Raw genomic sequence first — 144,179 nt, forward strand, 5'->3', positions numbered from 1 at the left:
ATTGAAGGAGAAGGAGAAGGAGAAGGAGAAGGAGAAGGAGAAGGAGAAGGAGAAGGAGAAGGAGAAGGAGAAGGAGAAGGAGAAGGAGAAGGAGAAATTGGATAATTCCAGTTCTGTACATTCAGTTTTCCTTTGCCTCTCAGCCTGACTGGATCGGGGAGGTAGGCTTATTGGTTTTTTACTTTTCTTCTTTCCAAACAAAAGCTCTAATTACTTTTGGTGTCCACTGCAGCACAATCTAAGCCTGTGCTGCAAATCAAAATCCTGTGCAAAACTTAGCTAATAAATGGCTTCTTGATTTCAAAACAAAATCATTCCTTTTTTTCATTTAGTTATATAAAATTTTAGACAGTCAAACTGCTGGTGGTCAAAACCACGTTGTTATATTCTGAGCACTCTTTTTTGCCAGACTATAAGCAGAAGTATACTGAAAAAACAGAAATCAGCCATCAGAAGTCAAGGAAAAAAAAAAAAATCCAGGCTTGCTCTAACCCCAGGTGTTTGAGTTGTGTCAGTCACATGCACAGCTATAATCAGTGCCTGCCTATACTCTCTCAATCTTCCATCAGATGCTTTATGAATGCTGTCCTACCTACTAAGAGGCTTACATTAGTTGCTTCTCTTTGTACATGGTCATTTCACACCTACACAAACAGAATGATGGCTTGACTAAAGTAGCCTCTATCTTTGTATTTCTCCTTCAGTTACATTTACATTAGACTTCCTACTGCCATGCTGATAAACATTCACTTTAGTTTGCAAGGTGACAAGCTAAACAGGAGTTTAATGTTTAAACAGCTTTTCTTAATTCATTTGGTTTTGATTTTGTGAGCTTGCAGTGATATTAAAACACATAGGTTATCCTAAGATTTTTAGGTATGCAATAGAAGGATTAAACAGGATTGATTTCTGCAGGATGTGAATACGTGAAGTTTGCTGCTCACCAAAGATTCAGGCTCTGATGAATGATCATGATTGTAATCTTGCTACAGTTCATCTACAAGCCATGTCAAGATAAAGAACAAATCAGAGACAACACCCATAATCCTCCAGGAATTCGCCATCAAACTGACTGCATATTCCTTAATAGGATTTTTGCCACTTTTAGATCTGACATATTATTGACCTATAGAACTCATTCACTTGTTAACATCTGCAAAGAGCTGATTTACTAATAATTAAAATTATTCATTTTCATTAATCCAATGAGATTAAGTGAACATTTCAGGATATTTCTAAAAATATTTCAGAGGACATATGTTGAGGGTAACATCTTCATGGACATGTGGTAAGAAAAAAAGAACATTCTTCAGACTTCTCTGCCTAAACATATCACTACCTGAGATCCGGTGAAATATATATATATCACTCAATTGAGAGATGTGTTATTCAAGAGAAAAAGTTGTATATTTTGAGCCCTCTATTTTTATGTGTTTCCCAAGCACCTCCAGACTGGATTATGGTGAGAGATTTATGCTAGAAAAGAATGCATTATCTGTTAAAAAATCTATCTGGCAAAGCAGTTGTTGAAGAGTGATCCTTTCTGATGAAGCTATGAAATTGACTCCTAAACCCCATAGCAAGGATATACACTGAAGTGCTATAGGAGGGTTGCATAAAATGCATAACAGTAATTGCTATGTATCCAAGAATGATGACTGTTAAAAAGTACTTTGAAGTAATTTTCTTGCAGCATTATGAAGACGGCAGCTGAGAGGCTGAAATCACAAAAACTATTCTCAAGCTTTTTCAGCTCGATGAAGTACAGCAACTAAGTTGTATTTTCCCTAATCTTCGGAAAAGTTAGGAAATATAAACCCTAATAGTTTGACATTTAGTACAAAAAATATATACGATGTGCTTTTATAAGTACTGTCTGCTCCCAAAGTCATGAATTTAAAAGCTATAATACTAAGTTCAGTCCATGAATAGCTATGGTTTAAGACTAAGCCCAGGATATGATGATTCTGAGTCATCTGTAAGACTAAATTATTAAGGACTTGCTTTGTGCTCTGGGCAAAGATATAAGAACTGAATAAAACATTTGCGCTTCCACACTAAAAAGAATTGCAAGGCTCATGTTCTGTAGAAAGGTCTATTTGCCAGTTGAAAAACAGGAAGAAAGAGAAGTGTGGGTGACAGCAATAAATAAGACTGAGGAGGTTTTTTTAATAATTCTACAGGTGAGTGAGAGGTGATTTTTCTGCCAAGTCTTGCTATCAGAAAGTGTTGCTCTTGCAGGGATTATGCTCCCAACACATAAACTCAGAATAAATCCCATTGCATAAGAAAGATCATAATAGGAGGTTGTACAGGACAGTGTCTCCCCATGTAGTGCCTGATCCCTTTAATCTTCGTGTTGGTGGCCATCTTCAGCAGGTTGCAGAGTATGATGTAATCCACACTTTTTTCCCCCCAGATTTTGCACGTCCTGTGGGGAATTTTGTTGATGTGTCAATATAAAGACAACTGAACAGTAGCAAACATAAGCTTTGGTGTCAAAAGTGTTCAAGCAAATGCAAGTGTTTTAAGGAAAAAAATTCTCTCAGTGGTACCATACCCTGAAACTGAAAAAAATCCCTGCCATATTACTGAAAACAAATATATTAGGGGAGGAATTGGCTGTTAGAAATAAAGCCAATTTATTTCCATTTAAGGAAGCCAAATTTATTTCCATTTTTCTCCAATCTAATTACTGTCTTCAAACACATTCTGAAAAGCTGAGACTATACATCCTTAAGCACCTTATGTGCAAACGCACAAGTCTGTAGAACACTTTAGTCTGTTTTATATTCATATGTCATTCCTTAATACAAAAAAAAAATTATTGCACTGATAATTTAGATAATTTACCATTTTTGAAATCTCTCTTTATCATAATAAGGAACAAACATAATAGGACATAATTAATTACTCTATATTACTGGAAATTCATAGTAAGCACAGAACTATGGCTGAGGTATACTTTTGATAGCTAAACTATGTAGAATCAGAACCCAAAGGAACATGGAATATGTGTTCAATAAATGAAGAAAAAGACATTATTTCTATTCAAATGGTTATGATTTTTACCATTGACTTCTGAGAATTATAGAGATAGAAAATTGAAAATGTCTCATGTCTGATCTGAAAGAGGAGATCAATTAGCAGTCAGCCTTCATAAGAGCCATGCTGTAGGAAAACATTGCCAGGTCAGCCAAAAAGCAAGGAAGTCTAGGGGAATGAGGAGTGGAAATAGTTTAGCAAACCACTAATGTTTCCATGGAACAATCCACATAAATTAATCTAGCTTACAGACAGGTTTGCCATTTCTATCTCCAAATATCATCAAGAAAGGTAAAGCCAATTGACATGAGGAAATTATGAATCTATGGAAACGTGTTGACCTTTGGAGTTTTTGAAAACACAGGAGAAGAGCAGGAATAATGCAATCAGAATCTCTGTAAGCTTGAAAGGACCACATATGTTTGCAAAACCATAATGTCCTACCTTGAACATCCACTGGATTAATGAAGCCATAAATGGTCAGGGAGTCTTGGAAGAACTTTGGAAGTAAGCTTAGTTTCATTAATTTTTTCTGCTACACTTACAGTAGCTGTGATCACTAAATGTGCATATGAGAGATCCACTGAGAAAGGTGAAATATTACAACACAAAAAATAAATTAGACAAATCAGAACAACAATAATAATAAATCTATTTAATTTTTATCTTTCTAGTGTCTTTTTTGCCTTCTTTATCTCCCCTAAAATAATTACTCTGTAGGCAGGTACTGGCCATTTCAATACAAGTAGATTTTGCTACTGAAAACATAAAAAAAGATGGCGTCTCAAAAATCAAGACTTGCTCATTAATTTTGCTCACAGGAAAATATTCTAGTTCCTCCATGAAAGAATACTGATATGACAGCAAAAAAAGTCACTTCACCCATAGCTGATCTTCTTCCTTTTAAATTTCAGTTCAAGGGTCAAGAACAGTGAGGGACAGCCATCACCAAGAGGACCTGTTTCTCTAACTAAATTCCCACAGTCTTTCTAGCCTAAACCACACACCATAGTTTAATCCAGTCAAGTAGCTCACCTCATAATAAATTTAGTGATTAGCTGGCGGATTAGATTCATATATAGAATTCTATTAAAAGCTTTTGCTAAAATCCTGGTAAAATATGTCCATAGCTTTTTCTCTGAGAAGCCTTTCAAATAATTCTAACAGTTCTTTTAGATATGTTAAGCATGACCACATTGTGTGGGCTCAAGCTGATTTATGTTTAATGAAGTCAAATATCTCATATGGAGGCCTCTGTGTTGCCTTCCTCATGCCTTCATTTCTCTCTCTCCTTTTTTTTTGATGGCTTACATAAAAGTTACTTAAGATTTCAAATAATTTAAATATACAGGAAAAAAATGAAAATATCATAGGAAAGGGTGAATTATGACTCAGAAAGATCACAGCTCATCAACTTTAGCAAGTGTTATCACATTTATTCTCTGGTGTTGTAGAGTAACACTGTGCATGTATTATCAATCCTTTTTAATCACGCATTGAAAGGCGCATTTACAGTGCTGCCTGCACAGGTGGAATGAAACACATAGCTAGATGTTCTTCCTGGGCCCTCAACTGGACTAAATTAACATAGATTTCACAGATTACCAGCAGCTGACAACTTTGACCTCTGCTTTACTCAATAATAAATCTATTGAAATTAAATGATGAGATACATGAAGTAGCTGCACATTTCGAGTTTTGTTCTAGTTTTAATATTTGTCAGCCTTAGCTTCTTTGTTGCAAAGAAATACAAGTCATTATTAGTCTTTAAAACTTTCAGATCTTCAACCTTTTTTGGTTTTTCTGTGTATTGCTTCTTTGAAATGTACACAGAGAAATTCAGAAGGTGAGCAGGGATAATCTCCAAATCTAATGGCAAACTTTAACAGCTTGTGGTTGTTTGGCAGAGATGCTGCCTCTGACTCTACTGTCACATATCCGTGCATTACTCATAGCTATGGCAAGATTCAGATCTATTTTACTAGCCAGATGCTGTTTTTCTCTCTCATGCACTCATAGTTCATTGAAGGAACAAGCAGAGAGAGGTTTGGCCCTAATTCTTACCTTTCTTTAGAATATGAAACATCAAATCATTTTAACATCTGTAAAACTGCTTGATTCATATCCATCACTCAGTATGACCTAGTTTATAACTGAAATCACTCATTATTAGGATACGATGACTTTTACAACCCCTTCCAATTTCTTCTGCCATCTCATCTTGTTCCCTTTTCTGAACAAGTTATCTCTGCCTAACTAACTCCTTTACTATATTCAATTTCAGGCAATAATGATTATTCCCTTATGCTAGTTCTATTGTTCTGGAAATATTCCAGTTTTAGTAATTGCATTCTGTTGACATAAAATCCCTTCAGCAGCTTCAGTTGGATACCATATTCTCCTTTACTTCCTGTTCTAAAGTGCCATGTCTTGTTCCTGTGCAGTTCTAAACAGCTGCTCTGTTCTGCTCCACTGCCTTCTGCATTTAAGCGCTTTGTGCAGTCACACGTTCATGCGCACGTACTCAGACACACTGATTTGGAAAAGGAAATCAAGAATGCTTTAGCTGCAATTGCAATGCAGGTTGCTGTATAAATAGAGGATTGTAGTTACTTGACACTACCTCGTTTCTGTCCCTATGAAACTTTACCTAATGTATTTTGAATATTTTCCTGCATTCTTTGAATAAGTTATCCTAGCAACAGTTATTTTCTTTTCCATGCTTCTCAAATCCAAATATAGATACTTTAGCTTTTTTCTTTACCTGACATCCCTTATACAGTTTTTAAACTCTATTGCTTTCTCACCAAACATGTTTTCTTTTTCATTCTGTAAGGTAATCTTTTAATTAAATCCTGGGTAGGTTTTCTTTAGTTTGGTTTTTTTCCGATCAATTCCCGTACCAAATTGTACCTTTTGAAGTCCCACTCTGCTCATGTCATCACACAGGATCTCTCTGTATATCTTTTACTACTTTTACAAAACTCTATACTGCTGTTTTAGAGTGACTTAGCTTGCTTCAGTGTTGCTTGCTTTTTCCTATTAACCCCAATATACATATAATTTCTGTCTGTGCAGAACTTAATTCACTTTTATACATTTCTGGGTGACACCTAACATATCTGACTGCCAAGAGCCTTCCAACATGTGCAGATTTTTGCAATTTTACATTCAGGTTGTAGATTTAGTTTTGCTTCACTCTAGTTTGCATTTCTATTTCACATCTAACTTTGGGGTTCCTATGATTAAAACAGAAAAATAAGACATGTTCTCATAATTTGATGTTCACACCCCCTCCTCCTTCTGATGCGGTCTGAATATCCACCTTCCTCAGCCATTTCAGAGAAAGAGGCATTGGAATATTTTCATCAATGACACATATAGAACAACTATTTTATTTAGTACCTGTGTTTTACATTAACCCTTATCTCACTAAATTCTGCCAGATGTCTTTCAGTATTGAGGTCACAAAGTTAAATGGCTCAAGGTTTTGTCATGTTTGTGTGGTTCTTGTAAAACCTGATTACTTGAAGATCTCTTATGGTTATACTGAAGTAAGAGAGGTTTAGGGAATTAGTGCATATTTTTGAAACATCTCACTGTTAGGATTCAAGAGGCAGAGATGACTGATTGATAAACAGAAGCCAATTTATTGAGCCCAACATGGAATTTATATAGGTCCTCTTAACACTACAGTCATCCAATGGCCTTAAACATTGCCTAATATGGTAACACGCTGTTCTTCTTGCTTAACCAATATCACATTTCACCATATATGGACATCCCTACCTTTCCTTTGCCTGCATTACTGTTTGTTTAACTCTGCACTGGTCATCTGCTAAGACATCCTGCTCCTTTTGCCCTGTGTGTTTCATCTTACATCCTATTTCCACAACCTGTATCCACATCTCCCTGTACATTTTAATCTGTTATCCTTCTAATGCTTAAATTCAAGACTAAAATTTCAAATGAGAGAAAAAAGAAACAAATAAGAAGAAAGGTAAAAGTAGAACTCATCAATATGTTTGAGAAGGACTTTTGTATTTTAGAAAAGACCCAGTTAATGAATTACTTGCAATCAGATCCTTGTTTTGCCTGCTGTGATAAATATTTATATTTCTACAAAATTCACATGAATAATTTCCAGTTTGTTAAGTGATTCAAGGGAACACTCTAATATGACTAATTCTTAGTTGTGATATTTCTGGTTGTTTAAAGATTATAATATTTTTTGTACTGCCTCAATAGAGTAAACAGTAAAACAGTGAACAACAAATAATTAGCATTTTCATTCATGCACGCATATTTTCTCATTCAGATGATTAACAGTCATTCCCAAAACATTTGTGTAATGCATCTGCCTAACTTGAAGGAGACATTTAAGTTTTTCTTTCTTTTTAGATTAGACATATGTATTTAGTCAATACAATAACAGGTACAGAAACTCACAAGGCAGCACATAGTGAAAGGAAAAAGTTCTGAGCCAATAAATATCAAGCATTTTTAAACAGAATGTAGATAATTAGAAATATATTTTTAAAGTGTCAACAAACTTTTTTGGCTGCATTGACAAAGAGGTAAAGAAAAGAAAAAGAAAAATATTATTATATGGTACTAGGTGACCAGATAGTGTTCTGTCTGGTTCCCTCCTTCCAACAGGAAGTAGCAGAAAGATGAAAAATGCAGAGAAGTGCAACAAATCTGGCTAGACCAAAAAGAACAATTTTAATAGGTAACTTAACAGACTATAGCATTTGGACTGCATTCAAGCCCCCAGACGGCTGCATTTAGAGAAGTGACACTCTTCCTACATAAAGCACATAAACTCAAACATAGTAGACTAGGTATGTGCTACTACATCCATTCTTAAACAAAAATATTGGGTTCCATACTCAGCTGCTCTTCTGTTTATCCACAGTGAGCAAGTTAGGAATCGATTGCTCTTTTTAGCAGCGAGGATAGACTTGGTTTGGCATGAGGGAAGGGGTGATTATTTGGATAATTTCTTAAGTGATCTCGCCCATATATAACACCAGGTAGCACAGACATCAGACTATCCTTCCTTCACAGTTTGGAAATTGAATTTTGGACCTAACTTCTACCATATCACTGTAATTCCAAGCTGGCACTCTGCTGAGATTTCTAATCATGTCAATTTTTGCCAAGTAGTACTAGGTTTTTGATGGGCTAGGAAAAAGTGCACTAGGATGAAGACCACAGTGACTTGTAAAAGCCATCTACCTACTTTTCTTCTCAGGCTTTTCACTTGTAATAAAGAGAGTGGCATGGTGGTATTATCACACTGCAGATATCCCCAGCTGCAGCATCGATCCAGTTAGGGTTCTGCACTTAGCTAATGTATGTACAGCTATGTGTTTTTTGTTAATTACTTTCCTCAGAGATATCCAATTTTCAAAATGCACTTTTAGCTCATTAGAGATCCAATCAGCATTCAAATTAAGTATTGACTCAGCAGATTTTTAGGTAACTGCAATAGTTATTTTAATCTTTCAGAAACAAGAAGCTACTCGCAGTTTGGAGAGGGGGTGATAGTGTTACTGTATATCAAGGGAACTATGCTGTGTTTCAAATATTGTTTAGCAATGCAGATGAGACTGTGAAATGATATGTCTTCAGCAGCCTATACTTTTGAATGCAGAACAATGCTAGGCAAAATGTTAATTATTTTTATCTCAGAAAACATTTTAAAAAGGGATTTCTTAATTTTTATTTTTTTTTGCCTCAAGATTAAAAGCAGGCATTGTTTCATATTCAGCTGAGGACAGTATAAATTTTTTTCCTTGCACCACTTCTTATGCAAAAAAAAAAAAAAAAGACATAAAAATCAAGAGATAACTGATGTAAAGAAAATTAAATTTGGTAAAATTTGAAAAAAAACAAATGTAGTATATTCTTGCATTTTAGGATTTTTTTTCAATGGACGCAGATGCAGGGTCACATATGCTATGCAACAGCAACAGACATGAATAGAACTTTGAGTTTTGGAAGGGTAGCATATGGAAGCTTCTATCCTACAACATAGAAGCAACCTGCTGTTTGTTTTTGAAGCAAAGCACACCCCCCCCTAAAAAAAGGAATAATGTTTTCTCCGACTCTGCTTTCTTATACATCAAATGTTTTCAGAAGTACTGCAAAATTGCAAAAACTGAGGTTTGCCTACTGTTAATAAGGTGTTCAATGAGAACTGACTCAGCTGAAAAGCAGTATCTTTGAATAAAACCATGTTTAAAATAAATAATCCAAAAACCTAAAACCCCCTTCCACCCATTTCCATTCAGTTATACATAAGTGATATAATATCATCTTCCTAACTTCCATTCTAGTCTCTTTTTGACAAAAAATGAGTGACATTTGTTGTGCTTCTCTTTGATGATGTTCAGCTGTACATCATCATATTTCAGGAGGAGAGGTTAAGGACATAGAAGAGAACCTTTTCATAGTTGGCATCTTTGCCTGCCCCTTGCTGGTTCATTGCAGAACAGCAGGAACAAATCTGGTGACCTGTGATCTTCTCCCAAGAAAAGTAATAGTCTTCCTTCCCAACTTCCTGACCTTGCAATCCAGAAAAACTGGGGGAAAAAAAAAAAAAAGATCTTGTTGTCTCTCAGCTTACAGCTGGACATGACAGAGCTTTGCATTTTGTGAGATGGTTGACTTTACCACAGTTCAGAGACATGAGAAAATAATACAGATCTAGCACCCTTTTTATGCTAGAACTCAAATGTAATTCTTGGTCTAACCAGTAAAAATAATGCAAACAAACTTTCTCTTATTTTTGTGGAAATGAAGGTTATTTTGCATAGCTATACACATAGTTCTTTGACATAAGGAGATAACAAATTTTGTTGTCAAATCATTATTTGGTTCTGCTGTAGCAGGGTCTACATAGAATGATAGAATGGTTTGGGTTAGAAGGGACCTTTAAAGGTCATCCAGTTCAAACCCCATTGTGAACAGCAGGGACATCTTCAACTAGGTCAAGTTTGCTCAGAGTCTCATCCAGCCTGACCATAAAACTTTCCAGGGATGGGAAATGTCCACCACCTTTTTGGACAACCTGTTTCACTTTTCACCACTGTGTTGTAAAAAAAATCCTCTGTTATGTCTAGCCTGAATCTAGCCTCTTTTAGTTTAAACCCACTACCTTTGTCCTACTTACTACAGGTCCTGCTGAAAGAAGGCTGGATGTCCCCATCTCTCTTTTAAGCCCTTGAAGTGCTGAAAGGCTGCAATATTGTCTTTCAAGAGCCTTCTGTTCCTCTGTCTGAATAACCCCAGCTCTCTCAGTTGTTCTATCACTTTGATCTTTTCTGTGGCCCTCTCTGGAGCACCTCCAACAGTTCCTTCTCTTTCTTGTAGTAAGGGCTCCAGAGCAAGATACAGTACTCCAGGTGGGTTCCCTGCCACAAAAGTATACGTGTATCATAAAAATCGTGCTGTTTGAACTCATAGTGTCTTCTGAGCAAAGGAGGACTTAGTTCATCAACGAAATCGTATGCCACCATTGTACATTTATTTTCTTTATTTTTAGTTTCCTTATAGATAGTGACATCTGTTTGAGACTAAGACTCAATGTAGAAATCTACAATAAAGCATGGTAACAAGTGGAGGGAGAACCCGTGACTGCAGAAGAAAGAGTGCTGACACAATTGTTTTATATGTACTGACTCTGTTGTGCTACAGTTTGAATGCATGGTACAAAGTAGTACTTCTGATACAATAAGGCATTTTAATTTCCTGACTAACACGTAATAGTGAAATAAGGCTTCCTGTAAAATAATCTTTAAATCTTGAGGAATGTAAAGCAGTAATTTTTTCCTGTATTAGCCAATGACAACCACTTATATTAAGATTCCAGTGAAGTTTATAAACTGCAATTTTCATTACTTGAAACCTTTAGAAATATGCTATAAGGACAGAGCTTAGGGTTTGTTTATTTATTTTCCTTATTAAAAAACCCTCTGTTTTGGCTAAATTGGTCTGACAGTTCTCAGGCATAAGTATAATTCTCTTTTTAGGCAAGTTTAACATATTCTTGTTCATATAAATAAATAGTGACATAAGCTTACTCTTATAAGTTCTCATTCACCATCAGCTGCTTGTGCTGATTGAAAGAAAGGACAAGTAAACAAGTCTTTTAAAAACTGCTTTATGCATGCATTGGAGAAGTAGTAGCTAGTGCTGCAAACTACTATGCGATTTGGTTGCTAATATTGTAGAAAAAGCTTTCCCTGTAGAAACAATCCAATGCCAGATACTTGACTTGACATCCTGCTGAGGAATTTCAAGAGGACTTTGCAAAACAGAAATTAATTTAGAATACCAGAAAGTAGTATAGAGGCTACTATACAGGCAGATACAAAGTATTCATTTAAATAGTTTTAAATGCAAGGTTTGTACAGGAGATTCAAAGCCCAGCAATTGCATTAGGCATTTCAACCCTATGACAGTGCTTAATAATCATCATAAATATTTTAACTTTTTGTCATGTGTGTTTGCTTCATTCTGGGTTCTTTTGTCAATTTGAGTGGTAAATAAGCCATTGTATATTAAAAAGAAAGGGAAAGCCTTGAGCTGCAATGTTGATTAGAGCTCAGATTAACAAATTCTATCAATCCTTTCACTAAGGTATGTCCACAGAGGGTGCAGAACTTCTGCTTGCGGCCAGCTCTGGTGCCTTTTCTGACACTGTCTTCTGTGTTAGTGGAAAGTGCATTTATCCCATCTCTCAATTTAGTGTTCTATTGCTGCTTTATGAATTGCACAAAGCTATTTTAGTTTTCTTTCTTCTCACCTCTTCCTCAGGAACTGTACCTTACCTAATAGGAAGGCTTGAATGCTCCAGAAACTACCTCAGCATTGTAGTGTTATAAAAGACCGATGACCTGAAATACTAGAAATGTCAAAGAAGTGCAAATGAAATTAAATACTGCATCTTCCTATAGTCTAAAAAACCCCTGAAGATAAATTAGATGAGGTTATTAGTACCGTTAAAACAGGGTTTCTTTTCCTAATTAAAGTATCTAGGACGGTATCTAGGATACAGCCAAGAGAGTTTAGGCTCCTTCATTACATATGATACACTACTAGATCAGTGGAAGCCTTAATTGACCTGAAGCTTTGTTGTTTCCTTTATTTTCACACATTTAGGCCAGTAACATGACAAGGGAGATCTGGCTAGGGAGAGCTGATGGCTAAAACAGATAAGGTATGGGCTATTAGTCAATTGCTGGAATATCAGAAGGTTTCAGCCGGGTGTTTGTGTTTTCTTCCACGGAAATTTTTTAGTAAAACTGCATTTACAGTGGGCTGTCCAACATGCTGCAGTATCTTGTCCAATATGCTGCATTTTAGTATGGGGGTGAAAGGGAGAGATAATGAATGCAACCAATTTACATTTCCTTTTGTGTCAGTCACAATAGGTTTTGTCATGTGAGTGAAGTTATGGCATTTTTCCACTTAGTGGTGTCTTGTTCACTGAAAATCCCCCTTTACTCCAAGATATTCTGGGCTGTTAAAGAGACACGTCATTGCTTCTTTACTTAGAAGAGGGTTGTTCAGTGCAGGAGGCCTCAGACTAACAGGAATTTCTGCCAGGACTGGGAGACCTTAGGAAAATAGCCTCTGCTGAGTCTTCTGCACAAGCTGATTTCAAGTGGTAGTGTGTGGCTCTGATTTAATACAGACAAATGTGCAAAGCAAACAAGGTGTATCCCTTAGGGTAATAATACCTGAAAGACAGGATTTCCATAGGTTTCATCTCAGTACCATCTTACTGTTTTCAAGATACTGTTCACAGCCATTGTGAGGTTAAAATAGTTCATCATTTTATCAGGATTATTGAGGGTATGACTGGAGACTTAATAGTGTAGTAGTGCTTTCTGTCACAATTTAATGGTATATCGATCTGGGAGTGAACAGTCATGACCTTCAACCATTTAAAGTTGCGTTCAAGGGGAAAAGGCTTAAAGAGGTTATTTCTGAAGAACCAGCGATGGTGAGCCAGAAGCCTTCTGGATGCATGCCTCCTAAACAGCATGGCAACTTGGGAAATGCTTGCCTATGTAATGACATCTGAAAAAAAGAGATCACCAAAGATTCATGACCAGCCACTATTATCACAGGCAATCAAAAAAGCCATCATGAGTATCATTAGTAGACAGCAGATTCAAGTCTTAGGCTGGTTAGGATTTGTGTTCAGAGGTGTCTTTGCTCACAATGTAGCAAGTGAGCAGACCAAATTATGGAGTAATTTTTAAGTGACAACACTAAAGATAAAAATTTTGAGGGAAGTGACTATGGTTCAGAAAACCGCCATGCTCCTTTAGGACCTGTGCTATCAACGCACTCTTTTATTCTACCATTGATAGATTTCTTGTTTCTGGCTTTATTTATCTTCCCCAGCTATTCTCCACAGACATTGAAAATAATAGTAGCGAGAATAATCAGATAAACATCCGAAAGTTCAGAAACATCTTCAAAAATCTTGAAATTCTGCCATGGAAATACTGGCCCTTTGAAATGCTCCATCCTTACATAAAGAAATTAGGAATGTGGATCTTGATGTACTGACAAAGATACACTTAAAAATCAGATCACCTACATACTGCAACAGACAGATGGATAGATAGGTAGCTAGATGGATAGGTATAAAACTAGATACATAGCCAGCTAGATAGATAGATAGGTAGATAAGGTGAAGAAAAACATATGGCCAGGTGTTGTGGTTTGATTCCAGCCCGACACTAGGCATCTGCTCACTCGCTCACCATCCCCTGCCACAGCTGAGCAGGGAAGAGAGGAAACAAAAGTTAATGAAGGATTCATAAGTTGAGATAAGGACCAGGAGAAACACTTCAAGGGCAAAACAGGGTCAGCTGAAGTTGCACAGTGAAATTTATTACTAATGAAGTCAGAGGAGGATAGTGAGAAGTAAAATAAGCCCCTAAAGCACCTTTTTCTCCCCAGGCCCTCCCTTCTTCTTACTGACAGTGCAGGGAGACAGGGCGTGGGAGTTTTGGTCAAAATTGCTCTGATATGGGTCTCTCTTTCCAAGGACAGGCTGCTCCAGCCTGGAAGCAGGGCCCTCCCTCCACTGGGTCTCCCACTGGATCACAGACTTCTCCAGGCATTCACCTGCTCTGGCCTGGGCACCTCCCTCACAGGCTGTGGGTGGATCCCTCATGGATTCCCACGGTCTGCAGGTGGATCTCTGCATCCCCCATGGATCCCCATGGTTTGTGGGTGGATCTCTGCATCCCCTGGATCCCCATGGGCTGTGGGTGGATCTCTGCATCCCCCATGGATCCCCATGGTCTGCAGGTGGATCTCTGCATCCCCCATGGATCCCCATGGTTTGTGGGTGGATCTCTGCATCCCCTGGATCCCCATGGGCTGTGGGTGGATCTCTGCATCCCCCATGGATCCCCATGAGCTGCAGGGGCACAGCTGCTTCCCCATGGTCTCACCAGTGCCTGCAGGGGAATCTCGGCTCCAGCACCTGGAGCACCTCCTGCCCCTCCTTTTCCACTGGTTAATGTGTCCATGTTGTTTCCCTCACATGTTCTCTTCTCTGACTAGGAACAAAACCCCTGTGACTTTGTTTTGATTTTCTTCTTAAATATGTAATCACAGAGACATTACCAACTTCTCTCATTGGCCCAGTTTTGGCCAGCAGCATGTCCATCTTCAGAGCCATCAACCATTGGCTCTGCTGGACATGGTGGAAGCTTCCAGAAGCTTTTCACAGGAGCCACCTTTGTGGCTGCCCTGCTACCAAAAACCGGGCCATGCCAAACCAATACACCAGGAAAGAACTCTGACTGTAGTTTTGCAACGGTGAATTCTGAATTTGGACATTATGGGTGTGAAACCTGCCTTTTTTTTTGTTCTCTGATAGTTTCTTATATCTTTGATTGAAAAGAGTTTCTGCAAAAGGAGAACACTCTACATTTTTGCTTCTCTGTAGAGCTTTGTAAATGACTCTTATTTAATTTGTTTCATTGCCTAATATTGCAGCATCAAGCGTTCTGAGTGACACACCTACTGGAAAAGCACTCTCCTGTCTGTTTTGACAAAAGCACGTGCTAGTATGCATTACGAGCCTGTCAAAAAAAGCTGAATATCTAATTATTGATATACTTAAACTCTACAATCCTACATCCTTGTTCTTATACAGTTGATGTGACTTTTAGCATAAGCCTTGCCTTAAGTGAAAATTATCTTGAGTGAGCTAGGAGCTGTAATGACCTTTAAAATATCCGTATATACTTTATTGACTAAAATTCACAGAAGACAAGGTAGTGCACTAAACCATATTGAATATGCATTACATGGCAGTAGGGTGGGGGGAATAATTTGTCTGAAATCGAGTAAATAGCCAATAAAAACTCACCTTGTCTCTATATTGTCCTAGGAGAGGCAATCACATTTACATTTATTAGAAGTAATGATGTAGTGTCCTGCAGATAATTAACACAATAAAATGCTGTTAATTTCACAGTGTCATTAAAAAATTTGCCAGTTTAAATTAGAAAGTGATTAACCCTCTAAGCGAGGCAATGACATTTCCATTCCCAGCCTGTGAATTAAATTTGCAAGATTTTTTTCACTTTCAATGTGAAATACTCCACTGATGTTGTCCTTTACTTTTCCAGCCTCACACTCTGTCCAGTAAGGAAATTCACGGGCCAAACTGTCTGAATCCATTACTATTTCACACAGTTAAGCCAAGGCATACTGCAGCCGTGGATGCATTAGTTACTAGGGGATAAAGTCTCTCTAAAAGAAAAAAAGACCTAATAATCCCTGATAAGCAGAAGTTCACTGAGTAATGAACTTCTTGTTGGTGCATGTAAGAGAGAAAGGTTTTTCCATTAATGAGGTGTCTCCAGAAAGATTTTCATTCTGTATAATGACAGCAAATCCTTAACCTTTTGCCTGGACACTACTTTATCCATTTACTGTATCTACTTCTTCCCCAACCTACTTTAATTAATACCTTAAAACAGGAATAAACTCATTAAAAGAATAGATTCATTACACAGTAATTTAATACTCTAACTAAAGTGAAATCCTCTTAAAGAATGTTTAATGAGGGGACAGAACCAAAACCAAATGAAAACTCAGATCAGTGATAGGATGGCTGAACACATTAAAACAACCCTTAACTGAATAAATTTAATGCATGAATTTACAATGCTGCTAAAAATATGGTTGGTTAGCCACACCCCTAAAAAAATACAAGATACATTAATAAATTAGGAATGTATAATGACTATACTTTAATGGAGAAAATGTTTCCAAGGTACATAAGTTTAATTGACAAATCCTGTTAACTAATAATGAGATTTAGGCTCAAACACTGCTAAAATTTAATTAAAAATAAAATCCTAAATAGTATCCTGTAGATTTACCATATGGTCCATATGTTCAGGGTTCTTCTTATTATAAGAAAATACCTCCACTGGAAAACTTGTTTCAGCAGACAAGGGGAAAAAAAAAAAGATTAATGCAGTACATTTTCCATACCACCCTTGTTTTTCAGTTGCACCATTCATCAAATGACACCCATGTTCAGAGTGCAGTAATCATGCAAAGGCTTTGACAAAGCCATTGATTGCTAGAATTTTGGTAGGTACCAAATCATAAATATCTCACTGGATGCTGTTTCAGGTGAGGTCTGAGCCACTATCAATGCTTGGGGATCAGAAACTCAGCTTGAGTCATCTAAATCAGCATGAAGCAGCCTCCTACAGTGCACTGGTAGCCACCTACACTCAAGTGCAGAATCTAGGCCAGACTCAGAAGAAGAACAGAACTTCATCTCCATTTTTCCTGCAGAGACTGGGGGTGACATGCAAAGTAAAGAATATAATAATTTTTCGTTATAATTTTTGCTATCATCTGGATTTGTCTCTTTAATTTTTTTTAAACGGAAATCACTATTGATGCACTTTTGATGCAACTATTTAATAAGTTATTGTACCATTACATAGAAAGAATATAAGCTTGGATTCTTAAATATGTTTTATGTATGTCAAATAATTGTCTCTCAATCATTTAAGATATGAAAGAAAGTAGTAGCTGTCTTTTTTCTTTATCTACCAATACCCACTTCAGGCCTTGTGATGTCCTGTGTTCCAACAAATTCACAAATGGATGCAGTACAGCTGCAGTAGTTGTAAGAGAACAGAAGACCCGAAGACAGGGAAGAGTTCAGCTTTAGATGGGTCAGAGGAAAATTTGAACAGCACACAAAAAGGGGATGATTAATTTTGGTTTGTCATCATAAAGATGCCAGTGCCAAAATCCCTTTTTAATGAAGCCTCTCAACCCACTCTGTCCATTTCTGCAGAGCAGCCTCTCTGTGGAAGTCACCTCATTGGCTTGCGTTGAGATGACATTCAGACATGTTCAGAGAAAGCACTGAGCCACCTGCTACTAACAGGTAGCAGGAAGTAACAGTCCTGAGCCTCTTTCAGATATACAATATGAGCAGTTCACCTCTTCTGTTTCTATACCGACCCATTTTTCTCTCCCCAAGGATACAAAAATCTGACCTTCTACACAAAGTCTTTCCCAGGTTTCTGATTGTGCCTTGCTAACCCCTGCTCAGTATTTACTATTATATATGCTGTTACTGTTATTCACTTAACAATACTTACTTATGGACCAGGGATTACTGCTGTCCTGGCCCCCTCTAGCAGTAATTTCCTGGGAGAAAAGACATAGTCCCACCTCTGCACTGGCCCAAGACTACCTCTGTAGGGAATTCTCCTAGAGCAATTCTTCAGCTCAATCAATTCACTGATTCTCAGTGAAAACAGATTTACAGAAAAAAATTCACTTTATACTTCACCAAATTTCTTGGGCAGAAAGATAATCTGGTGGTTTTTAACTTAGTACGTTATCTGTTTTAATACTGGGAGATTAAAAAGGAAAATAAATGTTTGGAAGCCACCACATACAAAATAAGAAAAGTGTAAAGGGTGGAGAGGAAATGTAGTAAAAATACCTTCCACACAGCTATCAAGTTGACAGATGTTAAAGCAGAGAGCTGACAGTAGTTGCTCAGGTAAACCTGAATGAGTATTCAACAGCACAACAAATCTGAGTATTACAGAAATTTTCTTTGCAAATATTGTCAACATCAATCTTTTCAAAAAACCTCTGATGACATGCTTTTCTCCTTTGTGTACAAATGGTTTTATATTACTGTAGAAATGTTATGGGTAGCACCTGGAACATATAACATTGCAAAGTAGTTTGTATTATACTTGTCTTTGCAGATTCATGACTTCCTGGACCATTCATTTTTGGGACCAGCAGGTTTTTTGCAGTTTTTCCTCTGCCTGAAAGTAAGTACTTTTTTGAGTCCTTGCAGCTATTTTTTTCGTTGAATGTGGTTGAAAAAAAAATAATTCACATTCTCATTTAAAATCATGACTGTTTTTTAAAATGAAACAAAAATACAGAGTTTAGATCTCTGAAGTTCAAAATCTGACTTTTGCCAAGAGTCTGAAACTCTACGTTTCCTAGCTGTGGCAAGCAAAAATCTTGGTGGCCTGAGAGCAGTTAATATCATGAGAGAAGTGGATGAGCATTTGGATACAGAGTTTTTCTACTGAAGCAGGCAAATGATCAAATCCCTAATGATGCACTTCAGCTCTGCATCACTTCAGAGTCAGCTGTGACTGTCCCAAAATTTGCTGAGGCTATTATTTGACAAATAAGACAAGTTGTCACTACTGCTGAAAATGGACCAAACACTTTCTTTTCTTGTCTGCTCATACCTATCTTCCTAGGTAGCAAGTCAGATCCCTGGGTGAAAAGTAGGGATATACAAATATCTGTTCACGTTCAAGGCATGAGTAAGAAGCTGAGGTGAGGAGGAAGATGGGATTTCAGAGGAGGCAGCATCAGCTTAGCTTGATCAATGCGTCTGAGAAGTTACAACTTGATTTCAGTAGACCATTTATCCATGACAATGCAGATTGAAGAAACTGGGTTTGATATTTTTAAATTACTTAAATCAGTCTAAACTTCACAATTTCAGCTAAGGCTGTCCTGCACGCAGTTTTAACATGGACTGATGTCTCTTAATATTTATTCTTTCACCCATGCAATGGCTGTTTAGTTTCTCTTTCTCACCAGAAATCCTTAGCTTCCTGATTTTAGGAAGTTCACTGCTCTGAATTTTACAGTGAAGTCTCAGAAATGGCTAAATATAATAATCTTAAATTATATGTCAGTTTAACAGCTCTGCCCAAGGTTTTAAAAACTGGATACCAGATAGCAGCAATTCAAAACTTTTGTGTGAGCACCCAGTAGTTGTATTCATGTTCAAAAGCCCTAGGACCTAGAGAAGTCACTAAGAAAATTGATGGTGCATAACTGTTTTTGAATGCATATTATTTGAAATTTTCATGGATAGAAAGTAATTTGTATGGAGCTTTCATGAGGTATATTTACACTCTTCTATAAAGCTAAAAACCAAATATTTATATTTTACAATGAAATTCTAAAATAGAGAAACTGTTTTGATAAAAATCATTCAAAATTCAAATTTTGGGTGCAATTTATAAAGCATTAGGTTTTCAGTCTCACTTCAGTTCTAAATCTTACCTACATGGTTAGGCTATCTTTTGGACTTTAAACTTTCAACTTCTTTTTACAGGTGATGTAAAATTAACTAAAATTGCTGTTAAAACAATTGCTGTTAAAACACCATGGGTTTTCTGGGTAGAACTCTCACTGGGTAATAGGGTGTGCCTGTTATAATTTAGAAATTTCCATCCCAATTACCAAAATTAAAAGAAATATTGGCTATGCGGTCTCAGGAAGGAATGCACATGAGTTAAAGTGACATCCCTAGATTCAAATTAGTGTGGCCCTAGGAAAACTTTGCAAAGATTACAAAACTGAGTCTCATATGAGCATGAACCTGCTGTAACTCTGGGGCTATCCCACCCTCTCCTTAAAACACAAGCTATGACTACATCTGCATCCTATTTCTTACCCCCCTGGCCTGAGGGCATCTTCTTAACACATCTTATAAGATGTATAAAAAGGTAATTCTTCATGTCCTGTCAGCCTTTGTCTTAAAGTTGTCCACTTTCTTGTGCTGTTAATGGTAAAGTTGATGAGGGTTCAGCTGCTGGTGTCTCCTGCCCTGTAGGTGTGTGATCCTCATGGCGAGAACCATCACGGAAAAAGTACAATTGTTATCTACCCTCCTTGTTCCTTGAGACCCTGAAACAAGGGATGGCCTTTGCTCTTCTCCTTTCATTGTCTCTATTTGCTGTGGGTCACTGCTGAAGCATAGTCCAATACTGCCATTCTCTTGCTCTGTTCTGTTGGTATAAAGGACTGTGCAGTCAGTCAGAACAGACTGTTGAAGGATGTGAAGCATGGAGTGGCAGAGGCTGTTCAGGGCCCTTTGCCACAAGCCAGTCACCATCTGTGCAGCATGTCATCTCGTTGCAGTGCTGTGTTCTGGTTAGATAACAAGAATCTGACTGTGTGCTTTTCTGTGTTCTGGTTAGATAAGAAGAATCTGACTGTGTGCTTTTCTTTCTCTGGAGGTCCTATGAATGTGGGGACACGCTCCCACAACGTCTTGCTCTTTGAATTAGAGAGAGAAGGATATGAAGAGTGGATTGTTAGGTAGATAAGGAATGGGTTGGACAGTTGTATCCAGAGGGTAGTGGTCAATGTCTCAGAATTCTGGTGGACATCAATGACAAATGGTGTCCCTCAGGGTCCAAATTGTGACCAATGTTATTTGATATCTTCATCAAAGACTGTGAAAAAGGGAACAAGTGCACCCTCATCAAATTTTACCAACCTGAGTGATGCAGTTGATACACCCGAAGGATAGGATGGCCTCCAGAAGGACTTGAACAAGCTTGAGAAGTGAGCCATGGGAATATCATGAAAGTAATGAGACCAAGGTGCTACACATGGGTCAGGGCAACCCCTGGGTCCAACACGAGCTGGGGATGAACAGATCCAGAGCAGCCCTGCCAAGAAGGAGTTGGGGGTAGATGAAAAGCTGGACATGAGCTGGCCATGAAAACTTGAAGCCCAGAAAGTCCTGGGCTGCATCCAAAGCACTGTGGGTAGCAGGGTACAGAGGGGATTCTGCCCCTCTGCTCTGGTGAGACCCCACCTGCAGGGCTGTGTCCAGCTCTGGGGTCCCAGCACAGGAAGGACATGGACCTGTTGGAGAGAGTCCAAAGAAGGCCACAAAAATAGAGCAATGGAGAACCTCTCCTATGAGAGGAGGCTGAGAGAATTGGAACTGGAGAAGAGAAGGCCTTGGGGTGACCTGACTGTGGCCTTCCAGTCTCTCTCATAAAATGGAGAGAGATTTCATGCAAGAGCATGTACTGACAGGTCAAAGGAGAATTTCTTCAAACAGAAAGAGGGTATGTTTAGACTAGATCTTAGGAAGAAGTCCTTTACCGTGGGGCTGGTGAGTCACTGGAACAGGTTGTTAGGGAAGTTGTGGATGCCCCATCTCTGGATGTGTCCAAGAGCCAGCTGGATGGAGCTCTGGTCTGGTGGCGGGTATCCATGCTTGTGACAGGGTATTTGGAATCAGATGATCTTTAAGGTCCCTTCCAACTCAAGCCTTACTGATACTATGATTCCATAATTCACCTATACAGAACATACTCAGGTTTGGAATGACTTAATCTAACTTTAGACAGATATTAAAATATCTCCACTGCTGACAAGGTTGCTACCATTATTACCTGACCTTTGCACACATGCTGCTGTAGACATTATGGCATTTTGGGTAAACAGATAAGGACTCTGTTTTGGCAAAAGAGAAAAATCATAGCACCCCAACTTGGAATTAAAATATCTTTCTCTTATGGGAAAGTCTCCATAAATATTTCGAGACTACTGCATATCATTGTATTGTGAACCCAACCCTTAATCGTTTAATTGTGATTTATTTCCAGACAAGATATTAAACCATTAGATATGTCGTAATTTCTTCACATTCATTAAATGAACATAGAAAGAACAAATGCTTTTAGACAGGTAATTCTTAACAACGGTTTGTGAAGATCTCACACATTTCCTGCTTTTGGTAATAGTTCATTGAAACTTCAAAGTTCATTGAAGTTGATCTTACTGGTACTCATTTCATAATGTACATAAGAACACTTGGCAAACAGTCATAAAAATGTTGGGGATAACTTTCTCAATATATTATACTCATCACTAATAAAGATATTCATCTATGTTGTGAGCAGTACACTAAATTAGCTAAAAAGGTCTTGGCAGTGCATTCTGATGTGAGTGAACTGATAGAAAAAATACACTTGATAGCTTCTTCTCCTCCATTACAGGCAAAAACTCAATTCTTATACTTAATTCAGTAAATACTATATGTCAATACCTTTGTTAGTGGATTCTGAAGGCTTTGTTCATTCTTTCATTCCTCTCTTCTTACATTTACTAACAAAGGTGTAAAATATATACTCTGAAATATCATAACGCTCATTCTACTGCCATTGGAAATGAGATACTAATGTTAAAATGGTAGAGATTGGTTACTCTGCATCTATTCTAATCTAATCTGGGCAAAAAATGAGTTAAGCAGCTGGAACAAACTGGGGATGTTTAAAAATATTTGAAAAAGCACCCTCTATTTTCAGGATTTAGAGATTAATGCTGACTTTCCTAAAGAAGACGTATCAAATTACTTCAAAATATTATTCTCATATTTTAGTAAGTTCCATTCCTCCATAAGCATGATATCTCATTTTATTGTGGTATGAGTTGCTTCTCCATTTGAAAAATTTAGGAACAAAATAATCTCAAGGTTAATATATAATTCCACATTTTATCATTCAGTTCATTTGCTTCTAATCTAAGTACCATGCTTGTGAACAGAGAATGAGTCAGTGATTAACAGGTATTTGCTATTACCTCATGGATCAGCTGGCATGAATTTTCAGACTGTGATGTTTCTCCACTATTTACTTTTTTGTCAGCACCAGAAGACATGGACTACATGTCTTGTTCTATATTCATACCATGCAGGCCATGCTTTGAATTTCTAAACTCATATTTTAATCAGTCTCACATGAAAATTAAACTTGGTTTTAAGATTAGTTACAGGAAGAGCTAACATTTGTAACAATAAATTTCTTGCAGAATATTTAAACCACTGAAGTTTGTTTAAAAATCAGGCTTCTACAAGGGCTAAAATAATTTATCTAAATAGGACGTTATGTGTTAGGTCTCACATTGATATTTACAAGTTCAGTACTTCATTTAAATTTTTCTTAATGTACTTGACTTATTGTTTTTTATATCAATATATTGAGTACTTAATTTCATCAGGAAGATGAGAGTTTGTTCCAAAGGACTTCTCCCTGGAATAAAGAAAATACTGGTCATGAATGACAGGGAGCATAAAATTTGTGACTGGCCTGTGAAGTCAATTACCTACTTCTACTTCAGCAGCACTTTGACATTTTCTTGGTAAATATTTTATGGTTTTATGCTTCAGTGAGGATATAAGCTCTGCGTGGTTTTTGTGGGGTTTTTTTTTGTTTTGTTTTGTTTTGTTTTTTTTTTTAAGGAAGAAATTTAATGGGCTGAAAGGAGAGGTGACTGTTATGGTACACAATCCTGTGAAACTCTTCAGCAAGCACTTAACTTTAGACAACACTCTTTTTTTGGTAAATAGAACCACTGATAGGTTTGTTTTCTGTGATTTGCTTAATCAGTATTCAATTCTGTTAAATTATTAAATTAATTAAATTCTGTTAATTATTTAATCAGTATTTATTATGTTAATTAGTGTTTGACATGGAGTTATAGAAAATGCAGAGACTTTTATTCTAATGAAACTTTATCTTAGCCTCCTAAATATATTTTAGGATCTAAAAATATAGAACTGCAGACTATTAAATAACAATCTTAAAATAAAATAAAACTGGAATGTATGTGAAGTGAGCAGCATAAATTAAAGCATCAACATCTGAATAAAGCATGTGCCACCCACTGTGAATAACAGTGGAATAGGTATTAGTTTCACAGCCCACAAAGCTGAGGCTATAGCTTGTGGGCACTTGAATGCTACTCCTCCATTTCATATTTGCTTACCTGTTAATTCTGAATTACTTAACCCCTTGGCACAACCTACCCAGCCACACAATCATTATTAAAGGCCTGATTTTCCTCAGAAGTCAATATATTTTTTACTCTTACTTCTCTACATGCTTGAGACCTAAAACTGTAGCAAATTTGAATAATCAGTTACATGTGGGAGTATTTTTCTGAAAGAACAAGAAAGAAAGTTTTAAAGTTTAACAACATAGAGATATTGTGGGGGCCGTGAACCTTGAGCTAATTATTTCTATGATGCGGTAAGGGTCTCCACCTCTAAAGGCAAGAAAGTGTACAACATGATCAGCAGAACAAAAGTGAATATGGGCAAATCAAAGCTTAGGCTACTGCATGCCTCTCATGCTTACCAGGGAGATGAAAATCATCTTCTTTGGGGAGGAAATGGTATAATAACAACCAATATCTCTTGAGCAAATGTAGAGCCACAGGGATGAGCCAAGTAAAACATGTATATAAAAATGAAAGTGACTGAAGACCGCTCCACTCTCATAAAAAGAAACACTTTCACATGTGACCAATCACAGTTTGGTAGTCAAGTGACCAAAATCTGTAAGAAAAATTATAATAACCAAAAAAAATAATTAAAGAAGCATGCTAGACTAGAAAAGTCAATCCACAAACATGACTGTCACACAGCATTTTAGATGAGTCAGGCAAAAGAACTGTTCACCTACAGCTTCAGGAGAAAAGTGAATGGAATATACAAGAAGTTCCTTAGCCTATGACAAGTCATGGATTTTCATTTTGGCAGCTGGTTCAAAATCTAGAGAAAGATTAGTGAATGCTGCTGAGTAAAAGGAATTCATGCATTTCGCTCATTGAAAATGGATGAGGTCGTGAAGTCAGTGCTTTTCCTTCCTGAGTCAAATTTCATATTGTTCAAACTTTTTCAAGATGCACCAGCTTGTGTTGTGTGACCCATTACCAGCAGTAGGCTTTTCAGTTACCACTGCAGCAGCAGCAAAGGCTAGCGCTTTAAATCAGAAGCAACAAAGAAGAGTTTCATTAATTCCTTTAATGTTCCTTCAACACAAAAATGCCTTTCCTTAATATATATTTCAAAAAATGGATTTGACAAGACAGCATTTGCTGCAAAGCTCAAATTGTCATGAAATTTACATTATAAAGGTTGACAATATGATCATTATATTTAAAACCTCTTGAACAAGATCCTTTCCACATTGATGTCAAATTACTTGAATTCAAGCGGTGTTATGGCCCATCCTGATGTTCTGTAGGGATATTTCCGAAGAAAATCAATCTATTCTGATGTGATTTATTCCCTTGTGGCACTCTTAAACTTCATATTGCAGGATTTAAGCATAGATCTTCTTTTGAATTTACCATGTTTTATGAACACTGCAAAGATTGAAAGGATGTAAATGATGGCCAGAAGACTTTATTTGTAAATACATGATAGAGGTGGTGTTAACTCTGCCTTTTCTTCAGACATCAGAATGGACCTGTCTATGTGAACAGGAAAAGTATTTTGTCTGTCTACAAGTTAGCAGCTGTGCAGAACATATACATGATGATAGAGCATGAAAATATATATTAAAAAAAATTAACCCTAAGCAAAGCAAATAAAGCATCTTAAAATATAGAATCACAGAATCACACAGTCAGTTAATATGGAAAAGACCTCTAAGATCATCAAGTCCAACCTGTGACCAAACACCTCCTTCTCAACCAGACCTTGGCACTGAGCGCCACATCCACTCTTTCCACACTTCCAGGGACAATGATTGCACCACCTCCCTGAGCAGCCCATTCCAATGCCCAGGCAGATGAATATGATTAGAGATGAATGAGATAAAATTATCATAATCATGTTTAGAATTATTCCAATTAATGGTAGTAGGAGGAAAAATCCTAATCAGAATGACAAAACCTCATGCACCTTTATCTCCATCTACAATTAAATCAAATAATCTGTTAATTGCAAAAAGGAGAAAAATACCTGTATACACATACAGTCTGTAGCATGTATAGCATGTGTAGCGTGTGATAACTTCCAATACAATCAGAAAACATTTGAGTTGGGGAGAGGCTTATACATGAAGATTGGATAATTACAAGACAAGACTTTCTGAATTTAGTGAACAGTATGTCAGCTAGGGAACTCATGGTAGGAGAAATGCAGTTATGATAAATTAATCACTATGAGAACAGTGATTCAAAAGTCTTGCAATATCATGGGCTTATTTTTTTGCCGTTGTTGAGAAAAAGGACAATGTTCTGCTTATGAGATGTGCAATTCCTGAAGTCTGTAATCTAAACATTTCTATAACAATTAATTTACTGCCACTATAAGTAACATTTATCTGAATCAGGACATTAGAAAAGCTGCTATGCATTTACACCTCTTTTTGTTTTTATATTACAGACTAGTTAGTCTTAATCCAATAGTCCCTTTTTACTCTGATACAGCACTTCTTGCAAGGATTTTGCAAATAAGAACTCTTTTATATCTCATCATGATGTGCCTTGTGATTTGTGCTGCCATCACAGGCAGCAAGATAGAGATGTGTTGGTTACTATAAGATTTCTCACACTATGTCTTCAGTTTGTTATTTTCCAAAGAAAAAGACCCACCATGGTACTTCTCATCAATCTATTAGTTTATGCCTTTGCTTTCATTCTTATTTTGCCTGAAAATTCATGTATATTTACAGCAGGCATTGTGTTATACTTTAGGTTTCCACGTTTTTCAGTTGTCTGTCCCACTGCCTAGTTTCCCTCTCCTAACAATTTTTATACCCTTCTGTCAAATATAACTGAATTTGATCATAAGGATTGAGTCTGAAGGCACTTAGTTTCCTACAGATGTCATGAAAATTGGCACCTGAACAGAGAAAGAGGTAAAGGATGAAGCACAGGCAAAATTTTTCTTTTATGATTTTGTAAGCCAGTCAGCATGCACAGAGCCTAAAAAGTCATGGTATGTACTGCCTTTGCCAAGTACTGTGTTTGACCACATTGCAGGAGCTAGGTAGAAATCTAACTACCCGTACCTATGATATCAGTAATACCTCTTCCCTCTCAATTTCCCTGCATTTTGTGGAGCTGATTCCTGCAGAGACACAGGTGCAAGATGTTGCTGATGTGCTGACAAAAAGACCCATTGCTCTCTAAAACACAAAAGGGGCAGGCATACAGGTTTTCCAGCAAATTACCCCACCAAAAAAAGAGGTGAGAATACAGCTTGTCCCACATCAGCAAGTCCCGTGTTTAAACCTATTAAGAGCCCTGGATCCCATGCAATTTTCAAAAGCCAAAAACTGCTGATCTTTTGTTCTGTAGTTTCTTGTCTGCATTTAATGTGTTCTTTAGTTCTTATCAGAAAACCAGCCCTGATTATTTATCACATTTCAAATTTGGAAATCACTTGTAACCATTATTATCGTGAGTTAAACCACAGCTGATTCTTCTTCCAGTTAGAATTCTAATTTACTAGAGCCTGACCCATGTCAACATGGTGTGTTTATTTAAAAAATCTTGTAATGACCAGCCTGGATTTTACTCCCTCCTACTCAATATAGCTAAAAAATTATAAGCTGACAGTTCACTAAACACCTGACTTGTTTCAACACTTCTTTCAGCACACTTCATTTTTAATATACTGCCATTGTAAGTGTCTTTTTCCTACCCTGTTCTATACACGATGAGGTCAGGTCAATGAACAGCTGAAGCCTCTTTTTTGTTTTCCCCCTGAGTCAGTAATAATGAATGTATTGTTTGTGAAAGGTTTAGAGCTGATAGCAAAAATAGAGGTAGCACTAATCTGGCCTTTGGCTGTCAGAGTAACTTGATTCTGAATTCATTGCGAGGGGGTGAGAACCACCATCTCCTGGGTAATAATTCAATCCTATCTTTCTGTTCATTGAGCCCATAGACTTCCTTTGCCACATTAATTCCACTTGAACTATAATAACCTCCTGGCTGGGAGCTGCTATTGATAAATCACAAGAGAAACTGGCAAACTGACATTGGAGGTGGGCAAGCAATTGTGCACAATAGGAAAATTCAAAATTAAGTGGGATCAATAACTAGCATTGTCAGGAAAAAAAGTGTCGCTTTTTTTTCTGATTTTAGGCAGATTAAGACATGCTACAAGGACTCACGCTACTGGAGATTTTGAATACCCGGTACTATTTTACTTCAGGCAGAATTTTTCAATCAACTCTTAGTTAATTAAATATGAAACAATCCAAATTACATTAACCAATGGCTCCTTTCACTTCAGTTCACAGTATCATAATAATACTTTGTTCTTCTGTCTCTTTATCTATTTTTATGGAGTTTTATCCTTCACTCATTCAGGAGCTCTCAAGAACCTGCCCTGGAGGATGCCCACTGTATTCAGTGAGTCCCTGAATGATAACAATCAGACTGTCAGGAACAAAATCGTCTATGGCTACTTATCTATTGGAGGAAAAATGAAACTTGCAACCTACTTGTCCATAGCTAGAGCACATAACCATCTCTTGTCATTGCATGGCATTCTCACCTCCACCTCATTTTAAATTTCCTGTTGCATTTTATATGCTGCATCTTTTCCCCAATGGCTCTGATCTTCAAAAACTCACAGGTCTGTATAACTTCATTTATGCAAGCAATCCAACCAAAATCAAAAGGACTATATGCGGCTAATGAAAATATGCATGGTTCATAAACCCATGAGAGACTAAGGACTTAATGATCTCTTCAAGAGTGGATTTCATCTTGTAAAATGTCCATGGCTAACACAATTCCAGGATAATATGAACCTTGGTGAGGAATTTGTTCATAATTGATAAGGCTGATAAATACTTGGCAATTCCCTCCGTGAAGTGCATCTAGGTTCACATTCCAATTTAAAAAGAATACTACAAATAAAAAAAAAAAAAAACCCAACCAAAAAAAAAAAACACCTTCTTAAAAGAGTCAAGCAACTGGGATTATTATTAAAAAAAGAAAAAAAGATTAGGTGGTTGATATTTTCAATTTAAATTTAAGACAGATGTTTCCCCTAGGAATAAGGCACATATATTCCATTTGAAAGAAAATAATTTGAGTTTCTGTTTTCTCATTTTTTCTTTAGTACAACTTGGAAAACAAATATTGTTTTTAAATAACTTCATTTTGTTTTGAAACTTCCTATGCTAAAGAAACCTGTGTTGGTTAACTTCCATTTTTCATATGTCATTTTATTTACAATTTCCAAGAGTACTGTGGTAGTCATGTGAAGTACAAATTTCAGTTTAAACATGTTTTTGTGAAGGCTCGTTTTTGACACAACATAATACCTTTCTCCAATTAGTCTGAAAGTTTTATATTTTGGGCTTGCTAGCCATCTGTATTTTTTCTTTTTTCTTAATTCTTTCCCCACCTTCCCTTGCCCCCCTGCCCCATTCTTTCTTTTCCAATTCTCGGTGGATCTCAGAATTTCACAGTATTTTTAGGGATGGAAAGGACCTCTGGAGATCATCCAGTCCAACTCCCATGCCAAGGTGAAAGAGCAAGTGACACAGGAACATATGCAGGGGGGTTTTGAATGTCTCCAGAGAGGGAGACTCCACAGCCTCCCCAGGCAGCTGTTCCAGTGCTCTGCCAACCTCAGTGTAAAGAAATTCTTCCTCTTGTTGAGGTGAAACTTCCTGTATTTCACTTTATGGCCATTGCTCCTTGTCTTGTTTCTGGGCACCCCTGAAAAGAGTCTGGCAGCATTCTCCTGACACTCCCTTTGAGATATTTCTATGTATGGATGAGATCCCCTCTCAGTCTTCTCTTCTCCAGACCAAACAGTCCCAGCTCCCAGAGTCTCTCCTCGTGAGAGAGAAGCTCCAGACCCCTGATCATCCTTGGGGCCCTCCTCTGGACCCTCTCCAGTAGCTCCTTGTCTCCCTTGTGCTGAGGAGCCCAGAGCTGGACGCAGCACTCCAGGAGGGCCTCACTGGGGCTGAGTAGAGGGGGAGGATCACCTCCCTCGACCTGCTGGCCACACTCCTGCCAATGCACCCCAGGATGACACTGGCCCTCCTGGCCACGGGGGCACTGATGGCTCATGGACACCTTGTGATCCACCAGGAGTCCCAGGTCCTTTTCCACAGAGCTGCTCTGTAGGAGGTCAGCCCCAGCCTGTGCTGGCACTTGGGGCTGTTCCTCCCCAGGTGCAGGACCTGGCACTTGCCCTTGTGGACCCACCACCCAACTCTCCCACTTAAGGCCCTGCTGAATGGCAGCACCACCTTCGGGTGTATCAGCCACCCACCTGAGTTTTGTAGGACTTGTAGGTAAGAGTTTCATTCAGTAACTTAAGATACTATCACAGAGACCACCAATGCACCTTAAGGAGTGTCTCAGAGTTGCTGCCTCTGTGATGTGTGGGTGACTGTACCAGAGAACTCCTCCTGTGTACACTGATGGCACATGGGGACGGTGGGACATGGCCTGCAGAACATCACACTGTGTAACTCATGGAGATTAGAAAGACAAAGCAGGGTGTGCTGAGAGATCAGCTGTGTTGGATAAAGGCTAAAAAAAGAAGAATAGGATTAATATGTTCACTCTACTGGGAAGATGAAAACTACTTAATATGTTTGTGGGCATCCCTAGAATGGATTTTTAATCAACAATTCTCATTTACTGGAAGAGTGAGCCTATGAACAGACTAATACTACTGAGTGACATTATGGGCCATTCATCTGCTTAACTTGTCTGAAAATTTGAGCCACCAGTGAAGGATTATTATTGATTTTCAGGCTGTCTTTGTTAAATGCCTGATATACCATTCTCTTATCCCACTCTCCCTCCATTGTCACTGATATTAAAATGAAACCCACCTATTATCAAATCAATCATGCCTGATAACACTTCTCACAGTAAGATGATGTGCATCATATTTACCCACTGAGACTAAAAGATGGAATTTCAATCACTCAGGAAATGTACATTTTATTTATTTATTTATTTATTTATTTATTTATTTATTTATTTATTGCTTTTGATAAACTGGGAACTGCTGCAGCAATTAATTAAAGCTTTTTAACAGACTCTATACAAAGCAGGAACTAATGAATTGTGGCTGAGATGTTGAACTGAACTGAAGTGTTGTTGTTTATGCTTCTGGTTTTGTCAAAGGTTTCTCTTGTAACTTTAGCAAAAGTGATCAATGTCTCTGGGCCACAGCTCTGGCAATAAAAAATGAGCTACAAATTTTCTGTAACTTAAAAACTAAGGACAAAACTCTACTTTTCATGTGTAGGTAACTATGCAGAAAGATAAAAAATGGGGAAAGTTGAAAAACCCACATTTAAAGAAATTTTTGTCATAGAAAATAAAAAAGGAAAATGTTACAGTATCTGCATGTCTGCCTGGGGTTCACCAGTCAGGAACAATCCTCAGAAATTATCTTAGCAACTCAGGCAGAGAGAGTGAGATGGAAATTTTACATTGGGAGTCTAATGAGCAATGAATTTCCAGGTCATCAGTACCCATCTTCTTCGGCATAATAAAACCTCAGAAAAATAATAGACCCAAAAATCTTTGGGAGCACAAAGAAAAGAAAACCTTTTTTTGGGGGGGGGCTTTCCAATTGTCAAAGACCTAATCTTGAGTATGAAGTAGCTTATTAGCAGATGTAAGAAATAGAAAGGAAAAAATGCTTATTTCATGGAAGATCTATACTTACTCTAAAGGACTTGAATTTTACAGTCTGTTTCATATGGTCTTAATGTCAAAATCTGAGCTTCAGAGTTTTCATACAGTTTGGGTAATTGGAGGACACATGTCCAAAGAGATGAGTTTCTACACTGTCTGAAGAACTGAGAACCCAGGATTAAACCCATATCTCCTTTGTATGTAAGGCTACAAATAGGAGTAGCTGATGAAAGTAAAGCAGTAATTACTGTTACAGATACCCTAGGAGTATGTTGTTTCCAAAAAAATTATTGTAAGTCTATTGTTACAAGCAAAACAACTTTCTTTCGTAACTTGTAAAATCATTTTGGCAGAACTGTTTGCAATATATCAATTGTATCAGGAGATTTTCCAAAGATTACTAACATATGTCCCAAAATACAACTATTAAACTATTCTTTTCAGTAGCCACTTACATTTTCTACATTGATTTGATTTATCCAGATTTCTGTGATTAGAAAATGGAAAATATTTTCTCAGCAACCCACCTTATATGCATTATTTTCTGTAGTCTCTGCAATGAAACAGTTCCCTCAGCCTGTTCTCTCCATTAGCAGTTACTTGAACTCTAGTGGCATAAATAAGCAGTGCCTACATAAAAAACCATAAACAAATATATTTTTTTGGCCTTTGTTCCTTTTACCCTGCAATATTGTCTGACTTGTAGAAGGAGATATCCTCTTACATTAAATTATCTTTTCCACTTCAACTCACCTTATTTTTCTTACTGAGATGAAGGGCACATGAATTTGTCCCAGTCATTCTCTGCACCATAGTGATTTGCCCAAAGTTTTTTGGAAGAGCATAGATGGGGTGTCTGAAGTTCAGACAGCAGCTCCCTCTGACTCAGCTCTTTCTAGGCTAAAGCAGGGCAGGACTGCCAGGGTACTGAGAGGAGGAACTTGTTCCTGATGGGTCTTCACATTATTTCACAGCAGAACGTGACCCAAAGGTTGGGTGAAAGAATTTGGTGTTTCTTGAATGACCTCTGACTCCAGAACTGACGATATTTACCAAAATGAATATGCTGAGTCCAAAGAATTTATCAAAGAACACTGGTTATCTAGGGAAGGAACTGAGAAATACTACTATGAATATTTTCAGTACCCAGTCATCTATACCCTTCTTTTCCTATTTGATTCATATTTTTTGTAGTCCAGGAAAAGCAGCTTGTTTACAGATTTTATCTAGTTTCTAAACTACTACATGGCTGTATTTTAAGCAAATTACACCTTGGATGCATTGTAAGGCAAAAAGGAGAAACTCATGGTGCATATGTAGTGTTTAAATAGAACTTATTTGTTCACAGGGATTTATGGATAATTTTTCCCTCAATAAGGGGGGGGAAGAAAAGGTACAAGTTCTTACTACAGCTGGAATATATATGTATATATATATCAATAGGTTAAAATTATTTTGACTGTATGTACTGTCTGGTTATGGCCTCGATGAGTAAAGAGCTATTTGTTTTACACATTTGCAAGAACCAAGCTGATTGATAGAGACAAAATAATCTCAAAATTTGATGGCTAAATACTCTCTTCTGCAAGAACTGTGAGACAGTATCCAGTATCTGAAAGTTTAGTGTGCTAAATTGCTAAGTGCCTGATAACTCCTTTTTTTCAGTAGAGGAGGTCTGTCCTATTATTATCAAAATGTCTGTGGAAGAGTTTCTTCAGAGCATGAGATATTGTATCTAACAGAAGCAGTAGAAAAAACAACAATTCAATAATGTTCTTCAATTACTTCTGAATCCAAAAAACCCCAAAAAAATCCCCCCAGGAAACAAAACAAACACAACCCACCTCCCCATTCATTGCTAATGGGAGCAAATATTTCAGTTCTTGGTATGAATTTTTTCCTGTATTAAAATAGAAGCAATAAATGTGAGCAGCATTTTCTTCATGGCTTTATATATTACCCCAACAGCTCTTATTGCAGAAGGGTTCAGTGGCAGCATCAGAAGGGCCATTGTCACCAGGGAGCTGTTCTGTTGTGGCAGACTGGAGTCAAACTCGGGAAGTGACTGAAAGTCAGAAGGGAAATAGATGAAATTTCTACTTCAGTGAAAGCAGCCCTTTCCACATTTGTACGATGCCCTGTGCTTCCTTTCTGTTCTGGACAGACATTCTGACTGTTTTTTTTCTAGAATAGAGAAAATCACAAATAGGGAATTTCATACTCTGAATTTTCCTGAGTGGCTCTGAATATATTTCTTAACTTTTTTCTCCCTCCTAGTCCCTCATTTATAATGTTCAGATTTGTGAAGACTTTTCAGTGTGTTAATCTTCATTTAAAACTGATCAGAGGAACCTCAGAGGGGAAAAAGATAGATTCTCAGATTATGTAAATCAGTATATCTCTTCTGTTACTGTTGTACAGTTGCTGACACTTTGAGGCACAGAGCTCATAAAACACTGTGTTTGTAAAAACAATGCCAAACCATGGGTTTTGTACTGCAAAGGATTTAAATAGCCACATAGAAATTGCAGTTGCATCAAAAATAGAAGGAACTACAGCTAAACTAGCCCATTTTGTGTGGTTGCACTTCATATCTTCTTCATAGGCAGCACCTGTTTCACCTGAATCTGGTGTGCCTATGGTCCCCTTTGTGAGTACACCCACAAACTTGTGGGTTCAACACTAACATTTAACTGACAGAGGAATAAATAAATAAGCCTCTCCTTTTGAAAGAATTTCAACCCTGAATATTTCTGTCTACATTTTACAAACACATTGAGAAAACTAATAAAGGCATTAATTACATCAGTCCAGAGAGATCCAGCCATACTAGCATTATGAATCCATGATATTCGAAACACAGCATCAGCCTTTCCATCCCCATGCTGAAAGTTGCTTTCCTCTGTAATGACAGGTTGAGAAGTACACAGCTATTCTTTGAGTCAGTTGTAGAAACCAGCAGGATAAGACATTAACAAGCTTAAAAGGTATTACCTGTCTAGCCCTACCAGGAGGTTTATGCTGACTGTAGGGGTTTCATATATCTCTTATACTTTCATGAGGGAATTAGTTAAAATTGCCATAGTGGAAAGTATTTGATTTAGATTAATCTGGATTTCTCAAGCAGTGGAGACTCATTACTCTGATTGGCTGTTCTTCCCATACTGCCCTTAATGCTCTAACTATATACTCAGGAAAAAAGCCTTCAGTTCAAAGCTCTTGATGGATAAGTAAAATGGATCATTATTATCTTTTCAAGAAACCTTTAAAAGTCTTAGAAGAACAAACTGAAAAATATATGTAAGTGAGATATATCCTCCAGCATTCAATCTGGGCATACATCAGGTTTTTGCCTTCTCAGATGACAAAATTTCTCATCTTGAGAGAAAAAGAGTGTTATATGTTAATCTTTTCACCTAAGAGATAGCCCTCACAATCTTACAGTGCTGGTGCAATTCATGTCTTGTTTCTAGCATGACTGCATTGCATGAGGTGGGATGTCCTAGGAATGCCCCAGTTAGTGTACCAAAATATGTGTTTCCATGATTTTGAACATTCTTAGTGTGCCTCGTCAGTTCTGCATGTAGATACAAACCAGAGATCTTTCCAGACATGGAGCTGAGGACATACAGGAAAGTGGGAACTTTAGTGCCAGAAGCCCTCTGTCACTGTAAGGACAGGATATTCCCAAATAATATTTTTTGGAAGCTGGTGTCAATCAGACAGGTTTTATGACAGTAATGCAAGGGTGAGTACCTAGTTATGTTTTAATGTCTAATCTTTCAGCCATGCAGGCTGCTAAATCCTGGCATGGAGTAAAAATACATGGTTTCTTCCTTTGGACTATGCTTTGGGCTCTGATTTCAAACATTTTAAAGGAACAGACATGTGAAGGGAATAGGCATTTCACAATACTGAAGTCTTTCAAGTGATCTAAAACACTAGATGTTTATCCTTCTTTATGGATTACATGCATTTCTAAGTCATAAGACATCCATTGATCTTGCTTAGATGGTTTTAAAAAACTATCAGGATTATTAACAGTTCAGAGAAAGCTTGACATCACCAGCCAATAATTCTTGCAACTGTATATTTATAAGCTCCACAATGCTAAAATCTTAATGTTAGAATTATCTCCAATACAGTGATTCAGAGGCAGATGATCTGACAGAGGAAGCTACATTTTAAAAGTGCTATCAGAGATAATGTGTGGAGTCTTGACCTGATTCAATTAGAGCTTTGCCCTTATGTTACCCAAGGGCATATTATCCAGCATTTATAAAGACATTGGCTTGGATAAATGAATGAGAAAAAAAGCACTATTGTTTACTCAGCAGGAGATGGACTGTGGAAATGGTTAGATTACCCTCTCGTACAGAAACACAATCTTATAAACACATGCACACAGGCACACACACATGCTCACACACACATAGACAGAGGCACAGTACACGTACACAGGCAAGCACATGCACAAAACCCTTACAAAATCTCCTCAAAGTCATCTCCATTCTCCGTTACCAAGATATCATATTTTAAATATGATAGAGAGACAAAGCTAGGCAATTTTGATTTTTCTTTTTTTTTTTTTTTTTTTCCATTTGGATGCAAAAACTGGCCCCATTTTCGGTGGTTTATATACATGTAATTAGCAGTTTAATTTCCTCAGAGGCTAAATTAGCCCTATGAATTTATTTAATAAAGAGTAAGACTCAGTGCCAGGGCTGCGGCTGCGGCTCAGCCTCAGCTCTGCACTGCCCTCTGCTGCCTCCCCGCCCGCGGCCAGCCGGCCTCGGGCACCAAACCCCGGCTGCGGGAGCATCACTCACCTGAAAACCTCATTTAGCCAGGAGTCCTGCCCTGTCTTTTTCATTTTCCAGTCATCAGAAATGCAGCAAATATATTTATACACCCATGTTTTGTTTTTTGGGTTTTTTCCCCCCAGCAAACTCCTAGATTATACTCATTACCGTACTAGCCTTGTAACAAACTCTTTCACACAGGTTAGTTCAATAATAGATTCAATCATGTGCCTGTACATAATCCATAAAGCTCGAGAAAATAATGTCACACAAAGCATCATCTGTCATGCCTGAAGCAATCTGATAACTCTTGGTGTGCCTTGCTTTTCTGTAAAATCTAATTCAGGAATTATATATTATTCTGCTTTAAAATGTCTTTTAATGGGGTGAAATGAATTCATTTGTTGCGAAGGAGGGAAATTTTCTCTTGGAACAGGCTGTACTGACCACCAACCCTTGTCAAAGAAGTTAATTTGTCAGCTAAGAGATGGCCTGCAACTCTGATCTGAATGTCTTACTTTTCTAGACGTCTTACACATCCACCTCCAAAAGCACCTTTTGCATCTCATGAAATTTATACAGCACCTTTTATTTAAGCAGTCCAAAATGCAGAGCAGACCTGATTATACATAAATGATAATAATCCTGGATAATATTAAAGGTAAAATTCAAAATTATTAAACCCCACAGTACATCAGATTACTGTATTCTGAGACATTACTTTCTTTGTTTTTTTAATGCAGCCTCTTCTGTTGTGGAAGATAACACACAGAGCACAGCTATACAAAAAGCAGTATAAAAAATAAAAAATAAATAAATAAAATCTTATGTAGTATAATTGCAGAGGGAATTTTAAAAGAAGCAGAAGGTAATGAGCCTACTGGAATTTAGCCAGAAATAATAGCCCTTTGTTTCTGGTGTACTTAAGGAACTACAGCTGGCATCACATTGGCTAATAAGCACAGAAGCCTGGCAGGAAATGAGATCAATTAATTTGAAGAATTGTATTCTGACTAGCTAAAGATTCAAGGCCAGATTGTATCTTTAGATCTGTACAGTGAGGGACCCTATAGAAACAGAGAGTTAGCTCCTGGCAAACAAAACAGCCAGAACCATGACATTTAGCGCTCACCTCCCTGCAATGTTTTCATTGGGCTGGAGTCATGGAAAGACTCTGTGAGAAACTGGGAACTGTGATTTCCTTTTCAGCCTTGAGCAGTTTCAAGAAGGTATCAGGGAAAAGGTATGTGTGGAAGGTATTTTCTGCATGTGAAGAACTGAGAAAAATAAGATACAAATTCATTACAGATGAAAAAAATCTTTATGGTTGCAGTCTTCTTCTTTTGACAATTCATTAAGTATGAACCTACCCTGTTATGCCAGCACAAATCCGGCAGTCTTGGTGGAAGATTTTACTCCAGAAAGTATACCTCACAGGCTTTTTCCTCATTTCTTGATTTTTGTGGAAAAGTATGGTCTGATCTTCGTTAAGGCCAAGTATAAATCAAATAGCTCTGTGCATCTCTTTCTAGTATACAAACTGAGGAAGATGGCTTCGAAGACTTTACACAGCTGGAACAGAAAATTAATCAACATGTCTTTAAGAATTTCTCACTTTCCGCTGCTGTTACTCCATTCTGTCTCTCAGTGTTGTTCTTATGATCTCTCTGTTTGAGCCTAAGAGCAGCAGGTAAATAGAGTCCCACATTTTCATGGCTGTCATGCCTCTGTGATTTTTTCATCGGTAAATGAACTACAGAAACTTGTTGTCTTTTTAAATGAGGAGATAAATTCTAACTGCTATTTTCCTCATCTAGCACAAATAATTCAAATGCAATGCACCATTATGCAGCTCCATTATTCTCTTTTCTTTTGTAGGAAATTGACCCATGGCACCTGAATTCTGGATCACTTATGTTTGAAAATAATCTAGGAGCTGCACACTGCAAGGTACAAGGATCTCAGTCATCATACTGGGGAGCAGCCAATAGGTTTCTATGCAATAATGTCCTAAACTTTTTTTGCTTGTTGTCTCAGGAAATGATGCATGCTGAGAGACAATGCACTGCCTCTGGAAGCTCTGATTCACTACTGTGAAAGTCAACTTAAAACAGGCAATTCGGCAAGATTGTCAAATAGGGCTATCTTGCTAATATGTGGCAACATCCTTGAAAGGAGAACATGGAAAATAAATGTCAACCACTTAAAACTGCTGTGCTGCCTTGGGAGCAGAATCAGATGATAAATGCATTTTTGTAAAATGTGGGAGATGCTGTCTTGTAAGACACTGTGTACAAGAGGACAGGAGGTCAATGAAAGGAGTTAAATTTTTCTTGCTGTGCCCCAATGGTTAGTATTAGGTCTCTGAGGAAACACAGCCAGAAGGATCCACTAGATCATCCCTAATCACCTCATCCCATATCACACATTTCAAAACATCATCTTGTTATCTCTACACTGAGCATATAATTTTTGTCTAACCAAAGCATAAATTGTGTTTTGGCAAGAGCAGAAGTTACCCTTGCTATTAGAAATGTATAATTTTTGGGGTTTGAAATTACCTCAGGTCCAGCCATCAGTTCTTGTTTTGCATTTCTCAAGAAAGACATTGTCTCACAAAGGAGATCTCTCCCAAAGTGTGGTTACTGAAATGCACAGGCATTTCAGTACACATGCCGTATTGCTCACAATTTAAAGACATGCTGCCCCTTCTACTCAAATTAAAACCAAAATATCGCTGCAGTATAAAACTTTTGACAAGTAATTTTCTTAAGTTGGTCAGGAAACTCTTCATTTGCTTGGTTTTTCCCTAAGAATTACTTAAACTTGTACAGTCAAATCATCCTCTAGAAGCACTATTTTAAAATGTACGTAGGGCAGTACAAGAGTTCTTATTTGGCATTTATTGTCCTGTGTGGTGGCTTTTAAAGGCTTCCAATATTTTAGAGAGGACACTAGTGCTATGAAAATGTTTTCTCCTTCTGCTAATTTACTCTGACAGCTCTTTGAGCTAGACATTCTCAAGGTAAGTTTCTGCCATGTCACTTCTGTTAATTTTAGCTGGAACCATGCAAAAACCTTTGTGGATTCATCTCAGTAGCTCTAGATGGTCACAAAATGTGTGTGCATATGTGTGTGTGTGTCTGTGTGTGTGTACACCAGGCTGTACAAAGTGTGTACACTCCTTTTGCAGTACCTCTAGAGAATGGCTACATATAAGGAGCAGCCTTTCTGACCTACTTAGGCCTTCACTAAATCGAGGTGGACTCAAATACATCCCTCCTTCTTCCCACTCACTGCACAATGATGACTGGGCAGAGGGTACCCACCCCATAGCTGCCTAAGGTTAGGTGGTGTCACTGCTTCCATCCCACTTAGAATTGCTTACAAACTGCCATAGCCTTACTAGAATCCAACCTTTTCAGACCACTGGAGCAGGCAAAGAATTCAGGGATCAATGACTGGTATAATCTTCTTTGCTTCATGTAGTCTCCTGTGGCTGAAACATAGATGTTGAATTTTGCAAAATCACAAGTTTTTCCATCGTCTGCACTTCCACTGCAGCTCCTCCGAACTGAAAGTAGTCCACTAAGGGTTCCAAGTTCCTGACACTGAGTGGGGTGCATCAGTGCTACCAGAGTCCATCAAAGACCCTCATATTAAGGCAAAGGGGAAGATTGCAAAGAATGCTTTACAAGGACAAAATGCATTCCACGCTGAGAAAAACTACTAGGAAAAGAGATCTGTTTTTCAGGAAATTTTCATTCTTTAGGAATGGGATTTAGAGGGAGACGAAAGATCACTGGATCACCTAAACCTGTTTCTAAAACTAACAGAGAGGACTGGATCTTGGAGCTGATGCAGGAAGCACTGCATATTATCAGTACTGAAAACATTAGAGCCAAATAAACTCTTTCACTATCTGTCACCAAAGCTCTTTTGTGTGTTTTCTCACATGGTAAAATAAGAAACACTACTGGAAAGTAATAATCCTTAAACTGTAGCTAAATAAGGAAAGGTCCTTAATTTCTGCATCATATCCAATAACAACAAAAATCAGCTGTTACTCACTGCAGTGTCAATAACAAGACTGAATGCAAAGAAATTATTTTGAGTTATTAGAGTAGTGTGTGCGCTTCACTCAGGGTTCCTCTAAAGGAGCAGCTTTTCTGATTCATCCACAGGGCTGTATTATATCATGTCAATCTAAAGTAGGTTTGAACTGGCCTGTCACAAACCAAGTTACAGTACAGCATAATCAATATCTCAAACAATGGATCATTATATGTACACAATACCATCATAGGGACCTGTACAGGAAATTAAAATTACCCAAATTGTTAGTGTGGAAATAAAAATGTACTTTATCAGGTCTTCTTCTTTGTTCTCAAAGAATATGCACAGTTTATTCTTTTCTCAGGACAGATCCAGAGAGCAGACAGATGAGCCCTGGGTAAAACTCTACAGCAAACTCTTGTTAAATTGTATTCGGGGATTGCCTGCCTCTGCTTCACATGGTACCGCACAAGGCAGCAATGACTGTATTGCTCTGAAGGAGACCATTACCAACAATGGCTGCAACTCTGGCATGGACGAGAAATGGAATTTCATTATAACTGCATTCAAAGGTATTTCAATCAGCACTGATTGCTGCCTCTTTTTAAAGGGAAAAAAAAAAAAAAAAACTGAGCAGATTCAGAGGTTGTGGGAATCACACCCCATGATTTCCTACTCCGTGGTCTTTTTCCTTACAAAAACAGTGCATGCGCTCTCCTGCCTATCTTTTGGCAGTGTTACCTTGCAGCCTGAGGCATTCAAAAGGCTAGATTTTGTTCACATAATCTAAGATAGTTAGAAACCATATATTTGGGGTTGTTGGGGTGGGGGTGTGACCCTTGTTTTTTTTTGTTCAAATCAACATTAAAACAAGGTAAAGAAATCTAGCTGTAGAGACAGGTATCAGCTGGACAGGTGTGACTTTTTGTCCATTCAATTCATGGTGTTTTCCCCTCTCCAGACACACAGGTATGCCTCTTGCCATCTGAGGCACCACATTAGGGAATGATGTTGGTCAGACTACTCCTGCCTCTTGCTCTTTTGCATTTTAGTCTGAAGTGCAAAATGTGATGCCTGTGCTTTGGAGGAAAACATTTCCTTTCCAACTGAAGTTGGACTGAGACCACAAAAGAACCCCTACTGGAACAAGTTACAGTGTCTGCCCTTAAACTGGCATAAGTTTAATCTACAAGTAGGTGAATTAAAAGAATACTATAGAGTTCATCAGTAGCTTTTCTAACACTGCCCAGACATACTTGAAGCAAAAAATTATTTTACGGGACTGGTGTTCAGCCTATAAATATCAGTCAAACATTTTCTCTAGAAGTGACCTTAGATATAAAAACTGTGATAAATCCTTGGCTTTTCTGTTCTTTTTTGGGTAAATATTTCTTAAATACATCCAAACACAGAGGAAAAGAAATATATATATATATATATATATATATATATATATATATATATATATATATATATATATATATGAAAACTTTTACATACCTGTACTTGGATGCATGTACATAATTATAATTTTTAGATATTTTTAATTTATCACTCTTAAGGCAATGTTGCTACTTTAGAGGAAGGAAAGTCCAAAATTATTGTCCTTCCACATAGAAAGCTGAATTCAGTTTCCTCTCAAGGTCTGGATGAACATGAATATCACGCCAATCATCTTCCATCATAGTTATATAGTCTTGATTAATTTCTCCACCAAACAGCTCAGTCCATTCCATCCCTTGATCCCACCAGGTGTAGTTGCATGCTTTGTCTAACTAAACATGAATGTATTATCTGTATATTCTATATACAAAAAAAAACAGTTGTGGCCTTTTAGGACTCATAAAAACCAAAATTGCAGAAATAGGTGGGAGTCATATTAGCAGAATTTTCTGGAGCCAGGCAGAGACTGAGATCAATGCCCTGGATTGGTCACTGCGGAAGCTGCAACATGGCCTGCGGAGATTTAAAAAGAAATTACTCAATTAAGATGTAATGGCCCTCCAGCCTCCCCAGGCCGTGAATGATAGCAGACATATTTACAATCACAGGGTATAATAAAACTCTACCTAGTTATATCAAATCAGTGGGCCTAAATTAGCCAGCAACATCCTGATTAGGTGCTGTGCCTGTTTGTTCCTCTCTCTCTCTCTCTGTGTGTGTGTGTGTCTGTGTCTGTGTCTGTGTGCTGGATGATTTATAATAAGATCAGTTAGGACTGTCAAAAGAGATTTTAAAATTACCTTCCAGGGGGGACAAGAGTGAAAGAGAGGGATATTGAGGTTTCAGAAAGACAATTGTACCACCTTACTGCAAAGTATCGCGGTGAATAGAGGTGAAGAAGTATTACATTTGTCAATGTGTTTGTAGGATGAATTATCTCACACACACTCAGGCCCACACATACATGCATAAGGGAGGCAAAGTTCATTTGCCATTGAGAGCTTTTATTATGGTAGGGTTTCTCATCACCATTTAATTATCCTTACAGGGGGATTTACCTTTTTCAAAATGAGACTTATTTATGCTTGCGAGTATTGAAGGACTGTGTAAGCACAGCAAAGTGGAATCCTCCATTTATCCAGAGGTCAGAGATGATTGTAAGCAGGTGGTCCAATTACTTCGGAAAAAATCTTTCTCCCATCCATGCCTCTCCCCACCTCCTTCTCTTCAACCAGCTCAGGAAAAATGATAATCAGAAATTTAACCCAGAGGTGCATAAAGGAAGCTGTCAGCCTATTTGCTTCTGGAGAGGGCAGCAGTACAGTTTGGTCTAAGTATAGTGTGTTCATGAATCCAAAACAATAATCATTGCCTTCACAATACTGCTGAGAAGGCAGGGAAGAAGCCTTTTTTAGCCAGGAGGGCAACAGCAGCAACATCTGAAAGGTGAGGGAGGTTAGAACAGGTTATTTTTTGCTGCCATGACTCCACTCTTTTTGCTTTTCCAACCATTCACATTTCTTTCCTTGATAAGTGCACTATCTCCCAAACTCCTGGCCACCCTGAAATTTCTCAGCTGACTGCCCAAGCCCACTAGGTGTGACGCACTCCAGAAAGGGCTTTCCATGCTTGTTAGTTCCTCCTGCTGCCGTAATCCTGCAAAGGAAATATTTTTACAGGGCAGTAATGCGTGGCAGACTTCACCTTCCCTAAAATATGGATGAGGAATGGTTTCAGTGATTGAGCACAAAATGAAAAAACCTTTATACTGGTTCCCCCAAAGGGAGAAGATTATCCTCTCTGCCATCATTACAGCACAGTAAAAATCAAAAAAAAGAAAAAAAAAATCAAAACAGTACTTTATATCAAATACAGCTTTTTTTAGGGTAACAGTGTGCATACTGTTGAAAAGCTAGACATTATGTCATTGTTATTTTTTAGGAAGCTCTTTTTTACTATTGCTAATTATTGTCACTACTACTACTACTACTACTATTGCAGTTTTGCTAAGCAAATGGGAATCTTCATCTGTCCTTCATCTAAAATTTCCTGAGCATTTGAAGGTCTGCTTCGTGAGCTGAGAGCGATCAACCCCATAGGCAGACCATGGGTTCAGCTCCACAGGCACTATGCAGATCTGACTGCTAGCCCTGCTCTGGTAACCCACTTACCTTCACCAGAAACTGACGTCTGCCGCTCGTGATGTACTCATACTCTCTTTGAGCAGAGATTTTATCCTTGCCAAATACATCTGAGGTGTGCCAAAACATACTGTGTATGATCCAGTCCCAGATCACAAAAAGTGATGGGAAAATATGGCAAAGGAAGTCAGGTGATTCCGAAGGCAGAAGAAATTGCAAATTAACAAAGTTTAGCTAATTTTACAGGAACTGTCGTGGTACAAAGATTTACAAACTGTCTATGGATATTTGTGTGAAATCTCATGTCATTAAGGGAACCCCTAAACAAACCAACAAAACCATTCTTGCCACCTTTCTACATAAGCATTTCAACTCAGCTATGCTGCGCTTGGTAGGTGATCAAGCAAAACCATCACAAGCTACAACAGCAAGAAAAGCTGGAGCTGGAGAAACCATTGAGGTCCAGGTCCTCACTTCCCAAAGCTTCATAGAGCACTTCCCAAAGATTCGTAGAGTGTTGGTGAATTCCAGTTCAAGTCAAACTGAGCGATTTTTTTTCTCCCCACTGTGAGATTTGTTGTCTAAACAGAGTTCTACCTGAGAGTGAATAGGTGACTTCACTAATTACACAACCCAGGGTGCAGAACAGCTAAGTTAAAAGACTGCCAATAAAGTTCAACGTTATATGTCTGCAACTTACATTATTAGATACATCTTAAATAAGAAATCATTTATATCAAGTCCTGTATTCTTCTCCTTACTTGCAAGAACTTAGGATAAGCACTTCAAAACTTCCTAAAGAAACAACCTGGTGCCTTAAAATACACATTTTAATCAATTTCTCTCTGGATTGAATCCCAGATGAACACAATAAACTAGCTGAAAACAGATTATCTCAATTTCACACTATTTTAATGTCGCAGGCAACCTTTACACATGCACTAAACATTCACCTCTTTCCCCTTCATCTTTTTTTAGATTGTAATTCTAAATAAAATACTACTTTTAGAGAAGATGTATTCTGCATTAAAAAATTCAGTTACACACATAGGTGTTTTTTAAAGATATTTCTTGTAATATAGAAAAAATATTTAACACATATTTTTGTCATTACAATTTTAATTATGTATTCCATAGCTTATGTTTAATTATAAAAACTTACACTACTGCTCATGTTCTTTGTGCCTTTAATCCTCTGTAACATGGACAAATGGCATACCATTTCCTTCCAGAGATTGTTTGGTGTTATGATATTTGTATTATAGTGAGATGAACAATAATTTTTTCTATAACCAAAAAAGTTAGGTACTGTAACCTTTCAGAAGTATTCCAAATCTTCCTGTGTACTCTTATTAGTTAAGTAATGACTCCTGGGTTACGTCTGCAGCTGCCCAGCAGGGCAGTATCAGTGGGAGAATGGCATTTGGTCTCAAGGTGCACATGTGCTCAGACACAAACTAATCACCACCCACCTCACGGTGCTGAGTTGGGTTTTTTAGCTGTAAATATGTGAGTACTACCAATACTTGTCAGCCACTTGCCCACACTTACATGCTTTTGGCACAATATTTCTGTTCGTCTTTTTCTGCCCTGCTCAGTGAAAAGTTGGAGAGAGTGCAGCTGTATAAAGCCATGGCTAGCACATTTTTTATGAGTGAAATTTATGGAGTAATGTATCTACTTTTAGCATGACTATTGTTAAACCTGGAGATCAAGCAAAGTGACACTGAATATATTGCTTTATCAATTGGATTCGTTCAAGTGAAAAATGCTGATCATGCCATGTCTATCCCCTGGGTGCAGAAACACTACTTCACTACTGGAGCGGTCGATACATAAAAGTCAAATTCATTATAATTTGTAGCTTTTTTTTCTTGAAGAAGAACGCGGTTCTCAGTACATCAATATCAACTCTTAAATCCACATTGGATGGAGAGTGTACAGCACAGTAATTCAATCTCTTTACACTTAATATGGTCAGGAAGGGAGAATGAAAACAGCCTCTTGTAAAATGATGGAAAAACCAGGATGCAATCATTCTGATGGAGCTGTGCAAAGGAGTCATTTTACACCATTCGTTACCAGGGCAACAAAAATATAGTGAGCCCCATACATCTAACAGGTGACATTTTAGCTAAGAAATTGCTTCTTTGGTATTTTTTCTGCCTATGAAAAACAATGTTACTAGCGTTTTCACTTGTCATGTACTATAGGGCAACATATTCCTGCTGACAGGCCCATAATGGAAAAATAGAGCAGTTAAATAGTATTACAGTCTAACTTTTAGGATACATGCTAATCTGCTCTTTAAAGAGACTTCAGACATTTTCAAACACCCTGGAGACTTGAGTGACTGGAAATTTCTGCATGAGTGTATATAGATGAGCAGACAGATGTGTTTAGTGGAAACAAAAAACCCTTTTTCCCCATCTTTCTGATTTATTTAAGACATGGAAAGGGATATTATTTTTTTTGGTAGACAAATACACTGCAGTGTTTGTAAATGACCACCCATAAACACACCAGTGCCAGATACATCAAATGGGTTAATTTCCATATATTTCTACCAATGATTGCACCAATTATTTCTAGACCATATTAATGAAGGTCACATTTCTGATACCTGCATGGTTGCTACTGAATTCATGAAGGGACAAGGCTTGATTTCTATTCTATAGTTTTACATGCAGAGGGGATTAAAGATTTAGTATGGGCTTTTTTGGGATTGTGAATGAATCTGTCCATCTAATTTTTTTTTTTTTTAATTGCAGCTGCCCCAGGAGTAGCCTAGTACTCTTGTACTGGGGTAATTTCAGGAGTTGGTGTTGACTTAAATTCCCCCAAGAACTGACTGTTTCTGTCTCTGGTCAGTGAGGTTCCCTAAGTATGGAGTCGGCATGGGGATGGAGTAGTGACATCCACTGACAGGTGACAGAGGTCACAGAGCATCAAGATTAAGAAAAACCAGAGAAATTTGGAGAAAATCAATGTAATTTTATTCAAAGAAACCTTTCTTGGGGTTCATGAGGGCAGCACCTGCTAATGGCTGAGAAGAAAAATCCAGATGTGTAGAGGAGGCCAGAAATGACTGACAATCTTTGGTTTAATTGGTAGATACAAGAAGGGAAGTATTCTTGATTTAAATGCTGTCAAGCCCTGGGCACTGTAGAAAATTAGTGACATCAGTTGTGGAATTTGATGTAGGACCTAGGCGATAACATGAGGAATTGTAAAAAGAATAGCATAATAAACAACAATAGCATAATAAACAACAATAGCATAATGAACAAGTACAGGAACCAATCAGTTCAGTAGAGAAACAGAAGGAGAAATACGCAGGATCAAGAGATGAAGCAGGCCTGATGCACAATGTATGCAGAGGAGATGGAAGATTAAGAGCGATACACCAGGTACAGGTGAGTCACATATTCGTGGAAGAGAAAATGAGCATAGCAGACCTCCACAAGCTTTGAAACCACAAAGTGTGACGAGAATAGGGTGACTGGAAATTCTATAATGGACTGCATTGGAAGCTGCTTCCATTTCCTGCACAGAACTCAAACTCAGAGCTCAAATGTTTACCAGGATGAGATTAGCCTCTGCTGGGTACAGAGATAGGCTGACATACATAGTGACTAAGACGTCTAAAACTGTCCATGAAATGGGATGTTATGGCCAGGACTTTTAGGTCAGACACATATTTCTGTTTCCTGTGCCATCTACAGTGACTACCTATAGATATTATATGAGTTGACAGCTTACTCGTTGTTAATTTCTAACTCCTGAATTTAGGTGAAGATAATTTGTCCCTTGATTCAGTCCTTAGGCCATACTACTGCCTGTGCTGTAGTCATGTATGTTTAGCAAGACTACAGAACAATGCTTTCCTGTAAATGGGAAATACATTGTTCCTGAAGACTGTTCAGCTTCCTAAATCATGTCCATCAATACTCCCTGAGTGGATAATGGGACTCCCAACATATCACAGGTGGGCAGGGAGTAATAAATGAGATAGAGACAGATTTCCAGGATTCCCACACACCAAGGAACAGCACAGCACATTTTAGTGGCATTGCAGGACATGGAAGGTGTTTGCTGCCAAAGGTTTCTTCTTTGCTTTGTCCCCTGGGTCTGAAATCTGTCTGCAGAAATAGTGGCTTTGCTCAAAACTTACCATGAATGGCTGTGCCAAGCTGGACTGTGCATGGGCTGAGCTTGGGCTGTGCCTTGTGCAACAGCAATGAAAAGCTTGATTTTGAAAAATGTGCTTTTGGGACACTTAATATCTCTGTCAGTATGACAAGACTAACCTGTGTCTTATGAACCTTACTCTCCTGGCAGTTTTATTTCACCTGTTTCCCTTTCCTCTTTCTCCTGTATTTGGTTCTTTACAAAGCATCTAACCCTCCAGTACAGGTCTCCTACATTTTTCAATGTGCATGCACTCCTTGCCTCAGGCTAAGGTAACTCTTGGCTGAGAGAAGGCTGCACAATAATTAAAGACTGGTTTACTGTTACTTGTGTGCCATACTGTCTGTTCTTCTCCAAGTGTTCTGAAGCAGAACAGTCAGCTTTGAATGCATGCAGATGCTCAAAGGGACCTCTTTTTAGCCATGCCTGCACCTCCAAGCAAGGGTTGTGTGTTGAACTACAGATAATTTGTGTCTTTTACTTATTTCACAATTGTTTAGCCTATACCAGATTAGAACATTTGTCAGTGTAGTGTGTTGGAAGCTGTGATAGTGGGAGAAGGAAAATACTCAAGTAAGCATAGTACAGATATGCAGGTATAGACTTTCACATACAGACAATCAAGCTGAAGTTGTCCCCACCCTGCAGGGGGGCTAGAATAGGTGACTTTTAAGAGTCATTCCCAACCCAAAACATTCTATGATTCTGTGATACAGATGAAGATTTCAAGGACCCAAACTGTATATACTGTGTAACTATGAAATAGCATAGCCTTTTAAACTTACCCATGAAGATGCAGAATTAAGGCCTTTTTAAAAGGAATTTGTCAGGTAGCCCACACTGATGCCGTTTAAAATCTCCCTGTAATAACAGATAGAAGAATATACTGACAGAAGTCTGCCATATGTTTTCATGTTCTAAGTCTATGGGTTGTTTTTGAAAAACAGAATAGGATTTAATAAAGAAGAGTCTCAAAATCTCTTGAATATTTGTAAGCCAAGAGTGTTTACAAGTTCTGAATTTAACAAGATTTGAAAAAGTAGTTAGTATTTTTGAAGCTTCACACCAAGAATATATGTTTTGTTTTTTGCACTCTAGATGACTCATAATTTTATCATCAATTACAGGAGTGCAACAAAGGCAGAGTATCTCACGGTACTATTAACTGCTATCTTGAAACTGTAAATAAAAAGTACTAAATAGATTCTAAATGAAAATAAAAACCGTACTCCCATTCTCCAAAAATAGTGTACTATTTAAAATAAATATTTACATATTTTCACTTCAAAATTTCACACTACTTTGCATTACTATTATTTGAAGCAGCAAGACTTTTTCAGATTTTTCTTTTGTGTTTCTCTGGAAATTGTTTATGTGATATTAATAATATATTTAATTGTTTTAAAAAACATTCTAAGTATGTAATCTTTAAACATTTAAAGATTTGAGAGCATCATTCAAAATAAATCCACATATTCATATAAATGTTACAAGTTCCTGCTTATTCAAAATTCCTTCTCTGAAAATAAATACTAACAAAATTCTCACAAGAATACAATTTGTATCTATTTTATAGTAGAAGCATTTCTTTCTGCTGTGTCTGCTCCAAAAATAATTCCTATCTAAGTAGTAAGAAAAAAGCAAAGAAAGGGAAGGTGGAGTCATTTTAGAGTAGATAGTGTCACTTAGGAAGTTCAATCTGAGAACAACATCTGGTGCACCCTAGGGAATTTGAAAGAATATGTTTTGAATACATAAAAATAATACCACAAAAATGAGAGTCCACATAAAAACTCTCACAGTGTGAAATATCTGTTATGTTTACACTGTGAAGGTAAAATTCCTAAGTTTTTCTAATGCCAGTCTCTTACTTGTTTTTGCATTACAGATCTATTCCCTAAGAACAAGAAAGTTAGCAGAGATGCCTCATCAGTTACTGTTATGGACAGAACAGACTCAGCTTAGGGAAATAAATTGAATTTATTACAATCAAATGAGAGTAGGATGATAAGAAATAAAACCAAATCCTAAAACCACCTTCCCACCACCCTGCCCTTCTACCAGCCTTAACTTTATTCCCAGTTCTTCAGCTCCTCCCTAGGCAGGGCAGGGGCACAGTTCATCACATGTTGCCTCTGCTGCTTCTTCTTCCTCAGCAGGAGGGCTACCCACACTCTGTTCCAGTGTAGGGTTCCTCCCACAGATGACAGTCTTGCATGAATTTCTCTAATGTGAGTCCTTCCCACAGGCTTCAATTCTTCATTAGCTACTCCAGTGTGAGTTCCTTCCATGAGGTGAAACCCCTTTGGAGCAAAACGCTCCAATGTGGCTCCCCTGTGGTGTCCCAAATCCTGCCTGCAAACCTGCTGCATCATGGGCTCTTCCCCATGAGTGTCACAATCTCCTTCAAACATCCATCTGCTCCAGTATGGGGTCCTCCATGGGTTCCAGGTATAACTCTGCTCCACCATGGACCTCCATGGGTGCCGGGGACATCCTGCTTCATTGTGATCTTCACCATGGGTAATCTGCGTGCTGGTGCCTGGAACGCATCCTCCCCCTCCTTCTTCAGTGACTTCAGTGTCGGCAGAACCATTTCTGTATTCTCACTCTCTGTCTGCCACTTGCTTCTGTGCAATAACTTTTTCCTCTTCTTGAACACATTAGCCCAGAGCCATTACTATGACTACTGTTGGGCTCAGCTTTGGTTATCCACACGTCCACCTTGGAACTGGCTGGCATTGGCTCTGTCAGATATGGGGGAAGCTTCTGGCAGCTTCTCAAAGAGGCTGCCCCTGCAGCACCACCACTACCAAATCTTGCCATGCAAACCCAATACATTAGTTGTGAGAGCTGCTCATTCATTTCAGTTAAATAATTTTATCACTATCAAAGTCAAACTAGAAGGCGAATCCTAATACTCTGAGGATACAGCAGCAGCAGAACTCTTCCTTCTAGCTTTTTTTCTTTTTATTCACTTGGGTTAATGCATGTTTATTCTTTTGTACTAAGGTAAGTTAAATGTCATAAGTTTCGAACATTATTTTCAATTCACCACATAAAAGTTAGGGTACTCCTTGCTATCTCCTCTTTGCCATATTAACCATCTTCAGAACACAGGTGATTGAGATACATCTGTAACTGTTCTACAGTGAAACACCCAAAAGCAAGTTCGTGCTTTTCATTTTCCTGTCCTCACCAAACAGGATTCATTGCTTCTTGGCATCTCTCTGTCCTCACTGCACAGTGATTTGATGCCAAGGTAGTCTCTTTTCTGTTCAGCTGTCATTCTTCTAACCACTGCCAAGACCTTTTCTCCTAATGTTTTGAAATTAAGACAGTGGGGTCCATGAAAACCTTTCTAGGTTTTCTATACCATGTGCAACATCATCCAGCATGGACAGTAAAGGAGAAGACTGGTGTCTGACTGTGGGCTAACTTAGGGACTATCAGTTGTATTATAGTAGGTCCAGAAGGACACAAGTTGTCCCTGTACCACATACCACACACTGTTTGGGTAGGCAGACTTTCCCTCAATTGAAAACCTGGCGTCTTATCCTATATAATTCTGTCATCTTGGCTTCTACTGCTAATTAAGAAACTATAGTCCTGAAGCTATAGTCCAATTTATTATTAAGACAGCTTTCTCTAAAGGAGGTAAGTCCAGGACAGAGAAAATCTGTGCACAAAGTTACATATCAGAAGAATGGACGACTGAAGTTTCTTGATATTGGTTACAAGAGTACAGTGCCAATTCTTTGGAGATATCAGTTGCATAAATCTTGTTATGGTCATCAGAGTTAAAGACCAATATAGGCAGACAGGAGAGACAGGAATGAAGACAGAAAAATGTCCAGTAAATTGGATTTTTATTTTTTTTTTTTCCAGCTTGACCAATAATAAAAGCCCGTGAGAAAATTTATTTGGTCTGTGGAACCATAAAAGATTAAAATTAGAGATAATCTTCTTTTGATATATTCAACAGCACGTTTTGGTGGGGAAACTGATTAGTGAGAGTGGGAAGGAAATAAGATGTCAGAAAAACATTGAAAACTAGTTGGAAAAGTTAAACAGGAGAAAAATCAAGTGAAATTTTTTTTGCTGACATCTTTAGCACTGGATGGATAGAGACAAAGGTACCAGTTAAGGACAAAGTTGTCAGACTAAAGTGTCTGAAGTGAAGAATCTAAATCAATATTTAGACAACTCAGTGAGTGACCTGGATTTCAGAGACACTCTGTCACTTCAGCTCACACTGACACAGTATTTATCACTTGAGAGTGTCATTGGTATCCTGAATGTGAGTTATAACTACAAATGTAAATAATGAGATGCCTGAGGTTTGCCAAAGTGTTAATAGAGTTTCATCATCATGGTAAAAGCGCATGTTTTACAGATACAATGACAAGCATATAAAAAGTATAACAACCCAAATTCTTATCAACAATTTAAGATTTCTTAAAACAAAGCACCTTCCTTAAAAGTCATGTTCTTGTCACAGGATATGCAGAAGCAAAAGTCACAATTAAAATAAGTTTTTATTCTTTCTAAAAAAGTTTCACCCTCTTTGTGATTTTGTTTCCAATTTGATGCTTCAGAGGTATGCTGGTTTTAAAAGAGAAAGATATTTTCTTAAGGGCATTTTTAATTACACTGATCAGAGACTAAATTACACTGGACTGATCAGAGATATTCGAATACTTTTAGCTTTAAAACTGCTAAGGGAACTGAAAGCAGTAAATAAATTAACATACCTTAGGGAATTGCTATTCTCTGAGCAGTGGGAGATTGTTAGTGGGAAGCATTGATTTTGTTTGACTTTTCCACGGCTCAAAATGAGATTGACCCCAGAAAGCTGTTTTGGAAGAGTTCACAGCCACTGACCACTGTGAATGCAAAATTTCCACTTCTACCTTAGAAGCAAGTTAAATCTATTTCAGTGATTGATTGGGTTGTCCAAGCAAATAATCACTATTAGTTCTAGACAAGTTCACTGGCTTTTTGTTTCCAAAGGGTGTGAGAGGTAACTTCACTGGTTCTATACTGATTAAGCAAGCATGTTTAATTGTTTTTATCATATAAATGATAGACAACTCTTTATTAATCGGTCACCTTGACTAAGGTATAACAACACTTCCTACTGACCTCAGTTAAGCTATATAAGTGCACACTAACTCTGAATTCAAGCCCTTTTCCTCAGACATCAATTGATCTTTTGGGTTGTAGGTTTATGTTGACGGAAAAATACATGGACAAAGAGGGAATTATGACATGGCAGTCTCCAAGAAGTTTGTTAAACAATGTTTATATTCTGAAGACATTGATGCCAGGTTATCTGTTATTACATCTTTGTTGTTGAGAAGTTTTTTAAAAGGTACCATGGATCTGAATCATTAAGAAAATGATGGGTTTACATTTCTCTGGGGGGGTATTTTACAAAGACATGCCAGAGCTCATGGTTTGGGTATGGAAAATTAGAAAATTTTTTAGTTAATCTTGAAAAGAGGAAGACAATGTAACAGCAATACACAAGTGGGAAATCACATTGATTCAGCCTGCTACACTAATGTCCTGTCTTGCTTAGATGAGCACTTGGTCAGTTTAGGGAATTGTTTGCTTCTTTAGTTCTAAGCAGCTGTCCATGTGTTTTAGTTGTTAATAACTAAAATAAATGCTTCTGTTGGGAGAGCATTAGCTGAGGAGGACAGTCTAGAGAATGTGTGTGGTAGCAGTAAAGATGGTCAGGAACATTTCTCTACAGATCTCTTTGCTCTCTGCTTTAGTAGTTTTAGTTTTTGGTTTTAAGACATTTTTGTTGTTGTATTAGCAAGACCGAAATGGTGCAAAAATACTTTCCCTAGAGCACGTTTTAGAATTACCAGAACAGCTTTCTTATCACTCGTTTAGTGAAGCAAGGCAATTTCTCCCTCAAGAGACTGAACTTTTTCTCAGCAGATCTCCCAACCCTGGAGGCCCAGAGAGTGAGACCAGATGGTCCTGTGTCTGTTTAGTGTCTTTTTCACAAAGTGCAGGCAAGGGCCCGGTTCTACTTATGTCTGCATCTCGGGTGAGTGGCTTAACCAACACACTGAATTCCTTGTGCCTGTGTGCCTTCCTGGTGTGCTGGAAGCTCTTGCTGTTGTGCGCTCCCTGCACTGAGCTACCCGGCAATGTCTCCTCAGCAGCTCGCAAAGCAGCGTTCTTTCCATATCTGGGTCTTGAGTTCCTTCCCAAACCTTCAAAGGAGGTAGAAATTACTGTGACAGCTATGCTTGGTTGGTGATAGGATGGGACCACCTTGTGGGTTTATAACCCCCTGCAGGAAACACTAAAGCATAATAATTCTCAGCTACCACACCCTTGGGGGTATATTCACCCAAGAGCAAAAAGTTGGAAGGCTCCAATATTTCAACTAATTCTCTGTTCCATCCAGCTCTTTAAAGCCAAAATATGAAAATATTCTCCAAGTTCCCTATAATAGGGACCCAAACCAGCAAAATCGAGTGAGCATTCAGAAAATATTGAGGAAAATTTACCAATAAAACAAATTTTTAAAATAAATAATAAATAAAGTCCCCAAACAAACAAACAAACAGAAAAGGTCCCCCACAATATGAACAAAAAATCCCCACCACAACTAACCAACCAAACAAAAATTGTGAAACAGAATTGAAAGGGCTGACATGACATGGATTGCAGACTAGAGGAAAAAAATGACAACATAATTTATCATATAGAGAAAGGGCCAGGGAGGGCACAAGCACTGGCACTAGGTGTACTTTGCGTTCAAAAATAGTTGGGCAACGTCAACAGACAGGTTCGGATGTTGGTCCCATTTTCTTTCAGCTGTTAAAGCCATAAGCACAATGTGCTTCTGTGTACTGTCATAAGTCAGCTAAAACATGTGTAAACATATGCTACGTCAGTCATTAAGGAGAAGGGTATAATTACACTTTTAAAAGTGGCAAAGCACTTTGAAAGTAGCATATAATTTTCCCGAGTGGGAACCTTTATGAAATATATCTTTCTCTGAGTGTTTATACAGCCTGACATCTCTGGGTTTTTTCAGATCAAGAGCCCCACTGTGAACAAGCAGGCTTCAGACAAAGAAGGCAATTTGTTCTTTAGCTGCCATTTCAGTGAAAGGGAGCGGCAGCAAGAGAGAGGGGGAGAAAGAGAGAGAAGAGAGAGAAGAAGGGCACATCATGTTACTGCACACAGTTCAGAAATAGACAGGATCTGGCAAAATTACCCTGGAAGGACTGTTAGAGGTGCCTGGTGTCAGAGTGCTGCTTTCACTGCTGCTAGATTAAAATCTTATCTTTAAATCTTTGATAGAGTCAAAGAAGGGTATGAAGTTTTAATCAAATTAAACAGGCTCACTGCTCACTTGGAAGCAATTGGATCATGTAGTCTTGTTGGGAAAAAGGCAGAGCAGGAACATGCCAAGATCCTACCAAATGCTCGTTTCCTTCTGTTAGTATAACCCCTAAATGTGAAAGATATGCAGAGCTGGCCTAAGTACGTTTCAAAATCTGAATACCTTCCCTCAATTATTTTTGTCATTTCTATTAGGTATTTCTTCCAAAATGTTAGCTTAAATGCTTTTAAATTTCTGAAAAAACCGAAGACTGTAGATTATTCTGCCTACTACATCCAAATGAGCCATCAAGCTATTTTGTCTTAGGAAGTTACCACTCATGAGCTGAGCATTATGGTAATAATTTCTTCACTTATGTAATACCTTCAATGACTGCAACACAGTGAGATCTCAACCCACAGTAACAGAGAAAAAGTAGCATTTCCTAGTACTTGCAAGAGACCAAATCCATATACAATGTGCCTCATTCAGCTGACATACATCTGAAAGGGATGAGATTATGAAAGTACTATCAGTGAACACTGAGACAAACAACGCTAGGATGAATCCCAATGCTCCTTCTCTTTCTGAAAAATCATATTTGCCCCAACAGTTTAGTCTATAGAAGGAAGAAAATAGTGGTTCAACATGTTTTGTGAAAATATGGTGGCCCACATCTCTTTCTCACCATCTATGTTGGTCACAAAAGTTCTCCTCCAGGTTAATCTATGTCTGGCTGCACAAGCAAAGAAATCTATATAGAAGACTCATAAAAGTAAATTTAAAATAAACGTATATAAAATCACCTTCGGTTACAGTAAAAAAAAAAACCAAAACCAACCAAGCACCGAAACTTTGAAAGTTAAGAGGTACCTGGAAGTGTTACACACTTATGCTTCATTGTGAAGTGTGAAGAAAGTTTCCTGAACTTGGGTCCACAAAGCTTCCTTATCACTAGTTATTCACCAAGCTAAACACAAAGACAGATAATGGTGCAATTCTGTAAAACTCTCCAGAGAGACTATCCAGTTTTCAGTGTTCAGTTCTGTTCCTGACAATTTCAGCTGTGTTGGAGGTTGAGGCTGGGAAATTTGGCATCTGTGACCCCATTTCACAATCTTATTTTCATTTCTTTCCTCGAATTCTTGCAAATAGTCTGACTTTCTGAGAACATTTTTCCATAATGCTAGAAGAATTTGCCCAAATTTCCAAGACTGTATAGAAATGTTCCAATGTATAGAAAGTCAAGTAAAAAATGAAATTTTTTTTAATGCCATGTAATGGTAATTCCAAGGCAAGTTTATATCCACCACACTCATGTTTTAACTATGTTAGCGGTTGTTTAATTTGAATTTATTTCGCCATCACACTCTTTTGAATTTATATCATATTCTCCCTATGTTAATATTTGGTTTTAGTTTTACTCTTGCCTTATGCCAAAGACTCACTCAGTATGACTGTACACATGGGATACATGCATAGTGAAATGTGTTGAAGTTTGTATTGCATTGCATAGGCCAAAAATTTGGATCACAGATAAAAAGAAAACTGTGTAGAAAGAATAATGCAAATTTCAGTTTTGTCAGGGGAGAAATGAGTATTTTCATATATAAAACCTGTAGTTCTCTAATCCACAACATCTCTTATTATTCAGTATGCAGGCCTGAGTCCAATAAAAATGCTACACTTGTGCTTCAATTCAATCCTGATTATTTATCCCACCAAATTTAGTTATGTTATACCTACAATCTCTGGCAGATTAAGAATTTCTGTCACAGCAGCATTCAAAGTTCCCAGTCAAAACAAGACTGAACAGTAGAAGAGTAGTCACTCGCATGTTTCTTCTGATCATCTACTTGAAAAAAATTAATTAAAAAAACACTGCAGACAGCAAGAGAAGTCCTAGAGACCCTCATGCTGGGAATGAGATTGAAAAATGGATATAGTCTGACAAATAATTTCTTAGGACTGGGTTGGACAACAGCATTGTAATGTGCACTGGATAGGATGTTGCAACAGATTTTTCTTAAACTGCTTTTTTACTCTGTCCTTACCAAACTGCACCTGTTGGGTTTCATCGCTAGTATTGATCCTGCCACAGACAAAGCCAAAAATGTTGTAGCTACGAGAACCAATTAATAGAAGCTTATATGCCTGAATAGAGATTTTCTTTTCCTCCAGCTATCACCATCAACACAAAATTAGGACATTATTTCCACTGTCATGAAATACACAAGACGCTGTGTGCAATATAGTTTCTAAGCTTGTTAGTCTTTAGTTTTTTTGCATAACTTAATCCAGTTTCTTTACTACAAGAAAAAATAATTTAAGTTGTTATTAGTAGCAGAAAGTAATTTTAAGTTTAGAATCTTGGGAGCTGGACTCAGTGACCCTTATAGTTTCTCTCCAGCTTGAGATATTCAATGATTCTATGACCCTAATTTTCTAATTACCTTCATTTCAATGGAGATCAAATAATTGGTTTACAAAATTTCAAATATTTTGATTGCTTTAGATATTTCCATTTGTAACGAATAATGATGGACACAGTGTTGAGCTCACAGACAACAATGTCCTCTGAACTGACTGTTAGCACTCTGTCATTCTGGGTAATTCTCTGAGAATGTCAATTCAGTGCTCTGCAGCAATCAAATAAGCAAATACAACTCTGGGAATATTAAGACATGAATGTGAAATGGAAAACACTTTTATAAGTCTTTGGCAGGGTCACATTTTTATTGTAGAGTGGTTCTGGTCCTATAGTCCTCCTTTAAAGTAGACAGCAGAACAGAAAATTACATAAAATGGACTAAAGGTGATGAGACATAAGTGTCCCCATGACATAAAAGAAGAAAAGTGGATCATTTTTGAAAGAATGCTGTAGAATAAACATTATTATAAAGGTTGATAAAGTTAATACATGGAGAATATAACAAAAGAATGATTATGCATTACATTAGCATCACATCAACTCTACCAAAACTGAAGTATTTGTCTTTTCTTTCATTCCTAAAGTTTTAAAAGTTCTCTCTTTCCCAGGTTTCCATGTCACATACACTGATATATGTCATCTGTCTATCAGATCTCTCCCTTGCTTGCAGTGACCATATGTAAATGCTCTTTTGAGAGGGGTTTTTTTGGTGACAAGTCGAAGGCCTACAGTCAATGTGATTTTTGATCTTTCACTCATCTTTAAAAGGTAACTGTACTAATAAAAAGTAATGTAGTGGTGAGGTTAATTAGTGCCATCTAAACTTTTAAACTAAACTGTTATTGCTTCTTTAAATCCTGGGTACTTGCCATGCAACTACACCAGGCTTTTCCTAGATCATGATCTATTTGCCATTGGAAAAAACTGTCTACAGACATCCTGCCAAAAGGAACCAAAGTTTGGAGCTAATCTCTGGACCTCCTCTGTGCAAAGGTCACTTTTTGTGACCTTTTATTGTTCTACTTGGCAACATGCAATAGTGTAACAATACCCACCTTCATTATTTAATTGTTGGTGTAGATGATGGGATCTGTCTTAAAGGTGACCTGTAATTAAAAAGACCACTGCACGAAATTTTAACCTTATGCAACTGTTTTAATCAATTTAATTATAATACATAAAAGGAATTTACTTGCTCAGATGATAGAGTTATGGCCTTTGTATCCAGGATTTTAAAAATTCTCTTAGGCCACAAAATATGTGTTTCCCAGGTGCTCTGGCTCATTTTCAAAAGGCAGCCTATCTTTAAAAGGGCAAACCAGCAATGGCAGCTGCCTCACACTGGTGACGCAATAGCATTCATTTGAAAGACTAACTAGAGAAGAGATTCTAAAGAACAGTGATGTAGCCAAACTGCAACTGAAAAATAAGAGCAAATTGTCTAATTTTTTCTTACCCAATTTCCTCAGTTGTAACTAGCTTTGGAGCATCACTTCAGCACTGCAGTATCTTAACTCAGTGTACATTGAATGATATGATGAACACCTAGCATGTTCTTTTATTTTTTATCGCCTTCTTGGAATAAAAATTGTGTGTGTATTATCTTGCAATTTCTTTTATTTTTGGGTTTCGTACCATGTATTAGTAAATTTTAGACGTTAAGAGGTAGAAATCCTACTCTTATCTCCTCTCCAACCAACATTTTTCACTCATCTTCACCACTGCCCCTGCCCAAGACAGACTGGGCTATACAGGACCTGAACATTTATACCTTCACAGCAGTAAAACTAAAGGTCAAAAATCAGGGATTTACATTACAGGTAATGCTTTTTGGATGTACCAAGATCACTATTCTACGTGTTATAGTTTGTTACTGAGGCAGTGCAGCAGTGGTTTACCAAGCTGCTGGTGTTAATCTGGGAAGGAAGAGAAGAGAGCTAGCAGTGGCTCTCAAGGGCACAGTTAAGAGTTTCTATTCCCCCAGTGATGGACTGGTCACCTGCTGCTCTCCACAAGAGGTGCATGCTCTCCAGACCCAGACACAAGATATGAGGCTATGAGTGTCTGTGGCAAGTTAAAAGGAAATATCTTTGCATACATTTTCTAATTTTTGGGTCTTGCTCTTGCTACTTGAGCAGAGTCAAAAGCAGAGCCAACGATTTCTCTGTCTCTGTTGTGTGGTACTCTAAGACTTACCACTTGTCTTTGTTGGAATGGTGTTGATGCAAGTCCAGTGGATATATTAAATCATAACACAAATAATATCAGTGCAGCCCAATCACAAAAGCCAAGAAAATGTTCCGCTAAAGCATTAGTTTTAAACCAGCTTGCCTTACAGAAGAAATGTCACCCAGGATTCACAAGTGTTGCCTGAATTACCATGGTTTTCTCCTTTTTTTGCTTTCTATTCTTCATAATACAACCTATGTAATTGAAAATTACAGAACAAAAAAAAAAGGAATGCTGGGGACCTCAAAGCTGTTATTAGCAATGCTCAAAGAGGCAGATGTTCTTTCTTTTGAAGCCAGGAAGTACAAACTGTGAAAAGAGCCCCCAACTGGGGAGGGCGTTGTCTCTTGGGCTTGGGAGACCCCAGAACATGTGAATTAGCCCGAGGCAGTTCCATTGTCTCCAGCAGAAAGTGGGAGGAGGTGAGCACACTGTTTTCTCTCACATTGTGTCCAAATGTCATGTGGACTCTCAGAGGCAGCAGGCAGTAACTCCCCAGGTTCCTATATCAGCTTCCCCAGGTTCCTATATCAGCTTTTGGAATCCTGGCTAGAGAACCAAAAGGGATTTGTGACTTAGTACTTCATTCTACATTTAGTGCTGGAAACATAGACGCAGGACAGTGGAAAAGCCTTTCCGGAATACTATTATGGTTCTTGCTACCATTGGCAATTATACCAACTAATCTCTCAGAAATTATAAAATATCTATTTTAAAGCTTCTCAGGGTCCTCTTACTGCCCTGTCTGGAAAACTGCAAACTACCTTCAGCATGTAAATACATTGTAAAACAGCCACAAGTTAAAAATTATTGTTCAATAAATCAGAAAATACCTAGCTAAAACATCTCTGACTACATTTTTATGCTGGAAAGCATATTTTTTTAATCTTTTCCTGAATTATGTTTTGCATTCCACTGGCCATTGCCATAGCCTTCTTCCCTAGCTGTTGTAGTTCGATTTGATTTTAAGGGCACAGGTGGTCACATCAAGAAGCAAAATACAAATAAGTTCCCTTTATATACACATTGCCTTGCATGAAGTAACTAACACCCTTCTTCCTGCAATGGAATTATCTCTGCTGATATATTTGCTCTCTGTCCCAAATAGTGATCCTGCAGTGTCTCACCCATGTGGTGAGTCGCCACTATTCTCTCCACTCATGGTCTGTTCCATTTTCATAATGGATCTTGAGACCTCTCTGGTACTGTTCAAAATGCCTGTTAGTTCCAAATAGGGGGAGACAGATTGTTGAAGGTGAAAAATTCTAATGCAAAGTATTGTCTCCAATTCAAGTGTCAATGGAGGCATTCATGCTATGATTTAGTTGGTAGCTCTGCTGCTTGATTCTGTATGCGTATAGAGAGAGATTTTAAAAATCTGTTCTTCTTACTATACATGAATGTCATTAACATGTATTTCATTTAGCCCCAAGGAGTCATTTAAACCTCTTGGGTGAATTTACATTTATGCATGTTTTCTGTGAAATGTATGCTATTTATCCAGAGCATCATGAGAGCGCTGGAGGAACCAGAAAACTGTAAATGTGTATGAAGGAAAAGGAGGGGAGAGGCAGGATAGAAAGTACAACCTAAAAATTGTAACATTTTGTTTTGTCTGTATCTTGTCTGTCCTAGAAATTATCCCCTAAGTACTTCTGGGGTGTTTTCAAATAGTTTTCTCCATTCCTACATAGCTCTTGCAGTGGACATTCACTCTAGAATATTTTGACCTTTCAAATTTCTGATTTGCAAAAGTTGCCATTTACACTGTTCCATCCCCCATGATCAGCTCAATAGTCCAAAATAACTCCTTGGAATCATCATTGGTTTCATCTTGTTGCTTCACATAAACATCTCCAGTCTGAGTATAAACCATATAAGGATATTTAAGGAAGAGCTACAAGAATATGTGTATATCAGCCAAAGATGTGTTAGAATGATGGACAGAAAATAGTGGCATATTTGGATAGGTTTAATACTTTCCAAAAAGAAAACACTTTGCTAAAAAATACAGCAAGGATGAAGCATACTTAATCTATGCTGACTAAGCATTAAAATACATTTGCCACATTGAAAAGTTTGGGAAAATTCTGTTTTAACTTCAACATAAAATAACTTTGAGATTTTTTAAAACTTTGTAATTCAATCAAATCCAGAATATGTTTTAATTCCTTGCCTGTACATTAGACAGATTCCTACTGGGAGATACATCTACCTCTCAGAATAAAAAGAATAAAAAGCACCACATCACAGAGGAATCAAGATTCAACAGTGCAGCAAAAACTTTTTAGGATATCTCAGTGAGTTTCTAGTCACCAGGTAGAAGTAAATGCAAGGCTCCAAGTGAGGGCTGCTACGATGGCCAGCTCCTGTCAGCCACTGGCCCTGGCAGCACGTGCAGGTCACCCGTGAGCTGCGAGAGGACACTTACACAGGTGAGCTGTGAGCTGTGAGCTGAGGCTGGGCACAAATGAGACACTGTGGAACTCGGAACGTTCTGCAGGGAGTCTTAGATTCAGTTGTTCCCTCTGTGTTCCCTTTGTATTCCCTTCATATTGTTCTTAAAAATTTGAATTCTCTGCAGAGATTTACTCTTAAATGTTAACAAATATGTCAGCGCCTGTGATCTTCCCTGATAAGACCACATTTTCATGTCCAAGTTATGATGCCATGAGAATGTAACATAATAGGGTATTCTGACAAGTGTCTCTTTAAAGTCTGTAACACTGACACTATAATTTCAGGTTTTAATCCTTAATTTTTATTAAAACATAATAAAAATTACTGAAGTCACAGGGTATTTTTTAAAGCAAAGTACTGTTTTGAAATCTGTCTCAAATGTCAAACAGAATGCATTTTGCATTTGTTCTGTATAAATTTTTATTGAATTCAAACTTTTAAATAAATCTTCCTATATCTAATGCCTCTTATCAAAGCACAAAAACACATTATCTGATTATATGAAGAACTTCAGAACTCACCATCTTCAAATTTAATGGATTCCTGATGATTTCTTCCCTACCTAGACTGTTTTTAAAGCATTTTACTATATTTTATACATTATAAATGGATTCCATTCTTGGCTTAGCAATTCACCTAATGGACAACGGATACAAAAAAGCTCTAGCTCCAGGGACATTAAATTGGTTCTAAACTCTGAAAATTACAGCTTTTACAAAAAGAAGAAAATACTAAAAACATATCTAATGCAACACTGCATCTCATTTTCTGCTACCTTCACAATCTATCTAAAAGCTTCTAAATTTCTTAATGACACAATACGTTAAAATTGCATTGCTTTATATTTAGATCTCTAAGACATTTTTTATTCTTTGCAACCCCAAGGAGTTCCACCAGCAAATGGAAAATAAAGTTCTTGCATTCCAGCAGTTGGGAACACGGAGAGCACTGCCCTGTACCTGAAAAATGTTTTATGTTATGTCTGACCATGGTCAAAGCTGAGTACTTCAGAGAAAAGCAGACAGTTTCTGGTAACCAACCTGATTCTACATCTCACTTTGGGTAATCAAGGGTACATAGTGATAGGTAACATATGATACACAAGTACACTGTCGAGGAAACTCCACTGTAAAGACCTTTAAAGCCTTTAATCTGAATCACAATCTGAATCTGATCCTCCACTTGGATCCTCTACTTTAGGAGTTTTCTGCAGCCAGCAATATACAGAATTTAGAAAGATGGTAATACCATCTCTCAAAGCACTGGTGTCTTTCCCACCTCTCAACAATGATGTAGAATCTACTCTTTGACCTTACACAGCTTGACAGCAACAGCAAGTCATAGAGAGAAATGAAAAAGAGCTCTTATTTTTCTATTATTCTGTATTGCTGTAGAAAAAGGATGCACTGAAAATGGAATTACTTTCAAATTATGAAAAAATTGTTATTCAGTTGTCTACTACCAAGGAGGTTTTTGACTTTAGAGGATGTTTATTTTAAAGTATTGTCTATTTTGGGTATATATACATGATACACATAGATATAGACATATACAAACATATTCACTTCATATTCACTTATAATTCCACTTAGACTATCACTTTTTTTCTGATAATATAAAAATATAGACAGAGGGTAAATGTACAACCTATTTCATGCAATTCATCATGGCATTCATCATTCATGCATTCACTCACTCGTACAGTAAGAGCTTCACTTCATGTTACAGTCTCAGAAACACACCGGTTGCACAGTATCTAGAGGTTTTTTCAGTTCAGCCTTCTTCTCAGAATGAATTCAGCACTGAACCTAGAAGAGGTGGCTTAGGGCTTTGTCTAGTCACATCTCTCAAAAATCCACAGACAAGAAGGTCCTTGCACAACATGCTTCAGTGTCTAGTTAATTCCATAAATACACTGAGAACCGGATATTCTTCATCTTTCCCTAGGTCAAGACCAGTATACTTCTAAGCATGTCAGTTGACTTCCCTCTGGTTTTTCTGCTATGTTTTTGTAAAATTAGATTGCCAAACTCTGTTTTCTAGGTTATTAATATGGAAACCTAAGCATTTAGTAAGAGAATTTTTATCAAACCTTGCTGCCAGAAACTGAAGCAAGCTTTCCCATGTTTGTACAACTCTATTTCTAAATCTTAATCTGAATAAAGATTTCTCTCCCAATTTATGAAAACACAGGTTTAAGCCTTTTTATACACATATCTAGGCATTCAGTCTTGAATTGGGTTCAACAATATCCATGTTCAACTTTCAGCTTTGCAGTTTGTGGTTATAAATTCCAGTTATCAGGCTGTTTGCTTAGCACAGTGGAAATTTTTCAAAGATATGATGACCTGCCCCAACTTTCCACAGCAGATAATTAGTGTGGAAAAATAAGATACATGAGATAAAAGTATAAATGGTAGGAAGACCAACATGCTGAGACACCTCCTAAAAACCTTTAGTCCGAACTGAACATTCCATTGCTACTACTTTCCTCTGTAAAAAGACTGAAAGGAAAAAGGAGAAAGAAATGTAAAGAACTGAATATAGGTAAAAGAGCTAGACACACAGCTTATTACTGGAGTACTGAAAGTTAGTCGGGAGTACATGGAGAAAGGTGGAAGGGTAGAAGAAGAGGAAGACAAGAGAAGACACAACAAGGATAAAGAAGGGAGAAGCAAAGGAAGGAAGGAGGGGGCAGAAAGAAAGAAAGGGAAAGAGAGGAACTGAAAATAACTGAAATATTTTTGTCTTAAAATTTTGATAAAGAGCCTTTTCCCTCTTTTTATTTTCTACTTTCATATGATCTATGCCAACTCTAATAGTCTACAAACTTTCACTCATAAGTGGTTTTAATTTCATGAGGTCATTTCCATTGACCTCTATACTACTGACCTATTATTTTAGTAGATTTGGAAGGATCATTTACACTGACCTCTATTGCCTTACTGATTCCTCTCCTCTTTGCTCCCATATCACCCGAGCAATTGAATTTCAGTCCCAATTCTAGTTATTGGATACATAAAACAATTTCATTTGTATTGCTATTATTCCTAGATGAATTTTCTTTTTTGCTGTATGTCTTTCCCAGCTCATAGTTTAATCCTTTTTAATATTCATTAAAGTAGTCTGTTTCCTTCTGATTATGGCAGAGACTACTCTTATATCATAGATTCTTCTGTCCTCCAAAGACTCCCTTGCTTCTGGAAAACTTAAATTTCTCTTATCTGAGAAACCTTTTTATGCATGCACAGACACTTAAGAATTCACCTAAAGGGCCCATGCTAGATGTCAACCTCTACCACCAGCATTGAGTCTATCAAGCCAGGTGAATTTTGAGCTACTTTGCAGGGAAAGGCAAATTGCCTGTTGTTTTGTCTGTTAGCTTCCCTTAGAATTTTACACAATCAGTGTTGGATTCCACTGTCACTGCAGGATTCTAGAGCCTAGAAAACATCCTCTTCCAGATTTTCTCTGATGGCAGGTTTGCAATAACAGTGCTATGCCTTGCACAGAGCAAAAGCAGCCCTCATGGGTTCTGCTGCAAGCTTTCTTTTTAGAAATCATTGAAATATACAATGGCTCTGGTTGGAAGGGACATAAAGACCATCTCTTCCCAACCCCCCAACATGGGCAGGGATGCCACTCACAAGATTAGGGTGCGCAGAGCCCCATCACACCTGGACTTGAACACACCCAGGAATGGGACATCCACAGCTTCCCTGGGCAACCTGTTTCAGTGCCTCACCATCCTCACAGTAAATTCCTTCCTAAAATCTAACTTAGCCTACTCTCAAATCAAACAATATCAAATATTTATTTGATTTTCATTTCCCCAGCTTCAATAATATAGACTCAAAAGGTATTATTGGCAATAAATTTCTCCTGGATTTATGGTTCCTAATATTTTTCAACATTTGTTCAATGTCACCTACAGTCAGTGAATTTTTCCACACATTATGACCTGTTTTTTCCACACAATCTGGTCTGTTTCCAAGTATCCAAAGTTCGAATAATAGGATGCCTATTTTCAACTATTATTTTCATAAAGAAAAGTAGCTTATATTGGATACTGTTTTAATAAAACTTACAAAATTCCATTAGGGAAATAAAATTGTGCAAAAAATATGGATATCTTTATATTATGGAAAATGTAGCTAAATTATGGAATTAATCAAAATCTAGCAACAATTTGAGGGATCTACAGAAATTTTCTCTGTGTATATTTTGAGTTCCCGAGTCATGTTTTCATTGTAACTATTTAATTGTAACTATTGGTCCCAATTTGAAAGTTTCTTTAATTTTCAGTTCCATTAGAAGTCTAAGAAGTATTGTCTGCTTTAACTGTTGGAAATCTCCTATATGAACCACCAAAGAGCATTGTAAGGTTGCACTATGTAGATTATATTTTACTCATTCTCTATACGGATGCTGACTAGGAAACCAACTTTCTTGAACCTTATCCATCTGTCTTGCTGTCTCCTCATAGTAAAACTGTGATATTTTGGAAGATTCAATGTTTAGCAGATGAAGAGTAACTTATAAAGATTAACTAAGAAACGAAAAAGTGTCTTGCCAAGTCTTGCCAAGATTAAAGAATTCTAGGAATAGAAAAAAAGCTGCATGCTTTTCAGCAAAGATGCACATTTCAGGACATGCGTGGACTGATTCTCAGGATTTAGATCAAATTTGTATTTTGTTAATTTGTTTCTCTCTTTTTTCTTTTTTAGTTTTTTTTTTTTTTAATTAGAGAAAGGTTTGATCACATCATGGCAAACCTTCTAGACTTTCTAGCAGAAAAATCTCAGAATATAAAGGAAGCAGGAGGTAGGAAAAATTGTTGCAGGTTAAACAGTATAATATGTAGGTGACAGCACAGCAGAGGCTACAAGTTAGGACTTCTACATTAAGGTTCTTGTCTTTCAGATGATCTTGAGTCAACTAATACATCATACATTTTCAAATACATGAATGGATTTTGCATGTGAGGCTGTGGTTTTTTGCATACAGTAATTAAATGATCACATAAATCAGTATCTGTTTTAAAATTACTCTCAAACCAAGCATAGAAAAATACATTACTCTTCAGGATATGTGTTGTTTTTGACACAATTTCTGAGTCAAGATTTTAAATCATTTCAGCTGAAAAAAGGATATTAAAATTACATTTAACGTAATCGATCTATCTGAAAATATGTTGCAGATTTTTAAAGATTACTGTTAACAAAACACTTGGAGATTTTTAGATGGGGATTGGCTAAAGCTGAGCAAGGTATTTGATAGTATTAATAGTCAAGTTCAAACAGCTCAAAATAAAGAGTAAAGTACAAATAAGTAAATCAAAATACTTTCATAAATTAAAAAGGTTAAATACAGTATTCAACCAGAAAACTGAAGACTTGGGGTCCAAAAGGTCCTATTGCAAAAGTTATTTGAAAGAAAAAATGGATTAAATGAGTTTTACTAATATTTACTTGAACACATGAAACTGTGATGATATTACTATGCATTTGCACTTATGTTAATTTGTTTTGGAAAGCACGCTGTGAACTCTGTAAGGGAGATTTATTTGTTCTATTTATTTTTTGAAGGTGGGGAATCAAACCTTCAGAACAATGAATAAACTGATAATGATAATTTCCATTGTGTGAAAATTTACTGAGGTTCACTATCTTTATCCTATGTCCACTTTTAAAGAGGGATTAATGCCCTGGCATGTGAAAATGCTCAGATTTAAGTTATTAGGAGGCTGGGAACTAGAAAATATCAGTGGCTGTAGTGGCTTCATGAGCAGCCAATATTGCAAATTGAAGACCTAATTTTTTTTTTTTTAAATACAGGACCTTTCTGCAATTAACATCACATAAAAGTTATAAGGAATAATTTCGGATCAGTTTTGGTGTTTTAAGAGTTTTGCTTGTCCATTTCCTGTGCAGGAGGAGGTAACATTTTGGCAAATGCAAAGCATATCAGAACACACTGCAGTAAAAAGACAGAGAAGCCTACTCTGAACATAAAGTGATGAAAGTTTCTTTTAAAGCAGCCTTCTGGATATCATTCTGGCCAAGTCTAAAATGTGTCATGGAATAGGTGAAGCTAATTTCACAGACAGAGTGTGTTCAAGAAGTAGATTAAAATATTCCTGAAATTTCCATCCAAAAATGTAGTGCACAGAAAAATGTGAAGAAACCATACAGAATCCATATCAATACTTAGATATATGTATTGGCCTAATACTTAGATATATGTATTGGCCTATGTGTAACTTGGTGTCATTATTTGCTAGTGAAGTGGTTGAGAAAAATCATACTTTTGAAAATCTTTTTGTCTCTTCTGTGCACTTCCTTATTTTCTTAGCTCTCTTTTCTCTGATGTACTTATTCTTGTGACATGATTCTATAATTGTACAGTTTGCCAGCTCTGGCTGCTGTGGAACAGAGCTGATAGCTGCCTTGCTGGCATTCATCCTTTGGCAAGGAGTAATTTTTAAGCAGGAGAGCCAGCACCCGAATGAACATTGGATATCAAACATCAGAGACAGGAATATCAGAGACTCAGTCATTACTCAATCCCTCTAAAATAGCATCTGGTTTTGAATCCTCAGTTACTCAGCACACTATGGGTGTGCTTCTAAATAAATGTCAATTTAGGCTACAAAAGCATCTGACAACTGCAGGGGAGCCTTCTTCCAGTCTTCTGCCTATATTTTTCCCCCAAATGAAGTGACACAACAAGGCTGAGTGTTTCTTTTGTGTTTCCTGTTCATTAACAAAATGTACAAATATGCATTCACATTGAGAACAGTCTGGTAGTTTAGGACCTTCCCTCTGTTTGGGGAGTACAGCATCATCAGGCAGTCAAAGTTTCAGATGAGTGGAGAGTAAGGACTTGAAGAGGGAAATATTATGAGCTAAAGAAGGAATGGTATTTGTCAAAACACACACACTTGCTTAAAAGACAATGTGCAAGACTTCAGAAAGAAAATGCAATTGTTGATTTTGGATGTTTTCCTTCTAAATAATTGAAATAGAAAAATGTGTCCATATCTGGGGTAAAAGCCCACTTGAAAGTGAACAGTCAACACAGAAAGAGTGGGTTTTTTTAAGTGTCTCACGTTGTCTTGTTTCCATTCCATTAGAGAAAAGTGGAAGGAAAACTGGCAGTGTGTTTTGGTTCAAAGGAAACAGCCAAGTGAATGTCATAGTTAACATTATTTCAATCAGTTTCCAGGCAAATAATCATGATAAGCAGTGCATCAACAAACTGATGGAACCAAAATATGTCCCAGAAAATCTTAAGTGTTTTTACTTAATGAAAAATTTTCAGGTAATTTATATTTCTGCCTTCTGCAGCAATCTAAAGAAACTGTCATTATTAAGAAAATGAGTTTCCTTCAATCCACAGAATCCATGCATTTTTGTACTACTGAACAGATTTCATAAAAATGCAAGTGGGATACTCCCAGCAGAGGATGTGTTTCTGCCAAAAATGGAGTCAGAGTTATGCAAATCTACCAAGACAGCAAATACAGAAAGGCTTGTGACTGGCAAATGGTGAAAAAGGCCATATAATGCTCATGAGCCAACATATTATGGCTTACACATACTGGGATGTTGTCTTCACACTATATACCTAGCAGATTTCTTGTATACTGGCGGGAGGTCACCAGTAAATCATATTTTCCTAAATGCATCCTGAGGACTTATCTGTGACATACAGAGCATAGCCAAGTTACAGGGAATATGCCGAAATGGTGAAAAAGCTTTCCTCTTTTTTCTTTTGTTGCTCAGCTTTTGGAGACCTTGTGTTTCTTATTGGACTTATGACCCTGACATCTGTTTCAGTTTTTACTCAATCTTCCCTTTTTCCTACTACAAGTCATCAAGGAGCAACTCCTCTTCTTCCCCATAATGTCCATGTCACATCTCAGAATTTCCTCCTAATTTATTCAGTAAGGCCTTGTAACCTTTCTTCATTTCTCTTCACTCATTCCTTTTAGTATTTCCATTTTACATTTTATGTGGAGTGTCTTACAGCTGCTCCAGCCTGTCTTTTTTGTCTCTCAGTGACATATGCACCTTTAAAGTAGAGAGGCAGATTTCAAGCAAAAAGGTCTTTGTCCTTTCCTTCAAGCTTTGAATCAAGCACATTCAGTGCAAATTTTTCATGACAGTTCTCTCACAGTGCCAGCTCATAAAGAGGCACCAGAGTAGGAATAATTTGTACTTCTACAGTGCTAAGTGTTCAGACAAATCACAGATCTTCTGGGTAGACCGACTGATGACATGTTTGAAGGTACTGTCGCAGAAAAGACAGAGGCATAGTAAGAGGAGTTGGTATGCATCACCTCCAAGGATGGAGGAGTCCTTAGAAAATTATTTATCAGAAAGAAATAAATGAAATTTTAAAATTACAGAGCTCAAAACAAATCAAATCCCATCCATCCATAATTTTCTAGTATTTGTCTTTAAACGCTCTTGTTCATGATTTCACAGGTAAATCCAGGAATTCCAAGAATATGTTTGACCACTGCACTCAGAAGATGGTGTTGTGCTTCTTTTACAAGCTGCCATACATCATGGCATCTGCCAATGCAAAACCACACATCCTTTTACTTATTCCGACTATTTCAACCACTGCTGAACCACTGTTCATTGTATCTTCCTGCTGGGTGGCAGCCCCATGTACATGCGATGGCCAGCTGAGTGCAGTGACAGGGAAAGCTGGGCTGCACCTTGCCCTGCTTTCACTGAACTCCTCGGCAGTATGTTTCTCTAGTGAAAAAGATATTTAAAATAACTTCTGAGGAGAGTTCTATCCAGATTTGTAGCAAATCCGCTTAAAAAATAGGATGAGAGTGGGTTCAAAACTTTTCTGTTGAGGACAAAATTTTATTATCTTTATTCAAATTTATCATGAAGTAATGCAGATAATCTTGAGGCCATTCACATTTACTTATGATTCTTCCGGTTAGGAGAAGAAAAACAAACCTTTCAGAAGAATCTTATTATTCATAAGATAATTTAACTTGAGACAAACAACCAATTAAAGACTGGTAATAATAGCTTTGTGAAAAAAAAAGTGTTGAAACCATATGTCATTTTATCATTTTTTATATCTTGAACTTTCTATTTTCTCACTTTATAGGTCATTCATAAAACACAGATTTTATCAGCCTGAGCTATATCACTATTCCACAGTTTTCCTTCATAACACCAATTTCAAATTAGGCTAAATTTGTGCTTTGCTTTTTTTCACAGCCAATAAGTGTTTCCTAAAAGAAATCTCTACAATATTTTTCTAGAATTATTAGTTGGCAATAATGCAAGTCAAAAATGTAAGTCGAATAATAATAAACAATAATGTAAGTCAAAAATCATATCAAATCATGGGTCTTCCTGCAAGTGAGATCAATATTAAAAAATAAATCTCCCACATCACTTCTTTTCTCTGCATTCTCTTTCATCTCAAATGTATCATGACAATGAATTCCACAAAATGGATATTCATGTAAAAAAATTGATGTTGATTTTGCTTGTTGTCTCCACAACAACTATGCTAATATTGTGACATTGCCATATTTTAAAGTGAAATTATTTGTATGTATCTTTATTCAATTTCACCCCTCATATATTCAATTATGCATTCACTTTGTTCTTTTCTGCTTAGTTATTTACCTCACCCCTCACTTCACATAAAAAAGATAATTCCACAGAGTTTTCTTAGGTGGTGACACTTAAGATCATATTACTCAGCTCTTGCAGCTAATTTAGAACATAAATGAGCAGGAAGAGGGAGTCTGGGGCAGTTTTGTTGATTTTCCTCTGGACAGAGAGGTTGCCTACCTCAGTGCTTCATTAACTGAAATCATGCTGTTATTTTTTTCTAGTGATAGTTTTACTGGTGTGCCCTCACCCTTGGGTTCTGCTCCCCACAGCACTCGACCTGGCTGGTCACTTGGCAGAGATGGCATCAGGCCCTTATGCCACCCTCACATGAAGCTGTGATCAGCATGGTTGCATACCCAGAGCCAAGAGAGCATAAGCATAGAGTCTCTCAAGACTTACTGAGTCTCCTTTCTTCTCCTTTGTCTTGTTCAAATACCTAATTGTGCATCTGGTTCAAAGGTCAGCAGCCTACAGCTCACTTCATCTTTTCAATTGCACTACATTTCAGAGAGATCTAGGTCACTATTACAAACTCTTTTTATATGGAGGAAACAGGTACCCCTAGCCTGCAAACCAAACTTATACATGCAGAAAAACTTTTAAGCACCACTCTGCAACATAGCAGTAGATCTGGAATTTATTATCAACTAGAAATATATCTTTATCTTTTTGTGTCTGACATATTTGTTTCTACAACTTTCTCTTCCAACAAAGCATGTCACTCTAGCGCCAACATTTTGGTTGTGCAACAGAGACTGGTATTGTAACCTTTGCTTGATGAAGAGGAAGATATAAGGTTAAATGATTGCAGGGAAATTGAGAGGATGAAATGTTCACCTCTTTCCTTACTGCATGTGGATAACCCTCCTTTCGTAATATGTGGCACCACTTTTAGAAGTGTCTTGGCTGTGCTGAGCTCTCTTCCCACAAGGGTTCAGACTGCAATAACCATGGATACACTTGGAGAGTGGTATTTAAACAAAAGTGTAACTACATTTCATCCCAAGATCTGGGGATATTTTAAATAACAAAGATTTTACAGATCACTTTATGCAGCATGCCATGCAGGAGTAAAATCCAGAATTTTTCTGAATGTTTTTTGCATGCTTTTCCTCTTATTTTGGACAAATATAAGTCAACACAAGAGCAAACCACCTTACTAGAGTAGGTATTTAAGAATACTTCATCTTCTCCTAGAAATTTTTTTAAAGACACAGCACTGAAACTGAAAGAGTAACTCCTTATGGAGTAAGTCAACTGGAGCACAGAGAGCAAAGTTTCAGCAGTGTTAAAGTATTCCCAAGGGATCCAGGGACAACCTGTTTCAGTAAGTGTGTGTGTTTAATAAGAGATTCATACTGTGATATGTAGGTGTCTTATAATCATCTAACACGTTTTCAGAGACATGGTTTTTTTGTTTTCTTCTATGAGCATATTAGCATTTTGTTTATTTGTATGAGACAGGACATGTGGGAGAAGCTAAAATTAATTCATTCAATGGGGAAGAGAATAAGAACAAACTAACGCACAGAATCTCTGGACTGCAGGTTACAAACACCACAGGATCCAGAGAGCACACACTATCCCTCACAATTAATGTTAACACACTGAATCTACCCTTCCATATTTTCATTTCATCTCATTCAAGCTCATATAGTCAGAAGACTATCAGAATATGAAGAGACAAAGACTAAGCTGTCACCAAGTAGCAGTGAAATATTTTCATATGTGTGTCTCTTTTGCTTGAAGAAAACCAATCCCCAAACAAACAGGAAATGCTTCTCTGTAGTTCCTACATGTTGCCTTTTAAGTGTAAGCCTCCCACAAAAACTCTTCTGTGATTCAGACTATATGTTAGAAATTGAATTTTTGCTGTTTGCGTGAGAATCTGCACTGAGTCTGTGGCTTCCACAATAATTTATCTTACTATTTATTTATGTACAAATGTAAATTTTCCTTTATAGGGCAAAGAAGTTTCCCACATCACAGCTGTAAAACATACAAAACAGTATAAGCACAACACATCAGCAGTAAGAGAAAGGCTGCAATAATGCTTCCTCACTAGTGCATCATAGACTTGTAGCAATTAGCAACCACCCACAGAGTCATCACAATTTCTTTTCTGTTAGGAAGAAAGGATTTCCTGTTACGTAACCCTTTTTACTAGCTCTATTCTGCATGTGAACTCAGAAACACAACTGTACTATGGTTTTCAAAATAATTTACAATGATTGATCCAAATAAAATAACAAACTACAATGACTTAGCGCACACAGTTCAATTACTCTACAAGGGTATTCCAGTGCTTTCCAAGCATAACTGAAACAAGTTGAACAATAAAACACCAACATGTCAAGTTTTTTTCCGGGAGATCCTTTCATCAAACAGAAAAATCAGAACTGCATGTCTATTGGAGCCGTCACAAGCATATCTGCTAAGCATACTCAAAGCAAAAATATACAATACCAGTCTTCATGAAGGCACTGCCAGTCTTTGTCACCCAGATCCCTCCTGAGAACTGTATCCTGCCATCAGAGTACCACTAGACAGTAAATTTTTTGCTTGTAGTCAGAGTGAGATTTCCCTGTGACTTCTGGTTATACTGGTGAATGGGATGGTTCCAGCCTTACCTCATTCTGCCCAACTCCTCTGCTATTTCAGTTATATTTATATTTTTTTCTTCACAATCTCTTTGCAGCATGGACTGTCTTTTTAATTATGTGGGCTAACAACAATTGGCTCAATGGAGCAATAAGAAATACTGTGCTACAAAATGATAATAAAATACCCTTTCCTAATGGAAGAAATTAAATAAACAGTTCTATTCCTTCTGCAACTTCATTAGAGCACAAATAAACAGAGAATCCTGCAACAAGCTTTAGATATAATGCTCAATCTCTTCAACAGAAACAACAAAAACCCACAGAGACAACAGAGAAGATGAATTTCAAACTCTAATAGGCACAAATGGACTTAAATGTGTCTTTCCAGAGATCTTCCAACTAGCAAAAGTCACAGGGGAGAAGATTAGAGAGATAATAGCAAGTCACAGTCATGCATGTATCTGATATGCTTTTAAACTTAACAACAAATCTAAAACAAACAAACAATTCATATTCAGAATGTCAAGAACTTCTCTCTTTTTTTCCTGCATTTGTTGACTACTTAAAAAATCCTACTTATCCTGGTTTTCTTCCCCTTTGAAGACAGCTTTTTAACATCATCTAGACAGCCAGAATTTATAACTAAAACTTATGACATGCAACAGATTCAGGCTTCGCTTCCTACAACCAGTTGCCATGAGGAAGAATTACCCAGAGATACATAGTGGAAAAAAAAGCCTCATAGTATCATCTAGGTGATCAAAACATTGCACTCACTACAACATTTACAAATACAAAATATCCAATTGGAATATACTGTTCAGAGGGAAGAAAAAAAATTATTCTAAGCCTAATATTTTTTGCAGCCAACTTGCTTAAGCAAATCTGAGCAAGCGCAGTGTGGTTGCCAAAGTCGGGAGGGAGAGATCAGCATTCCTGATCAGCAGAAATACTTTGGGGCAAGGTAGATTTGCATGAGGCTCTTGGGTGTAAAAGTAACACTTAGATGATGATTTCCATCAGTATTAGGACAGAGGTTGTCATTCTGGTCCATGATTTCATTCCAGAAATTACATTCTTACAACTTTGTTGCTAAAATAGCCTCAGATCATATCCATACTTTATCTTATTTTATATTCTACTTGCACCACTTTTCATCAGTTTAGATAGGAAACTTCATTCTCACTTTCTCAAAATAGTGGTGTCAGTCACTAGAATCTGAAAATATTGGGTTATCAGGTGAGAGTTACCTTAAATGGTTACTGTCCTATCTGTCCTGTCCTATATCCTATCTGATGGACTTCTGAAAATAGAGAAAGAAATGTTGTAACATTTCTCTGAAAAGTGAAGGTTTTAGCCATCAGAGGCAGTTCTGATAATTGTGAATGATTAACCTTCCAAGCCATGAAAAGTAACACCTAAAGTGAGCTCTAATGATTCTGTGAAACTCACTAATTACATAACTAGCAATGCCTTTGTTAATGCCACTTACTGCAGATAATTGTTGTGGTGTCCAGTGATTTCACTTGTTTAGGAAATGGAAGGACAGATAATTGTTGTGGTGTCCAGTGATTTCACTTGTTTAGGAAATGGAAGGACTGTCAGATTATGAAATTATTTCCTTTGATGGCGAATGACAAAATAATGCACAAATAACTATATTAGTTTTCCAATTTGACCTTGTGTTCTGAGTCACCTAGAAAACTTCATGATGAAGCTACTGTTTAATATACTTATTCTGGATGACTTGATATGAATTCAAAAGAATAAGGCTGAATTAACAAAATTTTTTATGCAGCAATCAACAACAAATGAAATAAAATAAACATTCCCTTCTTCTCATATAGACATTGCAAAAAGTAGGGACATTAGCCTAAACAAATCACTCCACCTTCCTTGTGAAATAATGTCAGTCTCAATAGTGGATTTTTTTATAGTCATCAATATTTTACAGAAAATGCACTTGCATCTCTGTTGCTCAGCAGTATAAGCTGTATACAAAAGGGACACAAGTTTTTTTAAACCAGTACTTGTTCAATTAAGACAATTCTAATTCTAAACATTTATATTTCCTGTGTCTTTGTTTGGATTATTCACCTGAAAGAGTTGAACAAGAACATTTTTTTTAAAAACTCCATCTTCAACTCCTGGTATCCCACAGTTACTTATCTGTTTATCTTGTGGGAACAGTAAAACTATATAATAAATTGTATTGCCAACAGGCAACAGGAGTGTTTTTAAGAAAAAACACAGTTTCCACAGGGCGGAGGTGCAAATGGTTACAGAAGGTGTAAGACAATGGAAAGTCAGATTCTCTCGTGTTTAGGTTGTTCCTCTGGAAGTTAAGAAATGTTAACAGACAGAAGAAGGAGCCAGTCCTTTGTCTGTACACTAGGTTCCCTATGCAGTGAGTGGTGTGCTTTCATTTTAGATGACTTTCAGCACTTCCAAACCTGTGGTCAGGTGTAAAGGACAAGTAAATCAATGGAAACCTTCCCATCTATTTTAATAGAATTCAAATGAAATATTTAGGTTCTTATTTCCGGGGAATCACTGTCAACAAAAATAAAGGGAAAAAAAGAGAGCACAGGGTAAGAGGAGAAAGATTTAGATTTTGGTGAGTAAGTCTGCGTCTCTCACATTCCTAAAAGGAACTAATAAAAAAATTTCAGACTCTTTTTTTAAACATTAAAATACTTCCTTAGTGATACTAGAAAATTCCAGAAATATTTGTGGAGTTTTGTCAGTCAAACGAGAAGCAAAGCCAAACCAGCTTCCTATGTGTCTTTCTCTATTTTAAAGCATTGCAAAAGCTTTCTTTCGCCTCTGACACTTAAAAGGGTTGAATCCTATACTTTCCAGAAGGAGGACTTTCTGTCAGTAAAAATGTATGTAAGACAGTACAGAGTACACTTTTGTATTTGCGTGCATAAGCACACATATGAATGTATTTCTTTCTCCTGCCTGCTAAATGCTGTTAATAGAAAAAATTAGAAAAAGGTTTTATCCAATCTGGCACACTTCTCTGTATAACTATGGTCAGCATAAATGTACACAACAAAAATCCATGAAGTGAATGCATGTATCCCGAAAGTACAGACAGAAAACAGTTGCTAGGATATAATTAAGTATTATGTAATATAATGTAGTGCTCATAAACAGTGTTTGCTTCCCTATCATATGCAAATGACAGTAGGGAACTCAAAATGCAATGCGAGAGCAGCTCTCCAGTTGAGGCACACCATTTCTAGGCTACTGGAAATATTCTCTCACCTAGCCCTTATAGTGTTAACCTTAATGCATTCTGGTTCCTCTCAGCCTCCTGCAATCTACTGGGAAGAACTTTATTTCAGTTTTACGCAATGATGAGACTTGCTGTTGATAGTGTTTGCAGTGCACTCTGTAAATTCAGGTCGTTGTGAATCAGTCAGGGTTTCTCTTTTTTTTCCCATTACTTTGAAAGAAATATGAGCCACAAAGACCACTTATGTATGGAATTTCACTATCTTGCTAAATGTCCGCTGAAAAATATCTTGCCATCACTCAGAATGCCCCACTCCTCTTCCCTCAGTTTTTATTGCTAAGTATGGTGCCATGTGGTCTGCACTATTCCTTTGGTCAGTTGGGATAAGCCATTGCAAGTGTATTTCCTCCCAACCTCTCGTGTACCCCCTATTCACTTGCTGTCACAGTGTTTCGAGACTTTTTTGAAAAGTCCTTGATGCTGCTTAACCACTTTTCAGCAATAGAAAACATCCCTGAGTTTTTCAATGCTGTTTTTAGCATAAATTGAAAACACAGCCCAATACTATGAGAAAAATTCATTATTTCTCCTAGTCAAAATTAGTACCTACCAAGAATTTCAGGAAATCATACTATTTTATATTAATTTATATAATAGTAAGAAATAGAAAATGCAATCACTTGGTATTGGTGCACAAATCAATCTTCGAGTTTGTATTGACAAAAGTCATCTCTAAAGGGACATCTACCATTGCTCCACATCTAGGATATAACACCAGGAAAGATGTTATTGAGGGAAAAGTAAAGGGTGCTGTTTTGTATGACTATACAACATTTCAGTACTGCACTTAGGTTCATAAACTGTGGTGAAAGTGGATATCAGATGTGTCTGTTGCACTGATATAACCAGTTAATGCAGCATCAAGGCTTTTTGGACAAAACAAATTTAGAAGGAGAAAAAATGGTAATGAGATTAAATGCAATGCTAAACAATACATCCTCACATGGTCAAAAGTAAATTCTTTTAAATTAACCCAATATTTTGATTTGAAGAATTATTTGATTATTTTATTAGAAAGAGTTGATTAGAGGAGTCACTTGCTCTGGAACCAAAATTAGCTTCAATGATAAGGTCAGTACAAGAGAATACTTCTAGCAGTTCTTGCTAATGATACAGTACAGGAAGATTTCATCAGTGTTGGTGAACTGGGTGCTTGTTTGTTCAAGATGCTCATTTTCAGGTAACCCTGTATACAGGAGTAGCAGAAAACCTGCTTTGTAGTATGCTCATATGAAATTATATGCTCTGAAATGATTTAGAAAAGTTTGTTAGCTGGATCAACCTACAGATTGCAGATTTGAGAAAAGCAAATGAAAACATTGCTCATATCAAATGAAATGTTGGGATAATGCTAGAAAGTGTTTGCTAGAAAGGATTGATAAGATGCACCTTAAAAGTTAAAATATTAGCTATCAGGGAATGCTATTTCACTCTAAATCTGGAGGTACTGAGAAGATCTTGCTCAGCAAAGCAGAAAACTCTCAAACAAGTAAAAACTAATGACTAAGACACCTTCTGCTGGAATTATGCCTTATGAGTCACCTAGCCAAGACTACAACCATCAGATTATCTGCTGGAAATAATATGACAAGGCATCAGTCATGCTCTCTGAAAATGCTTCATTCATTCACCCCATCCAGTGAGCTGTAATCTCTGACTGGACCAAATCTCACAGGATTGTCAGCCAGTCCATTTAGCCACAGACATGCAGAAGCTATGAGCAAAACATGTAAGACCGAACAAGAGTCACTCAAAATAACACTTCTGTTGCATTATAACAACACATAAAATTGAGTTTGCTTGTTTTCTGTTTGTAGACAGAGACAACAAACCTAAAGAATAAGGATCCTGTTGAGGTTTACAGTTGTGTTCCTTCTGTCTGCCAACATTTTCAAAAGAACATCTTTCTTATCAGTTCCCATAGTTATTTCTGACACACTCTGAAGACTTTACCGTCTTCCTTACAATACACCAGATACTTTTTAAACTGGGTAACAGGGTCTTCTTTGATTCCTCACAAGTTCTGACATGCATGTAGAAGGGTGGATTTCACAAGCAAACCAGAGAAGGCTGACATATGAATTGTTAAAGGAAAAGACTCACATCTCACATATCATTGAAAATCACAGTGGAAGCCTTCCTAATGTTTTCTATTTCACAGATTACATGCTTTGCTCCCCTTTTTCCTCTTTTTTGAAGCCTGATGGAATAGTAAATACTCATATGTTTTTCTGCTCTGAAAAATACATCTTCCCAGCTCCATCTGATCTTCATAAATGCCTGCATATACAAATTTGAATTAATAAAATAGTATTAAAATTGGCTTCTTTAATTTCTGCTCTGAATAATTTTTTACTTCTGTTTGTAGGATAGAGTCTCTGAGAGAGAGCACAAATGTACTGAGTCTGGCCTTTTATTAACAGAACTGTTCACAGGGATTCCAGGATGGAGACAATTCTGTCTTCTGTTACCTCTGTACATCCCATTAAATGAAGAAAGCATAAAGACAATGGAGTCACTTATGTATCTTCAAACAAACTCAAATTGGAGCTGTTTACAAAAAAAGAGATACTGGGATTATTAAGTTTAGGATTCATTAAAGGATGTTTATATTTGAACATAGATGGAAAGGACAGCTTTCAAAAGGACAAGGCAATATATTTTTATTTACAGCAACATTCTAAACATTAACAGATAATGCATTCATCTATCTAAAGCATTACAAGATGAACACTAAATGTTGTCTGCTTCACATTCAATGTGCTTTTTGAAGGGGATTGTCACATATTTTTCAGTACCTACTCTTTTCACTTCAAGGCACTTTTTCTTTCATTCTTTAATTTGCACAAGAGAGTGTAAGGGAGTAAGTTTTTTGGGGAAAAAAATAAAGCTAAGCAAACCAGCTCCTCAAAGTCTCAAAACAAGGTCTCAAGCAGACACTAATTTCTCAAAGGATTGGCTCTGACATCATCACTAGCTTCAGTTCATGATTGTTCAGAAATGTTCAGAAGACTCACAAGCTGTACCAGTCTGCTAGAATGCCTAATGGAATGAACACTGCTGCAGTTGCAATCTGAGATACTTCAGTCACCTAGCAGGCTTATATTTAGACTTCACAACCTTCTTAATAAGCAGGTATCTTTTTGTCAAATGCAGTAAGATTCTATTCTGAAGTCTCACACCTGCTGTACACATCATATTCAATACAAATAATTATACCTTGAGGCTGTCTTTCTGTGGTGTCAATGGTGCTTAAAGATTTTACTGCTGGAAGGATTCTATGACCATTAGGGTTGGTGCAATCACATCTTTTCTGTGGGAGTTCCATGGGAGTTACAAACCCATTGTGTCAACATGGAAGTTCCAGTCGCTCATGAGAGGTGGGGCTCAGCACAGTGCAGGTGTTGCCTGACGTGCAGGGGTTATGAACTCTCCTCTGAGGAGCAGATGGTCTGAGAAGACATGAAAGCAAAAATGAAAGCATCCTTGCAATCCATCCCCATTAAAAGGAAGCATACATTTCCACTTAATACAATTTGTCTCTTAGAGCCCTTTCTAGACCCATCTAATGATGGTTGTGACCCACTTTATTGATCTACCTGGGTTTGCTGTAGCTACATACAGATTACCTATCTTTTGTTTTCTTCCCTTCATCTCTTCTCCCACACACTTAGGGTTTCTCAGGAAGAACCAATATGTTCAAGGTCACTTCTTTCCGTCATGTTTTCCCTTCATGACTGGGAATAGCACTGTGTATGTGCTACTTTAACTATCCAATATTTTCAACAAGCTGAGACTTACACCTTTAAATGGTGTTCTTTCTCAGTTCTTGTCACTGTGTTGGCAGTTCTCTCATTTATGATTTACATGCTCTCAAATGTGGTGCTATTTAAATACAGTTTGAGGTTGTGCATGTGGGTAAAACATGTATATGAACATATACAGTAGGTGTATATAAATGTAAAGTTATGGGCATGTAGGGGATGTATGTATGATATAAAAAGTCTCAGATCCAAACCAAAGGTAACATTTTTTCAATAAATCATTGTGGCTGAATGAGGTTAGGAAAGCATCCTTACTTCTCACTACAGCAACAGGACAGCTGTAACCTGTTGTAAAAAATGAAGCCAGAGGGACTAGCTTCTTAGCCGGATAGCTGAATGCCCGTAAGGTCAGAGTGCCCCAGGCAAGTAGCCTTAAGGCTGGATATCTCAGCCCTTCGGGGGCTGAGTTTCTGAACCCAAAACTACTGCACAGCCATGGCCCCTTAGCAAGCTTAGTGATTGTCAGGTCTTAGAGATATCAGCTCTTTTATGGTTTCAGCTCTTTAGCTTGCCAGGGGCTTTGGCTGGTGGTGGCTTTCAGGAAAGCAGACGAGAGAGAGATGGAAGGCTGGCATCAGAGTGTTCCAGGATGGTTTATTCTGAGGGGATCATGAAGGGTCCAAATGCAGCTCTTCTAACAAAATGGGCCAAGGCAGCCCCTTTTATAGGATTAGGGGGCTTGGAAACTGACCAATTGTAAGGGTTAGGGAAACTAGCCTATGGGGTCACAGAGAGATAAGCAGGCCTGGAGGACCAGAGTGAAGACTTCTGGTTCAATTCCTATGACTCAGCATATTCTAATCTCTAACTATTCCTCCATGGAGCCGTAGCTGGCCCTGTGCCTGCTACATCCTGTAACTGACTGCGAGACATGACACAAACAGACTTTCTTTTTCTTCCAACACTCTCTCTGTGTGAAGGTCAAGCACCAAAAGAATGATTCTAACTTGTTGCAGGACACAATATTTATGAGATATCCAGTTTTTTTTATCGAACCAGTCAGCACCAATCTGGTCAGTGGCATTCAATGGCAGCATTACATGAGCCAATATAATTTTTATTTAATTGTCAAATGCAAATCTACTTGAGTGGTTTTTTCCTCTTCATTTCCCAGCTGAGGTGCTGCCTTGCAATGTGTAGTGTAAACAAGCATGTCCAAGTATGGTGCATTCTCAGTGTCCCCACACAAGGGACACAAGAAAAAAATGTGCTATTTGAATTGTCCAGCTCTGTCATAGTATTTGCTTCCTATTTAGGGATATCTTAATCTTCTGAGGAATTTCAGTGCTTACTCATCTTTCTGATATGAAAAATTACCCAGGGAGGTTTATGGAGGCTCTTTGCTTGGAGGTGTGCAAGTCATCTGAAGACATCTCTAATGTGCTATAGGGACCCCTTTGTGTACAAAGAGGTTGAACCCTTACCGCCTTATCCACTCTGTGATTCCAGGAAATTATTTCACATTTCAAAGTCCCAAAAAGTAGTTTAGATACAGACACCTTGTTTTCAATTCAACTATGAAGGTAAATTATTACTTTGGACACAAGTTTCAAGAAGTGGTGGGGTTTTGCATTTCAGTTTTTTATTTGGTTGGGGTTTTGTTTGTTTTCTGCAAGACTGTATAAGTCAAATTCAGAACCAACCATTTCTGTGTAATGATGAAGAAGGCTAAATTTTCAGCATCTTGAACTTTCTCAAAAGTAGGTAGTGCTCTGTAAAGATTTTTCACTGGGAATTGTGGAAAAGATAGGTAGTATTGGACTAACAAGTTGTAATCTTGATTCAGAACTTTGTTTAAACATTATCAAATTAAAAGCTGTATTAGGAAGCAAGTTGGGAAAGTATTATCCATAAACTTTGTCTGAAAAAACCCCCTGGTCTTTCTTTCTCAAGTAATGTACCTAAATACCATGCTTTTACATCACATAACTTGATACTTCTATTGACTAGAAAGGTGTTGTGAGCGGAAAAACATACTGTTTTACTGATTTCCAACAGCATTTCTCCATAACTAAAATCACAGCATGGCTGTGCTTCATTCAGGACAATTAGATTTAAAAATTCCTGCTTGGCAGAATTGAATTTTAAAATATTTGGCTAATTTTTCTTATTGCATTATCTGAGTCTAGCTCTTTGTGTTGGACAAGTTTCATCATCATATGAACATAATATTTAAAAAATGCAAATAAAATTCAAACTTGTGTCGTCTGCTACTAAAATTAACTGCAAACAAAATTCAAACTTGTGTCTACTCATCTACCTGTATCTCAATCTTCATCATAGAAATCCCATCATAACTTCAAAAATTCATGGTGTAGTGTCTGAGTAGTTCAGCTTCTTTATTCTTTATGAGAAATTAAATATCCCTCCCACTTACAGATGCCAGGCAATACTCCAGTTACTCATTAATCATGGTCAAGGTACATGCTTTAGAAATGAATCACCTAAATGACATGTAGCAGCTTTTGATGCCGTAGGAAACAAATTATATTTGATGTGGCCTTGGATTTTTGAACCTATTCATTTGTAAGCATGATCTGCTGCACATCTCCTGCGAAGATCTATTTCAAAATTTAGTGGTTTTCTTGCACAAAACCCATTAAAAAGAATTTTTCTAAGTCAATAATACTTTAAAATCCCTTTTTTTACTAAGTCACATAATTTTTTAATCTAAGTTGTCCTCTAATCTAATATGAAACTGCAGACACTACAGAAATTTATAGCTAACATCTTCCTTTAATTGTGTACATTTTCCTCTAATTGTGTGTTTCTATAACTTATCTTTCTTCAGTTTCTGTGAAAACCCCAGTCATTTTCCTCAGAAGATATTATCATCAAAACCTTGCAGTTAAATTGGTAACATGTTACTTTAATGCAAAGGTACAAACATTGAAAAGAGGCAGTGAGGAAAGGAATGGAGATCACAAAATGCCAAGTGCAATTGGGTGCAGTGCAACAAAAAATATTTGATGAAATTTATAACAGAAGTAAACTATAAGAAGAGAAAAAAATCTACTTTAAATGGTTGCCTATTTATCCTGGAAATGGCAGACAAGTCATTTTGAATTCGATAAAACTGGTCCCTAAAATTCCCTGTTGTTTTTTTCCAGAACGTAAAGAAAATTTATAGGGTTCAAGTGTACATTATATTTCAATTTTAAAATGTAGTCTTTTGTATGTGACTGATGCTTACTGATATGAGCAAAAATGATGTTCTCTAGCCCAGTGCTGACTAGACTACAACATGAACACTGAAAGTCGCAAGTGCTATGAAATATTCATCAGACACTCCAAGACGTGTTTTATTTTTCCACATGAAAGTGCTTTCCTCGTTGTGGCTGATCTCCAGATCTAGTGAAAAGGTATTTGCTAGGTCTAACTTTTCCTTCTCTAATATTATTCATTATTAAATTATTAACAAAATAATTTGCAGAGTGTTAATCGTTAACCCATTATATTTATTAACATCACAATTTTTGCAGACGGATATATTCTTGCATGATTACGGCATAGTAGATTAGACAGCAAATGTCTGATAGAATCATGTTTTATTATTAATTGATATTAGAAAGGAATAAAGTCATTAAATAGACCCAACACCCCATCTTGTTTTATGTATTCCCAACTGTACATCAAATCTCTGTGAACCAGCAGCTAAGTTGGCAGATAAAACTGGTAACTCTTTGCTTTTCAAGGCTGAAAGACAGACAACAGGTTTGTTTGTTCTTTATCTCTTTCTCCAGAACATCAGCTTTTACAACATAGAAGTTGACTTTATTTGGCAATAGACATGAAGAAAAATTTTGACCATCTGAATTAAATGTCTCTTGAAAAAGTCTTGCAAAACGAAACACGAAAAAGCAAAAGCTAATTTCACCAACAATACTGAAGAAAAATTCATTCAAAAGGCTGAATGCAGACAAAAAATTTATTCAAAATTACACACAAATTTGAGCATCTCTATTTTATATAACAGATTGTATTTTGTTTCAGGATTTATCAAATGAATATTCTTCGCAAAATTAGCAATCTGCAAATCCTCAAATAGAACATCCAGAGTTGGAAGGGACCAACAAGAATCAACGGTGCTCAACTCCTGGCCGTGGAAAGGACAGCCCAAGAATATCACCATGTGCTTGTGAGCATTGTCTGAAAACTTCTTGAAGTCAGACAGACTTGATGCCAATGATGTTTGTTATAAATTCAGCTGTTATTATTTTAAATAAAGTACACCACTTTCCATAATATTATTTCAAATATAATCACTTTCAAATACAAAAAAATATTAATATCATGAGTAAAAACATTTCTCTCTTTCAGATTTGTTTCCTTTTCTCTTTGGGGTTGTCAGTGAGAATCTGATGGTGTGAACACTTGTAATGTGCTGACAACCTAATAAATGAAAGTGATATGTAAGAAATTACACAATGAAAATATTTAGGGCTTTATATGTTTTTAAAGACTTCATGTCTTGACTGCGCAGATTCTAGCTCTAAGAAGCAAACAAAGGGCAATTTCAAAGAGATTTAGTTGCATGTGAGCAAATACTTAATTCTCCCTCCAAAGCCTACAGGAAAAGGACAGGTGTGTGTGTTAAAAGTATTGAAAGGAAAACACATCTTCATGTAATTTTGTGAGAATTGTATATACCTGTATTTTCCCTCAATTTTTCTCATACTTTATTATTCAGGTCTGGGTATTGCATGGGGCAAGTCTTCCTGTTTGTTTATATTGCATTTGTTGATAGTTTGAATTCCTACTGCATGCCTTTTGGAGTTCTCTTCTTCCCTATGCCCATGTAGTTGGATTTTTAACATCAGTAAGAGTCAACTGAGTAGAAATAACAAGGTCTACCAAGGTTTATTTCATTCTGAAACATAGTTACTCGTGAACTGAGAAGTATGTTTTTATTAACTTAATGCAAACAGAAAATTAAGATAACAGTTTTTTTCAGATTCTGGCTGAGTACGTATTATTGATCTCTCACCAAAAGGATATCACAAGTAATTATTATTTTAAATCAAATTCAGAAAGCCTTTTATATCCTCACTGTTATTTTTCTGAGTTGCAGTTTTATAACCCATTGCCCCTTCCAACATCTGGAGTATAGGGTACAGATGTCCTGTGCTTATTTCCTAGTTTTCCTACACAGCTTAATTTCACAGTTACACAAGGTACATGAAGCTCCTCTTTTGTAGTTCAGCTTTTCATAGTAGTTACATGACTGACATGAGTAAACTGCCTCTGTAAAATATTTCTAAGTATAGTAATACTTGACAAAAAAAGCACAAAGTCAACACTACTAAATGTAATGGCCATTACTTTAAATTAACTTTTCTTTAGAATTCCCTAGAGATTCTACGCATGATGAGTCACAAGGTATATTTATTCTGTATGATTCTGGATGTAGACAGCTCTCCTTCATTTTAAGCTATTACACTTATTACACTTCAGTCCTTTTCTTTTTTACAACTTTCTCTCTTTCTATCAATCTTAGCAAATTGCTGCCAGACTACAACACTAAGGCAGTATCCTTGCTGCTACCCAGTTCTTTTTAAGAATCAGTTTGAAAAACTCAAATTCCCACAAATAGTTTGGTCAATAAAGCTCCCACGTGCAAAATTTTCCCCCATATCTTTTATAAACACAGACTTTTAAGAATGCTTTCTTTGGCTGCTCATTTCATGTCATCTTTATTTTTCTGTGTCCTTTACTGCTCTGTTCACAAATTTTGCCCATTTAGATCTACTCAGTCTTCCTGTAAAGATCATCCTCTGAAACCATGTCTTTGATCATAATACCTCCTTTAATACCCCTCTATTGCCCCTAAAGTCAACCATAAGGAGTTTAATTGTAAGATATTTCCACTACTAACAACCTATTCTTCTCCTGTCATCTCAATATGAACATGTCCAGTCCAAGCCCTACAAACCCAGTTGCTTGTAATGAACAATAACAATCACTAGGACCAGATGGTGTTCACCCAAGAGCTTTAAAGGAATTCAAAGATGAAATGGACAACCTACTAGCTGCAACATGCCATCTTCATTTAAAGCTCTGCCCGTGTCATAGATGTGGTGAGAAGCATGATAAAAAATTTTTAGAGGAGTCATAAGCAAGATCTTGGGAATTACATACCAGAAAGTCTGATATGCATACCAGATAGATCAACTGCAATTAGCCCAAAGAATAATTACAAGCTACTTGACAAAACATGATGTATAGAAGAAGAATCAAGATGGCTTCTGTACAGGGAAATAATGCCTCATCAATTTATTACAGTTTTTTAAAAGAAGCACTAAACACAAGGAAAAGATAGATCAATTGCTATTCAAAAGACATTTTTAAAAATCCCTCAGAGATATCTGCTAAATAAACTAGGAGCCTCTTGACTTACAAAACAAAATTATTCTCCCAAATATACATCAAAATAAGAGATAGAAGAGAAAAAGTAGAAAATAGCTTACTAAGGGAGTCCCACAGAAAGCTGCACTGCTCAGCATACATGCAAGGGATCTGGAAAAGATAGGAATTGTTCTATGATTTCCAGGTTGGAAAGACAAGAACTACTTGTTAAGGGAAATTAAGGAAAATCTGACTAATGGGGTAAAATGGCAAATGAAATTCAATACACATAAATGTGCATTGAAAGTAATGGTTAGCGGGAAAAGAAGGCCAAATTTTGTGAAACAGAATGGGAATTAGAATATTGTACTGCTGACAACTAAAGTCTCAAATTTGCAAAATCTGCTTTTTGTAAATGTTGACGCAATAGTTAGCAGCACTGAAAGGACATCTTAAATTCTGAGTCAGTCATTAGCAGAACTCATGGAGAACAAAAGGAAAACATTTTTATGTCTCTCCATAAATCTTTGTTGTACTAGTAATCGAGTGCTGTCCGTAGTTTTAGTTTCCCCATGTTGAGGTAGAATTGTAAAGTGGTACAAAACAGCAACTTAAGACAACTAAAGTTCACATAAAGTGGTTTTTGTACAAAAATAATTCAGCTGTGGAAGACAACTGCAAAATCTGGAAGGGCCTGATAGGGAATGCTTCCTCCAGTATCAGAATGAGGCACAATGATTACCAGCATGTTCAAATATAAATCAAGGAGGTATTTCATCCAGTAGCTAAGCTGTGAAAGCAGTGAAATTGTTCAAATGCTGAACATGTTCAGACAGTAACTAAGGAAGTTCAAGGGGAAAAAAATCTTGAAAGGCATGCCCAGATAGGATCTCTCTTGGAAAATTCTTTCCCAGAATCTGTGAGAGTATTTGTAGGAAGATGATAATGTGCATTTACTCTTATAGTCATCTTTATTAATAGCAAAGACAGGACAGTGGACTCAGTATGGTCTTTCCTGCATTTTTAAGTGTTCAGAAAAGTCCTTTTTCCATCATTGTATTCCTTGCCCTAGGGATGACATACCCATGAACATTGATAAGATCATCTCAAGATCTTTCTGTGAATACACGGTGTTCCGCAAATCCTACAAAAACATGTGACAGACAAGCAGACAGTTTATGTGTTGACCTTTGCCAATTAAGATGACCTGCTTTGTCTGCTAACTTGTCTCTCTAGTCTTATGCTTAGATTGTGAGACCCTTTAAGTACTAGCATTTTTTGATCTGTGCTTGGGAAGCACCGAGCAACAAGAGACCCTGGTTTCTGACTAGGCATTCTAAAGTTATAAAAATTTTGGCAATTAATGTGAAGAGAAATATCAGGAATTGATTATTATATGTGTAAAACAGTTTGGATTGGGTCTTACAGCTGTTTTAGATTAACGGTTTCAAAACACATAAGATTTACTGAACTGAGAAAGAGAAGAATCTGAGCAGCTTTCTTCATGATAAACACTCATCAGCAAAATACAACTTCCTTAATGAAATTCTATTACAGAAAAGGCACAGAATCTTTCTTCAATTAGAGAATTTTATGTATCTTAACTCTTTGACAGCTTTGGATGCACCAAGTGTTACCAGGAAGAGACTTGAATACAAAGAACTAAAAATCAAATTTTCATTGAATGTTGCTCCCGAACCAAAGCTGCCATGGTTGTTTTTATATTCCTTGCTCCATTAAGTCTAAAATCATCTCAATAAAAGTTGAGAAAGCAGCTTCAAGAAAACTCCAAGCCATTCACACCAACTTTTACTAAAACAGAGAGACTGCCATTATGTTTCACAACAAAGCTGTAATTGTGTACAATTCTGAGCTATCATGATTTGAATTCTGTTCATACCCACATTTTGTTGTGTTTATGTGGCACCCTGAAGGGTACCTAATGGAATAAAATATGTCAAAAAGTCTGGGTCACTTTCAATAAAAATTAGGTTATTAGGGTGAAAGATTGCTTTAACAATGACCAAACATTTATTCAGCTTCCAATTACTCATTTCAGAACTTGCTGTATGCAGAAGAATAGCAGGGAAAAATGCTTCTCTAGATGTTGCTTCGTTGAGATTCTATTAAAACTGTAATAGCCTGCTTCTATTATACATTTTCCTGTATATTTCAATCAACATGTCACTTTAGCTGTTGCTCCTGAAGTGCACTTAATATTTTCATTAAAATCAATAAAGCCGGGAAATGACAAGGGTGCAGGTGGATGCAAGCAATTAAACTTCTTCTATATGTATTGTTAACTAGCAGTCAGAGAAAGAAGCTTCATTCAACACCTGTCCCTTTCCTTTTAAATGACAGCTAACAGAAATCCACTTAGCCAGCTTTTGTCTGCTTATTTTGCTGACAGATGATGTGAAGAAGTAGGCAGTTATAGGGCCAGTAATTCAGAATTAATTTTCCCTTCAAAAGATGATGTGGACAACTGAGTGCAGTAATGGTACCTGCTCAGAACTCAGGGGGTAAACAAGATAATTTGAGATGATGGGACAGAAATAAAAGCTCTTTAAAGGTTTGCTCCTCACACGGCTCTCAAAAGCACACTCACCAGCATTTTTTATTTGCCTCAAATCAAAGTCAGAAGAGTTAATCGTTGAAGCATTAGCCTGATGTACTTTTGTGTGTGGTAGGATTGTAAAGGAAGCAAATAAAAAGAGAGATGGAGGGTTGCAACCCACCCCAATATTAAAAATGTGTGATGGTTAAAGATAGGGCCTAAGTCACACAGCAATTTTTTTGTCAATTATATTTTTAGAACGTGCTGCAAATTAAAGGAATCTTCTGGCTGGACACAGGCTGCACATTCACAGTAAAGGGAAGTAATCATATCTTTAATCATCCACCAACAATTTTTTATCCTGTCACCTCTGCAGCACTAACCAGAGTGGTCCTCATTACTGGGACAAAGAGGCAATGTGGAGATAACTGCCTACAGAGGAACCACAAGCCCAGATTTGTTCTCTAAGTGTGCATGGGTTTATGTAGAAACAGGAAGCTGCAGTTTCCACTGCTTTTTTCCACTACTCCAGATGTGCCGTTAAGGTTACGCTCGTGTATGCACAAAGAACCACAGCAGGATCTAAAAGCTTTCCAGCAAATTGAATATAAGGATAGATTTGCCTAGATATTCCCTCTCTTTGTTCTATAAGTACATATGCACCATGAACTTTTCAAGACATCTGTAAAAAAAAAGAAAAAAAGGAACCTTCTCAGCAATTTTAGTTATCACAGAGGGAGCTAAATTTGAGGTCTGTCTTTGTAAAGACTTTCAAAGCAGAATGGACACCTCTGTATTCCTACAGCCATACAAACTTGGAACTGGACATATCTATTGATATCTGACTCTGGTCCTCTAACACCTGGATGAAGTTCTAGAGAAGGAGAGATGTCAGACCTGGCTACATTTGGAGTCTGGTGTCTTATAAACTTTCTTTCTTTTTTCTTTGACATTGATTGCTATTGTGTAACCTAATCTTATTATTATTAGGTGACTGTTTCTGTCCTGTCACATTTTACTGGGCACTATAAAAGCTGCAGCCTACAAATATGTGGAGGTGTTTCAGACCCATGTTGTATTTGCTCTAACTGCACTCTGTAAGAGCCCAAGAGAGGGAATGGACTGATCTTAAATGTACTCCAGATTCAGTCATGTTCATCTTATATACGAGGGCTTTCTGGGAGTCACACTCTTGTACCAAAATATCAAAGAGCAGCTCAGGCTCAGACTCCTCACAAAGCACAGCTGCTTTTTCAGGGAAAACTATCTGTTTGTTTTCAAAAAATGTAGTGTTGGTGAATTGCCAGAAATCTGGAAATTTTGCAGAGGTGGAGGCTGGGTGAAGCTCACGCCCATGTTTCTCTCTCTCTTGCCTCTCTTTCTGTGCAATCTGAAGCTTGAATGTGCCTATATGGGCAGTCAGTGGGCATCAACCACAGATCTCTGGAACTGCAGAAGGGCTGAACACCATAAGCCAAGCTGAGCAGTGGTTTTTCACAGTTGCAATGGTAAGTCCACACACATATTCCTCTTGTGTGTGTGCTTCATGACAACATAGCACACAGAAAGGTGCCATTCACCCAACAACTGGGTGCTGCCATCAACACCACAACTTACAGCAGAAGCTGTACTGCCTCTCATCCTCTGAATCTGATCACATCAGACATGAAATTTGTGTTGAAGTGTTTCTCTTTTCTTTTTTCCAGTCATGGTACTCCGTTTGGTTATATCAGATCTTGAATTAGGACTCAGTCTTTCAAAGATTGGTAGACTGTTTGCTGTAAAACTTTGAAGAGGCTGTCCAGAGAGCTGTACAAGCACATAGTTTTGAATGTGTACATATATTTGTGCAGGATCAACATCTTAATTTGCAAATTCCTTTTTGTACAATTAATGTTTCATTTGAGGAAATCTTCAGTACATTCTGAGATCCATTAAAATGAATAATGTTCTTATAACCAATATAATGTTCTTATAACCAATTTAGCAGAAAAACTACTACTCCTTTTCATGTTTTCTCCAAGAAAAATAGGCATTACATATTGGTTACTTGAAATATATCATATGAATTAGTTCCAGAAGGTAGCACACTCACTGTATGTGATGGCCTATGTGGTCTCCAGCTACAGTGGTCTGTATAACACATAATCATTCATCATTCAGGTTTATTTCAGATTTACATTGACAAGACTGAGATCTGAATCTGGCCCAGATATGTGTATGAGGGTCAGGTGATATGGTGTTGCTATAGTAATGACTATTCTTTTCAAATAGCAGGGTAACTACTTCAGAAAAAATCCATACCTCCTCACAAAAAATTAAATCTGTTCCTGTTATGTTTATCCTTGAGATGTTGATCTTAAAACCAGTCATGCTTATTCTGCAAAATCAACATATTTTATTAAATCTGATCTTCATAATGTCATAGAATGGTCTGGGTTGGAAAGAACCTTAAAGACTACGGAGTTCCAAATTCCCCTGCCACAGACAGTGACACCTGTCACAGGATCAGGTTTCTTAGAGCCCCATCCAACCTGGCCTCCTCACAGGGACAGGGTATCCACACCTTCTCTGGGCAACTTGTGTCTGTGCCTCACAACCCTCATAGCAAATTTCTTCCTAATATCTAGTCTAAACCTACTCTTTTTTAGGTTTGGACAGGACAAATCAAGCTTTGTCCTGTCACTACTCTTGTAAAAAGTCTCCATTTTTCCTGTAGGCTTTCCTTCAGGAACTGGAAGGCCACAATTAGGTCACCCCGAAGACTTATCTTCTTCAGGATGAGCAGTCCCAATTCTCTCAGCCTTTCCTCACAGAAGAATTGTTCCATGCCTCTGATCATCTTCATGGCCTCCTTTGGAGAGTCTCTCCATGTCCTTCCTGTGCTGGGACCCCAGAGCTGGGTGCAGCCCTGCAGATAGAGTCTCAGCAGAGCAGAGCAGAGGGACAGAATCCCCTCCCTGGCCCTGCTGCCCACACTGCTCTGGATGCAGCCCAGGACACGTTTGGCTTTCTGGGCTGGGGGTGCCCATGGCTGGGTCATGTCCAGCCTCTCACTCACTGGTACCCCCAAGTTCTTCTCCCCAGAGCTGCTCTCCATGATCATCCCCCAGTCTGTGTTGGAACCAGGGGCTGCCCCCATCCATGTGCAGCACCTTGCACTTGGCCTTGTTAAGTATCATGAGATTCCCATGGATCCACTTCTTGAGCTTGTCCAGGTCCCTCTGGATGGCATCTTGTCTTTCAGATGTAGCAACAGCATCACTGAGCTTGGTGTCACCAGCAAATTTGCTGACGGTGCACTTGACCTCCTTGTCTATGTCATTAATGAAGATATTAAGTAAAAATTCTCCCAATATGAACCCCTAAGGCACACTACTTGTCACTGATAGGACTCCATTGTCAGGACTCCATTGACCACTACCCTCTAGATGCAGCCATCCAGCCATTTTCTTATTCCCCCAACAGTTCACCCATTAAATCCATCTCTTTCCAATTTAGAGAGAAGGAGGTTTTGGGGGACTCTGTCAAAAATTTTACAGAAGTCCACATGAATGACGTATGGAGCCCTTTCCTTGTCCAATGAGGAAGTCAACCCATCACATAAAGCTGAGGGGTTGGTCAACCAGAGCTTGACGAGCTTGGTGAATCTGTGATAGCTGTTTCAATCAAGTCTCTGTCCTTCCTGTGCCTTAGCACAACTTCCAGGAGGATTTGTTCCAGGATCTTCCCATGCACAGAGGGGAGGCTGACAGCTTAGTACCCAGGATCCTCATTTCTACATGTGTACAAATTTTTCCAGTCACCCACAACTTCACATGACTGCCATAACTTTTCAAACATCGCAGAGGTTGGCTTGACAGCTACATCCTTGCTCAGGACTCAAGGATGTATTTTGTCAGGTTCCATAGACTTCTGTGTGTTCAGGCTCCTCAGACAGTCACAAACCCCATATTTACTTACAGTGTAAAGCACTTTTCCTCCACCCATTCCTATCTTCCTGTTCATCCATTCAAGAGCTACAGGAAGAGAACTTGCCATTGAGGACTAAGGCAAAAAAAGGTGTTGAGTACTTCAGCCTTTTCCTTATCCACAGCTTTTTGTTCTTCAGTAGTGCATACTGTAGTGGGGGGTGGGGGAGGTAGAACATTGCAACTTTTTCACATTTTTTTCTGGTAAACATATCTGTAGAAACCGTTTTTATGAATGTTTTGCATCCCCGTCTCAGCTCCAGCTTTGCTTTGGCCTTCCTACACAGCTGAACTTCATCTGTATACCCTTCCAAAGTCACCTGTCATTTCCACAGTCTGTGCATTTGCTTCTTTGTGCTTGGTTTGACCAACAGTTTTCAACTCAGCCACACCAATCTCCTGCCTTCCTTTTATGATATCTTACTACTGATTGCTAGCTCTCATACTGTGTGGAAGGCTTCATTAAGGATCTGCCAGTTCTGTTCCACACCCGTGTCCTAGAGGACAGTGACCTAGGAAATTCTTTTGATTATGTCCCTGAAGAGCTGGAATTTGGCTTTCATAAAGCAAAACTTCATACTTCTCTAACCCATGTCTCTCAGGGCTATGAACTCCCCAAAGCAGGATTGTGGCAGCCTGGACTCCCTCCAAATGTAATGTCCTCATTATGTGTGTTTATGTTGGCAAGCAGCAGGTGAGTATTGCATCCCCTCTGGCAGGGCTGTCTATTAACTGGGTTGAGAAGTTATCCTCCTTGCATTCCAGCACTCTCCTGAATCTCTCACAACTGTCTGTGCTATTTTCCCCACAGAGGTCAGGGTGGTCCTAGACAGCAGAACAAGAGCCAGTGAGAGCAATGTCTCCTGCAGCTGGAGCCATCAGCCTTCACCAAGGGGCTCACCTGATCAGGGGGCTGCGGCAGACACCACCCACAAGGTTCCTTTTGTTGCCTCAGTCTCTGATTCTTGCCCACAGAGCTTTGACCTGCCCATGGCTCTTCTTCAGAGGCAACTCTGCACATTCAATCCACCTACTGATGTAGGGGGAAGCCCTCCACCCCTCCTTCCACTGCCCTGTAACTATCAGTAGTCACACTCCAGTCATGGGATTTGTCCACCAAGTTTCAGCCATGGCTACAAGGTTTTAGCTTTCTAGCAGTGCAGTGACTTCAGCTCTTATTGCCCAGGCTGTGTGCATTGTGTAAGGGTACCCCAGCCAGTCTGTTGGCTGTGTTGTCTTCCTAGAGGCACACCCCTCAACTCCTTTGAGATATTTCCTTGATGTTTTCCTGTTGGCTTCTGTTACCTCATGAGTCATAATCTTTATTCTCATAATTCATCTCTTACAACTTCTAGAAAAATCAGTTGGTTTAAAGTACTCGAGGTTTTCCTGTTTGAGTTCAGGGGCTTGCTTCTCCACAAAAGTGTTCTTGCAACAAAATCTAGTTCACTGCTTAAAACAAAACAGCAGCATACTGCCTCCATTTTCATGTTTTGAGTGGTACATCTGCTGTTAGTGACCAGTTTATCCAGCAAATCTCTTCACCTCTTATAGGTGCCCTGCAGCACTGAGCATTTTCAATACATTTGCCCCACTCCATATTTACCCTGGTTCTGTAGCACTGAGTTCCCAACACAGAAGGATCCATCTGTTCTGAATGTACTCTGTGAACTGGCATAGAATGGTACTTTCAGTTGTAGATGAAAAAATATGAGCCATGACATATAACAGACGTTTGGTTCTTGTTCTTCTGAAGTTTGTTATGAAAATAAATTTTTATATATTTTTCCTCTCCTTTGTTATTTTTAATTGTGGTTGTAGGTTAAGTCACAAAATGTATTAAATTTTAATTTTAATTTGTGTTCTAACTATTCTCTTTTCAATATTCAGGAGACTTATTATTTGTCTTCATCAAGATTTCTGCTAATGAAATGTAGTCAAAAAGTGAGGGGCTTTTTGTACTGAAATGTTTGTTCTATATTTTAGTTCTTTAAATTCAAGTATAAAAAATAATCTTTCTTCTAGTCTGAATGATGAAATGTTCTATTCTGAATAAGACACTATCTAATGTGGCTAATGAATATGATTGGAGTTAATTCTCAGGAGTCTGAAAAATCATATTAAGCAAAATTAACTTTATGGCCTTCTACTGGCTCTGGTTGCTAAATATAACTGTGGAAATGAAATAGCTATTTATTTCAAAGTGATATTATATACATAAATAAATAAATACATAAATACATAAATACATAAATAAATAAATAAATAAATAAATAAATAAATAAATGTGTGTGTTTATATGGATGCTTTTGCTAGTTGCTCTTCTACACAGGTTCTGGCTTACTCATTCAATATTTACTTTTTTGAGCAGAAAATGGTGCCTTACAGAGGGAAATTACCGCAGATAGTGACTTGGGAGGGTCAAGCTAAGAATCAGGAATAAAACATTGCTCTTACAGGGTAGCAGAGCACCAGTAAGAGGCTAGGGAGTCTCAGAGGCTCTTCACATTCAGTGAGACAACACCATGACTGTCCAGGTTTAATGTTAGTGAGAATTTGACAGGATATTTGGGGCTGAAAACCCTGTAGATGTTTTACAACCAGCATTTCTGTGATTCTGGATGAAAATATGTTATAATGAGGAAAAGCAGACAATTATTTTCTCATTCTCATTACTGATATTTTTCTTTTCATCTTTAAAATACTAATTGGAATGAACTAAAATTGGAATTGAAAATAAATATTTAAAAAATAGATAAGAGGAATTGTTACGATTACCTATAATCCCAATTAATGTGCAAGGGATTAAAAACACTTGCCAGGCTGTAGGACTGAGGTCTGTGAGTGAGATAAAAAATAAGAGTTGGTAGAAAGTAGCTGGAGCTATGAGAAAACACATTTTTAAAAGGTATCATAAAAATATAGACAGACTAGAGTTTCTGGTTTACTGGTAAAACCATTGCTGTTTTTGGTTAAAATAGTGATCTCCAGTGAGCAATAATACTACTTAATGGTCTTTTTCTCAGCCCAGAAGGCAATTATTTCTTCCTCACGGTAAACCTCAACAAGAATAATCTGTGCATATATATTCCTATTTATAGATCAGAATTAATTTGAAACAGTACAACGAATCATAGAGTTATGGAAAATTTAGATATAAACAAATTATGGACATAAATAGCTAAAATGGATAATATTGCCAGTGATAGCTTTCCTGAAAGAAGAAAATTTTGCTATAACTGCTCTTTTCTTCATGCTTAAAAGACAAGGAAAATGCAAAAAAACACCTCAGTTGTCTATCCAGATGCCCTTTCCCTTCCCCTTGTAAAAAAATTGCCATATAGTAGCAGTATTGCAAAATTACTTCATCATCCATAACATCTTGAAAAGTTGACAGGAGGTCTTTTTGAAAGTCTTCTCTAATGTTTTAAAGTGGTTTAGCAGCTCTCTTCTCCATCTTTATTTTGCAGCACTCACATTCCTTCTCATCAGTCTGTTTTCTCATTCACCGAACAAAGCTGGACTGATCCTATGGGTACCATTTCAGACATGAAAATCTGACCCATCTAGCTCTATAAGCCCAGTCCATTGGTCTGGTTTCCTTGTCAGGATCAAAGTTTCCCTCTTCTCTAAGCTCTGAGGAGTTTTAATATGACACATGTGTAAGATTAAGGATTTTTTTTCCTTTTTCTCGAAATCTCACAATAGGGTAGATCACAAATCCATGTTTGGATTGAGAGAGATGCTCAGCAAAAGTGAGATTCATTATCAATTTTTCAACAAAATTCAATGCATCAAGAAGAGATGCGAAAAAAAGCAAAACCACCTAACAGATACACAACAGATCATTTTTCTTCCAAGTGAAACGACATTCTCTTCATAACCAAAAAAATAAAGGCAGCGCTGAACATTCATCAGAACACCTTATGAATACCCACGCTGCCCAAGTGGGTGTGACAGAAGCTTGGCCTCCAAAACAACCCTCTCAGTCTCTTAAAGATTTGGTAAAGTAGCCGAGATAATAGCTGTTCCAATCACATCCCACTAGCACTTCAGCCATGACCCAACTGTATTTATTGGAGATGGCTTTTTTTAAACCTCTCTAAGGACATCAAAGTCAATAAGAAATGTTTATGTAGGTACATTGGTGATAAAACAAAGACCAGGGAAAATATGAGCTCTCTCCAGAAGGAAACAGGAGATCTGGTAACCTGGGATATGGGGAAAGCTGAGATACCCACAGGTGTTAGTCTTCACTGGCAAGTGTTCTAGCCACACTGTCCAAGTTTCAGAAGGCAAAGGCAGTGAGTAGGAGAATGAAGGTCGTGTTTGAGGCCACTGGGAACCTTAACATCGCAAATTCAGAGTGACATTCTTTACCTGGACCTGTGCAGAGCATTTGACACTGTCCTGCACAAAGTACTTGTTGCTAAGCTGGAAAGAAACAGTTTGATGAGTGGACTCAGTGGATAAGCAGCTGGCTGGGTGGATACTCTCCTGCAGTTGCAGTCAGTGGCTCAATGTCCAAGTGGAGGGCAGTGGTGAGTGGTGTCCTCAGGGGCTGGTGTTGGGAGCAGAGCTATTTAACAGCTTTGCTGGTGACAGGGACCGTGGGATGGAGTGCACCCTCAGCAAGCATGCTGACAGTGCCAACATGTATGGTGTGGTCAACGTGGTGGAGGGAATGGAAGCCATCCAGAGGGACGATGTGAGGCCTGAGAAGTGAGGTGGTGTGAAGTGTGAACCTCATGAAGTTCAACAAGTGTAAGGTCCTGCACCTGGATCAGGCAATCACAAGAAAAAATAGGAGTACAGATTGAGAACAGACCTGAGAAGGATTTGGGGATGCTGGTAGATGAGAATCTCGATGTGACCCACCATAGTGTGCTCACAGCTCAGAAAGCCAGTTGTGTCCAGGGTTGCTTCCAAAGTCATGAGGCCAGCAGGTTGTTGTTCCACTCTAGTGTGCTCTGGTGAGCCTTGTTTGGAGTACTGTGTTCAGTTCTGAGGCCCGCAACATAAGACATGGATCTGGAGGAATGAATCCAGAGGAGAGCCAGGAAGATGATCAGAGGCCAGGAAGATGATCAGAGGCCTGGAGCATCTCTTCCATGATGACAAAATGGGGCAGCTGGGGTTGATCAGCCTGGAGAAGAGAAGGCTCCAGGAAGACCTTATTGCAGCCTTCCAGTACCTGAAGGGGGCCTACTGGAATGCTTGACAGTGTAGTGACAGAAAAGAGGGAATGGCCTTAATTGAAAGAGGGCAGCTTTAGACTGGATGTTGGGAAGAAATTCTTTGCACATAGGGTTGTGAAGCACTGGAACATGGTGCCTCATCCCTGGGACTGTTCAGGGTCAGGCTGGAAGGGGGTCTGAGCAAGCTGGTGTCCTCCCCATGACAGAGGGGCTGGAAGTAGGTGATAAGATCCCATCCAACCTAAACCATTCTATGACTGCATGTTACTATGATTCCTTGAATTTGCTCACATTTTAAATTCATGCATTTATAATTCCAGTATTTCAGAGTAACAGTCAAGCCATCAAAAGTCACTGTTACCACTCTCTTTATGTCCATGTCATGTCTATACATGCTCAAGGGATTTGAGAGATGTTTCTCTCCCACAGCAGAACTCACACTTCAGTGGAAATTCTCCATTTTCCCAGCACAACTCCTTCCTTATCCTGTAAGAATTTAAAGTGACAAGTAGGATACCCAAACTGCACTACCTCTTTTTAGAGCTAATCACACTCTAACCTACCAAGGCTCACTGCTGACCCTGACTGTGCATGACAAAGAGTGGATGATTTCACCACTTTTAATCTCAGTATTGTGAAAACACAAATTGCTTGCTAACACCAATATCTCTATCCCAGTGTCTCAGTTTAGAGACAAGTTTGGGAGAAAAAGCTCTGGAATGACTGTTTCCTCTAGAAAAAAAAGGGCTTCAGTCAATCCCTTTCCTGCCAATAAGAAAATGAATACCAGTGGGTGAAAGAGGAGAAAACCAGATGTTTCTTGATAAACAAAGTGCCCACACAGCACAGGAAAAAAAATAAAAAATGCTAGATATTGAACCATCAGAACCTTACCCCAGACACACACACCACCACCCACATACCCACGCCAGAAAAAAAATCTCAAATGCCAGGGAAAGAAAGAAACCAGCTGGCCAGGGGGAGCTTTTGTCTCAGGGAAGGAAAATAAAGCTCACATAGCAGCTCAGGCAAAACAGATGGGAACCTGTTGAATGTTTGGTATTGATCTCCTCCTCACAGCAGATGAAGCTGTGGATTTTGGTGTCTTTTCTTGTGTTGATTCAGCTTTCCCAGAGGTCTGGGCCCTGGCAGAGTTGTTCCCGTGGCTCCCCACAGGTCTCGGGTGCCTGTTTCCTGGAGACTATCTGATCTCAGACCAAAGACAACCCGAACAATTTAAGAAAGTAACAAAAGCTGACAAAGGATTGCTGCTCCATGCCAGGGAAAGGGGAAGAAACAAACTTCTTGCAAAGGGCAACAAAAACCAAGGTAGCTAAGCAAGAAGATAACATCCAGTTCTCCATGCAACCCAGCACACCTGGGAGTGAGTCTTTGAACAGAATCCGCACAAGAGCCCCTGGGCTCCCACCCCTTCCTCAGACACACCTTAGAGATACAGCAGACATTTCTGGGCATAAAGCAGACGATAAGGGAATAGAGTATTGTCATAAAATCACCCAAAGACACCAAGCAAAACAGAAAGTTACCAAAATAAGAACTTTTGGGGTTGGTACTAAAATAGCCAGGTTCTCCCCGCTATGTTGAGCTACAAATAAATATAGCAAGCTTTCCAGCAAAATGACAAGGTTTTTTAAATTCCATTAGACAGTGTGAAATGATGCATTTTAGCCATATGGAATGGTAAACAGAATGGAAAGTGTTTTGGAGCATGCTGTGGATGGGCTAAGTAAATCAATAGTTCGTGAGGGAAAGCTTCCAGCAGTATAGATTGTTTGAACTACTTACCATTATGTCAAATTCACTTTAGCATGAGCAAACAGGCACACATGATGAATATTGAGAGAAGAACTATTTCTACTGTTTGCATTTAAAGGCCTAAAGTTGTATAGATTTTTACAATCAACTAAGTCTTTATAACAATAAAAAGTCTTTCATTTAACCCTTAAAGAGCTGATGGACCAAGTACTATTTTTGCCTGTTTGGATCAGTCAGAAGCCAATTAAACCTTATAGACATAATTTTTTCTTTCCTTTATTAGTACCCATGTGCTTTATTTATAATTTTAATAACACATCCACTGTGGGAATAATTTTTGTCACGAGAACTGAAGAAATGTGAAAGGACAGCGTCACCTGAAACCAAATAAACATTTCCCACACTGGGAAAAACAAAATCCCACCAAATATGGATATCACATCTAGTTCATAGCTTCCTTCTTGACAAAAATATAACTTCCTCTTTAAAAATATATTATTCATGTCCTTAAATATGTACATAGTGCTGAACAGAGATTGAAATGAGCACCCGCTTCAAGAACTCTATTGCAAGTAAATCTTGAAATAAGCACAAAATTGGTTTTACTTCTGAAAGGCACCTATCATGTTTTCCAATCAACTGTTCTACCAAACTAAGACCATATTTCTCACATAACATTCACAACTGGCCTGCATTTGATCAGAACTGAGAGTACATTGAATAGTATGATTCATATAGGCTTGCATTTAAAGAGCGGCTATTATAGTTACTTAGCTCTGATTCACTTTACAGTGGTCATCCAAGACATTGTTTATTACCTAAAAAGTAGGTAGAAAGACAGAAAATATGAGACAGAGAAACATAAGAAAAAGAATTGACATTACTGAAACTTGGAAAAGAGACAGACCTGCACTTAAAATTATAGATTTACATAGTAGTATTTTTTCTAACTTCCCTTAGCCTTTTTTTCTAAGTCTCCTAGCAAGAGCCTGTATTTGACTACACCCTTAAAGAAGAGAAACTCATTACTGCCTTGAGGTGTCTTGGTTCTTTCCTGCTAATATTTCAGCCAAAAACATCACAACTGTCTGACAGGCAGAAAGATCACTTTCACCAGGTGACAGGATTTTAGACTTAGGATTTTAGACAGCTCACATGGTGCCTCTTCCACTCCTTCACTCTTGATAATATAAATACTTATTCAAGGAGGATTAATATCATTTTTGTTGAACTTTTCTTATATTCTTAAAATCATTAGCACTACCAGATGCAAAGTTTACATTGCTGGCCTTCTGTTTATGGTGTTCAAAGTTTCACCAAGGGAGCTTCTGCAGAATATTATACGTGGTGATATGTATTTTCATTACGTCTTATTATTAGATAGTTACTAAATGCGTTTGTGTGGAACTCAGGACTGTCACAGAGCCAGCTTCAATAAATGGGGGAAGAAGGAAAGAAATTTTATATTAAGCCAAGGGGTTTGGAAGTGGAGGTATAAAGTGCATTGCTTCTCAAAGTTCTGTCAGAGGTTGTTTATGGGACAGAGCTGAGGACATGAATGCCAACCACAAAATCAGAATAGCATTATGCCTAACATAATTTAAACATACTTCCGTGACTGAACTGTTGACATGAGTGATATCTTAGCAAAACAGCAAAGAAACACTACTTCAGATGGTAATACATTCACTTACACTCTTTTATTATGAAGCAAGTGTCTAGTGCACTCACACAGACAAGCACAACATATCTTCATGATTGGTATCTTCAAGCCATCTACAAAATCAGGATGGGGTTGTCAGTGAATGCTTTTTAATAGCCTTTGCTAGACATTTTAAAACCTACTTGAGCATTTTTTTAACAGCACCCTTTGAGCACTTTTTTAAACTTTAATTTTAGGAAAGCCAAATTTCAAATGCTCAAGGATTAAAATAGACCAGACTTCTAAAGATTCTGGATGTTTTTGTTTTTTTCACCTGAACATGTGACTCCTGAGAAATTCCCTGGAAGCTAATACGTAGATGTTGAATAGAACTGGAAAAAAGAATTTATCTTTTTTTATTCTTTGGGTACCAGAGCAGCACCAAAACTCATTAACATTCACATAATTCCCAGCTTCATTATCTCACCCAGATGTTTCCATGACTGCCCCTTTAAAGAATTCCTGTCTAAATTTTATTTACATTTGTTCAACAATATTGATGCTTAATGAATAAATGCAGTATGCTGTCAGTACTGAAGACTAATTACATCTATGTATGAGCCTGAGAACCTGATTGAAAAATCTGCAGTAGTTAGACTGGGTTTAAATAAACACTTTAGTGTAGTGCTTTAATTACACTTTAGTTTGTAATGTAATTTTTGGCTGTTTAAACTATGATTTAGTCTGAGCTAATTACAAATGATTTTCTACTCAGTAATTAATAATAACAAAATTGTAATTAGACAGCTGTGCTGGATCAGGGTGGCAGTTTGTGTTAGCTGACTCATGATAGACTGGCAGATAAACAAGAGCTGCATTTGGGGACTGGAACTTACTGCACCTTTCTGTGGTTTTTTTTCAGTCAGAAGAGCGATTATGGTTGGGAGTACTTCAAAATGCTCCTTGGTTTTGAGGACTGAAGCTAGGTGTTTACAGTGGGAACTTCCTGTGTTTCTACTACTTGTGAAGGTGGGTCATTCTGCTTGAAGTTGATAGAGATGTTGCAGGTTCCTTTCTCTTGCTCAATAGAAAATAAAGCAAACTTCATTTTTTCCTGCATGTCACATGACTGCATCACAGAAAAGGACCCTAACTCATAGCAAGAAAACCAGCAACATCAGACACTTTTATCCACCATCCACCTGAAATTTACACACACTACAACGAAGCAAATATAATTTAGGGATGTTACTTCCATATTTCATGTTAGATTTGTTCCATTCTCCAGAGGCGTTTGGTGGCAAAACACCCTCTTTGATACCAGCATTACTTCAGAACTGCAGACCCAGACAACAGTATCTGTCATGTACTCAAACGTACTCATGTCACTCAAAACAGCACTGCTTTTCTTCAGATGGTTTGTAAGCTTCCTCATCTTTGTCTATATTCAGCAGGCCATATAAGATAAACAGTGAATCTTCTTCAGATAACTATCTACCCTATAATTACCAGGGATTGATTCTGGAGCATAAACAGATGCACGAAAAAGACAAAGGACATTCTGCTAACTTCCTCCTTTGTTTGGTGTTCCAGACTTCTTGATGTCTGGTGTTTACTCTGGTTTTTTTGGGTTTTTTTTAAGTTGGTGTGGTAAATGTTTTACATTCTGAAAATGCAGCAGAATTTCCCCAATTTTCATGAAAAGAAAAAACAAAAGTCTTAGTATATTGTCTTTGGGACACATTTGGTATAATCTAATTCAAAGTAGGTTGTAAAGTGTTAATTTGCCCAAAGTCCAAGAAAAATATAAAAACAATTGCAATCACTCAGGGGCAGCTCTTCAGAAAGTTATTTCTTCTAGCAGCTGAATTGAGTTTTCTTTCCAAGTTCATTTGAACATTCATGTGTATGCCACCTAATAAAAGATAATAATTGAACACTAAGTCATACACTGCAAAACACCTTTCACATGCTTTAGGATTATAATCTGTCATAAACAGTGATGTTGTCAGCATGTTGATAATATATAGCTGAAGAAAGGCTTTAATAGAATATTTTCTGTATGTGTTTAAAAACACACAGAATTGTACCACTGGGAGATCTTAATGCATACAGCTAACACCTTGTTACTTACAGTAACCTCATGTCCTGGTACATGTAAGCTGCTGGAAAAGTTGGTGCATCTCTAACCGAAAAAGCCATATAATGGATAAAAAATCACCAGGAACATGCACATAAAAATGTAAGTTTAAGTCAATCATATAAATAGAAACCTTAATACAACTGACAGTCTATAATTATGTAAGTAGTTTGAGCAACATAATGTAACTGATGCTTTTCTTAAAATACTTATTTTGAAACACATTGCCTTCTAACAGAGCATAATCGTCAGTTTTACAATGTCCATGGACCATTTACAAAGGAAGAGATGAATGATTTGTCTAAGTCTAAATTCTAAACCCCCAGACTATCCTAAGACAAGGTCATAAAATTGAAAAATAGAATACAATGCCAACTCTTTGGACAGGCACAAAAATAAACAAACTACTGCATGCCTGAAACATTCACTTCTCATGGTCTACAGAGAGAAAGAACAATCTGAAAATAGATGCGTTCAATTAAAAATAACCAGAGTATCCCTTTTCTGTCCTTTTTGGAGCACTCCTTTGTTAAAACTGTCCTTTATCGCAATGTGGCAAGAATCTATGGCATATTTTGTATTTCATATTTCATATTTCAGACATTTATGTTACTGATATGTTTCCCTAAGCATATTTAAGCTAAGATTTCTAAAATTAAGTAACAGCTTTTTCTCTATTTTCCTCTTTTCCCATGTTTTCAGTGAAAATTTATGAAATAAAAAGAAAACTTTTGGGTTAATCTTGGCTTCCTAAATTTTTTTTAGCAGCAAAAGTGTTCTTAAAAATCAATAGTGCAGTTATATGCACTTGGTAAGTGGATTAAAAACAAGCCCTATTTTTAAATGAAACACAATTTTTCATGGGAAATCTAGTCTCAACTACTGCATCTAAGATAGCTGGCAGCATAATAATGAAGTATTATTGAAAGGAGGTGTGTCTCATTCTTTAGGCAAAAGTAGCCCATGTCCTAGAGATTTTCAGATTGCACTACATTACAAACCCATTCACCTTTGCAAAAATACTTTAACCCTAATTTTGACGTGCTTCACTTGATTTCAACATTAAAGCTTCAATTCTCAAATGCTTGTATGATGGAATAGAATGGCGTACAGCAGAAGAAAGAAGATTAAAAATTGTGAATGGTTAATTCCTTCAAGAACTAATTTAAACTCTTTCTGTGGCAGGAAAGGGTACAGGAATGCACCCCTTTCGATACCAAAATGTACCCTTTGGTAAACAAGAGTAATTGTGTCCCACAATAGGAGGCATGGCCTATGGGCTGAAGGAGCTGATCCTTCCCCTCAATTCAATACTGTGGTCAGCACTGCTGTGCTGTCCCACTTCTGTGCTGTGTACAAGCACTACCAGGGGAGCAGGGTCAGAGATGTGGTTCAGAGCAGGGTCAGAGAGAGGAGGCCCAGCACAGACACTCACAGCACCATGAGAAACCACAGAGCTTGGTCTGCTGGCTGAGGTGGACCTGGGGCAAAGCAGCAAGTGTGGTGGCACAGCACAGCTCTGGGGCTCTCAGACAGCTCCTGCCAGCTTCCTGTGCTTCTTTGGAGCCACGCCTGCTGAGCATGGGGAACTGGCTGGCTGTGCAGCTGCAGCAGCGCATTGAGCTTGGCACTTTGCCTGCTCTTCCATACAATAAACATCCGGATGCTTTCCAGGCACTGGTTTCATCCCAAAACCAAAGAGAGACCCATTGCAAGGAATACTCACCCAAGGATTTCTCTGCAGTGTTGGAAATTCAGGGGGAGAATTTCTTGGGGTGCAGAATTAGTTTGTTTAACGTCGGTTTCACACTCTTGTTCGTTTGCTCCAATGACGACAGCAAGTGTGGTCAGCTTTCTGCAAGGGAAAACCTTCCTCTGGTGCCCTCCCTGCCTCCCACTTCCATGGGCCAGCACAGGGCTGTCAGGCTGCACATGGCCCAAAAGACCTGTGCGTAGCCCAGGGATGCAGGCTGTGCTGGGAGCACCAGCCCTGATGGGTCCTCCCACGGGTGCCTCTGCACCCAGGCATCCCTGGTCCTTCTCCAGTCTCACCTGACATAGTCTTTCCTGCTCACTCATTTGCAAGAGGAGCCCAACTCTGCTAGTCCAAGCTCCCACAGCTGTGCTGGGAAGGCAGGCAGGGCTTGCTCTGCTGTTCTGGAACTCACCTGCCCATGTGCGTGCCTTGGCTGGATCTCTGCCAGTCAAGGGAAACTCCACTCCACAAGACTCCCAGGTTTTCTGGGGGCAGCCCTGAAGTAGGCTGCCATTCAAGCCCAGCACACTCTGGCCTCAGGAGGAGGTGCTGGAGGAATGGGAGCTCTACTTGAGAGCTTGTGTTGACAGAGAAACCTGGACAATCTCTTTCCTTTCCATCAGCAGCCACTGACACACATTGACTAAATCATTTTGTCCAGTTATCCTATCACCAGGAGTCACACACAGGTACTGACAAACAGTATAACCCTGAGCAGAAATGCTTCCATCAGTTTAAAGGCACCATCCAAACCACAGACTCTCAGTGTAGTCTCCCTGCTAAACCACTGGCAAGGGAAGTAAGCCGGCAGGCCCTGATGGCATGGAGGCAAAGCTGGAAGCAAGGAGCGGCATGGCATATTTCTTCTTGGAGCACACCTGCAAGGCTGTCCAAGGCACAGACAGTTGCTCTGCTCTGGCACCAACCTCACCACTTCCAGAAACCCAGTCCAGAGCAAGGCTGTCCCACATTTTTGCCATTTTTGTCTGGACATAAATGTGGTTTCTTTTTCTGTTCATAAAGAGAAATTCAGAATTTAAATCTTGTCAATAGTCTGTGGGAATAATCTGGGTTAGTGCTTTATATTTTAAAGTTTCAAGGAAAGCTCCTGAATTCCTTTTGTGCTTTTAAAATATTTTGCTTGAATGTTAATACAGCAACTAGCTTTAGATAGTCAACATTCCCAAAACCTACAAAAGTCTGGGATAGACGTGAGAAAGTAATTTCCCTGTACTGTCCAGGGAGTTTAATTTTCCCATGGTAAGATATTGTGTGGAACACTTAGAACTATCTTTTGAAGGAAAACCAATTCATACATCTTTCTTTCAAAACACTTGTTTATGAAATGAGAATCAAAAGATTCAGCTATTGTTTACAAGAATAAAAGCAAATAAAATAACAGACCACTTAAAAAATAAAAATAATTTACACCATAAAATAAAAATAATTTACACCATATTAACTTTTGGTTTTGTAATATATTCTTGGTCAAAAGGAAGAATGTATCTATAATTTTCCATTTACTGATTTTTTTAGACTTGCCTGTATTCCTAAGTTTACAATTAAAACTGCCACTTAAATCTAAGTGGTACTAAGTTCAAAGCCTACCAACACATCAGCTCTGGAAACAATATGTCTTTATGCTCCCCGTAGAAAACAACAACAACAATATCAAGTCATCATTAAGAATTTGATTCCTTCTTTCATGTCTGTGAGTCTAAGTTGGTAATAAATCAACTGAGTGAAGAGCCATTAAAACTAGAGTAAATTAAATCAAAACCACATCTTAAGTATAACATGGTATTTTAATCCAATGGCTATTAAAAGTAATTCTGTTTCCTTGCTGGTAATTTTAAGTACCTTCCAAAACTGCTGGTACTGTGTACACTGTTCAATGCTTCCCAAAGGTTTTGAACATACCATGCTTTCTCTAGTCACAAATTATATGGAACAAATTAAAAGAGAATAAATCTCTATGAAGACATTTGTTAAGGAGCTAAATTACCCAAATCCTTCAAACAGAAATTGCAGCCTAAGTCATCAAGAATAAGGTGGTTGACCCAGACCATTTGTGACTGGCAGCCAAACAGATGTTACACATATTATGGGATAAGAACAAACATCTTAAGCAATCAATACCACAAAGTTGTTGTTCAAGAAGACTAAAAACGCCATCATTAATTTATGATTCATCATTTAGGATCCAGTTCATCATGGATCTTCAATACTTGCACACATCAAGTCTGTATACATCCCATTGAAGTTATAGATGCATTCAAAAGCACAAGGTCAGAGTGATTGTTACTCTGTGTTGAAATAAGACCTTTGAGCCAGCTCCTCAGAAGCAGTCCCCAGTGCTGAATCCTGTCTTCTCTTTCTGTGTCTGCCAGTGTTTAGGGAAACACTGAAACACCTAAACTTCATAATATAATGCTAAAATTGTGAAGTAACTAGGAAGACTAACAGCCTTGGAACAGGGATCAAAGAAGAGTCTTATTATGGCTCTTTTAATTTGGGAGAAAAATATATCAGTTTTGAAGCCGTCTAGTAATGACTCAAGATCATTAAGTTTATTAAGAAATCTTTATCTTAGGAAGTTACCTGTGAGCCATCGGAATTACCAGTACCTCTCTTCATATGACAATGTTGCTACTGTCTAGCACTCATTATTTACAAAGAAAAAGAAGATTTCCTGGAAAGTTGTAATTTGCCATTACAAAATATTAAGTCTGAAGTACTGCCTGCTTTATAGAAAAATAAAAGTGGGCGTATATGTCTCTGGAGATGTCTATCAATACAACGCTACATTTCCAAAGGTGGTACACAAGGAAAGATTAAAAACAAATTGGCCTTCAAGAGAAGAAAGAAGTTTGCAAAGCAAATGCTGTTTGGGAGAAATCACTGCAGGCAGACTAATGATTTGCTTTTTTCTAATTACTTTCAGAGGCAATCTGAAGCAATTTAGCTGGGGAAATACACCTTTTCAGACATGGCACAGGAAGCAGGAACCTACTCTTTATATTCTGACATATTCTCCTTTCTTTTTGAATTGGAGCCCACATGCTCCAATTAAGTGTATTGGGTTTGCATTGCAAGGTTTACAAAGAAGGGGTACTTTAGAGATGGCTGCTGTAAGTAGCTGTCAGAAGCTTTGCCCATATTCAACAGAGCCAATGCCAACTGGCTCCAAGATGGACTCACCAGTGGCCAAGACTCAGCCCATCCATGACAATGGCATACCTCTGGGATAGTGTATTTGAAAAAGGGGAAAAAACAGATCACAGCCCCCATTCTCCCTCACATGTGGTGTTGGCAGAGAAGAGCTGCAGAATCCAGGAGTTGAAGTTGGGCCCAGGAAGGAGGGAGAGGTGGGAGGGATGTATTTTAAAATTTGGTTTTGTCGTTACCCTGCTCCAAATTGATTAACAGTAAACTAATCTCCCCAGGTCTGTTTTGCCCATAACAGCAATTGTTGAGTGATCTCTCCCTGCCCTTATGTCAGTCCACAAGACTTCCATTATATTTTCTCTACCGTGTCCAGTGGAGGAGAGTAGAGTTAGACACACTTTAGTGGGCACATCTCATCGAGCTGGGGTCAATCCAGCACTGCAATTATTGCTATTGATTTTTATTTGTTCCCTGCATAGATTGACATGTATTTATACTGAAACTTGCCTTCTCATTGGAGTAATACATTTGATTTAGAATCATCACGTGGTAGGTATGGTTAATTCCTCTGACACTTTAGACCTCTTTTCACCTCAATACATCTCTTCCTTTTTTTTTTTCCATCCTTAGAGTAATGAATAGCTTTAGGGCAATTGTGGAGTTCTCTGGTGTCTCTGAATCAAAATTCACACATGAATTTTGTTAATTTATGTCAGAAAGAGGCCAGTTTAATTGGCCACCTAACTTTAGGTGGGGACACTGCAGCGTCCCCACCTAAAGTTAGAAATTGTCTCGTACTGAAAAATCTTGAAATGGGAACACAAGCAAAAGATAAAAATAGTTGAGTTTGAATTTCAAAGAACAGAAGCAGGATTATCTTGCTGCAAGACTTCTCCAGTAAAAGATATTGTCAAATCACTGCTGCTGTATACAATCACTCTTACTACCAAGGGGAAGTTCAAACAACTGTCTCTACCTTTCTTCCTCTAGCTTTCAAAGCAGGACTGCTGTTTATAGGAAAGAACTTCCTGGCTCTTTTCCTCGTGTAGAGCAAGTTTTTTCTCTTTTATACTTGATTATGTCTCAAATATTTCAGCAGTATATGAGAGGAATGGATGACTATCACTTCGTTTCTAAGTGTTCAGAAAATTATTTAAGTGATACTAGAGTAACAAAAATTTTACTGTCAGTCAGTGCTCAGGGGCTGGGGAAGAAAGACAAGAAGAAAATTACAGGTCCAAAGAGAAAACCAGGTAAAGCATAGTTCTGTGTGATAAAGTAGAGTTCCATGATATAATTTTGAGCTTCTTCCCTCTCTTCTTGATAACAAATAATAACAAAAACATCTCAATAAACTCCCCAAAAAAAAAAAGGGTTATAGCCATTGCATAATTTTCTAGTTAAATCTTGTTACTGCATCAAACCCAGAATTTAGTAAACCCCTTGTCCTTTCAACAAGTCTATTACCTCCTACTGCACAGTACTCCTTAGGCTGAGAGGGAGACTTTCACAAGATCACTTCTGGAAGAGTGAAGAAAACAGCCTAAGATCACTGGGGTACCAAGAGCTAAATTTTCAAATTTATTTTCATATATATGGGTTGTGTCTACTATAGTACTGTGTTTCAGAGGAAAAATGTTATTCTGAAATAAATCTCTTTATGTAGCTAGTGACTGCATATTGTTTAACTTTTGATAAAAGTGAAAGTTTTTCATTTTGGAGGACACTAATACTGATCCTGTGATATAGGCACTCATTGAATGCAACCAGTTTCCTATAGGGCTTCAGGGCTGTAAGTAAGCATTAAAGCATTACACAGCCTAAACAAATCTCTGCTAGCAAAATTTGGTCCGGCAGACAGGATTAAAGATGATCTGAAGTAAAATCTCCAAACAGCATTCAGCACAGATGCCAGGGTCTCAGTACAAGCTTCACCAGTCTCCTGATGAGGTAATCACTCATATGGGAAGAGAGGCCTTTAAACTCAACCACCTGTCCAGACCAGATTCAGTAATGAATCAAGACTGGGCTTTTCAGAGCTTTGCCCTGCTCAGGTAAAGGGTTGAAAATCTCCAAAGACAGACTCCGTAGCTTCTCTGAGAAAAGTAGCCCAGTTTGGATCCTTTTGTATTGTGTCGAAATGCTAATTCCTGTACACATAGCCATGGGAGCAGACAGGCATTAGGACTGTTCGTGACATGAACAAAATTTGTAAGTCAGGGCCCTTTTTTCTTTACCTTTACTCTCCCCATAAAATAGCAATGCTTACTTCTTTCTGTCGAGTGTACTGCTGCGGGGGTGTAATTGAGCTTGTGTTTTACCTTCTGTAAGTAAGGTGCATCATTGCAGGGGATTTATGTAATCCACTTTTGCCTCTACTTGTGACAGTTAATTTTCTCTGTACGCCTTTGAATAATGCCATCAATAATGCCACTACACAAATGGTCATTTTGTTCAGTGGAGGTTAAGGTTAGGCAAGTATTTGTCAAGAATGTTGTCAGTTTAGTGTCTATCCCTGCCTCATGCAAAGGACTAGTCAAATTTTTTTATCAATTTTCCCCAGCCTTTATTCTGAGTCTGAGATATATCACTGATACACAAACATTACTTCAGCTGAAACCATAGCATAAAGAATAAAGATGTTTTGCAGCATGCAGCAGTATTTGAGCATGTTGAAGGTCATGTTTATGTAAAGAACAAGGTTAATAACTGAGATTTTTTTTTTAACAACCACTTTCATTCTGTTTATGGTGTAGCCATGTACACCAGCACAAGACGTAAGGAACGTCTGTACTTCTCTGCTCTTCTTTCAGTGAGCATTTTAGGAGAAGAATAATAACATTATCTATCTTGTTAAACACTCATTCACATTTCTTTTTGTGTATGATGGGTTTCCCACAACTGCTATATAAAGTATCAATTGAAACTCACCCTGTCATGGATACTTCTACAAAATACGAACAGCGCTAAATACTTTAAAGTGAATTGATTTTGAGTGAAAGTGTTTTAACCTCCTTTTAGGTCAAGAAATAACAATTTTCCAAGCTCACTATAACATGAGAATTAATCCTGAGAGGCAGGTGTGCACTGCATAATTCATTTAGTCTGTGAAATTTATTAAAACAACTCTTTCTCTGAACTGCACTTGAAGCTTTTATTATAAATTTTACATGTGATTTCTTTAACTTGTATTTTAAGTTGATTTCTCTCAGATCACCTAGAGGACTGCAATTTGCAATCTCCTTCTTTGTCAAGAATACAACAACAGAATGAACAGCAAAACATAACAGGGGATGCTCATACATATAAAGCTCGGCTACATTGCTGAAGCAATTTGCAAGTAAAAAATACACATTTTCTTTGTGTATTCGCAAGAGTAGAATACTTAGGAAAAGGACATTCTGGCTATAGTCAAGGATTTTTTTGAAATTCTATTCCTAGATGTGTTGCATTCAAGACTCACTACATTGAAGAGTAACAGCACAAAGAACATGGTTCACACCACGGACCTCATAAACAGCTGGTGGTATAATGAGAGAAATAATTAACAGTAGTTTGTCAAGCGTCTCTAACCATGTTAACATTAGAAGACTTCATTCCATACATCAATGAAATATTTTTACTCTTTCTCTTACATCCTTATCATCCTTATTAATCCTTAAATATATTTTATTTCCTTCATAAAATAGCCATTTGTTTTTCATCCTTAAAATATTTATTCCTAGTGATGAATACCAACATAAGTAATTGAGATCAGGTGTTTGGTAAAACGCATGGCTCTGTACTAGTGACTTTTTTAAACTGATTAGATGTCACCATTTCTTTCTTTTTACTAATGAAATAAATTAGCAACTGCATCCTCTTGTCTGTGGCCATTCATTCTAAAAACAGCTGGCTCATTGCACAATACACTTTACATATTTTTAGCTCTGGACTTGCACAAACTTCAAGTTTATGGGAAAATATTCAAAAGACGTAAATGAGCCTGTGAAGGTGTATAGGAGTTAGCAAGCTGACTCCCAGTAGCAATTTTTAAATCCCCTCCTGAAAACGTTTGGGTTTTTTTTCCTCTAGGTCCTATTATCCCTTTCAGGTTATGCTTATAATAAAAAATTATGTTAAAAAAATCAATTATAGGTAAATTAGTTATATGGTAGACCTATGAATTGTCTTTTTGCAGGCACAAATTTCCTGTTATGGAATTACTTTAGATCTCTTATTTCACATAAATTAAAAAACAAAATGAAACATCAAGTCCAACAGGTCAATAGAAATGTAAAAACCAATCTTAAATACTTGAAAGGCAACTATATCATAGTGGTTTAATTATGTCAGAGTCGTTTAATTGTATAAATACTCTATACTGTATGCAGAAGTTGTGCAGATTCTTTGTAGAATAAATCATAGCAGGAGGACCAAAGCCACATCCAACATTTTCCTTTAAGTTTCTGCATTCGTTCACAAGCTCTGTACTGTCATCAGTGGACTTTGTTATGGAATTTTTTTTCCCTATGCAAGGTATCTGACATTTTGTTCCTTCACCCACAAAAACCCACAAAACTTTCTTGTCTCAAATAGAATTGCTAATTTGCAGTTCCAATCTAAGTACTTTTCTTAATATATGACACACATTCTTTATTCCTGATGAAAATAGACCTGATTCTTTATTTCTAAGAAAATAAGTAGAAGAGTGACTTGTTCTAGGAAATCAGACTGTTGTCATTGCAAACTGGATTAAAATCTCCCACAAGGAAGAAAGAGGAAGAATGAGGTTTCATGCACCTTGAATCTCTCTTCAATTTTGTAAAACATGTGTGCTTTGACTTGGGGATACCTGTCTGTCAGTGAAATATCAGTAAAGGCTGAAGATATCCATTACTTAAAGAAAGTGAGAATACAGCCACTTACTTCATGAAAAATGTCCATTTTTAATCTGTATCTATTTGCCTGATGTTTCCAAGATCCATTGCTGTACACCCGCACATACCTGCAAAGTAGTCAAAACATATGTAAACATATTTTCAAGCCACAAGCTGAGGTTTGTGTTACTCACTGAAAGTTACTGCTGCCTGTAGATCAAATCTGGCAGTTCTTAGTCAAAACTTTCTGTAGTCATTTCAAATTCTTTCTTGCATAAAGACTCGGTGTGGACTACAGTTACAGGATCTTTTATGATATTCTTCTGGTGATAGCCACTTTTTCATACCTCTACTAAAATTGCTAAATTTTAGCTCACTGATTAATTTCAAAAGCTCTAGTATTAAAAGGAGTTGTCATTATAGCCTAATGTACTTGAAATACTTCCTCAGCTTTTGAAATGTTACCTTGCCTATCTCCTTTGAAATGAACAATTAATTAAAAACCTTGCTATGCACACTTTCAAGTACTATAAACTTGTCTGAAAGAATTTTTGTTCACATTTTTTCCCTGACTAGCGTGTTACATTCAATTTCCAACAAATTTCATGACCCACAAAGTAACCAATATGCATAAAAAGATAGCAATGGAAGGAAGAAATGTAAACCAAACACAAATCTAATCTTATAAATGTATTACATGATTCCTGTATGTGCCACATTGCAAAGTGGATGTAAAACACCACTTGGCATTTGGAAATCAGGTCCACGGTTTGCTTTATAGAGAATGTGCTTCAATCTCAACTTTTCGTACCACTGGAGAGACAGCAGAGTCAGCAGCAGAGACAGTGATCTTGCCTGGGTCATTAGGCTACTGCTAAAGAAGAAAATTTATCCATATTATTTAATGGTTGGCACATCCCTGCAGCTTCACAAGCATTCACTTCCCAAATAACTTCCAGGTATGGCATCCTGAGGCAGGGATTGCCTTGAATCCAAGTGCAGGTGAGCCTGACCTGTCCCTGTCCTCAGGGAAAATGGAAGGAGGTACCCCTCCTGATGGAAGTATTGCCATTCACTTGTAACTAGGGCCAAAAACAGAGCATGCCCTGGTTTTTTAGCAGGAGAGAGAGATGACAGAGAGAAAGGCAACTAAACTTGTAGAGACGTATTGCCTTTGAATTTAATATTAAGCAGCTGGATATAATACTGTCTAAGGCTACCTTTGACTATGTTTTATCGAAAATATTTTAAAATCACCTTTATGGAGCTGGTGTATACTGAGATATATTTTGAGACTGACTTTGATCTTACCTACTGTACAGTAACTCCAAAGCTATACCTTAATGGACTGACATGAGTGCGAAGTGACTCTCAGTGAAATTTCAACGCATAAGCACTCCAGCACAGAGTTAAAGAATAATCAGTAATGGTATATAAAAGTAAAAAATTCCAGGGAGGATTCTCAGCTTAGGCCAACAAAAAACTGATTAGCAACACAGCAAGTTAAACTACCTTTTTACAGGAACCATGGTTTTTAATAAAATATAAGTAAATAAATTTTCATCCTACTATATTAATAACAGTTAGGCCTACTAAAATAAAATTATATCCTTGTTCTGTTTTATCTAATCATATCAAATTTGTGTTGTTTTCAAAATACAGTAAGTACACTTTTTCTACACACAGACACTGCTTGCGAGGAAAAAAACCACAATCACACATTTTATGTCAGTTAAATACATATGTATATATTAAAATATGTATTTAAAATATACATTAAATCTCCTCTCCCAGAAATTGGCTGACTTTTGGGGTTTTTTCTGGTGCATATGGCTTCCAGGTGATGGGAAAAGTAACTCCTCATTTATGGATTGCAGAAAATGAGCAACTGACTGTCATTGGAAGTCAGGATGGAAAACTGCTTTACATGGATTGATGGAATCCTTTTTTAAGTTTATATTTTTCTACAGCAATAGAAAAAAAATTAAGATACATAGTAACATGAAGAGATAGCAAGAAAAAAGAAAATTCACTTATTTCTACATAGGTTTCTTTTATTATCAGTTTATCAAGAAATGACCCATCTAAAACATCTAGTGAATAATAGGAGATAAAATGAGCCTTAATACATCATATTATTGAGGTAGAGCATGAAAAAAAGGCTTTTCTCTTTGCTAGGTACACACAGCAGCAAAATTATTATAATTTCTCATCTCAAAACTGTTATGGCAAGACCTATCACTTTTTAAGTAGCTTTTCATCCATGTATTTACTAAAACTCACTTTGATATCTAAAAGTAGATAATGTTTATGAATTCATTTCCAAAGAGGCAATATTTAATATATAAATAAAGTTTTATTTCTTATGCTAGTGATTGTGGATTCTCTCTCTATTTGTTCCTGCATAAAAAGAAAATAATGCGACTGGGTTACCAGACTGCACATAGCTGGAATTTTCTCTCTAAAAAACCAAGCCACCACACAAATAGCTTTACAATTACAATCCTATATTTTATTCTAATTGAACAGGATGGCAGTTTTTTAGCTGAGTGAATTTTCAGAATCAATTGATAAACTGAAGCACTGCAAGACTTACAGATTTTACCCATAAAAATTACTAAATTTATCTTGACAAAGCCTTTAAGATCACTCAGTGTGGAATTGTCAGTCTGTTAGTAATGTAGAAGACCACAGCCCATGGTCCACTGGAGTCCCAAAGTATATCCCGTAGACTAATTAGCTTAAGCTCACTCCAATGCTTCTGCTAGGAAGGCTGTTACTACACCTTAGTATCTCTGGGAATTTTAGGTGAAAGAGAATGTGGAAATAAATGCTTAAGGATATTTTAGAGGCTAGGATGGCCTTGGCCACTTTAAGTGCTATGAGAGTATTGAAGGTGCAGTTGGAAAATCCTTGTTATTGAGAAGTTTGATCATGGCTTTGGTTTGTTGCTGAAGGAAATTCAGAAATTGGCAAAAAAGTTTATTAGTGCAAAACCAACGCAAGGACATATTTAGCTGAAGTAAATAATCATTGATTGCTATGGGTGTCAAAGATGAGACTGATATCTCTGATATCCCAGGGGACCATTGTACGGTTGTGTTCTTAACACGGAAAATCTGAAATCCTGATGTTCCAGTGAGAAAGGATTTCTGTTACTCAGCATTACCCAAAATGGTGGCTGGATTGATGTAAGCATTTTGCATATCCATCACTAATGGGACTCTTCACCTTCTCACATGAGCAAGCAGGGTGTTCTTCCCTAAAGAAGTCTCTACGGACACTCACTGGAATGCATTTTAACAAAATGTATGTTGTTAAAATGGGTTTAGCAAAATGCATTGGTTTAGCAAAAATGCTAAAGGAGAAGCTCAAAATAATGTAACCCAAAAAGACAAAAAAGATGTCCTTAAAGCAAGACTTCATGCAAATCAGTGCTCTGAAAGGGTAACACTGGAGGAGCCTTACCAAGGTGAGCCTGTTGCCCTATTTAAGTGGATATTCAAGGTGCCATGTGCCAAGTACAGTATCTGCCAATAAGTTAGATACCTGCTACTACTGCCAGATGTACATTAAGCCTCTTTAAAGCCTTTATCTATTTCCTGATGGATATGGTATTCTACTGCTACCAGAAATTCTTTGTACTAGACAGAGAAGAACCTATACGGCAGCAAACTCCAACAACATAAAATCATTTTTTAATTCATAGCTTCATTTCTTTCATGTATTTACATGTAAAGATAACACTGGTTAAGTCTTGCTGAAGTGATCTGCATAAGTAAAATAGTTGGACCTAAAATAGTTGAAACCTTTTCAGAGAATTCTTTTTGCTCACATTTATTAGTGTTCATGATGTAAAGGTTTGAGAGCTATGACACCAAAACAAATATGAAAATCAAATCAAAAGGAAACACGCTGGATGCCTAAACTAACATAATTTTCTAATGCAATATAATTACTGGAAGAAGACATTTTTAGCCCACAATTATACTCTCAGGCTCACATTTAGTACAAATTCTCAGTCACCATTCTTATTAACAAATGCTGCAATAAGTTACACTGGACATCAGAGGCCTTTTGTTAGGAATTAGTCATCAGTCTCACATGGTTGACACTTAGGAAGCTTTATGTGGGGTTTTCCAGATAAAGTTTTATTCTGGTTTTCACATAAGCTGACAGACTGATAGATGGTCTTTTTTTAAAATCAGAAAAGAAAAAAAGTATAAGCACTTTTGACAGCTACACTAGTCTTTAATAACAACACAGTGGAAACTTCAAATGGTAACGACCAAATTGTCTGAAATGTACCGGGTTGTGATGGCCATTTCCAGTAGACATGAGCTGGAAGAAGACAAAATTCCACATAACAATTACTGAAACTTTCACTCCAGCAGTTCAGGCAATTTCTGCACTGAGGGTTCTAAACAGTACAATTTAAAAAAAAAATCTTACAGTGTACCTGGAGTCTTGCAGATTAGTTACCTGAGCCTAAATAATTATTCTTAAAGGTGAGTTTCTTCCCTGAAAACCTATGGGAATGCTTTTCCGGTTGAAGCCTACATGATTTCTCCTTTGAGTAAGCAGATAAAAATACTGAGGGAAATCAGAATATGAAAGGTTAATAGAAAACCCAAGATATGAAAGCCACAAAAGGCTCTTTTGGTTTAAATTAGAATGTGTTGCAAGCTTGGGGAGGTATATAGGAACAAACAAGAGAGAAGACAAATATAGACAGTAATAAGAGACAAAGGCCTGAAAAAGCACAGACTGGACACTCTCCTGTATAACCTGCTCTAGGTGATCCTATCTTAGCAGGGCAGTTGGACTAGGTGATCTCCAGAGGTCCCTTGCAACCCAAACTCTTCTGTGAGTCTATGATTCTGTGATTCTGGTGGTAAGACTGCATAAAAAGTGGACAAAACACATAAGATTGGAATACATATATATATATATATATATATATATATATATATAGTCAGTGTCTTTAAATGTTATGTAATATGGCCTTAATATAATAGTAAATAGTTTTAGGTAGAAATACCTAGAAAACCAAAACTGTTCATAGAAGTACAGAATGGTAGGTGGACTCTGGCTGGATGCCAGCCATCCACCAAAGCAGCTCTACTCTTCCTCTTCTCCATGGGGCAGGGCAGAGAAAATACAACGAAAGGCTTATGAGTGAAGGACAGAGAGAGATCTCTCACCAATTATTGTCACTAGAAAAAGAGACTTGACTCAGGGAAGTTAGTTTCTTTATTACAAAAAAAAAAAAAAAAAAAAAAGTAGGGAAATGGGAAATATAGCCAAATCTTAAAACAGCTTCTCCCCATTCCTCCCTTCCTTGTGGACCCAATTTCACTCCTGATTTTCTCTGCCTCCCACCCTCCAACAGCACAGCAAGAGGATGGGAAATAAGGGTTGTGGTCAGATCATCATACGGTGTCTCTGCTGCTCCTGCTTTTTCTTGCCCTGCTCCAGCATACAGTTTCTCCCACAGGAGACAGCTCTCCACTGACTTTGCCAGCCTGGGTCCTTCTCCTTCACATGGGCTGGAGGTCTTCATTAACCACTCCAGCATGAGACATGTCTGTGGAATGCAGTCCTTCAGGGACAGACTGCTCCAGCATGAGTCTCTCAAAGGGGTCACAAGTTCCACCAGCAAACCTGTGCTCCTCTCCCCATAGGTCCACAGGTCCTGTCAGCTCTTTTCTGTACAAAGTCGGAGCCTTCTTCAGGCAGTCTCCTGCTTTCACCTGAGGTGCTCCATGGGATGCAGGTGGGTTTGTGCTCTACTGTAGACGTCCATGAGCTGCAGAGGGGCAGCCTGCCTAAAGCTGATCTTCAGGCCAGGCTGCAGGGGAATCTCTGCCCTGGCACATGGAGAGCTTTCTCCCACTTCTTCTCCACCAGTCTGGGTTCTGCAGGGCATTTTCTCTCATACATTCTCCCTCTTCTCTCTGGCTGCTGCTCCACTGCAGGTTTTCTCCACCTACTTAAATGCATTATCCCAGAACCACAACCTATGTCACTGATGGGCTCAGACTTGGCCAGTGATGGGTCCATCTTGGAGCTGGCTGCTGTCAGCTCTGTTGGATGTGGAGGAAAGTTCTGGCAGCATCTCACTTGCAGCCACGCCAACCCAATAGACAGAGCAACAGTTGTGGGGTTTTGAAAGATGAGATACTTAGAAAGCAAAGCAGCAGGAGATAATAATAATGATATGTTTATTTCCAAAAGCATTGTTCAGATTTAACTGAAAGATTAAAGTAAGACTAAAGTGGGTTTTTTGAGTCCAATTACTGTTGTGCTTTATTACACCAGCAAGCTGAAAAAGATACAGGTATATACAGAGACCTTTACCAGCATGAACTGCAACCTGCAATGGTTGTCCCTCAGCCATATTACATTTGTTTTCAGATTTTCTGATCTTTATTAATTCACCTCTCTCCATTAAAAAGGAGTTTTCATAGATGGAATCACAAGATGTTATTATACAAACCTGAAGGTAAATTCAGTTCCAAAATGAGTGGAAGTACACTGAAACTCCCAGATAATTGATTTTCATAATTAGAAACCTTTTTATGAAACACACAGGCATTTGCACTGAACTTGATCCATGATACACAGAGGCACTTGCACTGAACTCAAGATATATATTGCTGTTCTTTTAACATTTCTTACATGAAAAAATTCATGAGGAGGCAACTAAGCAAGATTATTATGGTGTTTCCTGCCCTCTCAATAGGTCCAAAAATGAAAGCTTCTTTGAGGGGGTTTGGTTACCTTCTCAGGGAAATGCCAGGGGAATTTTAATGGCCATTAAGAATCTCAACTACAATGCAAAAGTTGATGTAAAGTATTGGTCCTAATAGAGTGCCACTTCCCTTCTTAGCAGAATAGTCTGTTACTGTTACACGTGTATTAGGTCTATTTTCCACCTCCTTTACAAAATTTAAGTCTGTGATGTTCTCATCAAGGGAAATGATGATGGAGTTACAGAGGTCTGTGATTAAATTTGCTCAGCAGCAATCTGTAAATAACCTGCAGCATACTGTTTCCATTTTTTGTTTCACTCAGTAACCTGCAGTGAGTGTTGACTTCCAAGTACTGTTCAGCAAAAAGGAAAAGCACACAGATGACTGATTGGTCCTTGTATTTTGAAATGCAATATGATGAGCAGAAAGTCGTCAGAGGAAACCCCGGAAAAGAAACCAATTTCAAACCAGTGTATCTCCCCTACCTATTCACCTGTGTGACTGCTGCAAATAGCCTTTGTGCTGTGCCTTGTCCTCATCACAGGTCAGTGAGGAAAACTGCCATGTATTCGGGGGAAAGCTGATTGTTGAACACATTGATATCTGCAGAGTGTGGAGGCACAACAAAATGACAGTCCATTCATGAGTGACTAGAGTCAATAATGCTGGAGCCCAGTGGTTTTTTTCATCTATTTTTTTCTTGCCCATAGACTGAGCTGAGTCTTTCACTGGGCTTTGACAGATCAGAGAGAACAGGGCTTCTTTTTGACACCCCTACTGTAGAAGCCAGACTTCACTGTTGACAGGTGATTCAAAGGCTGTACTTGTGGGCTGCAGTATAACCTTGACAATAGTGAGATAATCCAGGGACACCACAGATGAAAGCAACTTTTTAAAGGTCTCAAAGTAGGTGTTTCCAGACCACATGACATGTTTATTTTCCAAGATCTCATCATTCTTCAAGGACTGAAGAGCTGCTTCTACTCCTTGGAGCCTGGAAGGAGGAGGAGTTTGGAGATCTTTCTCACCCGCCTCTGGCAGTTTTTCATCTCTCTGTTCTTTGTGCATTTGTATTCATGGAATTTGTTATTGTTGCTTAACTTCCCAGAGAATTGTTGGACTGAAGCACCTCTCTTCATTTCTCTAACTAGTGCCATTTGACCTACTAGACAATTTAATCCAGCCTCCACTTTTGAATGGATTTTCTCACAAGTGGCAATCTCTAGCAGGGTCACTTTGAGAGGCAACCGCACCGCATGTTACCTTGCACCATAATGAGGGCAATTTCAAAAGGCATTCAATCAAAAGAAAGGGTGTTTTCTGCAAAAGGCTTGTGTCCTGGGCTGTCACTTGTCCTTATCGGTGGCTGAAACTATGGAAAAATCTCCATCTATGTCTCGTAATAGTCAGTTTTAATTTTTCTTACTACAAGCTGCAGAACAATGAGAGTACTCTGAGCAGCCACTTTAGAATTCTGCAATTTTAAGGGGACCTGAATTGCCCCCTAGGAAATGGGAGGATTCCTGTTTGCTCAGAAAGTCCTGTTCAGAAAATCCCTGCATCCTCTGGCATATAAATAGATAGGAAGGGATGGATGAAGCAGGAAAGCCAGGCAGTTGTCAGTATACTATCATATTAGTCTGTTTTTCATGTCACTGGAAGGCTTTGATTTGCACACTATATCAGAAATTACAATTACTCCTCTACCATAACAATGCCTTGTCTGTTTAAGTGCTAATCATGCTATAAGGCCTTGTGTCTTTTCACTACTTCTGCCTTTCTTCCTCTCTTTTTCTCATTTAAAGTTCACAAACATCTGATTGATGGCTATCAAAACTCACTGCTCTTAGAAAAGGTGCAGCAGGGAGGGCTGCTCTGCCTCCCTACTGCATGAAGGGTGACACTGCTTCTGAGGAATGCTACTTGCTGCTGAGCCTCAGCCTTGCCACAAGAGAAGCAAACTCAACACAAGGACAGACAATGGCTGGCCCAAAAAGTGAGTGTGCAAGCTTTCTGCTGTAGCCAACAAAAAGAGTAACACATTTTATTAAATATTTTTGGCTATGACTCAGCTGCACTGAATCTCATGGAGACCAGCAGCAGATAATGTTCTATTATTTCACTTGCGTATACAAAATTAATTCAGTTGGGAACATTTTATTCCATTTAGATATTTGTACCAGAATTCTAAAAAATCAAGGGCAGGACTTTTTGACTTACTGTATTAGACCATTGACAAAGTAAAAAGCTCCAAAAACAAACAAACCAACCAAATCCTAGGTTATATTGAGCAGGCAGTAATACCATAAAATATGTGAATATCTCAGTGAGGTAAACAATAGCTTCTTTGAATTTGACTTTTTATTTCTACTGATATGGAAGGAAGAATGTCAGAAAATACCTGGTATGGAACATCTCACCTGTGGCTGCTGAGACTCCTTCTTATGCTTTTAGAACCAAAACATATATTTTTAGCATTTTTTTAAACTGAATAAAGGCCAATGGAGCTCCATTTTCCAATCACCATTTTTTTTTTCTGAAGACAAATAGTTACAGAAAGTGGGATATATTTCCCTGAGGAAGTGGACTGGAAACATCTGGAACTTGATATGTATGAAATTGAGTTGCAGTTTCAAGATTCTTTGTGCTGTTAAGAATGTTAGAAATCTGGGGCCGGGGCGGGGGGGGGGGGGGGTGCTTTTTAAAACAAAATAAAATTCTGATAGCATTGATGAAAATATGAAATTAAACCGTAGTATGCACTCTTTACATCCAGCTAATCCTAATTCACTGAAAATAACAGGATTATAAACCAAGTTTGCTGCATATGCTTAGCAATTATGGTAACACTGCTGAGAAAATAAATTGAGCTAATAATAGTTCTGAAGATGTTCAGTTATAACTTGAGCATGTTAGAATATTTTTTTTTTAGGAAGTTTAAAAATGAAGAATGAATAAAATGAACTTTCAGGTGTGAAAAGCAATTGAATTCCTCAGGCATCCAGGCAGTTCGGCATGAAATTATCTTACTTTCAGAAGCAAAAAATTCATTTTGGTATGAGATTTCCTATAGTTATTTCTACTTACGTTACTCTACCTTCTACTTGTTTCATTTATGAAAATGAACACACTTTTCTTATCACTCCATAATAAACATACTTATAGAATTATTTACATCGGAAAATATTTTTAAGATCATCAAGTCCAACCATTAAGCTCATTCTGCCAGGGCCACTACTAAACCATGTTCCTGGGTGCTTCATCTGCACGGTTATTAAATGCCTCCAGGGCTGGGGACTCAGTCATTTTCCTGGGAAGTCTGATTCTATGCTTGACATGAGTTTCAGTGAAGAATTTTTTCCTTAACCAATCTAAACTTCTGGTGCAACCTGACACAATTTCTTCTCAGCTTATTGTGTTGAGACTGACCTCCCCCTCTATACAATCTCCTTTCAGGTAGTTAGAGAGTTAGACACAATATAGTTAGACACAATAATGTCTTCTCCAAGCTTTTCTCTTTTCTCAGGCCAAACAACCCCTACTTCCCATAATTCTTGTGCTCTAGTCAGGACAGCTTCATTGTCCTTCTCTGGACACACCCCAACACATAGATGCCTTTTTTGTACTGAGTAGCCCAAAACAGGACACAGTGAATAGGTAGGCAGAATGACAGTTGCAGATAAAGACACCCCCACACCCAAAGACTGGAAGAGAATGACACCTAGAGATTCAGGGCTCACATGATTCCATCTAGCACTACAGAAGCTGACACATCAGTAAGGATTCAATCCAACAGTTGTCAGCAGCGTCATTGTGTATGTTGTGATGAGGCAAGGACAAACTTAGGTGCAGACCAGAAGAAACATAACTATCGTTTATGTTCTTTTAGACTTACAAAGAAGAACACAGAGAAAACAGGTGACTGATGATTTTGACTATATTTATAGAGCTGGACTGTTCTCAGAGGTACATAGTGAAAGGATAAGAAGCCATGAACAAATCTGTATCAAGGGAATTTCTGATTACATACAAGCTAAAAAAGTTACAATGAGGGTGTTCAAGCATCAGAACAGGTTGCTCAAATCAGCTGAAATGTCCTTGGAGATACTCCAAATTAGATTGGACAGCTAGAGCCACCTGAACTGTCCTCAGAGTTGGTTTTGCTTTGAGCTGGACATCAGAGCTGATAACTTTGTATATTCAATAATTTTGCGATTGCAAAAGCTATGCATTCTTGAGTGTCTTGACAACAGGGAAGCACTTGGTACAGCCAAATCATTGGTGCCCCACTAGAAATACCCTTTTGTTTCCAGTGTTTCAGAAAAGGACAAGATGTTTATTAAATAAGTTCAAGTAACTGGGTACTCAAAGATGGTATATATGCAATCTGAAGAACACCATAGACATATTAATTAAGGTAATGCAGCTTCTGGAGAAACCCATATGTAAAAAACAAATAATTCCTAACATTTCTTCAGTCATAAATACAAGTGTCTGGACTCAAGAAAAGATAAGGAAAAAATGCAAACTGCTCACTTTGAAAATTTAAAAAGGTTTATTAAACCTTGACAAGGTTTATTAAGGTTTATTAAACCTTGACAAAAATACAATAAAAGGACTACATAAGGAAAAATTCGCAGCACTGGGAACTGCCCTCGTGGATACCACGTGGTGGGTTCATCTTCAAGATGGATGCTCAGTCTTTTATACCCCTGGGGATTGCATCAGCCAGCCTGGCCCCTCCCAAAGTCTGTCAGTCAGCTCTTCTTTGCCATTTATCAGTAGAAACTGCTTTTCTGTAACTGATTGGAGATCAGGTGTTGCCATGCTGCACCCCCTAAACAACAAGCTTCTCCATTCCCAACTGCCCCAGGTAAGGGACACATGTGCACGCCTTCTCTTTACCTGTCCTAGACAACCTGGCTTGTCTGATGGCAACAATACAGACTGGGGGAAAAGGGAACTATGAGGAGAAGAGAGGACATCCAAACTACAACATAACTATACAACACTAAAGCTTTTCTTAATATTCACACAATAGTCATCCTTTGATTGCGAGAGCCAATCATTTCATTATCCATCTATAACACAAACCATGATAAACAGATCTAATTGTACCCACCAAAGACCTAAGATAGAGGTAGAGACTCTTGATCCCAGAAAGCTTACCGGTAGCATGTTCCCACGGTAAAGTTCCCACAGAAAGCCTAAGCTTTCATCCATCACAATCTTTATAAGGGATGCTAGAAGAAATCTGGAAAGCTCATCACCAAAGGACTTGAGTCACCAGTCTTTTCAGTCATGCTGAGGAGGTGTTGAAATCCTATCTGAATTGTCATGCTGTGCTGCTTCTGCCTCATGGACACACATGGAAGGTGATCAGTCAGCAGTTTCATAGCAAGATCCATCACACAACGGTTCAGATCAGAAGATCTGAAGAGATCTGAATGAAATCAGACCCCAGATCTCTGAATACAAGGTTTCTATATCAGGCAAAAAAAAATTATTTATCTATTCAGAATTGGCAGTCATATGGGTAGTCATAGTTTGTCAAGAGTGACAGGGTGATAATTTCCCATTATAGAGAAAGTTCAGCCCATGAACACATGATGCTCTATGGTGGTAAATGGATAATACAAATGTCCATGTAAGAAGATACACGATGCCTAGAGGACCAGACTTTTCTGACATAGCTCTCTTTACTCCCTTGCCTTTGATGTTTTGGAGGTGACTATTCTATTTTCACCTGCCTAGTAAAATTATAATACCCATGGCAACCACAAGTGAAATGGCACATCTCAGAGTTTGCAGGGTTTCATCACCCTGGGAAGCATCCACATGAATAATCAGCATGAATTTAGCTGCAGACCTTGATGTATTATTCAAGCAAAATAGCTTGTCAGTTACTTCCAGTGGATCAGAGGGTCTTTTACAAACTTCTACCTACTTTTTAAAAGGTATCACTTACACAGAAATCTTATTCCCCAAGGTCTCACAGTGGTTTTGGATAAAGGGATATTTATATGTACGTTTATATATGTATATATCTTATATATTGCTATATAGGCATTGGGATCTCAGGAATTAAATGTGCAAGATTCAATAAATAATGAAGATATAGTAAATAATGAAGATAAAATAGCTTCTTTGACTCAGTGGTAGAGACCACTAGAATTTTTCTCACTGTCCACCTGTCCAGGTTCCGTGCAGGAAAGAGTTCTTTTTCTTCCTAGTAGGTGGTACAGTGGTGTGTTTTGGATTTTGTTGCTAAGTAGCACTTTCTTTAAGTCAAAGACTTTGCTGTGTCATGCCCTGCTAGTAAGTTCCTGTGAGGGAACACAGCTGAAATAGGTGACCTGAATTTAGCCAAAGGGGTATTCCTTACCATGGAAAGTTGTATGTGGTATATAAACACAATGAATTGCCTGGAAAGTGGCTGACTGACATTTGGGAACACGGTCCTCATCAGTCACTGGGTTGTGAGCAATTTTATTATGCATCACTTGTTTCTCTTGGATTCTGTTACATCATGATGATGGTGATGATGATGATTATCATTCTTTTCATCATTACTGTTTTATCATCATCATCATCATCATCATCATCATTATTATTATTATTACTATTATTAGTTTTGGTTTATTTTAACTATTCAATTGTTCTTATCTCAACCCATGAGGTTTACCCTGCTTTTCATATTCTTGTTCCTTTCATGGGGGTATGCAGGAAAGGATTGGCAGCTCCATGGTCCCTAATTACCAGCTGGAGTGAAACCATGGCACCACTTCTTTCCCTGTGTGCAGCTGGGTGATAGCAGTCCTATTGCTGTTGGTTGACTTTATTCAGCTGTGGTATTTTCGAAGTGTAGCAGCATAGCTATTGTCATCTTGGGAGCTGTAAGGAGTCTTGATATGACACTTGTTTGTTGATAAGAGAGGAGGTCAGTAAGTGTCAAAAGTGGGGTTCTTTTTCTAGTTTGTCTCACTATTAGGTTTCATGCTCACACTAGAACTACTGCCTTTAGCAAGGAATAAAGCAATAAATGGGGATCTCTTCTCATGTTTACTCAATATATGTGCTGAACTCCTGGGTAGTGCTTGCTGCTCTTCAAGGTAACTTCCTGGAACAGCTATCATAAGCACCTGCTATGACTGAGAGTATTGTCATGCATTGAGCATATGCACACTTGAGTACATTAAGATGCGCACTCTTTTACATCACACTCTACTGTTACATTTTTTTGTCTATAATTACATTTTGTGTATTGAATGAGACATGGTCACACCAGCCAAGTGACCTTTATGCAATTGCTTCCTGCCCTTTTGACAGTCCACTGGCAGAGTTTATTTATTCTCTTCTTATCAGTGGTGGCAGTCAAAGTAAAGGCTGTTATCAGGGGTTATTTGACTTTGTTTTCTCAATAGAGGAATAATGTTCTGGGGATATTTTTCCTGCCATGCCCTTTGTTGGGGATAGTTTTCCTTCAACAGTAAAGAGATAATATTATAACAGAATAGCAGAAATAGAAAAGAAAATGCTGTAGTCATATCTGACATTTTCAGCAAAAGAGATAGAGTCTGCAACAGAAAGTACATGTTTTGCTACTACCTTCTCTTCTTCAGTCTATTCTTGCGAACTGCAATATCCACAGTCCTGTAACAGAAATATTTGAAGTCTGGTGGCAGATGTAAGGCCAGATGACCCATTGCTTCTTTTCCATCTTCACATCCTGAAAAAATATAAAGAAATAATGGAGTGAAAAGCAGAGTGCTGAGAAAGACATCTACGTGTCCAGTATTACCACATTAATTTAAAAAAAAAAAAAAAAGAGAGAAACCATCAACAGCAGTCACTAAGTCAGCAAAATACTTTTGGTTATGTTTTGGGTTGCCTTATATTTAGTGGCTTAAAACTCACTTAAAATCAGATGTGTAAGAAGGGCTTTTTCTTCAAACTTTGCAAATAATTCCAAGCTAGAAACCCAAACAAAATATTTGATTTTATGACAGACTCCTTTTAGTAATCAACTAACTCCAACCATGGATAGCTCATTCTCAAAGACAATAAAATGTTCTTCACCTCAGGACAGTTAATTGAATTAATACTGAAATTTTAGCTCATGTAGATTTTTGTCCCTCTTGTACTTGGGAGAAAGTCAGGCACTGTGGATAAGCTGCCACAAAACTGTCTAAATCATGAAGTTATTTAAGGAGCAAATCATGAACCTTTCACAAGGCAAGCACAAAATCCTGCAGTAAAAAGGGTCATACATGAAATGTATTAAGGAATCATTAAAACAGCTCAACAGTTACCCAGCACTTGAAAAAAATAAGTCAATTATACTGGTGGTGTTTCTATTTTTTTCTAACCCCTAACATCCCCCCTTCCCCCACTCAGAGATCAATAGCTCTCAGTACTCAGTGAAAAAAATACTTTGTCTTCTTTTTTTGAGAAGACATGAGAAAAATAGGGTTTTTTGTTTTAAGGAAAAACACCATTTTACTTTCTTCAGTTTCTTCCTTTTGGAACAGGTGACTAGCATTTTCATCTGGCAGTGGGAGGTAGAGTGTATACCTTCTCCTCTACGTTGCTGAGTAATCGTACTGCTTAAACCTCATTGTTCATCTTCACCTGAAGCAGTACAGCAAACATAGGTAGAAAAGTCACAGAATCACAGAATATTCCTAGTTAGAGGGGATCCACAGCGGTAATCAAGTCCAACACTTAAGTGAACCAAATTATCTTTACAAGTCCTCCACAACAACCTACTCTCTAAACTAGAAAGAGAGATTTGATGAGTGGACTATTAAATGAATAATGAATTGGTTGGAGAGATGCATCCATAGGGTAATGGTCAATGGCTCAGCATCGCAAGGGACATCAAGTGATGTCCCTCTGGGGACCATATTGGGACCCCTGTTCTTTAATACCTTTGTTAATGACAGAGCTGAAAAGATCAAGTCCACCCTTAGCAAATTTGCTGATGACGCCAAGTTGAGTGGCGCAGTTGCCTCTCCCAAGGGACAGGATGCCATCCAGAGAGACCTGGACAAGCTCAAGGAATGGGCCCATGGAAGTCTTATGAGGTTTAACAAGACCAAGTACAAGGTCAGGGAAGCCCCCAGTACCAAAATTGGCTGTGGGATGAACAGCTCAGAGCAGCCCTGGGGAGAAGGACTTGGGGGTGCTGGGGGATGGGAGGCTGGACATGACCCAGCCATGGGCACTCCCAGCCCAGAAAGCCAAACGTGTCCTGGGCTACATCCAAAGCCAGTGTGGGCAGCAGGGCCAGGGAGGGGATTCTGCCCCTCTGCTCTGATCTGCTCTGCTCTGCTCTGCTGAGACTCCATCTGCAGGGCTGCACCCAGCTCTGGGGTCCCAGCACAGGAAGGACATGGACCTGCTGGAGAGAGTCCAGAGGAGAGCCACAAAAATGATTAGAGAGGAGCACCTCTCCTGTGAGAAAAGGCTGAGAGAATTGGGATTGTTCAGCCTGGAGAAGAGAAGGCTTTGGGGTGACCTAATCCCAGCCTTCCAGTTCATGAAGGGAGCGTATAAGAAAGATGAAGAGAGACTTTTTGCAAGAGCATGTAGTGACAGGACAAGGGGGAAGGGCATAAATGGAAAAGATGTTAAGTTTAATTTCTGTATTAGGATGAAATTCCTTGCTGTGAGGTTTGTTGATGCCCCATCCCTGGAAATGTTCAAGACCAATTTGGATGAGGCTCTGAGCAACCTGGTCTAGCGAAAGATGCCCCTGCCCTTGGCAGGGGGTTGGAACTTAAACTGATGTTTAAGGTCCACTGTAATCCAAACATTCTATGATATACTATAAAAAAGTCAAAATGCATTTTGAGTGTAGTGTACAGTATTTTTAGTCAATTTCAGAAGCAAATCACTTCCAGTACTACTTGTCAATTAAGACACCTACATAATGACCTAATGAACACTAATAAGTAGTCTTGTAGCGTCAACATCACCCCCAACTCCAGGAATTCTTCAATAGAAATACAGCTACAAATTAATGAAAATTCTAGATATCAAATCTGATTGCACTTGTCTATTTATAACTCCAAATGTATTAATATTATTCTCTAGCAATCTCTTTGTGGGGCTACCAATAATATCCACAGCAGCTCTATGCCAAAAGCAGTATCACTTGCTGTCCCCCTTGCCAGCTGTAATGTTTAATTATGTGACCCCAATTAACCGGCCTTAGATATGAAGGAATTTCACATCCTTTCAATATCTGGTATTCTCATATCACCTGTGTAAATCCTATTTTTTGGTGGCCTGCATCACAGCTATTTGATCTTCCTTTTTACTTTCTGAATTTAATTATAATTGTTTAAAACTGTCTTTATTCAACCATTAGATTTAGCATACTTACACTCCAGTACTATCAAGCTATATGTTTTCCAAGGAAAACTAAGGTTAACAAAAGTAACAACACCCTTAATAGAGGCAAAAGTACTTAGCACAGCCAGATTCCTCTTTCTCTCCTGCCACATTTACAAGATCAAGGAAGCTCCAACAATTACTTTGCTCAGGGTGTCAGGGTTTACACTTCAGAGAGAACCCTGTAAAATTCCCCATCTATCAGTATTTGCAACTTGAGTTTAATCCACTGTATATTGTAATGATTGTCAGAACAGAAAATATCAAAACTTGCCCTGTTTAGCCACAGAAGAAATGATGATTTTGTTTTTGCCTTGAAAAATAATTTGTTATTTCTCCATGAAGCATAAGATAATAGGGTATTTTTTTTCTGACAGCTGCTTTTATCAATACTTAAATTAGAAGTTAAAGGAAAAAAATTACTCTTAAAGGGCATCAAAAGATTAATACTGTGGCTGTAGGATAATCAGTTGTGGTTTCATGATGTTGAAATGATAAAAAAAAAGAAAAAATATAAATTACTTCTTGGCTGTTGGAATTGTGGATTTTAACAGATGTGCTTATAAAACAATATTAATACAATGCCACTGTAGAGTACAAGAAAATTATTACTACTCTATAATAGATGGGGGGGAAATGGGAGTATGATGTAACATTTAATCCTCTATTTTGAAGAGAATTATTTTTATGGTCATTACCCTGACTGACTGGTATCTTTGAGAAAGTGTTATTGCATGAACTGAACATCTGTACTTCTTGCTAAAATCAAAAAGCAGTTCAACTCTTTTGCCAAATATCTTCTCAGCCTCAACCAGGAAATACTTTGCTAAATTCAAATTTTGCAAGTTATGCCTTTATTCTTCTCAGTACTGTCTGGAAGAGTGCATCACATACTTTGCAGCCAAGGACAGATCACCTCTGCACATAACAATTTTACATAGGCTATAGAGGTTTATGTTCCCTCGTGCCACAAGAGTGTGATCCCTCTTCAGAGACTCGCCCAACTGATGTGAGTCACCATTCAGCTTTTTACCCAGCATACTATAGCTCAGGTGCATTTTTGAACTAAAACCCTCATCTGACTGCAAAAGCCCTGCGCCGCATAATTCCTGAGAATGGATCAACATCTGAAGCCAGGGTACAACACTGATTTTCAGTTTAAAAGCTATTCACAAGGATTTTATGTTTAAAGATTGGAAGGATATAGTCACTAATTGAATACTTTTTGGACACATGTGTGAATGTGCCACATAAAAACATAATTTACATTGCAAATTTGACTAGTCATGCATCAACTGCTAGAAATGTCATAGAAGTGTATTGGATCACTTTTTTTTATGCCAATTATTGTTATATTTCTTCCTCTGAACAACATTTCCAACACCACATTTCCCTGTGCTTTAGCTCTGTGTTTTCCAACTAGTATGTAATTCACAGAGTGAAAAATGTTTAAGAGCTCTGCTCTGTAATTATCTTCATCCTTGCAGCGTTTTAAAAGAGGTCTTCTATTTTTCTCCTGATGATTGAGCATCACATTTGCAAAAATTTGTTGGCCTATCACACAGAAGAGTTAACTCAGTAATTTCAGCAAATACAGTATGGAGACTATGTAGCTGTAAATCTCCAAGAAAACAGGATTCAGAAACTGCAATAATTCTAGCACAAGTTTCAGTTAAGAAAAGATTCCAAGTTAGGATTTGGTGTGGAGGGAAATAGAGATGTTTTTCGTCATACTCTGTATTAATACAGAAGTGAGGAACTGGAGCTAACTCCAGATTGCTTTTAGGTGTTTGAAAAAGAGATGTCAAAAAACACTTGAAGCTCTTAGTTTTCTGGGGGTTCTTTTTGAGAAACACATGTTCCAATTATTTTTGATTTAAATGTATGATGGTATTTTTAAAGCTCCACAGGAAGTTTGAAATTTTTTCTTCAAAATAATAGTATATAATTAAAGCATATCTGTAAATATTTATAATTTTCCTATTGAAGGCACTGTAATGATTTTAATAAAACATTAATTTCTGTTGATGTTTAGAATGGTTTCTCCCAATTTCAGAAATGTTTTCACTAGATTTTTAATGTAGGTTTAGGAAAAATACAAATTTTTGAATGAATTGGTATTATGGCAGGATTTGCAATGAGCCTTTCAAGACACTTAATTTTATGGATTGTTCTTAAATGTAATGAATTGCTTCAATTGTGTGAATATGCCCAATGTGAATGTGCACATGGACTTACACACATGTTTATATGTACATGCATGTAAGTAGATATTTACACTCTAGAAACACATACCTGGACAAGGGAGATGCAGTCACTGCAAAACTTTGTTTCAAAATTCTGTTCTATAATATTTTCAAGGCTCTAGATGGAAATGCCAACTTCTGACACAGATTTTTTCCTACTGTTTCTATTCCCCTATCCTTTCTTGAAGCATGAGTAAGGCAGTTGTGAGATACTTGCAAGATAACATATACACATGGTGAAATCAATGTTTAAACCTCTTTGTACAGCTATAGCTGACTTTAACAACTCTGGCCTTTTATTTCCTTTCCATCTTTGTCAATTTTCTGCATGCCTCAGTTTCCTACCTTCTGTGGCTATTTTCTTAAAAGCAATCAGAGAAAATTCCTCCTGTTATGTTGGTCTTGGGGGTAGTGAGACTGGCAGAGGTATAACTGCTCTCAATTCATCCATTTCAGTTGGACAAAGCAGAGGTTTCAAAGGAGTGAAAATCAGGTTCATATGTGGTTTTCCTCCTCTGCTGAGAAGGAAAGGATCTCTCAATACTCACCTGTGTGTCTGGGATGCCACGTGGAAAGGTCACTTGCAGTATTTTGAATATCCCGATACCCATAAATGCCTTTCTGGAAAACCACGGTATCAGTAAAGGCTGCTGCTTTCAGAGTTTGGCTAGATGAGGTCTAAAGGACAGAAACATGCAGGCAGAGATCACCCACACCCTGGTAAAACTTAAGTTTGCAATTACCTAGCTTGAGGAACCAAACTTGCTTTCACAGGGCCTCTGCGCTGTAAATGTTGTGCCTCAGAAGAAGAAAAAGCAGAACTATTAAGAACATGTGAGAGTCAGGACTGAAGTTCCTGTCCTCAAAGCCTCATCCCTAGCCATGACCATTCCTCCATTTTCCCCTCCTTTGGAATGAATGCAAATATTTTTGTTCTTAGTCTTCCAACCACCAGAACTAAAGCTGTAAGAACAGGTAAGACTGACAAATGCCTGCTCCTATCTCTACCACCTCTGTACTGTACTTCATGCTACCTCTCCTGACTTTTATTATCCCAAAAATTGTAAAGTAAAAATTGTTGCTACTTTTTTTTTTTTTTAATGGAGTAATGGTTAAAATTCTGATAAATTACAGTGGGTGTTATTTTTGATAATTTAATATAATGGATGCAGCCTTTTCACTAAAGTAGCAATTAAGTCATCACTGTTCCCTGGCCTACACAAATTTATTGTGCCTCAGTTTATTGCTTGTACCTTTAGAACTATTTTGCCACAAATTGGACACCAAAGTCAGAAATCATGCAGAGAAAACTGGTGGAAAAAGAATGGCCATTAACTGAAACTCTTATTTTTCAGAATGTTCCACTGATATTTTAACAGTTGCAATTAGCTCTGCATCTAAAACACTCTTTTCCCCTGCAATCATTGTTGCTGCAGGTACAGGTCTGTTTCAATCTATTTTCACTCTGAATAAGGAATATGCACAAGGACATACAACCAGAATAATCCATATTTAATGTGCTTCAGCTGCATTGCTTGTCTTTTAATTCTTGGTTTGATTATGAGCAATATATGTAAAAGATTCCCATATTTATGTCATGCCATCTCTTCTTTTTCATAGAAGCTAATGTATTGATGTAAAAATCACTTCCATTTCAAATTATTGTTGTTCTGGTAGTGATGTGGTTATTTATTATTTTTTAAATTTTCATTGCTGTGGCTGCTGCTATCAATACTAAAGTAGTGTATGTCATAGAATCATAGACACACAAATTGGCCTGTGTTAGAAAAGACCTTGAAGATCAGCTTTTTCCAACCCCCCTGCTATGGACAAAACCATATTTCGCTAGACCAGGTTGCTCAGAGCCCCATCCAAACTGGCCTTTAAAACTTCCAGGGATGAGCCATCCACAGCTTCCCTAATAACCTCTTCCAGTGCCTCACCACTTAGAAATAGTTCTAAAGGAAAAATTTCTTTTCGAATCCAAACCTGCTCTCTTTAAGTTTGAAGCCATCCCCCCTTGTCCTGTCACTACATGCTCTTGTAAAGAGTCCCTCTCTCCCTTTCTTGTAGGCTCCCTTCAGGTACTGGAAGGCTGAGATTAGGTCGCCCCAAAGCCTTCTCTTCTCCAGGCTGAACAATCCCGATTCCCACAGCCTTTTCTCACAGGAGAGGTGGTCCATCCCTTTAATCATCATGACCTTCCTCTGGACATGCTCCAACAGGTCCATGTCCTTCCTGTGCTGGGATCCCAGAGCTGGGTGTAGCCCCGCAGGTGGGGTCTCAGCAGATCAGAGCAGAGGGGCAGAATCCCCTCCCTGGCCCTGCTGCCCACACTGCTCTGGATGCAGCCCAGGACACGTTTGGCTTTCTGGGCTGGGGGTGCCCATGGCTGGGTCATGTCCAGCCTCTCATCCATGAGTGCCTTCAAGTCCTTCTCAGCAGAATCTGTTCATCCCCCAGCCTGTGTTGGCAGCAGGGATTGCCCCAGCCCACAGGCAGCACCGTGCACTTGATCTTGTTAAACCTCATAAGATTTCCATGGACCCACCCCTCAAGCTTGTTCAGGTCTCTCTGGATGGTATCCCATCCTTCAGTGTGTCAACCACATCATTCAACTTGGTGTCATCAGCAGATTTGTTAAGGTTGCATTTGACCCCTTTGTCCATGTCACTAATGAAGATAATTAAAAACACTAGTCCCAATATGCACCCCTGAGGGACACCACTTGTCACTGATAAGACCCCTGAAATATTGACGCCTACCCTCTTGATGTAACTGTCTAACTATTTTCTTATCCATCAAATCCATCTGTCTCCAATTTAGTGAGAAGCATATTGTGGGGCCTATGTCAAAGGCTTTACAGAAGTCCAGACAAATGACACCTGTAGACCTTCCTTTGTCCACTGATGAAGTCATTCCATTGTAGAAGGTCACAAGGTTGGTCAGGCAGGACTTGTCTTTGGTGAAGCTGTGCTGGCTGTCCTGAATCACCTCCCTGTCCTCCATGTGTCTTAATATAGTTTCTAGGATGATCTGTTTCATTACCTTCCCATGCACAGCAGTGAACCTGACAGTTCTCCAGGTCCTCCTTTCTCCTTTTTTGTTTTCTTTTTTTCAGTCCCTAGGACTTCAACCAACTGCCATGATTTTTCAAATATCTTGGAGAGTGGCTTGGGAGCTACACCAGCGAGTTCCCTTAGGACTCTGAGGGGCATGTCATTGGGTCCCATAGACTTGTTTAAGTTACTCTTTTACTTAAGCAGATCAAAAAGGAATCATCAGGCTTTTATCTCAAGCCTCATATCAAACAAGAACAATCGTCAAATTCTTTCCTCCCAGTTTAGCTAGCAAATTGAAGATTCCATTATTTCTTTTTGGTATTCCTAAACTGATTAGGAATGGAAGCTAAAACTCCAGAACCATTTGCCTTACCCCTGACCTTATGCATGGACTTAGACAAAACACCTGTTTTCCCTATTTGTTTTGATATTTGTAGTGATGGTAGTGACAGAAGAAGTCAGATACCATCACAGTCTTGAAGGGTCCAGAACTGTCTTGCTTTGGCAATCTGTATGCTGCTTAGTGGAGAGACGTGTGAGCATAAAGGCAATTCCAGCCACATACTGCAGGTAAGAACATGGCTCATGAAGTAGCTGGCATGTTGTCAATTGGTGGCTGAGCTTACCTTATTCATGTAGCCATGACCCAAGCTACCACTAGAATAAATCACCTATTGGTAAAGCATTAATATACAGCAACTGCCTAATTACATAGACCAAGTTAGAACTGGCCCTCATTTTTATGTGAAAAATTGTGGTTCTTGAAAATCCTAGCTGAAGGCTTTGCAGAAAGGTATGCTGTCACATCAAAACCCAGTCACATCAGGTATCCTGGTCCTTGGTATAATACAAGACCCAGGGGGACTGATCAGTTTAAAAAGAAAAACTAGTCTGCTCCAGGCAAGAAAAAATAGTTCAGAACAACACTAATTCACACTACCAAATGGAAGAAGACAGCAAGATTTCTGCTCTATCGATAAATGTTACTCTCGCTTCAGCTACCCTCCTCCCTTACAGGGAGAAAAACAGAGAAAGAAATCTACTTCTACCAGCTAATGCAACTTCAGGGGATTATTTTTACTCCCCTAAACTCCAGTTTGGTTCAGAACACTGTTCCTACCACAAACAAAATTCTGCATGTGTATGCTTGGTAAATAGGAAGCATTACAGGAAAGAAAATTTATTATCTTTTGCACAGGCACACTATCCTTAATTTCCAGCCAAGGAAGGTCCTACCTGAGCAGCTCATTAAAGGGATTAAATGTTGTTGTTAATTCCTCTAAACCCAGCAGAAGGAATTCCACATACCCTAATGTTTCCTGTGTCCAAAAACACCACCAGTTCACCACCGGTTCTGTTCCTGCAATAAAATCACAGTGTTACAGTAGGCAGTGGGGGTCTTTCCTTCTCTCTACCTCCATTTCCCTCGCTGCAATCAACAACTAAATTGATCTGACACTTCATCCATATAGCAAGGACCCCAGGGAGAGGGGATGTATGCACGTTGTGGAGTGCATTGGGGAAGGGAGGACCTGGGTGGGTGGGTGGGAATATAAAGGGTTCAAAAGTAAAGTCATCAAAAATAATGAGAGTGTTCTGCCCAGCTTTCACTACAGCAGAGGAGCAAAGTGCCCTTTCATATAGGGTGTCCCAGTCCACCGCTGAAATAACTGGTCACAGAAAGCTGCAAGCAAATTGCCTTGACAAGGCTGTTACTGTTGTTAAGAGTTCAAAGGTTTTGGACACTAGGTCAGCGGCTGCCAATCAAGCAGACAGAAAAAGCTGCTCATTGAGCCTGTGATTTCTACCTAGGCCGCTATTATCCCTGACTATTCCTGTACCTCAGCAGCTCCTCTGATTAAACTAGCCTCCCTTTTACATCTCTTTCAGAGTGAGATTCACACACTAATTAGTTGCCTGCTCTCCACTGGGATGTCAGACCCTCAGTCAATTTATCTCTATTTCAGCCTGCTCAGAGTGACTTCCCCAGTTATCAAAATTTAATCATGCCTTCAAAAATGTTGAAAAGTGGTCATTAGAGGCAAAAGGCCACAGGATACAATATTCATTTTTCTCTATCTTCCAGTCATCCAGCTGGCATCTATAATGGATATCCTGGGGGCTGTGAGAACACGTTGATTTATGCAACCTTGCTCTTGCTCTCACTGTGGTGCACCAGCCTGCTTTAAAGAACAGGTTTTAACAAGGTCTGAGGTGGGAGGACATTAATCATGGTAGCATTGTATGTGAAAAAGGGTGCTGTGTAGTCAGAAGAACCCCCTACAGCAGGGCAGTTAGATTTTTTTACCACCTTCTCAGAGATAAAGGAGAGTTTGACAATTGATTAGACCTTTCTGTAACCTTGCAGTCCTGTGAAATGATGAGAGAGAGAAAGGGAGGGGAAAGAACAGTGAGAGGGGGAGGGAGAGAGAGACAGAGAATGATTCTCATACTGACGGTCTTAAATGTGCAATAACTTTATGATTCTTGACTGAAACTGGCTATCAAAATCAGTCCCAACTCAATACAGTCTAAAAAAGAAGATCATTCTTTGAATAAGAGTCCTTTCAGCTGTACATGTCAGAGGCAATCATGGGCACCAGCAGCCTGCAGTGACTTCCCTGAATACTCTGTATTGCACAGTGAAACCCTGATATAAATGGCATTGGATAACATCAATCCAAGCTGTAACATTCCAAAGTAGGTTTCAGCAAAATCAACAGTGATGAATTGAAATTTGTTGACAATAGGTTGGGGGGTGAAGGGGGAGCAGGAGAGGGTAGTGGTGGTGCGATTATTATTCTCTCTTTTTCTTCCTTGAAACCAGAGGAATGATTTCCAAACCTTGGTGCGCACAACTGAATGCATACATTTGCATGTGATGAGCCAATGCAGAATATGAAGGCAAAATCTGAGTGTGCAAATCAGAGCCTTGCTTTGCCCATGGAGGGTTCCCTGGTGAGCAATGCATATGTAAATGAGTGTTGAAAACTGGGCTCACCTAGTTTGTTTACCATGACATCAGGCATTTTTTCCCTTGACCAACAGACAGGAGTGGAGGGTCACAACTGAAGAGTGGCTGGAGCAGGACACAGTATGTTCTGCCTACTCCATACCCACTCTGTCAATGCAACCTAATCCTTAACTGCAATCCCCCTGCTATTTCAGTCCTGAGCTTTACTCTCCATCAGATGCAATATTTGCCATTTTCCATTATCCTGTCCTGGGAACTCCGGAGCTCTCTCCCTCCCTTCTTGCTGATACTTGAGACCCTAGGGGTAAATGTTCAGCACAGTATGCCGGCACTGAGCTGAGCAACTCATTACTTGTATGGGGAAGAGAATGCAACTAATCCTCATATGTTGGAAATATAACCCTGGATGTCATAAGACACTGTTCTTTTCCACAGACAGAATTAAAATGAGCTGGAGAGAAAGTAGGGAAAAAAGCCTCAAAAGCATTTTCCAATTTTCCTTCTTGGCATTGGTGGACTGAAATTCATTTCTTGACTGTGGCCAGCCCACCAGTCTAACTCAGTTTTCTATTTCCAAAGCAGGTCACTGCTAGCCACTTCAGAAAGTGCCTGTTAAGGGCAGTGTTAGAGACTGATCTAGGTATTAGAGGTCAGTAAAATAAATTGCATCAGTTCTGTAAAATCTTTGGAGTCATAAGATGCAGGGCCAATTTTTTTCAACTGTACAAGAACATTTCTCCACAACACCTTCTCCCTAGAGAATGTGAGGATGTTTTTCAGTCTGTGTGTTTCAAACATGCACTGCAATACTAGATAACAACTTCTGCATTAGGTTGCTAACCTGTTTCTCGGTCTTTCCTGCTGCAGCAGGAAAGACATCAAGCACCAGCTATTCTTCAGCACATCAGCTACACCAGGCAAGCAGTTCATTCGTCACTAAACAGCCCATGTTATGATACACTGTGAAATGTATCCAAAAGGATTTAGACTTGCAGTTTAGATGGGTATATCAGAGCAATGGACAGAAGAGTGCATGCGCCTAACCACATTAATTTCAAACCAGATCCTTTAAATTCAGTGGCACAGGTTCACACAAACAAACCCTGAGTACATTAGCTGAATGTAGTCATAGTATTTGTCTTGGACTGTAACAGACTGTGTAGACCACAGTAGACTGAGTAATACTGAAAGGTCGCTCTGTTGTCAAAAAAGGCTGGGGGAGCTCTGCCCTCAGCACCTTTGCGACAACCAGCAGTGCTGCTCTGAAGAAGAAACCCTCCATTTTCTGCTATGATTTTTGAGCTTGCAGTCAAACATTATCTACAGGCAGCATGTATGTGGGACATCTCTTTAAAGGTGGAAAAATTATTTTTGAGGCAGCAAGAACGAATCTTGAATATAAGCACCAAAAGTGGAGTGTAGGTGGGTTTTACTAAAAGACAGAGCTGTCACGTTTCTTTCTTTGTTGACTCAAGATTATTCAAAGAATATTCATAAGTTAAAATATAATCTCTTTTCTGTTTTTTTACAAGTTTAACAGTGTATGAAAAGGAAGGGAAATTAAAAATCCTGGAAAATGTTGACTGCATGAGACTAGTAGCCTGGTAGCTGCTAGTATTTTGGACAGCAGATATTTTACGTCAACACCTCCCCATATTGTATGTCAACAGTATAGAAATAGAGGCATTAGTTAAGCTTTCTGTTTGGTAAAAAAGAGTGGAAGTACGAAATTATGGTTTTGCTCCATGTACTCTGTCTTTGTGGCACTGTTGGCAAGCATGAAAGCTGTAATTTTCATTAAAAGACTCATTCAGATATTTGGCAGCAATTATATTATTCCTTGAAAAACTCAGTCACAAACAGAAAATTAACCCAAAAAGCAGTGCTCATATTATATTTAATTTAATTTTTGTTATTTATCAATGGTACAAAAAGAAAGAAGAACCTAAAAGGACATAGTAAATAAATCAATGAATAAATAAACTACATCACAAGGCAATAAGATAGTAGTGACTATGGAGGGTAATAGTTCACTCTCTATTTTTATACCAATAATGTAACAGTATAAAACCAAGTTAAGACCTACAGCAAAATCCATTTAAAAAATAGGAAAAAAAAATATCCAGACTACATGGAGAACTTGGAGAAATAGCAATACACTTACAGTATGGTAAAAATTCTGACTATAGCTGATGATAACATTGGAGGAATGTATATGCATCCATTTGCCTGTGGGTCTGCATATATGTTTATGCACATATAATATCTAGTTCTTATAATAGTGGAACTGAAGACTGTCGGCTAAAAGCAGAGGAACTTATGATGTATATAAAGCACTTACAACAAGCAAAGATTCATGCTCTATTTTTCCTACTTAAGGATCTAAACTGACATAAAATAAGTACTTCAAGAGACACCATTTTTCAGCTGGAAGATTCTTAGTAATGGGCTATTAGTCAGATCCAATAAATAACAATAATAGTCATTTGCATGCTGTTGCAGTACTATAGACATAGTGCACTTACCAGGAAAAAAAAAAGCTAACATTTTTCAAAAGTCTTAATTCAAAGGAACTCATACCAAGCCATGTGACCTTGAGTCACTCCACAACTCTGAAATTTCACTCTGAAATAATCATTCAAGCAAACACCTAATCCCAAGAAATTTAACAGAAACTGCAGTTAGCAACAGGTAAAGCCCTAGTGATGCCTCAGGTTTTAGCTTTAATATTTTTCAGATTCTGTGCTGCTTTAGAGTGTAGTTCTGATCTTCTTATTAGGGAATAGTAAGCTCTCTTCACAGAGTATATAGCCAAAACAATTGCTTCTCTAGCTGGGGACCAAGGACAAATGATCCAAATTTTAGGCCCAAGAGCATAAACAATGTAGACTGAAGAAAAAAAAAAACAAGGATGGGGCTTCATAAGCTAAAGCTTTAATTGGACAATTAGCTCCAAT

Source organism: Haemorhous mexicanus, chromosome Z (assembly GCF_027477595.1).
Source record: "Haemorhous mexicanus isolate bHaeMex1 chromosome Z, bHaeMex1.pri, whole genome shotgun sequence".
NCBI lineage: Eukaryota > Metazoa > Chordata > Aves > Passeriformes > Fringillidae > Haemorhous > Haemorhous mexicanus.